Below are 133,086 nucleotides of genomic sequence, written 5' to 3'. Positions count from 1 at the left end.
GATTGGCTGTGAGTCTGAGCAGAGGGCTGGAGCTTTGGGTGATGGTGCAGTGACAGCTGAGTGACCTTTCTGGTGGTGGTATCACAGCTTGGTGTGGCCCCTGCTCTCAGCAAGAGTACAAGGTACTACAGAGTTGTCAACCAGCCCAGTCCATCATGCAAACCAGCCTCAGGGACCCACGTTCAATTCTAGCCTCAGGTCATTGTCTACATGGAGTCTGCACATTCTCCCCGTGTCTTCATGAGTTTCCTCCAGGTGCCCCGGTTTCCTCCCATAGTCCGAAATATGCACTGGTTAGGTACATTTATGTGCCCTGTTTGTGAACAGAACTCCCAATCACCTGACAAAGGAGCAGCGCTCCAAAAGCTAGTGGCTTTTGCTACCAGATAAACCTGTTGGGCTTTAACCTGGTGTTGTAAGACTTCTTACTGTGGTTAGGTACATTGGCCATGCTGAATTCCCCCTCAGTGTACCTTAACAGGTGCTGGAATGTGGCGACTAGGGGATTTTCATCGTAATTTCATTGCACTGTTAATGTTAGACGACTTGTGACACTAATAAGTAAACTAAAAAAAATTCCCGCTGCCTCGGAAAAGCAGCCAGCATAATCAAAAATCCCACACACCCTGGACATATTCTCTTCAACTTTTTTCCATTGGGAAACAGATATAAAAGTCACCTACCAACCGACTCAAGAATTCTTCCCTGCTGCCATCAGACTTTTGAATGTACCTACCTTATAATAAGTTGATCTTTCTCTACACCCAGGCAATGACTATAACACTACATTCTGCACCCTCTCCTTTCCTTCTCCCCTATGTACTCTATGAACACTCTATGCTTTGTATATATTACCAAAATTTGCTGGATTCTGGGGCAGCTCCCAGACTGAGAAAACGGTAAATGTGACGCCACTGTTTAAAGAGGTAGACAAAAGATGGGTAACAATAGGCCAATCAGCTTAACTTCTATAGTGCAGAAAATGCTTAAATCTATCACTACGGAAGAAATAGCGAGACATCTGGATAAAAATTGCCCCATTGGGAAGACAAAATATGGGTTCAAGAAAGGCAGGTCATATTTAACTAATTTCGTGGAATTCTTTGAGGACGTTAGGAGCACGGTGGGGAATGGAGAACCAGTAGATGTGGTGTTTACCATTTATATAGATGATCTGGAGGAGGGAACCGAGTGCAGGGTGTCGAAATTTGCTGATGACACCAAGATTGGGGGAAAGGCAAATTGTGCGGAGGGTGTGGAGAGTCTGCAGAAGGATCTAGATAGGCTGGGCGAATGGGCCAGGAAATGGCAAATGGAATTTAATGTTGGCAAGTGTGAGGTGGTCCACTTTGGTAGGAAGAATGGTAGGAAGGACTATTACTTACGTGGCGAAAAACTGCAGCAGGCGACGGTGCAGAGGGACCTCGGGGTCCTTGTGCATGAGTCGCAAAAACCCAGCCTGCAGGTGCAGCAGGTGGTCAGGAAGGCGAATGGGATGCTGGCCTTCATAGCGAGGGGGATTGAATATAAAAGTAGGGAGGTCTTGCTGCAGCTGTATAGGGCATTGGTGAGGCCGCAGCTGGAGTACTGTGTGCAGTTTTGGGCGCCGCACCTGCGCAAGGATATTTTGGCCCTGGAGGGAGTGCAGAGGAGGTTTACTAGGCTGATACCGGAGTTGAGGGGATTGAGCTATGAGGAGAGGCTGAATAAACTAGGCTTGTACTTGTTAGAGTTTAGAAGAATGAGGGGAGATCTCATTGAGACGTATAAGATGATGAATGGGATGGATAGGATAGAGGTGGAGAGACTCTTCCCGCTCAAAAAAGACAGTAGGACTAGGGGGCACAGCCTCAAGATAAAGGGGAGGCGGTTTAGAACGGAGTTGAGGAGGAACTTCTTCACTCAAAGGGTGGTGAATCTCTGGAATTCTCTGCCCGTTGAAGTGGTGGAGGCTGCCTCGCTAAATATTTTTAAGAAGCAGGTTGATGGGTTCTTGATAAGAGAGGGGATTAAGGGTTATGGGGAGAGGGCGGGAAAGTGGAACTGAGCCACGACAGATCAGCCATGATCTTATTGAATGGCGGGGCAGGCTCGAAGGGCTAGATGGCCTACTCCTGCTCCTATTTCTTATGTTCTTATGTTCTTATGTTCTTATGGTGTGTCTGGATTTGCAGAAGGCATTCGACAGAGTGCCGCACAAAAGGCTGCTGCGTAAGATAAATGTGCTCGGCTTTACAGGTGATAGCATGGATAGGGGATTTGTTAGCTAACAGAAAGCAATGTGTGAGGATAAATGTGTGTTTTTCTGGTTGGGGATCAGTGACTCGTGGTGTGCCTCAAGGCCACACCACAATTGGGTCCACAGTTGTTTACAATTTACAATATTGGGTCCACAATTGTTTACAACTTACATAGATGATTTGGAGTTGGGGACCAAGTGCAGTGTGTCAAAGTTGGCAGATGGCACTAAGATAAATAGTAGAGCAAAGTGTGCAGAGGACACTAACGTGTGCAAAGGGATATAGATGGTTTAAGTGAGTGGACAAGGATCTGGAGTAGAATGTTGGTAAATGTGAATTCATCCATTTTGATCATATTAACAGTAAAATGGGCTATTATTTTAATGGTAAAAAATTGCAGCATACTGCTGTGCAGAGGGACCTGGATGTCCTCGTGCATAAATCACAAAAAGTTGGTTTGCAGGTGCAGAATGTAATTAAGAAGGCAAATGGAATTTTGTCCTTCATTGTTAAAGGGATGGAGTTTAAAAACAGGGAAGTTTTTATGTTGCAACTGTATACGGTGCTTGTGAGGCCACATCTGCAGTACTGAGCACAGTTTTGGTTTCCTTACTTGAGAAAGGATATACTGGCACTGGAGGGGGTGCAGAAGAGATTCACTAAATGGATTCCAGAATTGAGAGGGTTGGCTTACGAGGAGAGACTGAGTAGACTGGAACTATGCTCATTGGAATTTAGAAGAATGAGGAGGGGATCTTGTAGAAACATATAAAATTATGAAGGGAATAGATAAGATAGAAGCAGGGAGGTTGTTTCCACTGGCAGAGGAAACTAAACTCGGGTGCATAGCCCCAAAATGGCGGGGGGGTTGGGGGCAGATTTAGGACTGAGTTGAGGCAGAACTTCTTCACCCAAAGGGTTGTCAACCTACAGAACTCTCTGCCCAGTGAAGCATTTGAGGCTACCTTATTGAATGTTTTTAAGGCAAAGATAGGTTTTTGAACAGTAAAGGAATTAAGGATTATGGTGAACGGGTAAGTGGAGCTGAGTCCACGAAAAGATCAGCCATGATCTTATTGAATGGCAAAGCAGACGAGAGGGGCAAAATGGCCCACTCCTGTTCCTGGTTCTTATGTTAAAATTATTTGCTATTTCTTAAAAAAGCTAAAACTCTTACCTTTTCTTAATGTAGCTTTAAAGTGGTGAAAGCAACTTGCTCACCAGCTCTCTCTCTCCCTTGTTGCCACCAAGCCTGCAGCAGTTCAAGATGGAAAAGTTAGAAAGCAAAAGATCATCTCTTTCCCCTCTGCATCAAATTCCCACTTAGCTCCAAATTCCAAAATGTACTCAGTCTCACATGTGTCTCACTTTGATGAGGTCTCTTCCAGCAGCTCATGTGCCCACTTACTGACTGTGTGCTTGAAACAGTCAATTTTTTAAACAGAGCTGAGGTGAGTCACTCACTAGTTTAGTTTCTGGAGTAATCAGCACCGGTCCGATTACTCCAGAGTAACAATACTTTTCACTGAATCCCAACACGTGACAATGAAAAATTAAATCAAATCACTGATTACAAACCAACATAAACCTAATGAATGAAAACAGAAAATGCTGAAAACACTCAATAGGTGTGGCTATATCTGTGGAGGGAGATATGGAGTTAACATTTAAGGTCAATCCCTCAGATCAACTTAATATAAGGTAGGTCCATTCAGATGTCTGATGGCAGCAGCGAAGAAGCTGTTCTTGAGTCAGCTGGCATGTGACCTCAAACTTTTTTATCTTTTTCCCGAAGAAAGAAGGTGGAACAGAATAAGTCCGGGGTGCATGGTGTCGTTGATTATGCAGGCTGCTTTTCCAAGGCAGCAGGAAGTGTAGACAAAGTCAATGGATGGGATGCTGGTTTGCATGATGGACTGGCTTCATTCCTGACCCTTTGTAGTTTCTTGCAGTCTTGGAAAGAGTAGGAGTCATACAAAGCTGTGATATAACCAGAAAGGATGCTTTCTATGGTGCATCTATAAAAGTTGGTGAGAATTGTACCGGACGTGTCAAATATCCATTGCATCCTGAGAAAGTAAAGGCATTGGCGAGCTTTCTTAGCTGTAGCATCAATGTGGAGGGACCAGGACAGGTTGTTGCTGATCTGGACACCAAGAAACTTGAACCTCTCGACCATTCCTCCTTCATTCCTGTTGATGGGGACAGCGGCATGTCCTTCACAGAAACCCTACAATGCAGAAGGAGGACATTCGGCCCATTGAGTCTGCACCAAGCACAATCCCACTCAGGCCCCACCCCCATATCCACCCACTAATCCATGCATCCCAGGACACTAGGACAATTTTTAGTATGGCCAATCAACCTAACCTGCACATCTTTGGACTGTGGGAGGAAACCGGAGCACCTGGAGGAAACCCACATAGACACAAGAAGAATGTGCAAACTCCACACTGACAGTGACCCAAGCCGAGAATCAAACCCAGGTCCCTGGAGCTGTGAAGCAGCAGTGCTAACCACTGTGCTACCGTGCTGCTCTGGACTATGCCTCCAAAATTCTATGACTATTCCTTTCATTTTACTAACATTGAGGGAGAGATTAAAACACTTCATTCAGTCTGCAAACATGACTCCAAGCTTCTAGTCACCTGTTATTTTAATTCTTCACTTTGTTCCCACTCTGATCTTAGCCTCCTAAACTGTTGCATGGAAGCTCACCATGAAGAACAGCACCTAATCTTTCAAGCTGGCACTTTATAGCCTTCTGAATTCAACAATGAGTTCAACAATTTTTGATCATAACCTGGGCCCATTTTTTGTTGATTTTTCTTCAGATGGCAGTTCTTGGTGGTGATTTTCCTTTTCCCATTCATCCCTCTAGATACATTATTTGTTCCTTTACTTATCCCATTACCATTTCTTTTTGCCATAGCTTATCATTTCTTTTATCATTTACTCTTTACAGTTTTCCACCTGATTGCACATTTTCCCTTTTGTTGCCTGAGTAACTGAATTAAAACAAATTAAGAACATTTTAGATGTGTTAGCTAGCAAGAGATTTCTGCGATAAAAGACCATTATGATTGTTATGGACAGGTGAGAGAGGCAAAACTGAACACTTTTATCCTTTCGCCATCTGTCCGTGAGTGGAAGTTATTTTTAGTTGTTTAAAAAAGGTTGTGGTTTGTGTCCCCAAACCCTCAGTTTGTGAAGTCTTAACTTTGAGAGCAACTCATAACAAACTCTCTTTATGATTACATCAGGTTCGTTTGCTCAGATGTTCAAACCTGGGGGCATGAATGCCACTTCACACAAACACACACAGACATACACAAACACACGCACACACACACACACACACACACAAACAGACACACACAAACACACACAAAGGGCAGAGTTTTATGGCCCCTCCCAATGGCAGGAGTTTCTGATCCTGATGAAGTAAATGGACTTTTGGACAACTCATCACATTTTATGGTTGCGCCTCTATGCACAGGACCACAACATTCTGCCCAAATAGGTGAATTGGAAAGAGAAATTTTACAATTATGAATAATTTAGCAGTAAAAGAGTCCCAGAAATGGATATCAGTTCATGTGGTTTCCAGAGTTCAGAAAATCAAAATCCTTCATGCAGAAGTTTTAATTCAGGTGGATTCCTGACAGAAGGCCATAGCATTGAATTCTGTTAAAGCGCGTGGCAATATAGCAAGATGAGATTGCTATACATGGACTTGGTCCACTTGGCAGGTGATGGTCAGAGGCTTCCAGATAAACAGACTTTGAAGGGCTGAGTTTTGTTGCAGGTTGCTTAATCAACCTGGAATCCTGCAGTTGGTCTTGTAGATTGGAAGTAAATCAACTTGATTCTGTATTCTTAACTGAATAAAAAGATTTCAAAATGGTCATTCAAGTCATGTGACCTCTTCACAATGATTCTGTAAAGAGATGTCTATCTGGTGCCTGGACCTGGCTTTTGGTTTCTTGTATATAATCTCCCAGTCATTAGCCTCTGAAAGAGTAATATTAATAACCTAGTTTCAGGTAACTAAAGGGATAAGTTTATAAAGATGTAAATATAGTGTCCTCCCATAGTAGAATTTGGAAAGGTACTTTGATAGTCCTAAATGTGAGATTGTGGCTGTTAGCACATGTGCAGATGTAACGAGTTCCAATGGCTGAAATTCTTCCATCTCACTTGCCGCGGGAATTGTAATGGGCAAGACAGAAAATTCCGAGGATTGTTTAAAGGTCTGTTGAAGTTAGGAATTTCTGGTCTTGGGGTGCACACAGCTGGAGAATCCCCCTCACGTTTTAAACATAGAAACATAGAACATTACAGCGCAGAACAGGCCCTTCGGCCCACGATGTTGCGCCGACCAATTAAGAAAAAAGCAATGACCCTCTAACCTAAACCAATCCCTTTCCATCCATAAACCTATCCACGGACCTCTTAAACGTCCCCAAACTAGGCGCATCTACTCTCTTTGTTATAGTCTTCTGGTTTTTTTGGATTATAACGATTCCTACAGTGAGGTGCGAGGTTCCACAAGGTTAAGGGTGGAATTCTTTTGTCCTTGTAACTTTAGTTGGAAATTTCCTGAAACACTAAGAAAACACTAGATATGTAAATCAATGTGATGTCTTTTGAAACTATGGGGCCAGTTTTACCATTTTGATTCTAAGGGCTTGATTTTACCATTGCGTTGCAACTATTTTTGGGCATGAAGGAATAGTGGGATCCATGCCCACATCTGCGCAGATTCTGACTTTACCAAGGCCCAAAAATGAATGCGACCGGGACTGCGCCCGAAATGGGCGTGACTCAGTTTAATGCATTTGCATGCATTTAAATTGACGTAATGAGAGGTGGATGCCCAATCTTACCTGCATTTCCTCCTTTACCATCATGTTTGCCCGTCCAGATTTAGCACAAAACAGACATGCTCAGCAAAGGTCTGTTTTGGGTGCTCCAGCTTCTGAAGAGGTAAGTTCAGAGCTTCCAATGACTTGCTAACTTGGATCGGTGCTGGTGGTGGGGGGGGAGGCAGGCCAGATCATTCTCTGGTGGGGAGGGGAGGGAGGAAGAGGTGGGTCAGATATATCTCTGGTGGGGGGGAGGGAATGGGGTGAAACGAGGAAGGCTGATCATTCTCTGGTGGTGGGGGAAGGGAGGCCAGGTCATTCTCTGGTTGGGTGGGGATGGAGGAGGGAGGCTCAATCATTCTCTGGTTGGGGGGAGGAAGGGCCAGGTTACTGTTTGGTGGTGGGAAGGGGGGAGAGGCCAGATCATTCTCTGGTGGTGGGGGGCAGAGGCCAGATTGTTGCCTGGTGGGAGAAGAGTAGAAGGAGGGAGGCAGATCATTCCCTGATGGAGGGCGGGGGTAGGAGGGAGGCCAGATCACTCTCTAGTGTGGGGGGAGGGGAGGAGGAGGAGGGCCAGATCATTCTCTGGGGGGCAGGGAGCAGGGGGCCATGGTTGGTCCACTGCCACTCTGCAGGTGATTGGTGGGTGGGAGAAGGGTGCAGGAGGTTGAGATCAGTCTGGGTAGCGGGGGGATGGGTGGATAAGGAGGACAGTGGGGGCCATCACTCCTGGACCGCTTTATATGCTTTTTGCATCCCGGGAGCGACGTGACAGGGAGCATTTTTCAAATTTTTTTTACTGCGTATGCACAGTTGAAAGCTCCCATCAGAGCAGCAGCATTTTGGGTATGATAAGCCCTGCCCACAGCGCAATTCAGACTTGCAATCTTTTTTCAGGCTAAGTGCATATGGAAGCATCTGAGAACAGGTTTCTAAGTTGGATCAATTGCGCCCAGATTCAGCACTTAGGATCAAAATGGTAAAATTGGGCCCTATGTCTGGAATTTGGGCACACTCCACGTGAGCGTGTATCGCGCTATTCGCCTCACATCCAACTTTACCAAGTTTTCACGCCTGAAAACAGGCACAACGCAATAGTTATATGTTAGAGTCATAGATAGAGTCATAGAGGTTTTAAGCATGGAAACAGGCCCTTCGGCCCAACTTGTCCATGCTGTCTTTTTTTTAAACCCTTAAACTAATCCCAAATGCCAGCATTTGGCCCATATCCCTTTATACCCATCTTACCCATGTAACTATCTAAATGCTTTTTAAAAGACAAAATTGTACCCGCTTCTACTACTATATCTGGCAGCTTGTTCCAGACACTCACCACCCTCTGTGTGAAAAAAATTGCCCCTCTGGACACTTTTGTATCTCTCATCTTAAACCTATGCCCTCTAGTTTTAGACTCCCCGGCCTTTGGGAAAAGATATTAACTATGTAGCTGATCTGTGCCCTCATTATTTTATAGATGTCTACAAGATCACCCCTTAGCCTCCTATGCTGCAGAGAAAAAAGTCCCAGTCTATCCAACCTCTCCTTATAACCCAAACCATCAAGCATCCTAGGTAGCATCCTAGTAAATCTTTTCTGCAATCTTTCTAGTTTAATAATATCCTTTCTATAATAGGGTGACCAGAATATTCCAGAATGCTCTATATTTTCTCACAGAAATAATGTCCCCGTCAAATACTTTGAGATGCACAGTGCAATATTTGACAATTTGCCAACATATTAAAGGGCAAAATTCCAGGGCTGTGGAAAAATTTGTAGAACAGCTGTCATTATGGCTGAAATAGGTGCTAGAATTCACTGACAGCCTCTTTGGTAAAATGAAGATGCCTCAGACATTGTTTCTTAATCAAATGGATGTAAGGGAAATACTCCTTGTGGACTCATGAGGAGGCTTCCATGTTCAGTGTCCACCTGTCAGCTTTTCCTACTATGTGAGGTCTTTCCTGCTGTTCTCAATCATTCTCAAATCTCCAAAAGTAGCTCTACCAGATTTGTGAGGCAATGAGCAACAACAACACAAAAGTAGCAAAACCTCTCGGTGCAAAACAAACTTTAAAGAGACTAACAACACTGCAGAAAAAATGCAATAGGTCAAATAGTAGCCAAAAATGCTAAACCTAACTAATCTAAGTAGTACATGATCTTTTCAAATAGTCTATGTGAGGGTCCTTTATGTTGGTTGGCTTCTCGGTTGCTGACTGAGGTCAGCATGTGTGCAGTAAAAAACTGAGATAGTTGAAAATGGAAAATGGACTTCCAGAAAGCGCAAGACCACCACCTACACATATTTCAAAGGTAAATGCTGCCAGTATGTGCTCTTAACATAAACACTTAACATGTCACCTGTACCAATAGGATGCGTGATGCACATTTGGCTGGATATATGGTGACATTTCCTGCCTGCCATTACTGTTTAATATCTGGCAAATATTCTATTAACTCAAATCTGTCCTGGGTCTGTATTTTTTCCCCTACATAGATGCTAACACTCACATTTCATGTGTGCAGTTCGTGACGTGGAACCTATTCTCACATTTTTGTGACCTGCATCTCTTTACTAATGCTGCCATTCTACATGATGGAACTCCTCCAACCCCTGTGGGCAAAAACCTATTTGAAAGAATGTGTGAATTCAGTGTTGTGCAATTTGAACAGCTTTTTCATTGCACAATGTTACTCCCAACTGAAGTTTATTTATTAGTCACAAGTAAGGCTTACTTGCACTTACTTACATTACACTGCAATGAAGTCACTGTGAAATTCCCCTAGTCACCACAGTCCAGCACCTGTTGGGATCAATGCATCTAACCAGCACATCTTTCAGACTGTGGGAGGAAACTGGAGCAAACCCTCACAGACACAGGATGAACATGCAAACTTCACACAGACAATGACCCAAGCAGGAATTGAACCCAGGACCTTGGCGCTGTGAAGCGGCAATGCTAATGATTGTGCTATTATGCCACCCCTGTGAACTGTGAACACAACTCCAAGACATGCAGATCAGGGCGAGGGAATGTCACAAATATCATTCTATTTAAAATAAACTTTCCCAATAGATGAATGTTCTTCCTCATGTTTTGGTAAATGTGAATGATTCAAAATTTAAGCACCAACATAGGTGATCAGAACGATAAAGACAGTAAAAAGTCTGACAACACCAGGTTTAAGTCCAACCGATTTATTTGGTAGTAAACTCACTAGCTTTCGAGGTTTCCCTCTTCTTCAGGTGAAAATAAGCCTGGTGTTGTCAGACTTTTTACTGTGTTTACCCCAGTTCAACGCCGGCATATCCACATCAGAATGGTAAACCCGTAGTAAGAAAATTGAAGATTGGGGCTGTAAAGCAAATAGTGGGACAGTTTGTGTTTTAGTGTTCTATCTCTTCTATGCAAATAGATTAAGGGAATTAAATCACAGCTTATAAAGGTTAAGGCCAGCAGGATTCTCAAAATGTATTGAAATTTCGAATATATTTTGACTACAAGTGTATGTGATGTAACATTGGGTAAGAATCTAAATTTGAAGGACTCGTATGTTAAAACAATCATAGTATCACCTACTACTGATAGATTGTGGAGACAATCCACCACATTGTGTAGATACTGTAAACTATTGTATGTTATATTTGTATAAATACAAAGGGCTACATCCTACTATAAAAATGGCAATGTTGTTTCCAATGAGAAAACTGGTACGTTTCTCTCCAAATCTTACAAAATTTGGCCAAAAAAATCAAGGGGGTGTGCTTCATGTGGTCATATAGTGGGGGAGGGAGGGGGATCTCAGCACATCAGAAAACCCAACTGCACAGAGATGGGGGGCACCATCTTTAAAAGATGCCCCAATCAGAACCTGAGTAAACCTCCTCCAACCCATCACTGAAGACTCAGGGGCTCCTCTCCCCACTCCCGATCGGAGTTGGCACTTCCCTATCTGCACTCCCACTCCAGAGCATCAGCCCCTTCCCCCTCTCCTCCACCATTGGCTTATCCCCACCCAACCAGGTCATCAGACCCTCCCCACAACAATGTGAACGCCGGCAACTCCACCCCCACCACCCCCCCACACACAACAGCTATGACACACATCTCCAGCTCCTCCGTCTACTCCCAGCTACCACCACATCTAAGTGAATCCCCATCCCCATGAGGCTCCCACTGAGGCGTGTCCCTTGGCATAGGTTGGCACAGCATGGCGCAAACCCAATTTTTTTGCCTCTTTCACAATCTTACAAGCTCACCTTGCCTGTCAGCCAGAAGGTAAGATCACCCCCTGCATGCTTTCAATGAGTTAGATATCGGTTTTGGGGATAAAGGGGTCAAGGATATGGTGGGGGCGGGGGGGGGGGAGGTGGGGATCATGGTATTGAATTTGATCATCAGCCATGATCATAATGAATGGCAGAACAGGCTCAATGGGCTGAAGGACCTACTCCTGGTACTCTTCTATGTTAAGAGAAAAAAAATGAATAGAAAGATCTTAAATGGCATTGTATTGAATTGTAGAGAGGTGAGGGTGGCAGCAGTGTGCTTTTTATACAGGATCTCCTTGGCACAGCATGGAAAAATGCGCTTTGATAAAATGGCTCCCATGGGGATGTGCAAACTACATCAGAAGTTCAATCTGTCAGTAGAGCCCACTAGCTATGTTACTGCACTGTCCATGCAGCACTCCGAAAACTAGTGGCTTATGCTACCAAATTAACCTGTTGGACTTTAATCTGGCATTGTGAGACTTCTTACCAAGCCATAAAGAGCAAGAGGCTCACAGGTTGGATTCTTAGCTTGTGTTCAATTAATTGAACTCAGCCAGGGATGCTCTTGTTAACTTTTGTAGGTTGAGTTAAAAGTGGGAAAATTAGCCAGGGATTCCACTCTTGATATTTCACAATGACTCTGACTGCTAATCGTTTGCTTTGTGTGCAAGCAGCTCTACACACCCAGCTACATAAACAGGATAAGATCAACTCTGATACCATCCAAGGTCAATTTGTCTGTGACATCTGCTACCTAGGCTCATATACAAAGAAGTCAGTTGAATGAGATATTGGAGGACTGTCAATTTCTGTAGCCCTGCAAAAATACATTTCACCGCAATTTGATTCTATTGTATTAACAGATTCCTGAAACAGCTATTGGTTAATTCTCTCTCACATCAGAATAATGTCAATTTTAGGCCACACTGGTGAATACGAATGTTAGATTCAGAAGAACTGATAATTTTGATGCCGGTTTTGTCATAACATTTTGCCAAAACACCTTATTGAGCAACTTGTTCCGTATCATTGAGAATTATCATCATTATTAACTTCACTTATTTTTTGGCTCACTTTTTCTTTGGCCTGATTGTGTAATATACTTATATCTTTAATTTTATCCTTTAATAGTCATCGCCTCTATTATTGCCATAAATTACCTTCACTAAGGTTGTGTTTCCATTTCAAGACTCACTTTAACGCAAGTACATAATTCTACGATAATTATTCTGCCTTAAGACAAAACTCTGCACCTTTTATTTTACATGTATTTTCCAAGACAGTGCTCTTTTAAATTTTATAGCATAGGTTATAAAGAAACAGAAACACAAGACGCAGTCTAGAGTAACTCCACACAACCATCCAATCTCAGAGTTTAGATGATAGTTATCAATCACTCAAGCTTCCCTCTTGTCATTTGAGGCATTCTGTGAACCTTTTAATTGCATTATAGCATTGCCACTGCTTCCAGTTATCCATCATACTCTGTAGAACAAAATATACAGGACCCCATTCCTGCAGATTGACAGATGCATCTGCTGGAATAATATATCAATGTATAAGAAAAGATAATTCAGCCAGGAAAATATCATTCATTGTTCTATCTCATTTAAAACGAAGCATTGATTCAAAGTAGCTGCGTTTCTGGTGCCTTACCCAATATAATTCTTATGAGGATAGAATTTCAACTCAGAGTCCACTGGCCTGCAGAAGATAGAGGGGGGTGATTTTCTATATCAATAACTAGAATTTGAAAGTATATTTCTAATTGTTTTTATTAATCATAATTCATTCATTAACACATTAATTGCACCATTGAAAAAGACACAGGTTCTTCAAAATTCAGAATCTTGTATATTCCATTGGAAACATTAACAATTAAAAAATTCAGCTTTGAAACTTCTGTCAGCATCACCGTATGAGTTAATTATTATACAAAATAAACTGAAATTAAAACAGGCTTAAGGTCAGGCCATATATGAGGATTATATTCCAGAAGGCATCTAAAGAAAGGTGAATTGTTTTCACATCTCTTTCTTCTGCTGCTCCATCTGCAGTAGTGGCAATGTGTCTGTTTAAAGAGAGTGCAGTTAACCTATCCAGGATTTGAAGTTCTTCAGAAATGATTACTTCTATATTATCCCCATCTTCAAGAATCGCATCATCAATTTCACTACAAAGAGAAAACTTATTACAAATAGAATACAGCGAAGCACAAACATCATCTCAGTTGCTGAAGTTTCTGTTATAGTGGAAACCTCATACAGTGCCAGAATGTGCGTGAAAAAAAGCTGATTAAAAATGATGTGCAATCACATCCATTTTGTCCTCCTATTGTATCAGATAGGAATAAAAAAGTGATTTCTAAGATCGTGGTATACTAGCTGATATTTAGGTTGAAAATGGGGTGCGTGGTACTGGCGGAAATACTTCTACAAATGCCACATGATGCAATTTTAAGCCAATCACTGTAACAAATTTTGATTTTAATTCAAACAACCTTCATAAAGCAAGAGCAGCTAGAGTTAATGGAAAAGGGAATTTTAATATTTTTGAAATGGAGATTCTGTTCCCTCAAGCAGAATCCATTTTAACACAGTACTCAGCTTTATCTTAGGGTGCAATGCCCGGGGTTGGAAACTCATTATTTACAAGTGTGCAATGACCTCTACTGGTCTTGCACATGCGTTTACTCAGTCATCATGTTACAATTTTTCTCCACGGACCATCTTCTGCTGCTGGCTGCACCATGGGATCAGGTTTCATTGGGATTCCTAATCCACCAGGATTGTCCTAGAGTCTCTTGTAATGAAAGATTCATCCGTAGGAAATTGTTGCACGTAACAGGAGAAAAATCAAGGGACCTTTAACCATATTTAAAAAGATGACTTTGAACATTTGGTTTATTAATTATAAAAGTATTAGTAACAGGAAAAAAGGCCGTTTGACAATGTGGAATAGTTGATGATGAGAGATCATGTGGTAAAATCTTCAGGAATAAGTCCAATCAGAGTTGGATACTCCAGGTTTCACTCAATCACTCACATTATGCTCTAGAGCTGAGAAAAATGAATTGCTTGTCAGAAGTAATATTCAACTGCTCTGTCTAGTGACTTAGATTTCTTACTCAAATTTTTTCTTGCTTTCCATTCAGAAAGCACCAATCCTTGCTGGCCCTATGGTTATCAGCAGTGCTCTGAAACAACTGTTCCTTAAATTCAATCCTGGACAATGAGGGATAATTATCTTCGAATATATAGGATGGTGTAGCAGTAGTCAGTGAAGGAAAATATGCTGCCCAGTTATCCTCATTAAACATAGACCTTGCTCATTGTGAGGATGTAGTGAATGAACGATAAAATGTAAAGGTATTTTACAGTAAGCAAATGAGCCAGGAATAAAACAAGGATGCTCACAGCCAAATAGGCCCAACTCCAAAAGCTAACTGAACTGAGTAACCATCCAACACTGCCACAACTTTCGACAATATTGTGTACGACTAAAGTGGGAGTGCATTAAAATATTTATAAAATAACTCAAATTAATTTCCATTTTAAAAACCTTAATGTGAAATTCCATTTCACAAACACTTGAACAAAGCACAATTTTGCAGTTGGGTGCATTCCTTGTTTAAATGTCACGCCAGCTTCGGGGCACCCAGTCAGGTTCATTTATTCAGGCATCACCTCATTAGGACTCCTGAGGCTCCTCTAATTCTAGATGAAAGAAGCAAAATATTTATTTGATAGATATGGAATGTAAGTTGGTGTTGGGTTGGATAACTGACGAGTTTTTAGACTCATTATTGATTATTGCTACGTCTAAAAGCATGTCCCCATCATCTGAAAAAGAAATTCTCTTCTATTCTGGTGATCAAATGTGGATCACCTTGTTGGGAGATCCTAAAATCACAGTCTGACCAGCAACCAACACTAATTAAAATCAACATTTTATTGCAAGACTGTGAAATATGAAATAGACTCATTGATGGGTGCATTACAGCATTGTGGATAAGCTAGTTTATTGCAACAGACCAAATAGTCTGATGTAGTCACAGCACTCCTGCTAGTTATTTAGAGCTTGGGTATTTTTTTTAATTACTCTAAGACACAACAGTATGGTTTTGTGGTATTTATTTTGTTTTTCTCTTCCATTTCAAAAGTAATTTTTTCTTTCCTCCTGAAGATTCCCCACAATATACTGCCCAAAGTGCGAAGAGATCACATGTCTCTCAAGCTTTGGTGAGTGACTTAGAGTGACTTCCTACCGTCAAAATGAAGATTTATCTTCCCTCCTCCAATGCCCATATGGAAACAGTTGCTCTTTTTCTCTATGTCTTCCTGGCAAGAGGATTTTGAACTCTTAGCATGGGATAACTTCAGCCCTAACCTACTGTCCTATCTCTCCCCTTGAAAAGGTAAATGGAAATGTCAATTTATTCCTTTATTGTAATAATTGTCTTCACAGAGTTTAATTTAGGTAGTTGAATAGCTTTTGTTTGGAAATTCATCATCATTACCCTGAATTTCTCATGGGAAACTTCAGCGATAGACATGAATATTGAAGTTTTACAGTAATGACTACACGGCAGTTAAGTTTTAGGCTAGTTCAAAAGCATCCAACTTTGTGTTATTAATTCTTAATATTCAAAATGACCTCTGCAGCTGGAATTAAGTATTGCAGTTGCCCTGTTTACATTATGCTTTAGAGCAGGATAACTGTGAGCTTGGCAAATGAGTTATAAACCAACAACATAAGCCCTGTATCATCTGAAGTTGCGAGAGTGTTAGCAAGATGAAGTCACACAAACATCAACACTAATTATGTTAATAGAATCTGTCAACAGATAACAGCAAGGTCTAATGCCAGACTTATTTTGAGCAGCAAGTTACATAGGCTTTGGATAGGAAGGTGATCACCTTGGCATGAAAGCCTGGTATTGACACAAATTTAGAATGTGTATTCTACAAAATGATTACATTTCAGGTTTTAGTTGATGACTAAAATCAAACTGAATTAAAATACAAATTCTATGTCATAATGAAGATAATAACAATTGTACAGCATTTCAAGTGTTGACAGCATGTGAAAAACAAACAAGATTCTAGTAATTTAATCATATATATTAAACAGAAATAGCTGCAACTAGAAAGTAAATTGCAGCAGGTGCTAATGTCTATCTTTTGCAGAGCTAGTCCAATTTTTCAATAATGACTTGAAAATGGAATATATATTGTGCTTTGTTGTTACGTATTTCAAAAAGAAATTTGCTGGCCTTAAACATTTTTTTCTGCAGCTCTTTTCTGAATTTAGGTATTAACCATCTCTTCTGTGCAAGAAGCTGTTTCATTCTTCCTAAATCTGTCTCATTTTTATGGACACTTCAATCATTGTTTGGAACACTTGGATGTGGGCTCTGATTTCTTCTGTCAATTCAACGTGATTCAGCTTCATGTGAAGAAAAGGACAATTAAAAATCAAAGCAAGTCAAGAACGTACTTCTTCTTATCACTTCAGAAAGATAGCATAAGAACAGGAAGTGCAGTCCCAGTGTGTTCTGGAAAGCATTGAATATTATAAGAACTCTCAGTAAAGATCTTACATAAAGTGGAATCAAGGCATTTGGGTTCTTGGAATCATTTTTATGGAGCTTGAGCTTCAAGGTGCTTACTTCATTTTCTGGTAACAAAATAGATTCATTTTCTGCAATGGTGAGATGCACACCCATCAATTCCTTCACCTCTACTTCTGCACAAGTGATGATCTATATCTGAGAACTTTTTTCATCTTCCTTAGCTTCATCTTGGTTCAATGTCTTTTGTTCCTTTTCAGAACAAACAAGTGATATTTCAGTATCTGTTGTGTGTTTGGTGCTCAATTCTTCAACTCCCTCTTTGTGCAACATTGCAGCACTCGCAGGAACATGATTAGGCTCGATGTTATCATTGCAAGACACATCTTCTTGACATTCATTTATATTTAGTGGCAATTCCTCCTTCTCAGGTTCTGCAGCCTTTTTGTCTTGTCTTTCCACTAGTTCATTAATGGTTGTTGGCAGGGTTTCTTCCGACTCTTTATTTTTCTTACCCTGATCTTCCACAAGTTCCTGAACTGTTGACAGTGAGTCTTTGGGTTCATTACCTTCCATACACTGACCTTCCACAAGCTCAACAACTGTAGGTTTATTATCTTCTTCACGTTGACCTTCTACAAGTTCAACAACTGGCGATGGCAAGTCTTTGGGTTCATTATCTTCTCCACCCTGGTTTTCCACTGTTAACAGTGAGTCTTTGGGTTCATTATCTTCCACACACTGATCTTCTACAAGTTCAACTGTGGATGGCAAGTCTTTGGGTTCATTATCTTCCCCACCCTGGTTTTCCACTGTTAACAGTGAGTCTTTGGGTTCATTATTTTCCACACATTGATCTTCTACAAGTTCAACAACTGTAGATGATAAGTCTTTGGATTCATTATCTTCCACACACTGATCTTCTACAAGTTCAGCTGTGGATGGCAAGTCTTTGGGTTCATTATCTTTCACACACTGACTTTCTACAAGTTCAACAGCAGCTGCTGGTAAGCCTGTGGGTTCATTACCTTCCATGCTTTGGCTTTCCACAAGTTCCTCAACTGGTGCTGGCAGGATTTCGACTTTAGGTTCCTCATTTTCCTCATTCTGACTCTCCACAAGTTCAGTTGTTGATGACACAGCCTCCTTCTCTTTGATTTCATCTACAGCCTTCACATGTTCATCCATTTTCTGACTAGATTCTTTGTGGCAGTCATTATTGGGTAGCAAAGCGACTTGACTCTCAGCACTCTCTTCAGCCGGCACAACTGCCACTGTTAACAGATCCTGTATTTCTTTTAAACTATCAGGAGGTGGAGGAATTACCCTTGCTTCCTGTACTTCAGCTTCCCTGTTCTGGCATTCATTCGTTGGTATATTCTCATTACTGTTTGTGTTATCAAATTTGGTTAGTTTTTCAGCTCCCTGATAATTGATCATGGATGAACTCGTTTCCTGCGCTGTGCTAGTATCTGTTTGGGTAATCACTTCCCCATTCTGTTTCGAGTCAAGTGTAACACGAAGAATTTCATCACCGGACTCCACCCGTTCACCTTCGTGTTTCTCATTCAGTGTGGGATCAGATGATGTTTTCACAGGGCTCCTTGGTTGAGAATTTGGTGGTGTCTTTCCTTCATTTTTATCAGTGAGATTGCTATCACTGTCACTGGTATAAGGTGCGTTGTCTTCAAACAGATTATGTTTCTTCAGAATGGCAGCTTCATTCACCACTATCAAGAAAAAACAATTTGTTTTTCATATGAAAATAAGTTTAAAAGAACGCAGTTTACCTCACGAGAAAGCAACATTTTGGTCAAACACTTCACACAGGAGTAATCAGACAACAAATGAAGTCTGAGCCAAAGAATGAGGCAGTTGCATGATTAACAAGAACCTCAGTCAAGGAGGTGAGTTTCAAAGAGTGTCTTAAAGGAGGAGGGGGATATAGAGAAAGAGTGCCAGAGTGGAGGGTAAAAACAACAGAAGGCTTGATCACCAATTGTGGGAGATGCACAAGGGGCTAAAGTCAGTGGAATTAAGAATTCCGGAGAAACTGTTAATTTTGGTTAACACTGGGGACAGAAGTTGGATGGTCAGCAGTTTGGTGGGAATAGGATCAAGGAAGGAGCAGTTGGGTCCCATGAACAAGGTGGGCTCTGAGACAGCATATAAAATGTGAGTTTTGGGCCAGAGCAGTGGGGAAAATTAAGGGAAGTTTGGTTCATGGGCCAGCGGAGTAGAGGGAAGTAATCGACACAGCTGAGTAGATAGTTTCAAATCTTTGTGACAAGAAAGACCATGACTACTCACACTTGCTGTTGGAAGTGAAGGCAGAGGATGCATGGAAAAGTAAGGAGATGGTTTGTGGTGAAAGGGGTGGGGGGGGGAAGCGGGATGATCTTTGCATTCCAGGATAATCTTTCAATTGTGAGCAGATCTAACCAGTCCCTTCTGTGGTGGACATGAGGGCATATGAGGTGGTGAGGTCATCAGTGGTGGATAATAAATGGAGGGAGAAATTTGTGGAGGAAAGGAATGTATTAAACTCAGGAGAGTGAAATCACCAAGAAGGAGAAGTCACTCCATGCAGAAGCTGAGGGAGGAAAGTAAAGTAGTGAAGATATACAAGTGCAATACTTGGCATAATACTTGGGTAACACATATGAGCTGTACTTTTAACTGCCTAACAATCATTCACAACATCAAACCCTTAACCTGCTCTGAGCAGGTGAGGGGGATACCAGCTTGAAGTTTGTTTTCTCTTTAATGAAAATGAAGGAATGTTGAGTATAATCACAAGGCCAGATCCTGCTGCTATTTAATTATAGTTGTTTTGATACATTATAAGCTCATATTCAAGGCTGTTTTTAAGCTGCCATTCTGAAGCTTCTGCTTATTTTCTTAATGTTGGCATGTATGAAAATTCTTACCTTTGACTACCTCCCTGAGAATGGTCTGAAGCAAGATTTCTTCATAGATATTCTCCACTTGAATGAGTTTTGTGTAATCTGCAAAGATGTATTGTTCAAATTTCTGAAGCTCCTGTTTAAGGGAAAAAAGAAGCTTATGTTCAGCACCTTGCCTCATCGGCTCTAATGCAAAGTTTGTACTCATTAGGTGAGCATATTCATTAAGACGTGAACCACCGCTAAGAAAATCCTTTAGACTGAGATCTTTGAATGCAGCGGAGTCAAGTGCACAAGCTCATCATATTTTCATAACATGCTCGGATTGTTGTTCCCCTCCCGATTTTCCTCTCACACTCTTCCTCAAATACTCAATACTCAAAACCAATACTCAATTTTTTTTTAAATTCTGAAATTCAAAAAAGGTTTTAAAATGAAATTGTGTAGGCCTCAGGGTTCTTCCAATAGTTAATATGAGTGTCTTTCTTTTCTCTCCAAAAAAAATCATTAATTCATTTATTTTAAAATAGCGGAAATTTCAGATATAAAGTATCTTACCTAATATTCCCACAGCCTACTTTCAAAGTCATAATATTTTAGACTACATTGCAGAAATTATATTTAGAGAAGTGGTCTAATTAATTGGAGTATTTAATTCTGTTTAAGAAAATCACCACAGTTTAGCTTAAAAAGAGACAAACTTTGCACATTGATTCATAAGGAGTTCATGGAGCGAGATGACCTTACGCTTAACGAATGAAAACTAAAGCACAGTTTGCCTTCTCAAAGTTTATTGAAGATGTAACAATAAGATCTGGCATCAGCCCAGATTTCCTTCCAAGCTACAAACTCAATATCACATTCCCATGTTATAAATTTCTTTATTCTTTTTATTCATTAATGAGATGTGAGCCTTACTGGCTGGGCCTAGTTGCACTTGAAAAGGAAAAGGTAAGCTGCCTTCTTGAACTGCAGTAATCCCTGAGGTATAGATACCTATAGTGCTGTTAGTGAGGTGTTCCAGGATTTTGACCCAGTGACAGTGAAGGAATGATGATACATTTCCAAGTCAGGATGGTGAGTCAGTTGAAGGGGACCCTCCAGGTTGTGGAGTTCCCAGATATCTGCTGCCTTTGTCCTTCTAGATGGTAGTGGTTGTAGGTTTGGGACCTAAGGAACCTTGGTTAGTTCCTGCAGTGTATCTTGTTGATGGTGCCATGGCAGCCGTTGTTTGTTGGTGGTGGAGGGAATGAATGTTTCTGGTTCAATTGTTTTCCTTTCCCCAACTGACTGCAACATGATTTTTCTTTCCATCCCAATTGACTGATTAAGGGCCTCAGTTGACACTGCCCTGCTGCCAATTGAGGCCCTTAATTGGTAAATGTATGCTAACAATTAATGCCCACTTAAGAGTTTCATCCCTCCTCCGCTAGTAGCTGATGGGTGATGCATCTTGAAGAAAGATTGAAAAGTGAACGCTGGTGGGATTGCTTGTAGCTTTTGTGGAGGGAGCGGGGGATGAAGGGATGGCTGGTGGTGATGGTGAGACATGGGGAAGTTGTGAGCAGGGGATGTCTCACTCAAAGCAACGTAGTTTGGTAGGTACCAACACTGGGAAGTGGGAGAGCCCACCAGTTCCCTCACATTATGCTGAATTCCCTTCTTTCCCTCCCACATCACTCACATGTGGCCTGGGTCCCTTGGTGACCCAGAGCTTTGGGTAGGTGCATTACCAGCAGCTGTCACTGTGGTGCTGCTGAGCAATGCATAGTGGCAAGCTTCTGATAGGTTGGCAGTTTTCAATGGGTGAGGCGTGTGATTTCTGGGTTCTTGATCCTGGGAAAGGGCCGTCTCTGCCCAGTTAAGTGCCCAATTGGCCTTAATTCAGCCGGTCTTTCTGGAAGGAGGCAGTGCGGGGCTCTTATCTGCTGACCAGACCACAGGTGAGGACCTCAGTGTCCCCACTAAATACTTCCCAAGGATAATACAGCTGCTATTACTGAAAGCAGTTTGATAATATAAATGTGATATTGGTAACAATATGTAAAAGTGAGCAAAACCAGAAAGAAACAAACATTCCCAAATTAAGCCCCTGGAATATTAACAAAAACACACTTCATATGTTTGAGCAAAATTCCACTCTCTGGTTTGAGTGCTGGAGTTAATGCATGAGATATTGGCTCTACTAAAATATCAAAGTGAGGAATTTCAGGCATGTGTGTTAAATGTTAGGATGTTTGTATCCCAACTCACTGCAGGAGCTAATATTTCAAAACTTTACAAGTCATGTTTTAGCGAAGGCATAAAAAGATATATTTTTCCAAAGTTAATTTTACCCAGTAATGCTCTGATTCTGGTATAAAACTTTGCTTGACCAGATTCTACATTGCAAGAAATCAACAGGACTACAAATTGATTGCACCAAGTTCTGCATCCACAGTCTGGCTTCCATTGTGTGAATCTTGGCACTGGGGATGGAATCTGACAAAATTGGCCGCATCATGTCATAGCACTTGGTTGTAGGGTTTATAATACAATTCAAATACAATAATTGCAATCTTTGGTGATGTGATACTTACACGCTTGTAACTAGGTGCCAATATTTTCTGTAGTGTTGGCAAAGTAATTTGGACCAGGGCTTCCTGGAACAACTTCTTCCTTACAGTGCTGCTGTCATGATCATATTGCTAGACAAGAAAATATTCATTTGAAATATTTGTACATCCTCAAAATGGCAGAATTAATAAGTAAAGCAATGATGTCCTGGAAAATGCCAAGATCTAAATTTTCACTATACTTTCACCTTTATACAGTCAAGGAACTGTCCAGTAGTCAAGGAACTGTCACAAAGTTGTCCAGGAAATGTTAAAGAGCTAAAACAGAAAATGCTGGAGAAACTCAAGTCTGACAACATCTGTGGAGAGAGAATAGAGCCAACATTTCGCGTCTGGATGCCTTTCGTCAAAGTGAGGAGTTGTTAAGCTGTCAAATCTGTCAAAGATATCAAGGAAGAGTCAAACCTCCAAGGAATTGCACGAGGTGAGTTAACATGGAGGGAAAAGTGGGAAAATGGTGCTGATTGGGGCAATAGTGATAGATAGAGGAGCACCAAGTTGGCATGAGGATATGGGGGCCATGGCAGTGAGTGGAGGGAATGGGTTACCATAGCTTAGCATGGATAGAGAATGTGGAGAGGTAGGTGAGGATGTAGGCAAGAGGAAGCACGATGCCAGGGCATAATTGTGGGCCTTGTGTCCAGCCCACTTCTGCACCTGGTGGTCTGTACATTCACTCTGGGGTCACCTGCTCTGACTCTGGTTTCAGCATGCCTCCCCCAACTGAAAATCTAACCTACAGCAGGGAATCATCTGCACTCCCAACCCAGGTGGAAATCTGTACTCGAATGTCTTCAACAGGTTACTCTACAAATGGAGGTGTCCATTAATGTAGGAGCACAGGAACAGAACAATGCTGATCAGCTCCTCAAACCAGTTTTAATTCGAACATATATGGTTAGAGGGTCATTAGATTGGTTCCACTGGTCGGCGCAACATCGAGGGCCGAAGGGCCTGTACTGCGCTGTAATGTTCTATGGAATATAAGTATGTGAACTAGGAGCAGGTGTAGGCCATTCAGCCCCTTGAGCCTGCTCTGCCTTTTAATAAAATCATGACTGATCTGACAGGAACCTCGGCTCCACATTTGACCATGCCTTTTCTTCACCTGAACTCCAATTATCTCCAATGCTCCATATCCCTTGATAACCTTAACCAACACAAACCTATCGCTCTCAGCTAGCAACTTTTTAACTGACCCGACATTCAAGGTTTTCAGGGGGAAGTGTTCTGAATATCCACTAGTCTGTGTGACTAGGAGATTAGTCTCCTAATCTCACTCTGAAGTTATTTAACTTTAATGTGATGATCATGTCTGAATTCCATCCCGAGATAAGATCATCTCTTTGCATCTAACCTAACAAATCCATCTCCCTTATACCTTGATCTGAACCTTCTCCACTCAAGGGGTAAGCAAGCATGTTTATGCAATCTGTCCTAATGATTTAACCCTGGTATCATTCTGGTGAATCTGCACCTTTTGCAAGGATAGCGTATCCTTCCTGAAGATTGGTACTCTATGCTGAACTTCAGATGAATTCTAATCAATCCTTTGAACAACTCGGGCAGTTTCAACACTCTTATATTCCAACACTCTGAGATAAAGGTTAACATTTCCTCAGCACCTTTTATTATGTTTTATACCTATGGTCTAATTTTTAGCAGCTTGTGTACAGGGGGAATCATTTTGGTCAAATGAAGCTCTGAGCCTCATGACTCATCAGGTTCAGTTTCTGAGATCCAACCTGAATGAACTTTCATTGAACTTCGTCTGCCATCAACCTGTCCACTTACTCAGACTAACTATGCCCCTTTGTAAGATAACGCTCCCACCTACACAAGTTACTGAGTCTCCTAATCTCCTGACCAGATATTCACCATGGCAGAGAGCGGCTTTAATGGAACTGGAAATAAAGCACATTTATCAGATGCATGTTCTACAGAAGCAGCTGACCATCTAAATCAGCAGCTGCCTCCACTCTGGTTTGGTAGCTTACAATTGTGGAATGCAAAATGTGCAAAGTAGACCTGGTAAGAGTTAATCTGAGCCTGGTGCATATTTTTGGATTGTGAGGGCATCCCTTCAGAGAGATAGAGTACCCCTGTGGAATTTACTTTAATATTTTATTCACAGCCCCAGAAATGGCACAAAACAAATTCTAACTGTCTTGCCTGAAAACTTAAAGGAGGAGGAGGAAGGTAGGGCTCCTGATTTCACAGGGCAATTATTGTTGGCTGCACTGACGCAGGTACCCAAGTGCCTGAAGAGAGGTGCATAGTGCTTCATGTGGAGGAAGGTACAAGATGGGCACAGCACCATCACAAATAGAGGCCATAAAACCAGTCACCATGAACAGCGGAGACCAGAATGTTAGGAGGCAGGACAACCATGTACTACTACCCTGTGGGAAATGTACAGACTTAGGACATCCTACCTCAATAGGACGAAGAATTAGTGCTGAAGATGGCTGAGGCTGAGCCATGAGGTGGTGATATATATATGTCACATAGTCCAGCAACAACTCAAGCCACAATCCATCGACCCCCATTCCCTGCCAATGGCCATTAAGGTAACCATTGCTCTAAACCTCAATGGCTCGTGATCCTTCCAAGTTTCATCAGGAGTCCTGTCTTTTGTATCCCAGACAGCAGCACATAACTGCATTAAGGCTGTGACTAATGCCCTGATTGGTCATATGGGAGATCACATTAATTTTCAAATAGATTTGGTGTCTCAGACACTGACAACCATGCTCAGTTCGGAGGCTTTCTTCAGGTGCAGGGGGTTTTGATTACACCCAAGTTGCCATAAAAGCCTCAGCTCAAAATGCAGACACCTTCTCAGCTGGAAATTCTTCCACTTCAATGTACAGGTGTCACTGATCACCTCAAGATGAGGAATGTTCTCTGGCAGTGGTCATGATTCCTTCATCCTAACCAGTTCCCAACTCACCCAGCTCTTTCAGCAGATCCATAGTTGGCTGCTGGGGGACAAGGATTAAAAACTCAGATAATGACCCCCTTTAGGAGCCCACAAACAGAGTGTAACTACAAGAGCAGCCATATTGCTACCAGGACAACTATCAAGTAGGCAACTGGCAGGTGGATCTCTGCAATATGTCCCAGGAAGGGTATCAAGAATAGTAGAGATGCACTGCATGCTGCACAGTGGAGGTGTCCACAACTTAATAACAACAGCGCCGTGAGCAGAGCTGCAAATTTGGAAAAGGAAAAAGATGGGGGTTACGAGGCAGAGGATGAAGCCCTGTCCATTCAAAAGAGGGTGAGGAGGTGACCAATGGGAGAATAGTGGGGAGGTATGGCCATGTAGCCAGGGCTGACTCTGTGCAGGGAGTGGATCATCGCCAGATGGGTTCTTGTACAAAGCAGATTCTCATTTGGTCCTCTAATAGCACAACTGCTATCAGCCAGACACTGGTGACACACTTGCACCTAAAGAGCCTTGTATGTTGACTCCATAATTTTTCAAAGGACTGTCCATTCCCCACAAGAGAATGAATAAATTTCAATGTGTTGGACTCAGTCATGTTCATATGGTTAAAACACTCACTATTATTGCCATTGGCTCATCATATTACAAATAGAAGTCATTGACAACCTGGCCTCCTCACACTAATGACAATGTCTGTAAATGAAGGGCCCATGCCAGTAAACTTTCCATAACCCATCCATGCCCACAATGCTGATAGAGACACAATGTCGTAATTCCAACCCTATACATGCTGCTAGGATTGAATGTTGCGCATACAACAGAAATCCATACCTGTGCAACAAAAACATCACGGTGGTACAGCAGTTAGCCCTGCTGCCTCAGCATCAGGGACCCAGGTTTGATTCCAGGCTTGAGTCACTGTCTGTGTAGAGTTTGCATGTTCTGCCCGTGTCTGCGTAGGTTTCCTCCAGATGCTCTGGTTTCCTCCCACAGTCCAAAGATGAGTAGGATAGGTGGATTGGCCATGCTAAACTGCCCGTTAGTGTCAGGGGGATTAGCTAGGGTAAACTCATGGGGTTATGGGGATTGGGCCTGGGTGAGATTGTGGTCGGTGCAGACTTGATGGGCCAAAAGGCCTCCTTCTGCACTGTAGGATGCCATGATTCAGTCAATTAAAACTCCTTGAAAGAACTTGGGGAGAAATTCTCGTTTCTGTGCACCTGACCTGGAAGCAAATATCTGGGCCTGTGTCATTTCCAACCTGGCATATATAAGTTTCTATTCGTTCAGGTTATTGAAGTATCTGGTGATGCCCCAGTACAGATCTGTCAGGAACACCACTGTTATCTCATCAATCAACAAGGGTTCCATTTATCCTTCTTACATCTAACAACTGGTAACATGCCAGCAGACAATGCTTCACACAGTGACTTTCTTTACTGATAATTAGTCAAGTTCAGTATGGCAGATAAATTTAATGTGCAAATATCTCTAGTATTACTGCAATTAAACATTTTATAAGTTCCTTACCTTTAAAACTCGTTGCTTAACTTTTTCAATGGATGTTACAGTTTTTGCTGGATTGCTCTTCAACAAGTCAGGCAACAGTTGTTGAAATGTGTAGACTGCATTGTCCATCAGCTGAGGGTAATAAATGAAAGGTTTTATCCAGTAAGACTAAATTAGGAATCCAAGTTTAAAGGTCTGAATTTTGTTCACCCACTGTGAAATCCCATCACCAGGAGGAGGAGCCAACCCTATTCCAGCCAACGATAAGCCCCTTGCAATATATTGCTGCTGATGGTGATTTGCTCCCAACAGCTTCTGGCCTGTAACAGCAGGCAGCCTCAGCAATGCCACTGCTTGAGGTGGTCAATGCTGCAGCCACAGCTCCAGGGAGAGGCTGCTGCAATGGTAAGGCATCCGCGAAGACCGGTGAGTTGGGTAGGGGGGGACAGTAGGGCCAGGCAGGCAGGTAAACCTCAGCAATCAGCAAGAGGAAGTGGACTTATTGTTGCCATGAAGATAGCTTGTCACCAGGGATCCCTCCATATGCCATGGGGTACCCATAAAGGAGGGCTTCCCCCGAAGCTGCCAAGTTTCACATAATGGTCTTCCCATGTCCTGCAGGTGGGAAGTGGCCCTTAATTGGCTACTTAAGTGGCTTAGTTGGCCAAGTGGTGAGTGGCCAAGCCAGAAACTCTCCCACCTCTACCAATATGCCATAGCAGCCGGAAGATGTCTCCTCTCCGGCATCTTCGCCTGCCATTTTGCCAGCTATCCCTCCTCCTCCTAGCCCATTGCTAATGGACTGGGCAAATTCAGCCCATATGTTTAGCTCAATGTGTTTGTCATTATATCACCACTATTTATCAACATTTCAGTCCAGACAAAATGGATGATTGTGTCAGTTGCATATACACATTGAGCTATTTGGGGAATTATTGTGAATATTTCCATCAGATTCACATATGACCTACGTAGCCTGTGGAACGTTAGAGATCTGCTAGTGGGCACCCTAGAATACTGTACCTACTTCTTGCATGAAGTTCTGAGTTGTCTGAATCAGCCATTGTGTATTGGTGAACTTGAACCGGTTCTTCAGCTCCTGAATCTGGTCTTGAAGAGGGCTAACTTTATTATAACAAGGCTGCATTTTTACAGCATTGAAAGGAAGGTTCATCAGTTGGTTCAGGTACTAAATAAAATAAATAAGATCAATGTAAGAAATTGGTAACCGAAAAAGACGTGTTTTCCTAAAGTTGAGGTAATTAATAATAAGTTCTGTGAATTGTTCCTCTTTGCATACTGACTCTTTGTCCCTTACACACACAAATGAGCAGGTTTTTTTTGGTAACTGGAAATTCCCTTCAGACTAAATTTCTGCACATTTTCTGACCTTTCCTACATACCTCCACTTTACACATTTTTCTACACAAACATCCTGGGTTGTGTCAATCATTAATTTCCTTTCCATGTCCCAGCTTAAAGCCGCTTCACACACATGTCTTTATCTCAAGCAGCTGCCCCTGCCTAGATACCAGGCTGACGGACAGGCTTGGCTTGCTGTTGGGTGGTGGGCATTCCTGAGGAGGCTGCAGGTCAGAAACAGATAGGAAGTCTGCAGCTGGATTAGTATGAGTGTGAGAGTGGGGTAGGGAGAGAGTGGATCTTTTGGGGGAGCGTGGTTGCTGATCCTGAGTTGTGGGAGATAAATGCAGGGGGAGTAGGGGGAGTGTGCTTGCTGATCTTGGGGTGTCTGATAGCCTATTGCCATGCTGGGAAGGACAACTTTGGATTGAGGAGTGGGAAAAGGTAAGCTTGCTGGGCGATGTGGAAGAACTCTTGCTCCTCTTGGTCTACAGGCAGTGCTGTAAAGGCACTTAATCTTTTCCACTTAGCTGCTCGGTTCCACAAGGTACAGAAAACCTAGTTGGTCAGGTTCAAATCTTGAGATAGCTTAAACGTGAGCTATCCTGACGTTTTGTGATATTTAACTCGCCCACCCACCTTCTGGGGGTGGTTTAATTGCCCACCCCCCCATTCCACCTTCAGTAAAACAGAGGTGGGCAGGTTAGAGTTGGAATGGGATTGGGTTTGAGAGCTTAAAAAAATTAAAATTACCCCCTGCCCCCACCTCCCCCATGAGTTCAAAAACTGGCTTTTCATCTTCAAGTCTAGATGTAGGCGGAAAGTCTCATCTTTTCTTGAAGTTTTCTTTTTAATGACTGTTAAGGTTCCAAGAATCTAGCAGTTTTAACTCATTGAGAGTGCAAACCTGCTGCAAAAAAATTTGTGAATCTTTCTCAAAATCTAAATGACAAGTTGAATGCAGAGTATAGCTCCCCTTATATTAATCTCATATTAATACAAATTAAGCTCAGTTTTTAAAGGATACTCCTCACTACACCAGTTGTATTCCCCCAGTCTACTGTTAAATTCCTTGGCATCACCCAACTGCATTTCAAAGAGGAAAGTGTGATTCCAGCAGACTAGTTCAAAGTCGAGTCTGTCATCACAGTGGCACAGTGGTTAGCACTCTGCCTCACAGTACCAGGGACCCGGGTTCGATTCCCAACTTGGGTCACTGTCTGTGTGGAGTTTACACATTCTCCCTGTGTCTGCACGGGTTTCCTCTGGGTTCTCCGATTTCCTCCTACAGTCCAATGATGTGTGGGTTAGGTGGTTTGGCCATACTAAATTGCTCCTTTGTGTCAGAGGGACTAGCTAGGGTAAAATTAATGGGGTTATGGGGATAGGGCTTGGGTAGGAGCGTGGTTGGTGCAGACTTGATGGGCTGAATGGCTTCCTTCTGCACTGTAGGATTCTATGATCACTCAAACTTACAGAAAGACATGTTTACATAAAACACATGAAATAAAGAGCTTAGTATATTGAAATCTAAAAATATCCTTTAGTCAAAAGGAAATAAACTCAAGATGGTTCATCTGCATTCTGCATATCTTTGACAGCATCAATGACCACATCACAACCCACTGCTCATGGCTGTGTGCTGCATGGCTGCCTGACACTGAAATCTGCGAGCTACACATTAGCAAATTTCTTCTATTTGTATACGTTCTTTAGAGGATTTGGTCCCCTGAAGGGTAGGGGGTTTTAGTTAAGTCGGGCAGCATGGTCTTGGAGGGCCGAAGGGCCTGTTTCTGTACTGTAGTTTTCTTTGTAGCTGAGCTGGCAGCTGGCGAGGCCAGTCAGAGAATGGAGTTAATCCTAAAGACGTGTGAGAAATGATGGTTGGGAGGGATGAGGAGAGATGTCACACAGTGGTACAAATAGGGTCACAAGTCACCTTTTATGGAAACTTAGGGATTGAAAAATTAGATCAGGTTAAATTGGTATAATTTATTATTACCTCTTTCAGTTGTTCAGCATTGCCAGCATTCTGACATTTTGCACTTAATTCGTTGACCTCAGTTTCGAAGATAGAACGGACTTCAGTGAATCCCGAACTGATCAGTCCCATCAATTCTTCCAATATAGAAGCCAGGTGGGGCTGAATATTCTCAAGCCAACCCTGATCAGCCTTTTCCGCCACTGTCGCTGAAATAAAGATTCACTTAAAGTCAGTAAGTGCACCTGTTTTTATTTTGTCTCTTTGTGACAATATTTCCTCCTGCATTTTAGACCCTCTCTCGACAGTTTTTCTTTGATGGTAGGCTAGGCAAGGACTTAGCTAATCTGGCCTATATGTGACTCCAGATTCACAGCAATTTGTCTAATTCTTAACTATCCTCAGATATGGTCTACTGAGTCACTCAGATGTATCTACAGCCTACAGCCCTGCAACATCTAGCCTTTAATGATCGTAGGCAAATAAACAATGAATATGAGGAGGATGCTCCATAATATCCCATCCTCATTGATGACCAAAACATCAGTGCAAAAAAAAAGGCTGAAATGTTTGCAATAATCTTCAACCAAAAGTGCTGAATGGACGACACATTTTGGTCTCCTCCTGAGATTCCCAACATCCCATTGTCTTCAGTTAATGTGATTCACTCCTTTTGATGTCAAGAAACAGCTGAAGGCACTGATATAGCAAAGGTGATGGGTCTTAACAACATTCTAGCTGTTGTATCGACGACTTGTTATCCAACCCCTAGCTAAGCTGCTCAGGTACAGCTACAACACTGGCATCTACCCAGCAATGTGGAAAATTGCCCTGGTATGTACTGCCCATAAAGACAAATTTCACCTTGCACACAATAGTACCAACAATCCAAATTCTTTCTTTACTTCCCTAGTCTTCAAGCAGAAACTATAAATACATTGGGGATGAATTTCTGTGGAAGTTCTTCCATCCATTTTGATTTGATTTAATATTGTCACATGTATTGGGATACAGTGAAAAGTATTGTTTCCTGCATGCAATACAGACAAAGCATACTGTTCATAGAGTATATAGAGGAAAAGGAAAGGAGAGGGTGCAGAATATAGTGTTACAATCATAGCTAGGGTGCAGAGAAAGAACATTATTAGAGAGTTTAAGAGGATTAAAGTTCAGTTTTAAGGGCAATATATGACAGTAAAAGATAGAATGAGAGGGTATGCCGGGGACAGCTCACAAGAAGTTGCCTCGCTTTGGTGCCATTTGTTGTAGTTTTGCTGGAAAAGCTGTAGATGCTCTGGAAAACCAGTTTGAGTGTTGTTTATGCATTTTTTTCAAGGCCTGTTGGTCAAATGCAGAGCAACACTGACAGTGGCCATGGAAAAGACCATTTATAAGCCTGTCCTGTGCACTAGATGGGATTTTTAATAACAGGTTCGAGGAGCTGAATGGCCCTCAACATGTTCCTATATTCTTACACTCAATCTCATAGTTGCAGGAAGTTAAACAGAGCAAGAAGACAAGTAGAAACATTATGAAGTACCCATAGAAGATTATCTTGACAGGAAGCATACAATGCTTCTGTAATTAGTGCTGATAATTAAAGTACATTATTATCAACAGAAGTTAGCTAAGCCTAGATTGTTCGGATGTTGTGGTGAACAATGGCTTATATGTCGTCAGTACCATGGATGAATCAACAAGAAAGGCAGCTGGTCACAGATAAAAATCTGCTTTGGAATGTTTGATTAATATTTTGAAATTCTGTGCAAACAGCTTAGGGTCTTGGAGAAATTCATTGAGTTTTCTCTTCGGTTTTATATTAGATTGGTTGCTTCTTTGAGGAGATTAAGCGAACTACAAAAATGTTATATGGTCTGTAGTAATAATGGATTTGATAAGTTGAATGCCCTTTACACATTGCACATTTTTTTAATGCCTCTGGACTTACCTTTAAGTTTTCCAGCAGTAAATTCCTTTGAGGAAATGATCTGATCCATATCTGAACGAATTATCCCTTCCAGTTCCTTGTTAGATCTTTTGCACTCATCTTGTAGGGACTGCAATCCATCGACAAGTTGATTTTGTACTAAATTGTAAGCATCCTCCACAATCTGAAAAACACCATCATATTTCTAGTAAGTTGTATGGAAGCATACTCATCATATGGTCATAAAAATATCAAGGGTTAGGGTGGAACTGAACATTTATGAATTCAGATAGTTCAATGTAGTCTAAATCTGATAGTTGAATAAAGTGCATTTAGATCCTGGCATGAAACCTCCCCTCACAATCAAACAATAATTCACATTATGAGACTGCCAGGGATCACACATTGGACTGTTACCTAGCCAACACATACCTACAATCTTGGACAGTCAATTCAAATTGATCAAAACATTAAAATTATTGTTGGAAATTTAAATGGTCAAACCCTCCAGATGCTTTTATAACATTTCTCTTGCCACTGTCTTGAGTTTGACTCCTATGGGGATCTTATCATGTGGACTTACACAAGGCATTCAGTAAGGTTCAACAAAAGAGATTGTTAATTATTGTTAAAGCTCATGGAATTGAATATAAATTATTGACATGGTTATGAGATTGGTTAGGTGGTAGTCGACAAAAGGGATGAATAATGGATATGTACTTATTGGGAGGAAGTGATAAGTAATATCCCCAAATCATTTGCGCTGGGGCATCAACTATTCACTATTCGTAGCCAAAATAATGCCATAGAAAGCCATACATCCATGTTTTCCAAGGACACAAAGACTGATGAGATAACAAAATTCCAAAGAGACATTAATAGATTAAGTCAGTGGGCAACACTATGGCAGATGGATGTCAACACCATTCTGAACCGAGAAAGAGTCAATGTGAAATTATTTAAGTATTGAAAAACTAGAAACAGTGGAAGTCCAAGCAGATTTAAAGATCTCTTGCATGCAGGTTTCCAAAATGTAGTTGGCCCAAAAAGCTAATCAAAAACACTACTGGAATATATGAAATATCAATCTTTATAGCTTGCAAATTAGAATATGAATAGAAGGAAGTTTTGGTACAGCTCTCAGTTAGTACACAACTACAGTCCTGGGGACCGTACCTTAGAAATGAGATTTGGCCTTGGAATGGGTATGGCATAGACTCACCAGACTGTTAGCAGGACTTTGAACATTCAATCATGAGGTTTGTATGGCCTGATATATAGAGGGTTAAGAATCATAGAATCCCTCACAGTGCAGAAGGAACCCATTCAGCCCATCGAATCTGCACTGACTCTTAAGAGGTGACTTGATTGAGTCACAGAGTCATAGAGTTATAGAATCATTATGGCATAGAAAGAGGCCATTCAATCCAGCGAGTTCATACAGGATTATGGGGATAGAAAGCTAGCCAGGATATTTTTCTCAAATGCCTATCCAATTTCTTTTTTCAAATCATTGACTGCCTCTGCTTCCACCACTACCCTCATAAACAGCAAGTTCTAAGTCATTATCACTCACTGCATAAAAAAATTGCTTCTCACATCCCCACTGTAAATACTGACCAAAACCTTAAATCATCATCAAAACCAATGTATCCCCTCGTCCTCATACTATCAGCTAATGGGAAAGGCCAATCTACCCATCCTGTCACCTGCCACCCAGATAGCCTGCCATTTACCCACCCTACCATCTGACACATTTACTTTGCTCACACATTCAAGAACAAACTGAAAAGCTATGTTAATGTGCCAAAGCTTTTCAGTGTATTAGTGAATGCAGACTTACTGGAATACAGCAGCAAATGCCATAAAGGGGTGAGGGTAAGGGAGCAGGGTATATCTTCATTTCCCTCAAAGATCCTACACACTGAGGGAGGCATCCCAGAACGGATAGGCTCTGCATTTCTAAAGAGGCCTGGATTTGCAAAGCTTCAATGTTGGTCAAGGAAATAGGTGCAGAGTGGCCATCCAACTGTACTTGCAACTCCTTAGAAGATTTGGCCCAAGGCTGCAGAAGGCCCATGAATCACCTTCACATTGGCAAACATTTAGGTTGGATTTCATGAATTCTGGAAACTTGTTCCTTAGATTACACTGTCAATGCAGCTTCCTAATCCAGGCAGCAAACTGGAACTGTTTTCTACTGTAGCTCAGTCAATAACACTCTTACCCCTTACTCACAAGGTTGTGGGTTCCATTCCCACTCTAGGGAATTGAGCACCAAATCCATCCTGTCATTCCAGTGCAGTACTGAGAGATTCTGCACCGTTGGAGGTCCTGCTTCTCTGATAAGATGTTAGACTAAGACCTTGCCTGCTCTCTCAGCTGGACTTAAAAGATCGCGCAATATTATTTTTGAAGACATCCCCAGACAATATTTATCCCTCCAGCAACATCACAAAAATATATTCCTCATTCATTTTCACATTATCATTTGTTGGATCTTGCTGTGTATAGTTTGGCTGTCATGTTTTCTACATTCCAACAGCAACCACACTATTATTCGTTGTAAGGTTCTTTCGGACATCCAGAGGTCATGGGTAAGACTAAAAGTTTTTATTTTGCTGGCTGTCAGTAAAAGGAAAGTCCATTTTGGTAGCTGATCTACTGGCATGATGGAATTGAGTGCCCTTGTGATGTTTGCAGCTCAGTGATTAATGTAAATAAGGGCAAGGCTTCATAATGGCTAAGGGCTGAACCAGCAAGAGAGTGTCCAAGAACCAGCAAGATAGACTCTTACAACTGACTGTTAAATTCTCACCCTCTGAGAAAAAGAAACTGAAGGTTTGCTACTTTGACTGTGTATATTATGCATGTGGGTCATGTTATTATCACTGCACATCTAAGAAGCTCCCAGCGGTGCAAAGGAGAAATGAGTTAGGTACATACGCTGAACCAGGCCCTTCGCTTTTCATTCTTCTTGCCCTTCATTTTTGGCAGGATGTCACTCTGCAGGGAGGGTAATAGTTCTTCCATCACCAGGTTGCTTAGAATCTAAAGAAGGAAACCACAAAGGAGTAGTTCAATGGACAATGTTTCTATTTTTGTTGTTGATTCCAGGATATGACACAAAACTGCATAGGGAAGCTGCACCAAGCTTCATTCATTCCAATGACAGGTATTTAAGAAGTCTCAAAATCCTAACTGTAGTGAACCTGCAGGTGGCGCCTAGAGCACAATGTTGTGTGCCTTATTAGTCCACCTAATGTTACCTGATAGGCTTTAATTCAGCACCTTTGTCCCTTTTATTTCAATAAATAATTATCTAAATAGCTTTGCATAGCGATGTTCTCTTGTGGATAAAGAAACAGTACTTTTGTACATGGAGGATTAGTCATATTTGGTTTAACTCACTGATTTCATGCCTTCCTGCTGCAAAGACAATCCTTCATTACAGCCACAGAGGAGGAGGAGGATTTTGCACAGAATCGGATCCATCTCTTCGATCTGAACTTTTATTCCCTGATCTTCAATCAAAGGGGGCAATCTTATCAAAAGGTTCCGAGTGCCAAATGAGCATGAAAATGGGGGAAATTCATATCTTTCTATTGGGTGAGTTAAAAGTCAAACCTTTCCACACTCTGACAAAAAGTGGGTGGGGCTTAAATCACCCGAAAGTCGCCTGATAGCAGCAGAGATCGACATAGAGCACAAAAACCTGCATGTGCACAGAGAGCAGCAGAGCCCTGTCACTGCCACTGCTGCTGTGGCTGGGCTCTGTGGCCGAAATCTGCGAGGCCAAAGAAGCAAGTGAGCACAGACCAAAGCATCCCAGGCTCACTAATTCTATTCAAATTAGATTTTAAATAGAGTTAAATAACATAAAATAAATAAATGATAATATATAATATGGCCTCATGCCCAATGTGCCAGATAGCTGATGCCAGTAAGATCTCAAGAGGCGAGAAATTGAGTATGAACCTGATTTTCCGGCTCTTTTGCAATCTTACCAGTTCACTGCGTCCACCATGCAGCAGGGTGAGGAGGTAATGCGGTGGCCAAACTGCTGAGACATTGCAATCTCATTGGTCAATTCCTGGATCTATCCAACCACATTGATAGTCATATCGTTGAATAAACGGCACCTGATGCAATTGAAGCTAACCCAGCCATTTTAAACATACTTGCCAACCTGCACTACCCCCTCCATCCCATTACTCTGAACCCTGTGTGCCAACCCAGGCATTCTTGTCACTCACCTCGCTGACTGTAAAAAACCATCCCAACTTGCTCAGCAGCATTGCACCTGAATAGTCACATCAAACCCACTCAATGCAACTTGTACAAACCCATTCGGCTATTGACATGGAAGCATAGAAACTAGAAGCAGGAATAGGCCATTCAGCCCTTTGAGCCTGCTCCGCCATTTATCGCGATCATTGAATTCAATAGTCCAAAGGGCCTGTATGGCCAAAGGGCGTGTATTGTGCTGTGGTTGTTCTGTTTCTACAGCCTCGTAATCTCTAAGGTAGGGACATGTTCGGCACAACTTTGTGGGCCAAAGGGCCTGTATTGTGCTACAGTTTTTCTATGTTTCTATGTTTTCTAATATCCTGATCCCCCTTCCCCCCATATCCCTTGATCCCTTTAGCCCCAATAACTATGTCTAATTTCTTCTTGAAATCACACAATGTTTCGGCCTCAACTACTTCCTCTGGTAAAAAAATTCCACACATTCACCGTCCTTTGGGTGAAGAAATTTCTCCTCACCTCAGTTCTAAAAGATTTATCCTTAATCCTCAAAACAATATCCTGGCATTGCCATCCTCTCCCAGCCAAGACTGAACTTCTGTTCTGAGATGCCAAGTCCCTCACTCCTCTGAAACTAGCATCAGGTTGCATACATTCAACTTGCCAATCAGTTTCAGATTAAAGGGGCTGCAAAATCAGTCACAGATCCTTTCCTTGATGACTTTCCAATTGAAATGTGCATAGATATCAGTTAGTGTGAAATAGGCTAGGCTTGGCAGTGCTGCCCTGATAGCTGAATATCCTGTTGGACAGATTGCCAAGCTCCTTTGGATGAGGTACTGGAGATGACAGTAGGGAAGGGCATCATCACATGCACCACCACGCTAGTCTTTGGGGCCTGGCCTATTTTAGTGAATCTGTATTACAATCCTCTCATGACCAATATACCCTTTTGAAGGTTTGCTCAGGATCGAACAGGGCACTCTAGATGTGGTCTAACCATGGCTTGTACCAATATTTCCTGCCTGGTGATGTGGTTCTTGTCCACCAGCGAAAGCACTTCCTTTGGCAAAGGCCTGTTGTATTAATTGCTAATGAAGCATTAAGTGGCCAGCGGTGGGCACTCCCCAGGATCAATGACACAGAGCAGACCACCCAAACCCCTAACACTTAGGTCAGTCAGAGGCTGGCAGCTTCCCTCTGCAGGTAGTACTATTGGAGTGGTGGTAGCTGCTGGTAATGCACCCACCAGAGGCCCAGGATCAGCGAGAGACTCAGGCCACAGGCAAGTGAGGGCAAGGTAGGGGTCACTGGCTGGGGGGAAGACAGGCCAGGAAGAAAGGGTACATCTTTGGGTCTCAAAAGGACCCCTCCCCCTATACTTCTTGATGCTGGATCTCTTGATCAGTCCTGATAATGAGCGATCCCCCCACTCACACCCCCAGGAGGGTTCGTGGGTTACTGCCATGGCAACTGTCCTGTGCACTATTGGTTGCAATAATTTTCCACTTAATGTCCTCAATTGGCATTGGGATAGGAAGGCCATCCACAAGCCTTCCTGCCCTGGACTTGATTGGGACAGAGGCACAAAGGTAATGAGGTCCCCATCCTTCTCGCCGGATTAAGTGTCCTCCCACCACAGGGGAGGGTATTAAATTTTGCCCATTATTCCCAGCCCCTATCTCCTAACCAGTTCAATGATTTGCCTTCAACTCCACGAGCCTGAACTTTAGCTAACATTTTATGTTGAACCTTATCTGAAGGGCAACTAGGTGTGGGCAATAAGTAGTGGTCTAGCCAGTGATGCCCGCATCCCATAAAATAATTTAAAAAATCAAATGTCCTCTGAAAGTTTATATAAACTTACGTTAATAGGCATTCCCTCTCTACTACTTTAGTTCCTCAGTAAGTATATCCAGTTAGGTTCGTTAAACACAACCATCTCTTTACTAACCCATTTTGTCACTCCCTATTCAGCTCAAGCCTAAGACTTCTTGACCTTTCTCTCTTTCTCACACTTCTCTTAAATCTCCCAACTAAATGAACAACTACTGAATCTGGACAGCTTTGAGTGATAATAGCTAAAATATCCACAATTTCCATACCTACTTCTTTGCAAAGCCAGAGATGGAACTCATCAAGTCCTGGGGGTTTTGTCTGTTTAGTGCCATTATTTTTTCTAATACCTTTTTTTGTTTACATCAACATTTGTGAATTCCAGTCCTTGATTCATTCTTGTTTCCTTTGAAATGCCAGTTATATTATCCTCTTTCTCTACTGAAAAGATAAAACTAATGTCGGGATTCTGCTGCAAGAGTCTGGAAATAGATGGGGCCATTTCTGGATTCCAACCCCAGCTCAATTTTATGGGAAATAACCTATTAGCAGGTCACCTGCGAGTGAGGGACAGCAGGCAGGAGGGCCAATCAGGAGTCAAAATGTGAGGGAGCTCGGCAATCTTCACCGTGGCTGCAGTGTGAATGCAGCTGCAGAGACTGGGGCACCAGAGGAAGCACCTCAGAGAGAGCAGTGAGGAGGAAGGGCGCAGAATGATTTCCTTAATCCTCAGCAGTCTCAGTGGAAGCGAGCTCAAAGATTGACTATTGCAACATGAGGCCTCTAACTGCCCTATTCTCTTCCAATTATTTACCAATCTCATAAAGGTGGACCTGGTCCTCCTGCAACCTACTCCTGCTGGCCAACTCAGCACACTGCAGGGACTCCAGATGCCTCTGGGAGAATTGGAAAAATGCAGCCTGATTACTAGTTAATCATCTCTTTAATTGGCTTCCCGGTGCTGCTGGGCTGATAGCTGTCTCTGCAAGTGCCACCCTCAGTAAAGGCACAGAGAGGTGACAACACTTGATGCAGCAGACCAGATGGGTTTCTTCACCACTTTCCCTGCCACACCCCCATCAATTCCAAGATGGTGGGAAAATTCCTGCCAAAGTAATTCTCTAACAAGGCTTTCATTTCCTTAGTTTCATTTAAAATGCCCACATGACTCTCCACTACACTTTTTCTTCTAAAGCAACAGGTTAAATCACAAATGGGCTTAATCTTTGGGTTTTTGCACTCAAAGTGATTTTGCTGCTTTAGAAATGTCATTGAATGCTAATCGCCTCTTACGTTTAAAGAGCCAGGTTAATTACTGTGCCGCTCTTTCCTCTAAAACCCAATCTTGAACCCCTGTTACCTCCCCACCCCCTCTCCCATGGGGGCAGACAAGCTACAATCATAATCCCATTTGACAGCTGCTGAAGTAAGTTGCCAAAGCTTTCTTTTGAGCCGAATGTATTCCCATTCCAGGACAAGAATCCTTTGGCCCCCACATCCATATAAAAAAGTTTTTAAAAGGTTTATTTATTAGTCACAAATAGGCTTACATTCACAACGCAATGAAGTTACTATGAAAATTTCCTATTCGCCACACTCCTGTTCAGGTACTGAGGAAGAACCTAATATGGCCAATATGCCTACCCTGCACATCTTTGGACTGTGGGAGAAAACTGCAGCACTCAGAGGAAACCCACAGAGACAGAGACAGAGGGAGAATGTGCAAACTCCACACAGACAGTGACTCAAGCCAGGAATCAAACCCGGGTCCATGGTGTGGTGAGGTAGCAGTGCTAACCACTGTGCCACTGTGTCACCCCTGCTCAGTACCATCTTGAATAAAGACCTTATAGCCAGACATACACCTGCTTCTTATTGCCACACTAATCATTCTCTGTGAAGGAAACTCAGGGCAGAGGGAGGCTTGGTCCAGTGTAACTGTAAACTGATTTGGGTAGGATCAGAACTGGAGAAATGTAGCCCGATCTGGACTGAGATTAACACCAAATGCCAACAAACTGATCAAACTCCCTGTCTTCTGACTGCGTCCCAAAATCATTGCTGGTTTATACGAGTAATCCAGAAAATGGAACAGAAGGTCAACTGTGGTGGAAGGATCGAGAAAGGTGGGGTTGTGATAACGCCCACAAGGTCCAGAGGGAAATCTCTAATCGATCTCTCTATGGGGCCTGCTGAAAATTAATCCTTTTGGTAACAGGCAAGGGTTTGTCCAGATGGAACTCATCACCTGAGCACTTTATAAGGCAGACACCAGGAAGCTATTGTCCCAGTTGGCACTTATGTTTGTACGCCACCAAATAGTGGCATTACTTTATGTTTAACAAAAATACTGTTCCTTTCCAGTTGCTGAGATATTACAGGACTGAGGCCCTAAACATCGGAAATCCATCCCAAAACCACCTCTCTATCTCTCTCTTTTCCCCCATCTATCTCTCCCTCTCTCCTTCCTCATCTACCTCTCACTCTTCTTTCAAGGAACACCTCGATTCCTACCTCTTGGACTAAGCTTTTGTTGACATGTCTTACTGACTCTTTCTTTGGTTCACAGACAGCTCTTAATGTCTGATTATGCTTTATGTGAAATCCTTTGGGACTTTTTACTATGTTCAAGGTGCCATGTAATTGAAAGCTATTCTTACCCTGAAAATGCATGTGTTTTAAAACTGAAACATTGCAGTCTTGTGTAACTCAGTGACAGGTTGTGTACATCCTTCATTAGTGTATTTAGACAAGTTCAGCACACTTGCAAATTTATTGACATGGCATCCATTGTTAATAGAAATCATAATTGTAGATTAATGAGGTATATACCACTTTCAACCAGATGCTCTCATATTTCGTAACTCTTTACCTGCTGCAAAACATTCAAAGCATTTTATTATTCCCAAACTTTTCCTAGAGTGTTTTTGTTCTTGCAGGCATATAAATATAGCAGGAAACCCCAGGAAGTACCAGAAAAACATACCGTCTAGACACAAAAAATGATTAGTCTTGGGGGAAAAAGGCTGAACATGATCTGGGAACATGAACGGATGCAGAGGAGTTGGATGGGGTACAGTGTTAATGAGATGTGACTGCAGTGGTAATTATTCAGTACAGACTCACCAATGCTTCAGTGCCATGATTCATTTCCCAGGACCCATAGTGGCCTTTTTCCTGCCTGAAGAATTGAATGGCTTCTGAGAATGCATGGACTTCAAACGAATCCTGTTTTGCAAATTCTGAATTTAAAAAGAAAAGCAAGTTACATGAATTACATTAATATTTGTGACAAGTGTCTAGTCCCAAAGATGTTTGAGGCAGAAGGGAAAGTGCTTCTCCATAGGTGTGTGAAGGGGTGAGGGGTGGAATTAGCAGGCAGCTCACTGCAATGGCTGTATTACCACTGTGGGCTAGAGGATGGCCCTGGGAGTGGCATGAGTTCATTTAATGGTCCAACCATTCAGCAGCAGATACAGTGAGTTCAGGGGTCAGATATAAGATGATTGTGGGAGAAATACTAATTTTTGTTAAGAAGTGCCAAAATTAGCTGGAGAAATTAAAATGTTCTGCATGATTTATACAATACATTGTATTTATCCACTGAGCCATGGTAAAACATACCATTTATGGCAAAATACATCTTCAAATTGTGGATAAGATTGCTGTTGCACATTGATTCCATTTCAATTTGTTGCTGTGCTTTTTCTAAATGACAGGTCAGCATGACATTTCCCAGTTACAGCAAGCAGCAAGGGAAATTGTATGGGACGCTCCGCTGAAAAGTGCACGTTCTAAGAATGCTGAAATTAATGACAATGAGACCACTCCGATTAAACACAAGACAAGTTACCCATAGCCGTCATTTAGTTCCTTGATGTTTGTGTGGTTACCATGGATCTAAATGAAAATGCTCTCCACAGGCTTCTTGTTTCTTTACAGAGTTCATATGGAAGCGTGCAATGTCATGATTACATTATCATACATGTCTGTTATTGAGTAGGCCTTCTTAAATTGCAAAGCAGGAAACTCTAAAATGACACATGGCACCATTCTCTCAAAGCTATATTGATCAGTTGTCTCTGCTCATCTGGAGATTGATTCAGAAAGTGCAGGAATGCACTGAAAACCAATCCTCCACATATCAACTGTGTCCAAAGCCACAGGAGAATGTCAGCAAGACAAATAGACAATTCTTAGTCATGACCGAAAGAACATGAACCACCTGTGTGCATTTCCCCGTCATTAGCACACAAAAGTTGAATTGCATTTAGCATTGCAATCAGTAGGATGATCTTTGTAGCAAGCAGCAGCAAGGCCCCTCAAAAGGTAGATATAACTTACAGTCTGAAGGAATAGCCACCTTTATCTGCAGAATGTTATCAGTCATAAGACATCCATGTATCAGGAATGTGGGTCTGATATTTTTGCAATCATTAAGAACCAATGTAAAATTGAAAGATCTATAAAAGGCAAGCATTACGACGCTTTTCACCTTGGAACATAACTGTACAGCAGAAACTTTCCCAGTAACAAATAGATCACTTATAATTTGTCATTGGAGCCAAAATATATTTTTGCAGAACAATAAAAATGTGTTTTTTTAATTTTGTGAATTTTTAAATCATTTGCCTCCCTAGTTATGGTCTCCTTAAGTCATGAAATACTTGGTGTAATGGGAAGGCTGGAAGAATAATCTATTCTCCTTCCCTCACTGCAGTAATGCCAATCTGACTTATCTACTGGATGATGTGCAATGGATGGCCAGGATGTCACTCTGAGATTCTCTGGCTGTTTACCTTCTTGCTCTTATACAGGGGCATGCACACACACACATGCATGTGCATGCTCACGCACACACACATGCACACACACACACGAAAATTACTTTCCCCTTGCCTTGCCCATGTGTAGAGAGAAGCCTGACCTCAAACTGATAGTACAACCTTGCTTATCAAGAATCCATCTACAACTGCATTAAAAATATTCAAAAACTCTGCTTCCACCACCTCTGGGGAAGACAGTTCAAAGTCTCACAAGTCTCGCAAAGAAAATAATTCCTAAACTCTGTCCTAAATGGCGATCCCTTATTTTTAAACTGTGGCGCCTAGTTCTAGATTGTCCCACAAGGAGAAACATCCTCTCTGCATCTATCCTGTCAAATCCCCACAGGATCTTTTACGTTTCAATCAAGTCATCTCTTACTCTTCTAAACTCCAGTGGATAGAAACCTTTCAGCCATTCCTCATAAACCAACCTGACCATTCTAGTGGTGCCAACCACTCTTACTATGGTGCCACTCAACCACATGGTGGGCAAACCAAAGTACTCCAAAGTGGAATATAAAGTGTGGGAAAATGTGAGGCTGTCCAGTTTGGCAGGATGGAAAAAGAAGCATATTATTTAAATAGTGAGAGATTGCAGAGCTCTGAGATACAGGGAGATCCAGGTGTCCCAGTGCATGAATCACAAAAGGTTAGTATACAGGTGCGGCAAGTAATTAGGAAAGCAAATAGAACATTATTGTTTGTTGCCAGTGGGATTGAATACAAGAGTAAAGATGTTATATTTCAATTATAAAGAGCATCAGTGAGACCACATCTGAGTACTGTGTTCAGTATTGGTCCCCTTACTTAAGGAAAGATATATATGCATTGGAAAGAGGTTCAGAGAAAGTCTATTAGATTAAGACCTGGAACTTGATTTCAACACAAAATCCTGAGGAGACTTGACAAGATAGATGTGGAGAGGATGTTTCTTCTTGTGGGATAATCTAGAAATAGGGGCCACAGTTTAAAAATAAGGGAATCACCATTTAGGACAGAGATTAGGAATTCTTTTCTTGTTATGAAACTTCAAACTCTTCCCCAGCTGTGGTGGAAACAGAGTCTTTGAATATTTTTAATGCAGAGGTAGATAAATTTTTGATAAACCAGGCAGTGAAAGGTTATTGGGGCGGGCAGAAATTGGGTGAAATTGGGTTTAAAATTAAATCAGCCATGATCTTATTGAAACATGGAACAGGCTCAAGGGACCAAACGGCCTGCTTTTAATTCATATGTTTGTATACATGTACTCTTCAGTCTTTACAATAACATAATTTCGGTAATATTTTCTTTATATGGAAGACTCAATCAGAGACATTGGCCAGAACTCTACTACCTCGCCCACCATGGAATTGGCACGGGCAAGGGCCCTACAACAGAAATCTCCATTGATCTCGGGCAGGAATTTCTGGTCTCGCCCAAGCAAGGAGTAAAATCCCATCCATTATCTACAATTCATCTCAAAAACAGTACATTTGTGAAAATTGCAGTGGACTTGATTCTGCTTCAGTCTTGATTAATGTAGTCCCAATATTGTCACAGTGCTGACAACATAGACTACTCCAAGTAATATTGTTTCAGCCCAAGCATTAGGTATTCAAAGCTGATATCCAACTTATAATATGAACAGACTCAACATGTATCACAATCGGTGTTTCTACAGAATTTGGTAACTTGTCTTTGCAATCTTTGAACTCCATTAGAGTTAAACATTTGATGATACTGTACCTTTTTTTTTCAGATACCTAAACAGTCAACATGGCCTGCAGGACATGCATGCTCATTACAAGCCAGAAATGTATCACCCTTAATAAAATTGGGTTGTGCTGAAAAAGGTGGTCTATATGTAGCCTGAACCGCATTTCTTGAAGAGACAGTTGGAGGCTACCACCAAAGAGGTAAATAAAAAAAAGATCCAAGAGGAGAAGGAGGGCTCTGGAAGATCATTGTCAGCCCTCAGGATTGCTTCTCCCTGTCCATGCAACCCTGCCACCCCACCCTATGCTCTATGGTGCCTGCTCATTTCCGATTTCCTCCTCTTCCAGGACCTATCTAGGGATACTGCCACCAGCGGAGCAATGCAAAATTAAAATCCTCTCCACAAGTAAGCTCACTGGTGATGTCAGGTGTGCCCCACGTCCACCTGTTTCAGTGCAGGGATTGTTTCCTGTGCTCACTTTGTGCCAGCCTGTCCAATCTATGTTAGAATTTCCAAACACATTAAAAATTCTTTTACTTTTCAAAAGTACAGTGTCCCTTTAAAACACAGTGACCTTGGTAGAAACTGACAGTCAGTTAAATAGAGGCCTGTTTGTGGTGGTTACAGGATGTGTGTGCAGGTTGAAGATAAACCTATGGTTTACTCCAAAGCAAGCAAGTGACCTGAACATTGGGTCATCCATGTTTACAGTAAAGGAACAGTCTGTCAGGCCAAAAGCAGAGCAACAATGATCTAATCTGGAGCTCGACTGGATTTTAAAGGCACACTCTGGTTACCAAAAAGTGCTGAGTTAGTTAAACAGTACAGCTTTTATCAATTTTCTTCAGGTTTATTCATCCATATTCATTTCCCACTGCCATTTTTCAGTATAAGCTGGAAGTCAGATATTTGGATGGGGAGTTGGTAAGTGCTTTATGGTAATGACAACTGTTAACCCAATGGGAATGAAGGTAATCAAGGTGATGAATGAAGGTGATGTATTGTTCAGTCTTCAACATAGGATTTCAAAACAGTAACAATTTTTCCTTCAGCTTGAATGGGTGATTTTGCTCATGCTACATGGGAAAGCACACCAGGCAACCCACTTCAAACAGATTCAGCAAACAGGGCTAAAAACAAAACTGGCCAGTCAAAAGGAAATCTAAAGAAAAGAAAAAAGGGGACTGAGGCTTGAGTCTGGTGCCTGCAGAACTCTGTTTAACTCAATTACACACAAGTGTGGGACACAGAATGATCACAGAATATCAAGCGCTTAATAGACAGAGTGCTAAAGTCGGGAATTTGGTGTATCAAGCTGGTAAATATCCCTCAAACTGAAATTTAATTTAACATTTAGAATTTAATTTAGGACTGTAAGTTATAAAAGAAACTGAAGCTAGTTAAGATGCTTAGCATGTTGTGCAGAAACTGTGGGGCGTATTTTTAAGTCTGAATGATAACACATCACTGAGGCGAGCTGGCACAGACTTTCATTCCTTCAGCTCGCATGCTGGTTCTCCAGCTCCCTGGGCCACTTTCCTGGAGGCAGAATTGGGGAAGAGGGGACAGGAATGACTGGAATTTTCCTGAGGAAAACCTATTTTACATCTGGTAATTTTTTATATTCCATTAGTTCATGAGATGTAGGCATCATTGACTGGGCCAGCATTTTTGCACATCCCTAATTTCTATTGAGAAGGTGGTGGTGAGCTGCCTTCTTGAATTGCTGCAGTCCATCTGCTGTAGGTACACCCACAGTGCTGTTAGACAGGTAGTTCCACAACTTTGAACAATTATTGCAGAATGAAGCCAGGTTAATTAGTAATCTCATTAAATTTCCCCTGGGAAAAAAGATATAATATTGAATTCCATACTAAGCTTGCAAGTGACATATTCCTATCCAAAACAAGAATCTTAAAACCAATTATATCGGTGTGAGGTGAGAGCTGGATCAAGTTTGCTGGATAAAGCAACTAAAATGTATGGGGAGCAGCCATAGAGATTGTGGAGTAAATCCAGGCAGGAGATGTTGAGCAAATATTTTATATCTGCCTTCACAGTAGAAGACACAAAATACATACCAGAAATAGAAGGTAAGCATGGAGTAATAAGAGAGAAGAACTTAAAGAGATACATTATTAGAGAAAATCTAACTTGCAGTGGGCGGGCAAAGACGAGATGAAAGTTCCACCATGGAATGGGGGGAGCAACCTTATCAAACAAATTGGTATGGTCGGGCGGCACGGTAGCACAGTGCTTGGGCAGTACGGTAGCACAGTGGTTAGCACTGCTGCTTCACAGCTCCAGGGACCTGGGTTTGATTCCTGGCTTGGGTCACTGTCTGTGTAGAGTTTGCACATTCTCCTCGTGTCTGCGTGGGTTTCCTCCAGGTGCTCAGGTTTCTTCCAAAGATGTGCGGGTTAGGTTGATTGGCCATGCTAAAAAACATTGCTCTTCGTGCCCTGAGATGCATAGGTTAGAGGGATTAGTGGGTAAATATGTAGGGATATGGGGGTAGGGCCTGGATGGGATTGTGGTTGGTGCAGACTCGATGGGCTGAATGGCCTCTTTCTGTACTGTAGGGATTCTATGATTCTAAAAGCCAAAAAATTCCCAAGACCACATGGTCTGTATCCTAGGGTTCTTAATAAGGGAGCAGCAGAGATAGTGGATGCACTGGTTACAATTTTACAAAATTCTCTTGATTCAAGAATTATTCCAGAGGATGGGAAATTCACAAATTTAACATTGCTATTCAAGAGACAGAGAGAAAACATGGCCAAATTAACTTGAGATCAGATGTCAGGATAATGCCGAAATTTATACTATTAAGGAATCCTAACAATGTACATAGAAAATCACAATATTATCAGACAGCGTCAATACAGTTTTACAAAAGGAAAATAGTGCTTAACAAATTTAAAGTTTTTGAGGTTGTAATTAATAGATTAGATAAAGGGGAAACTTGGACTGAGGATTGGTTAACAGATTAAGAGCAAAGAGTAGTGATAAATGGGGCATTTTAACTTGGAGCATTACAACAAGTGGAGCGCCACAAGGAATCAGTGTTGTAAATCAGCTATTTACAAATTATATTCATGGCTTAATATATCAAAATTTTCTTCGAATGCAATGCTCGATTGGGGCTATAAGCTGTTAAGGGGGCAAAAAGAGGCTGCAGAGAAATAGGTGTTGGCAACAAAATGGCAGGTGGAGTATAATGTGGGGAAGTGAGAGATTATTAATTTTAGTAATAAGGATAGAAGCAGAAGACAAGATTTTCTGCACTCTCGTGGCATCACTAGCTTGATTCCTGGGATGAAGGGATTGCCTTGTGAGGAAAGGTTGAACAAGTTGAACATTTGTCCATTAGAGTTTGGAAGAATGAGAACTGATCCTACCAAAACTTAAAAAATTCTGAGGAGGCTTGTTAGGGTAGATGCTGAGAGGATATTGCCCCTTTTTGAGGAATCTAGATCTAGGGGCACAGTTTCAAAATAAGGGGTCTCCCATTGACAACGGTGACAAAGAGGAATTTCTTCTCCCAGATGGTTGTTAGTTATTGGACCACTTCCCCAGAGAGCAGTGGAGGCTGGGTCATTGAATATCTTTGAAGCTGAGTTAGACATACGTTTGATCTAATGGGAGTAAAGTGTTGAGGGGGTGAGAGGGGGTGGAGTAGCAGGCAGGAAAATGGAATTAAGGCCACAATCAGATCAGCCATGATCTTACTGAATGACAAAAACAGGCTTGAGGGGCCGAATGGCTTCCTCCTACTTTTTTTCTTATGATCTTATGTTCATATGATGAGAGTTTGAGTAAATTGGCGTACACTTTCCAGAGTTAAGAAGAATGAGAGGTGATTCTGAAGAGGGCAGACACAGAGGTTGTTTCTCCTGGCTGAGATAGACATATTTCTGTCAGAGAATCTAGTCATACAAGATGCCAAGGGGCAAGAGTTCCTCTGATCACTCTTTGTAGCAAAATGGTAACTTTGGATATAAAGAATGTATTTATTTTTTAAATGGTAACAGAGAAAGCCTTCTTCCTCTGTGTTCCCAAACCAATTCTCTGACTGCCAGTATAAAACTGCTGGCAGCGTTGCTATGACTAATTGTGGGACAACAACCAATGCTCTTTCTGACAGAGAGGACATGGGGTCGGAACTCAGCTTGGAGTCAAATGGGATGTTCTGGTTGCAAACAGTTCAGATCGAGACAGAGGCTGTGGAGGGGGTTGAAATTGCTGGCAAGGGCAGAGAGCTGGAGGAGGAGGCTAAAGATGACAGCTTCACATCATCTGAGTGTTTAAGTGGTGGAAAGTACAGCTCATCTGAGACTGAATGTCAGACAGGCTGTGCAACAGCTCGGCAACAGTGGAGGTGTTGACAGAAGTAGTGCAGACATAGACATCCAAAGGCGTTTAGGTATTCTGTAAATCATATATCACACTATTAGTTTCCGCTTCTGTATAAGTGTGATTGACTCTTAACTGCCTACTGAATTGTATCAAATCGCAACAAAAACTGTAGAAAGATCAGGTAGACCAGCCAGCATTGACCTAGGCACAGGATTTGGACATACCAAAGGCACACCCAGTGCTACTCAACTGCATAAAGCCCTCCTCGCTAATATCTGGTGACTGGCGGCACAACTGGGAAGCAACTGTCCCATGGACTAGTCAAGATGGTGACTAGTGGAGTGCCCCAGGGGTCGGTGCTGGGGCCTCAGCTATTTACCATTTATATAGATGATCTGGAGGAAGGAACCGAGTGTAGGGTGTCGAAATTTGCTGATGACACCAAGATTGGGGGAACGGCAAATTGTGCGGAGGGTGTGGAGAGTCTGCAGAAGGATCTAGATAGGTTGGGCGAATGGGCCAGGAAATGGCAAATGGAATTTAATGTTGGCAAGTGCGAGGTGGTCCACTTTGGTAGGAATAATGGTAGGAAGGATTATTACTTACGTGGCGAAAAACTGCAGCAGGCGACGGTGCAGAGGGACCTCAGGGTTCTTGTGCATGAGTCGCAAAAACCCAGCTTGCAGGTGCAGCAGGTGGTCAGGAAGGCGAATGGGATGCTGGCCTTCATAGCGAGGGGGATTGAATATAAAAGTAGGGAGGTCTTGCTGCGGCTGTATAGGGCATTGGTGAGGCCACAGCTGGAGTACTGTGTGCAGTTTTGGGCGCCACACTTACGCAAGGATATTTTAGCCTTGGAGGGAGTGCAGAGGAGGTTTACTAGGCTGATGCCGGAGTTGAGGGGGTTGAGCTATGAGGAGAGGCTGAATAGATTAGGCTTGTACTCGTTAGAGTTTAGAAGAATGAGGGGAGATCTCATTGAGACGTATAAGATGATGAATGGGATGGATAGGATAGAGGTGGAGAGACTCTTCCCGCTCAGAAAGGATAGTAGGACTAGGGGGCATAGCCTCAAGATAAAGGGGGGGCGGTTTAGAACAGAGTTGAGGAGGAACTTCTTCACTCAAAGGGTGGTGAATCTCTGGAATTCTCTGCCCGTTGAAGTGGTGGAGGCTGCCTCGCTAAATATTTTTAAGACGCAGGTTGATGGGTTTTTGATAAGAGAGGGGATTAAGGGTTATGGGGAGAGGGCGGGAATGTGGAACTGAGCCACGACAGATCAGCCATGATCTTATTGAATGGCAGGGCAGGCTCGAGGGGCTGGATGGCCTACTCCTGCTCCTATTTCTTATGTTCTTATGTTCTTATATGTTAGAAACAGCCTGACAGACTGCATTATTACAACCAGTGCCTCTGGTTCCTCCATCACGGTATCTAGGTATGTTCCTGAGGCACCGGCAGGACCGACACATGAGGTGACAGTACACTGGTTTACATTCTGGTGTGAATTGACTCTTAATTGCCATCCAAAATGGCCTAGCAAGCTACCTAGCTGTATCAAACTAATACAAAAGACCGTTAAGTAAGCCCCAGTGATCCTGGGATTCTTCTATATTGACTCCAGACGCCTTGTGGCATTAGATCAAATATAGGCAAAGAAACTTGCTGCTGATGACCATTACAGCTGATGAATCAGTACTCCCCCATACTGAACACTACTTCGATGAAGCATTGAGGGTAACAAGGACAGGGGATGTATTCCGGGTAATAGACTTCAATGTTCATTACTGACAGTTGCTGGGTAACAAACCGCTAGTGACTTAGCTGGCTGCATCCTAAAGGATATATCTGCCTGTGACAGGCAGACCAACATAAGCCAAAACCGCTTTACTTCATCCTCATCAATCCAGCTGTCGCTGGTGTATCTGTCCATAATGGTATTAGTAGGAGTGACCACTCAACAGTCATTGTGGAGAAGAAGTCCAGTCTTCACCCTCCATCGTCTTGCATGGTACAGCCACCATGCTAAATTGGATAGACTCCGATATAGCAGCACAAAAGCCGGCAATTGAAGGCACTGTGGGCCATTAGAAGCAGAGGAATAATGTAACACCACAATCTGTAAGATCATGGCCTGGCATGGCAATTGAACAACAGGAGGAAGGAGGTTTTTCAAACTTTCCAATCCTCAGTGATGGTGGAGTGCAGTGTCAGTGCAAAATACAAGGCTGAAATGTTAATAAACATTTTCAACCAGAAGTACTAAGTGGTCGATCCATCTCAGCTTGCTTCCAAGATTTCCTGCCATCATAGATGTCAATCTTCAGCCTATTTCAACCAATTATTACCCCATCAGTCAACTCTCAAACATCAGTAAAGTGATGGATAACATTGACATTGCTATCAGGCAGCACTTTGTTGTCAATAGGCTCCTCACTTATGCTCAGTTTGGCTTCTGCCAGGACCACCCTGCTCCAGACCTCATTACAACCTTGATCCCAAAACAGCAAGTAGCTGAATTCTAGAGTTTAATTGAGTGCGACGCCCTTGACATCAAGCTGGCATTTGATCAAGTGCAGCATCACAGAGGCCTCGTAAAATGTAACTCCATGGAAATTGGGGAAATCTCTCCTCTGGTTGGTGGCCTACCTAGATCAAAGGAAGATGGCTTCAGTTGCTGGAGGCCAACAATCTCAGCCTCAGGACATCACTGCAGGAGTTCCTCAGGAGAGAGAGTGTCCTATATCCATTGATCTTCAGCTACTTCATCAATGATCTCTCCTTCATCATATGATCAGAAATGAGATGTTTACTGATGATTATCAAGTGTTCAGTTCCATTAGTAATTTCTCTGATATGGAATTAGTCTGTGCCAAAAGACAACAGGTAGTGGATAACGTTCAAGCTTGGATTGATGAATAATAAGTAACATTGAAAGCATACAAGTGCCAGACAACAACCATTTCCAAAAGAGAGAATCTAACTGTCTCACTTTGACATTCAATGGCATTACCATCACAAAATCTTCCACCATCAACATATTGGGTATTATCATTGACTAGATATTTAATTGAATAAGCTACGTAAGTACTGTGCCTATAAGATCAGGTCAAAGGCTAGGAATTATGTGGTGAGTGAATTTCCTCCTGACTCCTCAAAGTCTGTTCACCAAGGCACAAGTGTGATGGAATAATCTCCATTGCCTGAATGAGTACAATTCCAACTATAATCAAAGCTCTTGACACCATCCAGGCCAAAGCAGGATACTTGATTAGTGCCTCATCCACCACCTTAAACATTGATTCCAGCCACCACATATGCACCATGGATACAGAATGTACCGTCTACAAGATGCACTGTAATTCGCTAAGGCTTCTTCATCAGCACCCTCAAACCCATGATCTCTACTGCCTAGAAGGCCAAGGGCAGAAGATGCACCACCACCTACGAGTTTCCCTCAATTTCACACACTATCCTGCCCTGGAATTGTATTGTTGCTCTTTCAGCATCACTTGTTCAAATTCCCAGCACTCCCTATCTAAATGTGGTGTGGGAGTACCTTCACCACACTTTCCCAGTCAGTGAAGACATTCCTTTTCATAACTTCAAACATAGACAGTGATAGTTCCAGAAACTTCCAAACAATCTTTTACTTTTTAAAATGGACACTAACACAGTCAATAAGATATCTGCCAGGCTCAAGTGCCCTTTGCAACTTCAATACAGACTATCTCGAGCTTCTGGGAAGTTCCTAACTGAATTGTGCTAGTTGGGATATTCCCTCGCATTTGCCCAGGGTAGCACATCTCTGTGGGATTCACACCTGCCATTTTTCAAAGTTTATGCAAAAGATAGCAGCAATGGACTTGCAGACTCCACATCTTCTTGCAGTTTAACAAAAGAAAAAAACTTTACAAAACGAGTTAACCACAAGTGCTGAGAAGCCTGGAGCCACCATCTATTTTCATTGTATTGCAATGGTTTCAGTTTTACACCATTCTGGGTGGATAATAATAGTTGATCATAAGACCAAAACTGCCCTCTGATCCAAAAATCCCTCATTATCTGAGCACCCCAAGAAACGTGGGCAGTCTGCGTAAAACACCACTGCAGAATATCAGCTGTCAACCAAAGCGGTAGCACTGAAAGTTTTTAAAATTTACATCTTTAAAAACCTCCCAGTCTGATTCCTAAACCTAAATCTATCTGAAACAAAATGTGACCCACTAGCATGTCAACTACAAGCGCCAATCCTTTTGGTCTGTGCAGATGCATCTCTTTAAGGAAATCCTACCATATTACTGTTGCCAACTCCAGCTAGTTGAACTCATCTAAACAAAATTCAAGAATGAAAAAGACTCTTTATCAAGGCTGCAATGATTATTCTCTGGCATGAACAATGAACAGTTTTCTTGCCTACAACCATAAAAAGTGTTTTATTCTCTTTACCTGTATATTTTGTCTTGAGCGTATATGCGTGTGTATATGTGTGAGTGCTGAATGATTGACGTAGCACTTAGACTTTTGGGGAGAATGTGTGATAAGTAATCCTCTCTATTTAAACCCCAGAATGCTTGCTGCTGTTATTTAAATTGACCACACACTCTGGGGGCTAGGGAATACATACATCCTCCTTTCTAAAACCACAGTGATTGGGGGCAGCAAAGGTAAAGGGTACAAGGAGTTCAGTTCTCTCTTGACTCTGTCCATAACAGAATTGATTCCTGCACCCAAGATCTGAATCAATTGAACTAAAATAATCTGAATCTGCCCTTAAAAGCAGAAATTAGAAGCAGCTGAGCAAGTTCAATTGCTGAAGTTGTGGCGGAAATATGCCATTTTTGAGGAAGTGTCTTCTCAGGTAGCACAGTGGAAGGTAGCCCAGTGGCTATGCTGCTAGCTTTTCCTGCCATATTTTTAGAAAATGATAGGATGGGACCCACGATGCTATGCTGGTAAGGTGGGTTCTGTAGTTTTGTAAACAATTGGGGTGCTTTTTTCAAAGGGATAATTGGAGTGCTCTTTTGTAAATGGATAAAAAATGAAATTTCACCTCACCTCTGGATGCAACACTCCCACAACAAAACGTGCCCCTGCTCCTCCTCAAGAGACTATCTGGGATGCCCAGCACTTGGCGATCAGTGACTAGTGGTGCGCCTCAGGGATCAGTGTTGGGACTGCAATTGTTTATGATTTACATAGATGATTTGGAGTTGGGGGCCAAATGTAGTGTCAAAATTCGCAGATGACACTAAGATGAGTGGCAGAGCAAAGTGTGCAGAGGACGTTGAAAGTCTACAAAAGGATATACATAGTCTAAGTGAGTGGGCAAGGATCTGGCAGATGGAGTACAATGTTGGGTAATGGGAGGAATAACAGCAAAATGGACTATTATTTAAATGGTAAAAAATTGCAGGATGCTGCTGTGCAGAGGAACCTGGGTGGCCTTGTGCAGGAATCTCAAAGAGCTGTTTTGCAGGTGCAGCAGGTAATTAAGAAGGCAAATGGAATTTTATCCTTCATTGCTAGAGGGATGAAGTTTAAAAACAGCAAGATTATGTTGCAGCTGTATAAGGTGATGGTGAGGCCACACCTGGAGTATTGTGTACAGTTTTTGTCTCCTTACTTGAGAAAGGATATACTGACACTGGAGGGGGCGCAGAGGAGATTCACTAGGTTGATTCCGGAGTGAGAGGATTGGCTTATGAGGAGAGACTGAGTAGACTGGGACTATACTCATTGGAATTCGGAAGAATGAGGGGAGATCTTATAGAAACATATAAGATTATGAAGGGAATAGATAAGATAGAATCAGGAAGTTGTTTCCACTGGTGGGTGAAACTAGAACTAGGGGGCATAGCCTCACAATAAAGGGTAGCAGATTTAGGACTGAGTTGAGGAGGAACTTCTTCACACAAAGGGTTGTGATTCTGTGGAATTCCCTGCCCAGTGAAGCAGTTGAAGCTACCTCATTGAATGTTTTTAAGGCAAGGAGAGATAAATTTATGAACAGTAAAGGAATTAAAGTTTATGTTGAGCAGGCAGGTAGGTGGAGCTGAGACTATATAAAGAAAATTGGCCATGATTTTTTTGAATGGTGGAGCAGGCTCAAGGGGCCAGGTGGCCTGCTCCTGCTCCAAGTTCTTATGTTCTTATCCCTCATGGAGCTCCAACCAACCCCACCACCATGGAACACCCCACACAACTCCCCTCAACACAACACCCCGCAACCCCCCACCTCCTCACTGTCCCCCGGAAATGCCCTTGGACACTGCCTGGCTATGACCTATGATCCTCTCCCCCAGCGGCTGTGCTCACTATTCACCCCTGACAGGTTCTGCTTGCCAGATGTACATCATGGACGACCTGTTGTGATTCACATCGACATGAATGGGAGGATGGAGGAGTTGGGGAGGGAGGAGGAATGGTCAGACAACATTTAAATTGATGCAAATGAGGATCCCAACTTGTAAATTCAAGATCCTCATTACATCATTGGCAGGGGGTTAGGGACAATTGCAACCTGAAATCCTGCTGGCGTGAAAGCCATTTTGGGGCTCGTGTTATTCTCTGCCCCACTCCTTCATTCCCATCCCCTGAAAACAGGGGCAGAAAATCCCCCCACACTACCCTTGTCACTAAAACAAAAAGTACTACAGCAGCAAGCTTCATGTGTTAACACTAAAAAAAAGACTCGCTTTAGTGTGAAATAATTTGTAGAACAGAAGGATTTAGCTTGCCATTAGTAACAGTTCTAACAATTAAACAGCAGAAAGCTACAGCTAAGCAGGTGAAATTGTGTACAAAGCAAAAGGTTAAAAAGCCTGAGGTGCTAAAGATACTGGCTGAGCATTTTAGCCTCACTGCAGAGTTGAAACAGGCAGAAGATATAAAACCTGAAACCACAGACCAGGAAACCTTACCATCTCGTTATGCAATTTCAATGGTTGGCATTCCCAAGGGTTAATATTATGTCGGAATGAATGCCTGGCTCAGTTGTAAACTTTATAATTATCTCAACAGCGATCTGCCTTCATAGTTCGATTGACAATTTGAAGAGGCTATTAAATGATTAGCTCTCTTTGATGTGGCTTTTGAATAGAAATGTGTGTTTAGTAAGAGATTTGCCACTTAAAATTTAAAAACTTTGAAAGGATTTCATGAATTGGGATAGTTTTGCTATGAAATGTGTATGTGTGAGAGCTATATTAGATTGTTTGAAGTTTAATGCTTTTTAATCTCATGTCTCCTGAAGTTTGCCCATGGTGGACATGGAAATGACTGGGGTATGAGGAGAAAATGGGGGGCATTAGTTCACATAGGGGCACGAGGCAGCACGGGGGAGGTGGGGGGGGGGTATGAGTTAGCATGGTTGTATCATGGGGAATATTGGGGGCATGAGGAGGATAAAAGGACATGGGTTGGCATGAGGGGCTATGTGAGGGTAGGCATGTGTGAGTGGTGAGAGCCTAATAACTTCTAAAACAATAGGGACAAGATCCCAGGGAACTGAGGTGGGCTTTCTAACCAGTCCTTCTCGGTATATACTTACTCCCAGTGGCTACGAACAATTGCTTCCAGGGTCAGTGAGCAGATCCTTCATCCCTTCCCCCTCACCCCTTATCCCCTAGAGCAAAATGAATGGAGCCACAGGGGAAAAAGCTAATTCCTCTTCAACAGCGATGTCTCCTCAGCAGTTTATAGAGGTGGTGACTGGAAATGGTAGTTTTTCAGTGCGTAGGAAATTCTATGAGATTTTTACAGTTGGATATATCATCTTGAATAGGTCTTAATCACCTACACATTGGGAGAGTCCTCTGAGCAAAAATTTATTTTCTTGAACTTTCTTCCCCTGTGAGCAGTTCCTGTTGGACAAAAGAAGAGCAGCAGCAAGGGAATGCTGCTCTCAGGTTTGTCCTCTCAGCCATTGGGTTTGTGCAGGGCCAAAAAGACAGCAGAGAAATTAAAAAACAAAATGGTTTTAAATTCCAGTTTTGAAGATTTGATTTGCATAAAGGAAAACTCTTTGTATTGCAAAGCTGTTCACCACAAACTGACATACTGCCAGGAAATGATGTCAGACAGGATGCAGGCTCAGTCTATCAAACTGGTGCATTAAGCATGAGTAACAGATTATAAATAGCAACTTGAGTAAGTTTCATGTTGCTTAACAATGCGTGCCTTATTTATCACGCAATAGTTGTTCAATGTCATTCACTGAAACTATGAAAAATGCATTATTTCCCTCTTTTTTTACATTTTGAAAACCTATTTTCATCAGCAGCATATACCAACTAAGTTCTTTTCTTTTTCCCATTTTCCCAACATTCCTCCCAACCGCCCCCCCCCCCCCCCCCCCCCCCCGGTTCCTTCTAAATTTCTCCAAAGCTCATGTGTCCTGGCCAGGAAGTGACCTGGACTTGAGGTGGCCTTCTCCTGTCAGCTCTCAGGTGTAGGTGGATAACCTGAAGTGACCCTCCCTCAGACTTTCCCTCCTATTCTGTGGTTGAATGGCCATCCTCCACTCATCAAGGCACAGACAAGTGTCCAAACTTGATGCCTGGAAAATTGGGGATGATAGATCCACATCCTGGCCTATTACACTTCCACAGATCCAATCCTGAGTTCAGGGTTTCCTTCTTCCAAAGGTTTAAATAACAAATCCCCAGGCCCTGGGGTGCCTCCAGAGGTTTTTAAAGGCTGTCAGGACTATTATATTTCTACCCATCGGTTGTGTGATTTCTGTCTTTGATACATTAACTATTTTTGTTACACTCTCATATAGTGAGAAAACATTAATGTAGTGGTAATACAGTCTGTTTGGATAGTTGATGCCTTATGTTGGAAATTTAGACTGCTAATCCCCAGGTAGGGTCCTGGAATCATTTGACATCTCAGTAGGTGGTTATTCCTGTCTTTTTATGAGTCACTCCAGGCTTATGCTCAGTGTTATGAGCCACAGCCAACAGCAGAACCAGAAAACATTCAACAGCAATGGCGGAAGAGCTAAAACTTGGAAAGACGCTAGCTGCTCCCAAGAAGAATCCAGCAGAAAGGGATTTCCTTTAAAGGACACATTAGGAAGGCAACAGGATACTATCTAAATGTACTTTAGCACTTTAGAAGATATGGAAAGCAGAGACCTCAGGCTCCCTTTGTACTCATGAACTGTGCTGTTATGATGAAGTGTTGGTCACTTCAGCATGATAGCAGTGTGAGAAAGATCATTCACTGTGATTTTCCCCACAACAGCCTTTGAATAAGGATGGCAGGAAAACAGGCTTTCGAAGTTGGAGGGTTAATCAGAGGCTGCTCTGTTTAAAAGGACCAGCAGCAGGCTGCGATGGCAAGTAAGTGAGGAAGAAAAGGCTTCAAATGGTTTTAAAGTTTAAATTAAAAGGTGGCTTTTGCAGGCAGGCCACCACTCTACAGGATGGGGGGAGGGGATAGTGGTTCTTTAGAGCGTGGAATGTGGATGCTATAACACCCAAGGGTATAGGGAAAGCTTCTAGGCCTGACTGAAACACTGACCCCCCCCCCTCCCCAGTCAAGGAAAATTACCTCCAGGCACCCAAGATATTCCCCAGTGCCAGTGGGAACATAAAGGCTGACAGGAACATTCAAACTGGTCTAATCCTATTGGCCTTAAGTGACCCTGAATGAGTCACACCAGCTCCCTGCCATGAACAAGTGGGTGGGCCTGCTGCCTTCCCCACTCTAGCTCTTCAGAAAAAGGCCTTGGGATTTGGGATGCAGCAGGGGAACTGGCACCCCAGCCGTTGGGACTGTTTTCAGCTGCTGCCCACCTTTGAGCCTAGTGCTAGCAGGGCCGAAAAATCAAGCAGCAGACATTTGTAAAAGTCTCCTGTGGAAACTTTGCTGAACTTGCTTGTGTTCATGGGAAAGTTGCCAGAAATATTATTTACACATCTGGCAAACTGAGGAAAAACAGTCTGGGAGGAAATCTGTATCTTGAGCAGGTGGAAAACCAACAGAGTTAACGACAAATGGTTGGTTTTTAAAAGCTTCTCCTTCCTTACTGGCATTGCTTAAAATAAACCCCAGAGATTGTCTTTGCTATGCAGATTCTGTTCCTGCTGTGCTCAGCAGTTAACTAAAAGCCATTGCTCATCATTGCAAACAGAAGCTGGTTCATTCAACAATGTTTCCCTTTTACACAAGATTTTAAAGTCAGTTTGGGTTGGTTAATGAAGACTGAATCAGTCTTAGTTCAGTGTTTATTCAACATCTCTGCTTTAAAAGCAGTTGTCTACACAGGAGAAAAATGATTAAAGTTGAATTAACATCTTAAAATGCAGTCCTGGGGAGAACAACATTTCACATCGTAACCATCTTTATAAAGTGGAAAATATCATTCTGTATAATTCTTATGCCAGTTATCCTTCTCATTGTCATAAAACAAGCAATGCAATGGTGAAGAAATGTTACTGTGACAAATATGGTGTTACTGCTTCTGCAATGGGGAAAAGGCCCTAAACACTTATCTTCCGTAATTGTCTCTCTACGTTATATTTCCAGTCTTCACGGTCTCCTCAATCTCAATTGCAGGTCATTAAGTTCATTCACTAAAAAGGATAATTGGCCAGTGCTACAGCAGGTACAGACATGGCCCAGGTGGGAGTACAGTTGCAGAAGACAGACCCTCCTGCTCTGGTGCAGATTTCCCTGGAGTGCAGTACAGCTCACACGTGCATGCTTTAGAAGGTCATTATTCATTTAAATTGACAGCAAGGTCAACTCAATGTTGTATAAATTATCCTTGTGACGTTTTTATAAAGTGTTTCGCAATCAAATTGTTGTGTGGCAAAAATATTGCAATATTAAAAAATAACCATCTCACCACAGATTGAAATTTTCAACCTGAATCAAATACAGCTGCGACAGTGGAAAAAAATCCAGCCAGATACTAACCCAAAGGAATTAAGCTAATTCCAAGTTATTTTCTTCAAAATGTAATCTTCATTGTATTCAAATGGCATAGCCATAGCAAAATTATTGGGATGTGGACACAAACGGATAGATTTTGGATAGAGAATTCTGGCCATAGACACTAAGTCATCCAATCTTTCATTCATTGCTATAAGAGGACATTTCAGAAATTTGAGAGTCTGAAGCAGGTCTACCATTCGTGGCTGATTATCTACCACAATTTCATCTTCTTGCAATATTCCCATATCCCCTACTTTCCTTAATACCCAAAAATCTTGTGGCCTCTGTATTGAATGCACTCAATAACTGAACATCCACAGTTCTCGGGGCTAGAGAATACTAAAAACATACAACACTTTGAGTGAAGGAATTTCTCCTCATTTCAGTCCTAAATAGCTAACCCATTATTCTGAGATTGTGACCCTGTTCTAGATTCTCCAGCTGGTTATGCTGAGCTATGGTATTCCCACGATTGAATTGCCTGCCCATTCACTGCCTAATCTGACATGACCACTTGGGTGAGGAATGTCAGACCTATAGTTCAGCATGTGTCACTTGTTCATCCATGAGGATGCCCACTGCCCACTGCGGTATGCAGACTGTGCCTAGTAGCACATTTTTATTATTGTTTTAGTTTTTGGACCACTCAGGAAATTAAATTAACGTCTCTTGTTTCTGTCAGCACAATCAGATAGAAACTTATAATCACAAACTCAGGGAAAAATTGTAACACATGACTCTTGCATCAGACCAATTCACACAAAAAAAATCACAGTAATGAAACTGAAAATAGTTTCAATTTTTGGAACTGAAAATACTGGGCGTACATAGCAGAAGACAGTTTCCCAAATCCGTTGTTTTGGAATCCCTTTACGAATTATTGGCACCGCTGAGACAGAGGCTGTCAATTTTTTCCATCACAGATATACTTATGAGATCGTTTCACTGGGATCATAGTGCAATAGGGTTTCATTTCCAGGGTTTCAATCTCTGACCATGATTTAAGGGTTATCAGCCCAGGAAAGACTTGAGGCAATGCCTCCCAATTACCTCCTATGGACAGACCCTGCCAAGGTATGCCTCCCACCCATTCCCTATGGACCTCCATGCCTCCCATGCCTAGGAATGCACCTCCACACTCCTACTATAGTCCCTGATGTCCCCCAGGCAAAGTTATGCCCCTACCCACCCCATGGCCCCTCATGTTCCTACAAGCCATAGCACATCCATTTTACAATCTGTACAACCAATGAATCCTATAGTGATTATAGGATGTATTAAAAAAGCTTTTAAAAAGTAATTCATTGATAATGTTCCATTTTCTTAAAAAGACTCATTTTAATACAGGCCATAAGTGTCAATCTTCCAGGTCTTTAAGATTTCTGTCTGTAACTGTCCATGTTGAGTTTTCATGTTCTCCCAGTGTCTGCATGGATTTCCTTCAAGTGTTCCAGTTTCCTCCCACAGTCCAAAGATGTGTAGGTTATGTGGATTAGCCTTGGTAAATGTGTGTGGTTATGGAAAAGGGTGGAGTGGGGTGGGCAGGATAAGATTCTCTTTGAGAGTCGGTGCAGACTCAATGGACTAAATGACCATCTCTCACACTGTAAGAATTCTATGGCTTCAATTGCTGAAACAGTAAGCACTTGAAATTTCTTTATCTTGTGTAAATAAACACTGTGCAATTGATAAAAGGGATCAGGCAGCCAGAATGGTCAATGAGCAACGTTTTCCCTGGGGCTCAGGTGTTTCAGTACTTTAATGGGTGCCTGGACTTTCTGCCACTAATGTATAATGAGGCTTGAAATGCATAATGAGTGTTATGAAAATTCAGCACGTTATATCCTATCCTGATTACTCTTAGCTTTAGAATCATACAAAACAGAAGACAACAATAAAGCTGCAATCTAATTGGTTTTCATTTGCACAGGATGGAATATCTGTCCTTAACGGGGAACATTTCTGTAGTTGGAAAGGCATTTTCATCGTAGACACAGCTTTCAATTAATATAACATTTTAAATTTCTACTTTTCAGTCAAAGGAAGAATTTTGATGACCTCATCACAGCCTCACTGATATTCATTTTTGTATGAGAAAGGCATTGGAAAGTCACACCATTTCCCTCATTAAAATGACTCACATTTACCCAATCAACTTGATAGGAGTGTATCTTTGATCGGCAACAGAGAAGATCAACAAACTGGACAATGTCCAATTTGTCATTAAGCTACATTTGGAGTTTGTTTTGAAATATCATAAAACCTGCCAAAATCTTTTCTGGAGTGTACCAAACCCACTGATTTTCACTGAAAGAACAATTATGATGCTCAGAAGATTACAAGAATATCTTGACTCATGTGTGGATATAAGTTCATACCATCAAACTTACCATAATTGAGGTGCCGAATGCAGTCATTGAGAACAGCCCCAAATCCCTGTTGTGTCTCTTCATTCTCAAAGCAAAAGTAACTATGTTTTCGGTAAGGGTGCCACAGGTACACTGGGTACTGTGTGTGGTTAACCAGGAAGCTTTGATTGCCATCTTTTCCATTGGCTGCTGAAAAAAAAGATAGGTTTGATGTTAATAGGAGAGGATGAATAAATACATTTATTTATACTTATTAATCAGCCCCAACAGTAACTATATCCAACACAACCTTTAAATTACTTTTTGTAGTCTGTGGCGTGCATGGGCCCTTTAAACATTTTAATATGGCCGTCCATGGGGAGATGATGGCCTAGAGGTACTATTGCTAGACTATCAATCCAGAAACTCAGTTAATGTTCTGTGGACCCTGATGCGAATTCCGCCACGACAGATGGTGGAATTTGAATTCAATAATAAAAAAAGAAATCTGGAATAAGGATCTGCTGATGACCATGAAACCACTGTTGATTGTCAGAAAAACCCATCTGCTTCATGAATGTCCTTTAGGGAAGGAAATCTGCCATCCTTATTTGGTCTGGCCTACATGTGACTCTAGAGCCACAACAATGTGGTTGACTCAATTGTCCTCAGGCAACGAGGGATGGGCAATAAATGCAGGCCAGCCAGTGACACCCGTGTTCCAAGAATAAATAAAAAATGGATAATGTGTCTATCATATCCTCATATGGGCATACCTCCAATCTTTGAATGACAGATGAATAACAATTTAAGATGTGAGACAGAATTTTAACTTGCAGTAAACTGGCATTACTGATTAACCCCTGCATGGTATATTCCATTCAATTTCCCTTCCCACTTACTGTTACTCATGAATAAAAGAAAGATATGATTTATACACTGCTTGGCATGATCATCCGATATCTTCAAACACATCACAACCTATGAAGTACTTTTAGAGTGTAGTCACTGTGCTAATATAGGGAACATGGCAGTCAGTTCAAGGCTATGGGCCAAGTACTGGTAAATGGGATTAGGTGGAGTCCAGGTGTTTCTTATGTGTTGGTGTAGACTCAATGCACCAAAGGGGCTTTTCTGCACAATGTGATTCTATGATTCAATCTGGGCACAAACTTCTACAAACAGCGATGTGTTTTTTGTGATGTTGATTGAATATTGGCCCCGTCACCGGGGATAGCTTCCTTGCTCTTCTTTGAAAGAGTGTCATGGGAACTTTTGCATCCACCTGTACAGGCAAATGGGACCTCACATACCAAAGACAACTTCTCTGGCAGTGCAGCATTCCCTCAGTACTCCATGGGGTGTCAGCTTTGATTTTTTACACTCAAAGCACGCTGACCGACTCTGGGTTAGCTGACTGACTATTACTGCTATAAATTAGTCTACAATTGAAATAGACCAAAGCTTACTGAGGTTTATTCAACATTCAGTTTACCATAAATTGCTGGGACCTCTCTAGCCTTCTGAGCAGACAATCCTACCTTTTTCAGTTGTGTCTATTGTGCGTATTGAAAGCTGGGCCTATACCTTTGACTCTCCTGATCAATGATTGGTCAGTGTATTTGTCAATTAAACTAGCTATCTCCCACAGTCCTCCCCATTAAAACAGAATTGTCAGCAGGCAAACCATCTTCTTCTTATTGAGACATATAAGATGATGAATGGGATGGATAGGGTAGAGGTGGAGATGCTCTTCCCGCTCAGAAAGGACAGTAGGACTAGAGGGCACAGCCTCAAGATAAGGGGGGGGGGAGGCAGTTTAGAACGGAGTTGAGGTGGAACTTCTTCACTCAAAAGGTGGTGAATCTCTGGAATTCTCTGCCCATTGAAGTGGTGGAGGCTGCCTCGCTAAATATATTTAAGACGCAGGTAGATAGGTTTTTGATAGGCAAGGAGATTAAGGGTTATGGGGAGAAGGCGGGAAAGTGGAACTGAGCCACTTCAGATCAGCCATGATCTTATTGAATGACGGGGCAGGCTCGAGGGGCTAGATGGCCTACTCCTGCTCCTATTTCTTATGTTCTTATGTTCTTATGACAGTCTGATGGGAGTCTGGGATATGTCAATTAATTATTTATTGTCCCTTGTCAAATTTTAAAGTTGTGCAAGCTCATTTTAATTTGAATCATATGCTTAAATGTGTATTATTTCTATGGGCAGAATTTTACCAGCACCTCTGCTCAAGGTTCTTATGACCCCACCCAAGGCCAACTGAGAATGCTGTTCTCTGAGCCTGCCCCTGGAATTGGGACGGGCATGCCGATAAAATTCCGGCCTATATCCTTTTGGTGAAAAAAAGATCAAAAATCCCAAAAATTGACATCTTGTGTTATGGAACAGTAATGTGCTAAAGTCCTGGGTACTGCAGAATTTGTCTAGTCAAGGTGGAGTCCACAGAACCAGCCAATGCAGTGAGCATCTTCATCATGAGAAATTGCTCATTCAGGCTAACAAGTAGAAAACCATTACACTGGTCTGTACAGTTCAGATGGTGTCTATATGTATGACAGGAAGAAATGGATTGGGGGTAGAGGATTATAAGGAGAAGGTAGAAATCAGTTAAGCTTTCTAATTTAGGGAAAACAGGGACAAATGTAACTTTCTGACCACTGTCTTGTCTGAGATCAGTTAAACCAAAATGGGGACCAAGCCCTGGGACCCCTTTTGTCCACATTCAATAGTGCATTTTCAATTGAATCTTGAGAGGTCTTTTTCCTCTACTTTTTTTGGAATGGTCTTGCATGCTGCGAAGACTCATTCTCCAGCTTACAAATATTGCCAAACTATATAGCTAAGTGAAATAATTCTAATCCTTATCCCCTGCCTCAGTTCCATCTTTGCTAATACAGATTTTAGAAATTCAACTAAGAAAGATCTGCTGGTCTTCATTTTACTGAAAAGTTATCGAGGTTTCCACCACCTGGAAACATGGACACTTGTTGCTTGGGTGACGTGCTTCTTTCCTGCAGAATGACATGAACTTAGATTTGATTTGCATTGAAACCATTGTGCACATCAAAATGTGTTACTCACCACTTGGGTCAGGGAAATATTTGTCCACCAATAAGGCATATTCAATCATGGATGTGAGCACTCTGTAACCAGTGGGAATCAGTTTATGTTTTGGGTCTCCTCCTTTCTGATAGGCCTACAAATGTACACAATACAGAAAGAGAAATCAACACCCACAGCAACTCTATAATGTTCTTCTAAAAATTTGTATTAAGACAATTACTTACATACAATTTTTCTACGTTCCACAGCAAGATACTTTGAAAACTACTGAAGGGTGCAAAATTCCATTATTGTTGGAATTGTCTTGATATTTTTATTGAAATAAATTATCATTTTCCCAGGTCAAGTAAATTTGGAGATTACATCAATAAAACCGTTCAGGTTGGATGCCATCAGAAGACAGGAGGCTCAAACCACTTTTTAAGTTAGGCTGTAACATTCTTTGCAGTGAGATGCAGGCACCAGATTGACATCCACTATTGCTCTCCAGGATGTTCTAGAACCAGTCAACAGGTAAGACCAGTTTAGGGGGAAAGAAGTGGATAAGAACATAAGAACATAAGAAATAGGAGCAGGAGTAGGCCATCTAGCCCTTCGAGCCTGCCCCGCCATTCAATAAGATCATGGCTGATCTGTCGTGGCTCAGTTCCACATTCCCGCCCTCTCCCCACAACCCTTAATCCCCTCTCTTATCAAAAACCCATCAACCCGCGTCTTAAAAATATTTAGCGAGGCAGCCTCCACCACTTCAACGGGCAGAGAATTCCAGAGATTCACCACCCTTTGAGTGAAGAAGTTCCTCCTCAACTCCGTTCTAAACTGCGCCCCCCCCTTTATCTTGAGGCTGTGCCCCCTAGTCCTACTGTCTTTTTTGAGCGGGAAGAGTCTCTCCACCTCTATCCTATCCATCCCATTCATCATCTTATACGTCTCAATGAGATCTCCCCTCATTCTTCTAAACTCTAACGAGTACAAGCCCAGTTTATTCAGCCTCTCCTCATAGCTCAACCCCCTCAACTCCGGTATCAGCCTAGTAAACCTCCTCTGCACTCCCTCCAAGGCCAAAATATCCTTGCGCAGGTGCGGCGCCCAAAACTGCACACAGTACTCCAGCTGCGGCCTCACCAGTGCCCTATACAGCTGCAGCAAGACCTCCCTACTTTTATATTCAATCCCCCTCGCTATGAAGGCCAGCATCCCATTCGCCTTCCTGACCACCTGCTGCACCTGCAAGCTGGGTTTTTGCGACTCATGCACAAGGACCCTGAGGTCCCTCTGCACCGTCGCCTGCTGCAGTTTTTCGCCACGTAAGTAATAGTCCTTCCTACCATTATTCCTACCAAAGTGGACCACCTCGCACTTGCCAACATTAAATTCCATTTGCCATTTCCTGGCCCATTCGCCCAGCCTATCTAGATCCTTCTGTAGACTCTCCACACCCTCCGCACAATTTGCCGTTCCCCCAATCTTGGTGTCATCAGCAAATTTCGACACCCTACACTCGGTTCCCTCCTCCAGATCATCTATATAAATGGTAAAAATCTGAGGCCCCACCACCGACCCCTGGGGCACTCCACTAGTCACCATCCACCAATCCGAATAGCACCCGTTGACCCCCACTCTCTGCCTCCTATTTGACAACCAATCCTCTATCCACGCTAACACCCTACCCCCAACTCCATGTCCCTCGACCTTCTGCAGTAACCTGTTGTGAGGTACTTTGTCAAACGCCTTCTGAAAATCTAGAAAGACCACATCCACCAGCTCTCCTCTATCCACTGCCCTAGACACATCCTCATAGAACTCCAGTAAATTTGTCAGACACGACTTCCCTTTAATGAAACCGTGCTGCGTCTGCTCTATCAAGCAATTCCCTTCAAGATGCCTCGCAATTTCCTCCTTAATGACAGATTCTAACATTTTACCTACCACAGACGTTAAACTAACCGGCCTATAATTCCCCGCCTTTTGCCTGGCACCCTTCTTAAACAACGGCATAACATTAGCCGTTTTCCAATCATCCGGCACTTCCCCGGAATCCAGCGACGTCTGGAAAATAACCACCAAGGCATCCACTATCACCTCCGCCATTTCTTTCAGAACCCTCGGATGCATTCCATCCGGTCCTGGGGACTTGTCCACAATCAGCCCCTCCAGTCTGTCGAGCACCGCCTCTCTAGTAACAGTAATGTCATTAAGACCCTCCAGTCCTACCACCTTTCCATCGCTAACACCCGGCAAATTATTCACGTCCTCCTCCGTGAAGACAGAAACAAAAAAGTTATTCAATACCTTAGCCATATCCCCATCCCCTACCACTAGGTCCCCTTTCTCATCCTCTAAAGGACCAACATTCACCCTAGCCAGCCTCTTCCTTTTTATATATTTATAAAAACTCTTGCTATCCTTTTTTATATTAAGCGCTAGCCCAGCTTCATAGTTTCTCCTACCCTTCTTTATCAACTTCTTTGTCAATCTTTGTTGACATTTAAACCTCTCCCAATCCTCTTCTCGCCCACTACTCTTAGCTACTCTAAATTCCTCCGCTTTTAATTTAACACTTTCCTTCACCTCCTTCGTTATCCACAGCTTATTACCTCTCCTCCTACGGTCCTTTTTGACCATCGGAATAAATTTCTGCTGAGCACCAAGAAAGATCTCCTTAAAGATCCTCCACTGCTCCTCAGCAGACCCTCCCTCCAATGCGCTCCCCCAGTCCACATTCGCCAATTCTTCTCTCATCCTACCGTACTCCCCTCTATTCAAACAAAGGACGCGTGTCCGGGAACCCACTTTCTCCTCCTCCATCTGCACCAGAAACTCCACCATACAATGATCACTCTCCTCAAGAGGATCCTTCACCGCAAGGTCCCTAATTCTACCCGCCTCATTACATAGCACCAGATCCAAGATAGCTCACTCCCTCGTCGGCTCCAACACACACTGTTCGAGGAAACTATCCCGGCAGCATTCCAAGAACTCCTCCTCAAGCCCTCCGCGTCCAACATGGGTCGACCAATCAATATGCAGATTGAAATCCTCCATAACTACGGCCGTCCCATTCCTGCACGCCGCACTTATTTGCGCGTTAACAGCCCGCCCCACCTCCAGATCATTATTCAGGGGCCTATAGACGACACCCACCAGCGTCTTCCTCCCTTTGCTGTTCCTAATCTCCACCCACAACGATTCCACCCTCTGCTCCTTGGCTCCAATATCATCCCTTGCTACCACCGTGATGCTATCCTTAATCAGCAGAGCTACGCCCCTCCCTTTTTCCTCCTGCCTATCCTTCCTAAACACTTGATAGCCCTGTACATTCAGCTCCCAGTCCCTGTCACCTTGCAGCCACGTCTCTGTAATGGTCACCAGATTGTATCCATTTGTGTCGATCTGCGCCACCAGCTCATCCATGCTGGGCTAGGCTGAGATTGAACTGACACCAGGCCAGATGATAATCTCTGGATCTCACAAGATCTTACCAAAACAAACTTCAATTTTGGGGTGTCATTAGGTTGACTTCAACACCTGGAAAAACTGGGATTGGAATGTTTTGTGCACGCTTTGCCCATTTCGCTACAAAGCTGCAATCTGAGGGCCACAGCAGGTGAAGGACTTCAATGTCAGTAGTTTGGGTAGGATCATCTCAATGGGAGGGGGTGGCATTTCTGCTACAGTTTGCACATGACTGGCTTGGCCTTTGGACAGTAAGAAGTCTCACAACACCAGATTAAAGTCCAACGGGTTTATTTGTAGCAAACGCCACTAGCTTTCGGAACTGGCTGTTCCTTCATCAGGTAGGTGGGAGTTCTGATCACAAACAAGCATATAAAGACACAAACTCAATTTACATGAATAATGATTGGAATGTAATAAATTAATCATTATTCATGTAAATTGAGTTTGTGTCTTTATATGCCCTCTTTGTGATCAGAACTCCCACCCAACTGACAAAGTAACAGTCAGTCCTGAAAGCTAGTGGCATTTGCTACAAATAAACCTGTTGGACTTTAACCTGGTGTTGAGAGACTTCTTACTGTGTTTACCCCAGTCCGGCATCTCCACATCTTGGCCTTTGGAGACAGCAGCAAACAAATGGTGCTTGCAATTCATTCACAGACTTGGTGGAGTTTTGCACCAGAACTAGCAGTGATTATAAATCCAAAACAGCACGGTGTCACTTTCTATAAGGAATTCAGGACCTGTTTGAACAGGACAAGTCACTGTGTACCTTTCTACCCAATCAGATTGAAGAATCCTCACTGAGCCACACAGTTTCTGAACCAGAAATTGTCAGTGGGAATAGTTAACTCAATGTCAAATCATAAAGAGAAAGCAAAATAAACAAAAAAATTGAAAATTGGATCAAGGGCAACGTACCCTTGAATTGTGGAGTGAATGGACTATTTGTTTAAATATGTGGCCCCTTTAAATTATTTTGTTCAGCGGCACATACATAATAATATAAACATGCTGACATGTGTGGCCTGGGTGGGAACCTTCAGGCTACTGCTCAGCCATGCAACTTAAACAGAACTTCAAATCAGGGAAAGAAAGGACAAAAAAAAGAAGAAAAAGTTGAAGAAAGGTTTAACTTTTATACAATCTCCAATAATTAAAACCTACAGGAATGAGACTCCAAATCTGTAAAATTCAACTTTCGGCACCTGCCAGCTTGCTTGGCAGGGCATGTAACTTATCAAATTTACATGCTGTGGCATGGAATAGCTGTAAGTTTTCCTGGCGTGTTTAGTAGCTATCTAGTGAATGCGCTCACAGAAATACCAGCATGGTGATGCTTTAGGACAGGCAAGACAAGTCTGACAGCAATATCCTGATCTCCATGTTAACTGTGTATATGCTGTCACTGAAAGTTGTTCTGTGTTTTCCTCTTTAATAACAATGAGCATTGATAGCCTTGCTGTTATTTTTACCACAAAATCTGGCCCACCTGTCTTAACATTCCTGTGACTCCTTCATGAAATCCTAACAGATGACTGGTGCCTAGCAACCCTAAATGCTCATGCCACACAGCTATAATTTAGGCTCTGAATGCCACAATGGTGAGGGATGACCTGCAGAATTGGATATGCCCCAAATTAATATTTAAATGAAGAGTCTATCTCTGTGGCTGTGGCGATGCTTGCTGTTGCTCCCGTTTTCTGAAAACTCCATTTGGACATACATACATTTGGCAGAGTTGTCAGTTGTCCAATTTAATCCACAGTTGAGAACTAGGGGAATAGAGAAGGCGATAAACAAAGCACCCATTTTGAACTTCTCTATTCGTACTACAGTAGGAGCACCATTGTCTGTCATATGAGCAGAGTACTTCAAATCCAGCAACCTCAGGACTGCACATATCTGTGATAGATTTCAGAACTTTGATGGCTTTCCAAACAAAAAAAAATCAGAATGCCTTAATTCAAATTGGAAATGGCACAGTGGTTAGCACTGCTGCCTCACAGCGCCAGGGACCTGCATTCAGTTCTCAGCTTGTGTCACCGTCTGCATGAGTTTCCTCTGGGTACTTCGGTTTCCTCCCGCAGTCTGTGCATTGACCCGAACAAGCACCGGAATGTGCAGTGTTAATGCAAGTCTTACTTGTGACTAATAAATAAACTATAACTCAGTGATATGGCAAAACCCTTGCAGGAAAAGCAAAAAAATGTGATTGCAAAGCACTCTAGGTAAATGATCAAGTCACTGTTGATATTAATTTACTCCTCGCACACTGGATTTTTTTCTCTTGCCTCCCCTATTTCCCAACAGAAATGCATCCTGTTTAAAATGAGAAAAGATCAATCAAATTGAAACAATTTTACAAATACTCTGTAGTAACTGAAAACAATTTGTTTTTATTCATGCAAATGTGTACAGTTTTCATTAATAACTCTCTTTAAAATAACCTGGATCAGCTGCAAGGCAGCAGCCAACGTCCATGAAGTTTAAAGGCATTTAGGAATCAAGTGCAATGGTTGATTTTGAGCCTATGGCTTCTCTTTGGGTGGCCTTAATGGCATCAAAACTCAATATGTCTTCCCTGCATTACAGTTAGAATAGACACCCTGATCCCAAGCACAATAAACATCGCTAAATATTCTGCCTCATTGGACTCCGCCAGAGTACTTTGACCTTCCTGGGTAACTTCAACTCTCTGCCACACTGAGCTGGGTAGGGTCAGGTTTTGCTGGAGGGCTGTAAAAGATGTCCCCTGGTTTTTGCGTTTAGGGATTTGAAGTACTCCACCTACACAAATTTCAGTGATGAATTAGGCTCCTGAAACATAGATTAAGGAGGGGATTCTCCGGTCTGCTAGATCTAGGCAAGTATTGCAATGGCCTGGAGAATCAGGAGTTGGCAGAAAAACGGATTCTATGCTGATCGCCAAACCCTTTGCAAATCTCCCAGGCCCTGGCTCCAACAAATGCATATTCAAATCCACACATTTCAATATAATTAGCATGCTTGCAGTCTGAGTCAAATAGCTCCCGCTCTTCATCCACCTACCCATTGGATCTGCACTGGGTGGACTTTCATACAGGTCCTCACCCTGAGGATCGAGGAAGCACCACCAATCCGACAGCAATGAGAGCATTCTTCCACCCCACCACCCTCCCTCCCCACCAGCCCCTGCCCCCACCACACAGGCATGAGGTTTATCTGACCTGACACCCCATTCAGATCCCCTTCATTCCCAGAACCTCAACACCGCCCCATGCCACTTCAGACTCCCTACATAGCTCCCCTCACCCTTAGACCCTTCCCTTGCTCAGCCCCCTCTTCCCTCTCAGGCTGCTACTGACTCAGCCTCCTTTCAGACCACATAGCTTGGCAGTGCCAACAGTGCACATCCCCTAGCACTGACACTCTGGCTCCAGGGTAGGTCAAGTATCTATTTGCCCCTTTGTTGCTGCTAGGCTGCAAAAGATCAGTCCCTCAAGGGTCCTGGGGTCTAGGGGTTGACCTCATCATTCTCCACCAGGATGGGGGTGTCACAGCTGGACTGCCTCTTCTGGCACGTGTCTGCATGGGTATCCTCCGAGTGCTCTGGTTTCCTCCCACAGTCCAAAGATCTTCAAGTTAGGTGCCTTGACCATGGTAAATGCACAGCGTTTGAGGAGGAGGGTGTAGACCTGGGTAGGATGCTCTGTCAAAGTGTCAGTGCAGATGGGCCGAATAGCCACCTTCTGTACTGTAGGCATTCTAAGGCTTAGTTATGGACTTTTGTTGGTGAATGAATTCGGACTGTTTTACCTGAAAATTTAGTTGTTAATTTCTGATCAATTTCATGGAATTCAAATTTCTAAATTTCTAAAATTATTGGTCACAGTATTTCAAGTTTTTTTTTAATCAAACAGGTTGAATTAAAATCTTCCTATGTTATGAAAGGTGCTGTAATTAATTTGGTTTCGCTCAACATTATCACTGTTACTTTACCACTAAATATCTGCAAACATAAACTTATCAGTGTTGTTGTTTATAAAAAAGAAGCCCCTTTAACTACAATGGGTTTTGTGGCCTTCAAGCCTCACTGAGAAAACGATGCCAGCAAGGTGGAACCTATGACCAATGTAACCCACCAGCCCCATGCACTGTTGCTGCTTGGCTGCCACAAAGTATGAGATCACTGATTACAAGTATAGACTTTTGCTTAGCGCAGCCACAAAGTTAACTCATTGTGGAGGCCGAAGAGAACCTTTTATATCAAGAAAAATAAAGATAAGGATCTCATACATTGAGGTGTTATATTTACAAAGAAAGCCTGTAGCCCTGCAATTATCAGTTGTGCGCTCATTGGACTTCAGATTTTATTACAGCTGCACTGCATTGCTTTTGTTTTATTCTTGTGTCAATGGTAAACCAACAAGCAAGGAGCGAAAAAAAGTTACTTACCTCCTTGTTTTCATAGCACTCGATGCTGTTGTCATTTTTTATAACAATGTAGCGGTCTTTCCATTTCTTGAATTCCTCCACATATTGTGTCACCTCCTGTTTGTATACCACTTTCCCAGTTCCCTTTGGTTCCTGTAAGGTAGAAGGTAGGTTCTAAAGTATCACTCCCATACAAACCAGCTCTGCATCTCAAATTGCAGACTGTCTACCTCCTGTTTTACCTCAGGCCAAGCAGATAAAGATGAGGAGGAACTATAACACAATACTAAAAAAGAGCAAATTCCACTGGTATCTCTAAAAGATAGAGACAAAATTACAGAAGCTAATGCCTGAGTCAAAACATTTTCTTCTGTTTCTCTTTCATTCTGGAAACAGTCTCATTCCTCAAGGAGTAATTCCAAATTAACATAAATCATGCAGTCAAGTATTAAAAAGTTGAAGATGCAAATAAGAGCAAAAAGTGATGAAAAAAATCCTTTGACTGCTACACGGATGGTTATTAAAATGTGGTTGTGAAGATTTCCACTTCAGTGTTGCAAGTGAAACCACAGACATTTTCTATAAATGTCCTTAGAAATACCCAGAAGAGGAAGTCTTCACCAATAAATTTACAACCTCATAACACAGTAGGGAGAGGCATGGTTATCCCTTAAAGTTAAATCTCAATTCGTTTTCTGTCAAAGATAAAAATCAGAAATTGGATGGATTTCCATTAGTGTGAAATAATCCAGCCTGAGCTGAAGGGAGCAGAAATGTTTTTCGGCCCAGTCTCAAGGCTCATTTATCCAACTACTCTGACACAGATTCCAGTTAATCAGAAATCAGCCTGGTGCCTCATCCAGCATCACTGCTCTCTGCTACAGCAGACATTAGGCCCAATCCATTCAGGTGAAGAACAAGATCAACAACTTGCATTTATAAATATCACAGTCAATTAACTATTTTAAGCATAGTCACAGCTGTACTGTAGGCAAATACAGCTATTAACCTACACACAGCAAGGGCCCTCAAACAGCAATGGGATAAATCATCAGTTAGGTCGATTGAGCTTGCTAAATTGCCCCTTAGATGAATTAGCCATGATAAATGCATGTGGGAAAAGGGCAGGATGGGGTGGGCCTGAGTGGGATGCTCTTTCGGAGAGTTGGTGCAGACTTCATGGGACCAACGGCCTCCTTCTGCACTGCAGGACTTCTATGGATTCAACTATACTCTTATTTTTAAGTGGTTCCTTGATATTCACCCAGATGCTGAAACAACGCACCAGCTATTTTTCCTATTGTACCATGTGATCATTTAAATCCCTGCGGGAAGGTAAAACATGCCCTCAAAAAGTATCAAAACTGCAGATGCTGGAAATCTGAAATAAAACAAAAATTGCTAGGAAAGCACAGCAGGCCTGGCAGCATCGGTGTAGCATTGGTGGCATTGCCAGTGCTACAAAGCTGCCAACCTCTGATTGGCCAGCAGGGGTGATAGAGACCTTTGGCTAATTGCCACATCCACCACAGGGGGAACCCACCACAGAGGGCCTGAAAAAACCCATCCAGGGTTAAGGTTTTGAGTTCATATGAGTGATCTTCAGAGTTCATCACTCGGCGGAGAAACACTATTAAAGATATACACTCAGAGTACACTCACACAGTACCGCATTGAGAAGTGTCAGCACAGAATAAGTTCCCAAGAATGTGGCCTGGAGACTTGAACCCTGTAATATGTATGATGCATTCACATTGTTACACAAAACAAAACAATGGTCCTCTGATGGGACTAAACACATTGTAACAATTATAATCCAATTGTTATTCTTTGACAGAATAAAAATACAGAACCAGGAAATCGGTGTAACGAGTTATTACACTAATTTGAGTGTTTATTTGGATAAGAGATCCACAACCGACTGACTTAGAGGCAGGAAAGCTACATTCAAGCATATCATCAAATAGATAGAAAAATCAACAGGAATGCTTTGTGTAAAAATGTAACCTTCATGTGAGCTGCAAATATCCCTTTCTTTCAAACAATGATCCATGCATTCACGTTGATACATGTAACGTATGGGAACAAATTATTCCACAGTTATTGGTGTGCATAACAAAGCGACAGAGCTGTTTCACTGGGCAGGGGTGGGTAGTTAATGCAGCCATAAGAGGCAGGCTGGAAAGAGGAGGCAGTATAGTTGAGGTGAGAAGGTACGGGAAGTAGATCCCATTGTCTTCCCAACTCCACTAGTAAAGACCTAGGTTGAATGGGTCAAAGATGGCCTTTCAAGGGTGGCCACTCAAGGGTCTTGTTGTGCAGCTGCTAGTATTCAATCCATGGCAGGCTGTGGCCACACCAATTGGGTAATACTTTCCAGTTATGCCTTTGGCCTGGTGCTCCCTCTTTCTAGGGCATCCTGTACCCAATGCGGGGGCTCGCTGTCAGACCCATGGGAAACCACACCCTGTCCCTCCACAATAGCTTCCTACCCCAGGCCTCCCTGATGTACCCAGTGATCCAGCCAGACACACTATTGTCTCGAGGCTGCAAAGATGATCCTCCTAATAGGCCCCACTGCAATACCCGTAGCGGCCACTCTTTCTGGTGGCATTGCCACTACTATAAAGCTTGCAACCTCTGAGTGGCCACGGAGTGTGGTGGGAAATTGTTCCTGGCAAGTACATCCTTTGAGGTAAGAAGATCAAAAATGCACATAATACTCCAGCTGTGGTCTCACCAAAGCCCTGTACAGCTGCAGTAAGACATCCACACTCCAGTAATCAAATTGTCTTGCAATGAAGGCCAATATTTCATTTCCCATCCTAACTACTTGCTGTGCCTGCAATGCTTGCTTTCAGTGACATTTAGTTCCCACCTTCCAGTTTCACTTTCCTTCATGTCAATCATAGAATCCTAAAATCCCACAGTGTAGAAAGAGACCATTTGGCCCATCAAGTTTTCACCGACTACAATTCCACTCAAACTCTATCGCCATAACCCTGTAAATTTATCCTTGCTAGCTAGTCCCCCTGACACTAAGGGGCAATTTTAGTGCCAATCCACCTAACCTGCACATCTTTGGACTGTGGGAGGAAACTAGAACACCCGGAGGAAACTCATGCAGGGGAAAATGTGTAAACTCCACACAGACAATGGCCAAGCAGGAATCGATCCTGGGTTCCTGGCACTGTGAGGCAGCAGTGCTAGCCACTGTGCCAGCATGCTGCCCACCCATCAAAAATACACTCAAAGAAACCAGGCGCTGGAACACGTGTGAACAGGATCCTGTGCAAGAATATCAGGAAACCTCCAAAGATCGTTTGTGGCATAAAGTAGTCCCAGAATCTTAAGAGCTTGGCAACTAACATAATCTTGGTGTAAGTAGGATAGACAATAAATGCAGCCTTGCCACCATTGTCTGCAACTCAAGAATAAATTTGTCCTAAATTGGCAAAAGCTCCCTCATTCCCTCGCTAAGCTCATCCTGTCCATGGGATAGAACTCCTGTTTCCTTGACCCTATTTCCACTAAACTGTTCATCATAAACCTTCACCTCCTGCTCCCAATATGAGCTGATATTGTAAAATGGTTCTGTCTCTTCACACGTTGTCCCTCTTTCCTTTAAATCTGCCATTGACAGACCTCTCCTCAGAAAAACAACCCTAGACTCTTGTGTCCTTGCAAATGTCATCCACCCCATCTCCAACATCTCTTTCTCTCCCAAAGTCCTTGAACATGTTTTTCTCTCCCAAACTAGTTCCCATCCATCCCAGAACTTCATGTTTGAATTCCTCCAATCAGGTTTCTATGCTGCCACAGAACTGGAATGCTTTCACCAAAGTCCTATGTGCCTGTGAGATAAAGGGAAACTATCCCTCCAAGGCCCTCATGATCTATATGCAGCTTTTGACTTGGGCAAGCCCACCATCTTCCCCCAGTTTTTCTCCACTGCCAATTTGGTGTGAATATAATCATCTGATCATATCTACCCAACTGTAGCCTGAGATTCACTTGCAATAGCTTCTCTTTCTGCTTCCACATCCTCCCTCTACTTTTTAAAATTTCTTTGTTCACAGGATGTGAGCATTACTGGCTAGACCAATAGTTATTGCCAATCCCCAATTGCCCTTGAAAAGGTAGTGGTGAGCTGCTTTCTTGAACCACTGCAGTCCATGTGGCATCGACTGTTGTCAACAGTGTTGTTAAGGACGGAGTCCCAGGATTTTGACCCAGTGACAGGAACAGTGATAAATTTCCAAATCAAGCTAGGGTTGCTTGGAGGGAAATTTTCAAGTGGTGGTGTTTCCGTGTACATATTGTCCTTGTAGTACTAGGTGGTAGGATTTAATAATGAAGACTTAGAATAAGGACTTAGAATAAAATGCTGCTTTTCTATTCCATTCCAAGTTTGATTTACTGCAGGTTATGTTTTGTGATGTCTGAGTTGAGCTGATGTGGAGCTTCATCTGGAGGAAGATTCTGGATTAGCTAAAGCTTGAAGAAGGTGAGATGGATAAGGAAAGTATTTGGAAAATCATTCCTCAAGGTGATGAAGGCATGTCTGAAAGTTTCAAAGAAACTGAGATGGACACAGGCAGCAACATTCACAGAAGGTTGCATTGGTAAATGACTGGATGCAGAATAGAAAACTTGGAGCAGAGTCAAAGAGAGAGTAAAAGTTGCACCTGGCTGGTCAAATAAGCAGCCAGGAAGGCTTGTTTCAAGGCAATGTTAGAGAGATGCCAAAAGTCAAACATAAAATTCTAACAGAATTAGGCAGGGTAGATTCAGAAAAATTGTTCCTGAAGGTGGGGGGTAGTCTAGAAGTAGGGGTCATTGTTTGAGGATAAAGAGTAAACCTCTTAGGACATTTTAGGTGAGGAGAAATTTCTTCACCTAGAAAGTGGTGAACCTGGAATTCATGACCACAGAAAGTAGTTGAGGCCAAAATGTTGCGTAATTTCAAGAAGGAATTAGATATAGTCCTTGAGGCTAAAGGGATCAAGGGATGTGAGGGGAAAACAGGATCAGGGTATTGAATTTGATCATCAGCCATGATAATAATGAATGGCGGAGCAGGCTCGAAGGGCCGAATGGCCTACTCCTGCTTCTACTTTCTATGTTTCTATGTAGAATGCTTCATGTTTGCCAAAATTGAGTTTGGGAAGCTTCAACTCATTGTGGATTCAGTATTTAATAGGCAGTTGCATCGTACAGCAACAGACATAGGATCAACAACGACAATAGACAGCATCACTATGTAGTATCAGCATGTTTATAGTACTGACACGTTGTGAATAATACTATCAATAATGTGATGTTGATATATGTACTGACACATTGTATTATTCACAATCAATAGTGTGATGTTGATATATTTAATGTTTAAGAGAAATGTTCATTTTTTGTCTTCAAGCAGTCAATTATATTAGGTGGGAATGCAGCTTAGATGCTGGAAGAGCAGGATAATGACAAATTTTAGCCATGTAGTATTTACTGAGGAGAGAGCTAATGGATTTTTGTTTATAGAAGATTTCCCTTGGGGGTTTTGATTAGGTTGATTGACAGGATCATGTGATAATGGGGTTTATAGGAAGAATTGGTATGTAGCAGAGGAAAAACAGTTTTCAATTCTGGCTGGGATTTGTTTAAAGACAGAGGTCTGCAAGCTGTTCCTGAAATTAAAACTTCTGAAAGCTTCGAGATTGTGTACACGCCTTATAGCAAGTATAGCTGTGGTTAACTGCATTGAAAGTGGAATTTTTAAATCTGTAAGTGAATGTTGCTTATTTGGAACTGAAACAGTGATAAGTTAGAATTTACAGTTGTTTCCTTTCCTAACTATTGTTCAACTGTTAAGAGTTAAGCTATTTAATTTTGTCAGAGTTATATTTAAATTGTGTTATTAAACGAAGTTTGTTTTACTATGAAAGCTCCCTAATTTGTCAGCAAAATTGCTCATGGAGTGAAGTATCCTATCCTTAGATTTATGCCAAAACAGAAAAATTGTTGGGGTCTAGTCTAGCTTTCTAACATAATTTGCAATTGTGGTCCAGGGATCTAACAATAGTCAACACATCGATGCTGAATCCAAGGCAGACCGGAATTAGGCACTCATGTTAGCCAGGAGTGCAAACAGCAATGTGGATGCAAAATCTTTGTGAATTGGAAAACAAGATTCTTGCTCGTGAAATCTCATTTTCTGATTTTCCCTGTCCCTCACTAGTGATGTCTCAAGACTCCTGCCCAAGAAGGACTGAAATCTCATTCTATACATTAAGAAATTATCATATAAATAAAAGGCTTTACCAGACATTAAGAACTTTCCCCTTCCCTGGCAGCACCAACCTGACAGTACCGCCCTTGTTGTGCCAACCTGTTGATGTCAACGGGCCTTGTCACCCTGGCAGTGCAAACCTGGCAGTGTCACCCTGTCAGTGCAAGGGGCAGATCCTCTAGGGCTCTCCTTTGGAGGGGGTTTCCTTTACCTATGAAGGAAAATGCCCCAGTTCTTTGTGGAGGGGGTCCCCTCATCTATGTGGGATAAGGAATATTCCTTTCAGTGTGGATCAGGCCCCTTTTCAAAGCATTTGCTGTAAATACATATGAGTACACACTGACTATATTGCAATTGCCTGTTGTTCTGGTGTTAGTTTCCCATTTGCTTTATGTGTAATGAGAGGATGCTTGGAGATTAATTTGTAACAGGAGACAAAGTTCATTCCCTGCGGAACTCTTTAGTGACATCGAAGAGTGGGCTGAATCATATGTAGTCTCTAGAAGGGTATCTCCTACTTGGTTGTCTACTCCTTTGATGTGGCCTTATGCCTCGACCCTTAGTTTTCTTCCTGTTCTGTCTCCAGTACAAGGACATATCTGGCCATAACTCATGCCATGCTTGACAGAATGGTACTCAGAAAATGACCGCCCTGCCACAAACTAAGAAAAAGGTAGCTTTCAGCATCCTTCCTCTGCTGAACAGATGAGAAAAACATTCTATAATCACTTCAGTCAAAGCTGATGTTTCAGATAAGGTACTTGGACATTCAAAGCTTCTAAACTCAACCACTTCCTGGTGTGACAAGACTTGCCACTCTTTTTTTTACAGTTTTAACTTCATTCAAGTGTGAATCTGGGTGCAGAATGGTAGAATTTCTGTCACAGCAGCTTTTGGTCGTCATTACCTAATTATTTCTATACATCCATCACTGTGAGAGCACGGTGATCTTTTTCCAGCTGTCAATTCCACAGCAACTGAGAGCACATTTTAGAATGGGTGCAAAACAACAGGTGCAACCAAACCCCACCCCAAATTCAAGACTCCTCAGTCAGGACTACACCATATTTGTGCCTATAAAATCTGCAATTTTGAACATATTATGGAATATGGAATGTTTAATAATAGCCAAGATGAATTAAAAGTAAAACACTACATGTGTTAGGATCGCCCATTTTTGGAGTGATGTCAGTAGCATTGGCATCCCTGTGGTTTGCCCATGTTCGAATTTTCTCCTCTTGGTGCTTCAGTAGCTGGTTCTCTCAATAGTTAAGATAAGCATCTTCCATTTCATTGAGTGCTCAGTGAAAGAGATCAATGTATCTTCCCCAAATCAAGCATTGGACAAGTATTGTACCGGGTACAGATGAGATGCCTGAAAGTATGTCAGGAAAAATAGGGTGTTTACTGGGGTTATTTGTGACCTTGTGCTGCCAACAGGGACCTGCGCTCACAAAGAATGGATTTTTGTGTTCAGCACAATAGCCCAGATTCTCTGACCCACACAACTTGTGAACGCGACTCCCCATTCGCACGGCATGTGACTGCAGAATTACCAGCCTCCATGAGTATTTTATCATACATTTCATAATGTACCTTATGCTGCAGCAATTGGGGCTGCTCCTCTTGGTCTTGCTCCACCTCACATCTGATGTGGTTGAAGAAGGCTACAGAGTATTGCCGCTGGTAATGAGGACTGAAGTTTTTAAGCTCTGCTTCAGCCTTACCTGAGAAAAGAAGAAGAAAATAATGGCAATGTAAGTGCAGTTGGGAAAGTTAGGGGATGATAAAGCATTACGCTACACCACTTAAAAAAAACTAGTCTGAGCAAAGCATAAAAAGGTGAAACTATTCATTGCAGCATTACAGAAAAAACTTAATGCTTATTTGTTCAACTGTTGAAGGAAACCTTATGCACAGTAGTCTGTGATCAGCCTTGCGTGAGACAGAAAATAAGGTCTAATCTGCACACCACTGACTGACTGACTGGTTGACATTCTCAGAAGAGACATTGGTAGTAAATAACCTATCAGTTAAGATCCATGATGATAGCTAGCAGATAAATGCACCAGGCAGAGCAGCTACATTTGGCTCCACAGAGACTATGTTGACTATCACAGTAAGCAGTTCCTCAACACTGACATCAGGAGAATAGTCACAACTGGTTATTTTGGTATTCTATGTGCTTTCTCTTTGTGGCTTTTTAGAATTAAGTTATGGCTTGGTGGGTCAAATTTGGCATCAGTTTATGCAGCATTGATCCTTGTCTAATGGAAACCGCATTTTGATGTTCCAAAGATACAATTCTTTTTTCTCACTATGAGTTGCTCCATTCTGTCATCCACAGCCAGTATGTGTAATAGAAACATCACCCCAAATGAAAGGAGTAGTTAACAGACATTACGAAAGAGGATATTATGACTTCAGTGGAACTCTAGTTTCTACTTCAGGCAAAGGAATATGTTTGAATTTCCTGCACCACCTACACTTACATTACACTGTTACAAATAACTGCATTAGTTAAATAAAGGACCGATTGCCTCTATACACTGAATATAACAAAATCATAAAAGACTGGATTAGAGTTGACTGCACCTATTATGGGAGATAATCTTGTTTTTATAAGTCATACAAACAATATTTAATTGAATCAAAATCTGCTTTTAAGAAACATAAGAACATAAGAAATAGGAGCAGGAGTAGGCCAATTAGCCCTTCGAGCCTGCCCCGCCATTCAATAAGATCATGGCTGATCTGTCGTGTCTCAGTTCCACATTCCCGCCCTCTCCCCATAACCCTTAATCCCCTCTCTTCTCAAAAACCCATCAACCCGCATTTTAAAAATATTTAGCGAGGCAGCCTCCACCACTTCAACGGGCAGAGAATTCCAGAGATTCACCACCCTTTGAGTGAAGAAGTTCCTCCTCAACTCCGTTCTAAACCGCACCCCCCTTTATCTTGAGGCTATGCCCCCTAGTCCTACTATCCTTTCTGAGCGGGAAGAGTCTCTTACTGTGACCATAATGAACTATTTCATTATGAACTATTTATTTATCTCAGGTAGCTTTGTCCAGTGAACACTTGGGCTAGGACTTTACAGTCCCGCTGCACGCGCGTCTCCCACCCACCCCCACCCCCCACAAATAATATATATAAATTGCTGTTTACTTTGGCAGGATTGTAATACTCCACTGGGCGGGAGGGGCTGTAAAATCCTGGCCTCAGTGGTAAATTAAGGGTTCTGAAGGAATCATTTTGGCAGATTTTAATGGCGAAAACCAATTAATGGCAGATCACTGGGTGTTTCAGAATACCACAGAAAAACACACCAGTGAACTCGTTACAGAATGCACCTAAGATTCCAAGCGGTCCATTCCTCTTCTTGGGAACTGTCTCAGGCTGAAACAGATTGTTGGCAATGGGGCAACTCTCCAACCTTGCTGCACTGTTGGTAGATGGAGAATCCGTACAAGCCTAAAAATCCATTTGGCGTCCAGCGTGAAACATGTGATTCTCCTGGCTCCTTTCTAATGGTGTACACCAGATCGCGCCCATTCTCACCAGCAAGGGTGCCAGGCTGATCAGCATGAGATTGACTGTATTTCAATAGATGTCACACACGTCGTTCTGCAGGTCCTGTGAAGTCAGAAATGTCTTTTATAAATCGTAAGAGGGTTCCATTCCCTTGATACGCAGATTGTGTGTGACTATCTTGCTAACATTCTGGAAGTGTGTGCACACTTCCTGGAGAGCGTGCACAACAGTGATACCCTGCGGCACTTGGATATCCCTGGTCTCTTCGAGGACCAGCCCAAGCATCCTGAATGGCTTGTGGGCTGAACTCATGGCCGATGATGCCGGTACTGAGAACTGAGACTGAGACTGAGGCAGAGACCTCTACGATGAGTTTAAAGTTTATTTTTTAGTGTAAGATGCTGCAATGAAGTTACTGTGAAAATGCCCTAGTTACCACACTCCAGCATGTGTTCAGGTACACTGAGGGAGAATTTAGCATGGCCAATGCACCTAAGCAGCCCATCTTTCAGACTGTGGGAGGATGTGCAGAATCCACATAGACAGTGACATAAGCCAGGAATTGAACCCGGATCCCTAGTGTTGTGAGGCAGTAGTGCTAATCACTGTGCTACCCAAGCTGCCACCTGGTCCGTCATCGAGTGGCGCATCAGCCAGCCGAAGATATGGTTCTCTGCCTGCCCTACTCTGATGGGGCCCTGCAATACAGCCTCCTCAAGGTCATCATGGTGGCCTGATGTACGCTACACAACGTGGTGTGGCAGCGAGACGAGATCATGGAGGAAGAAGAGCAGGCAGATGCCCCCTGCAGAGGAGTGGACCAAGGTGATATGGGGACGAGGCTGAGGAGGACCCAGTGGGCACTGCAGCAGCAGTGGTCTGGCAGGGCAGGTGGACCAGGGAGGCCCTCATCATTCCTATGTTCAACCATTAGGAAACGTGGTGTCTGGCATCACCTGCTCTCACCCCCCCTCACCCCTCCAGAATCCTTGCCCACACTCTCCAAATTGGCACACCCCCTTGACCCCATCCCAGGTGATGGGTCTGGGTTGGCTGTGTCAGCGAGTGACTTATCTATGCAGGAGGGTGATGATGACTCATTGTGACTCAAGCTGTAATGCTGCCCCGATGCTGCCAAAGTTTGACTCCTGCTTGTCCTGTGGCTGCACACAGACGCCCAGGCCCATGACCAAGTGAGGGTCAGGGCAACCATTGTGCGGTGCAATACTCCGGAGCTGAGGGGAGTTTGGCAGGAGACCAGCCAAAGGATTGCAGACCGGTGAGTTGCATGTCAGCAAGGGGGGCACTGTTGGTGATGATGCAGGGGGGATGGAGGTGAGGCCCATTTGGGGAGGTGAGGGGTTAATTCAGGATGAGCAGTGTGGCTTTGGCAAGAGGAGATCATGTCTAGTGAATTTGATAGCAGGTTTCAGAGAAGTGGTTAGGTGGTTACGGGGGCATATGGAACATTCGCTCACATCAGTATTGGCATAAGAGAAGGGAGGTCATGTTCATAGAATGGTGGTCATGCCACAGCTGGAGTGCTACGTCTAGTTCTGGCTGGCATAGTTCAGCACTGTGCCTTCCCAGCAGGGGTTGTGACAGGGAATGGCAGAGGAATTGAAGGAAGAGGGGGTCAGGGGCTGGATGGCCGCAGGGCATCAGAGAGTGGGTTGAGGAGGGCATACCAGGTGTGACAGATGGGATTGATGCCATGAAGAGACAGGTGGACACTCACTCTTGCTGCTTGATTCAGGTTGTTCATCTTCTTCCAGCATTTGCCATCAGTCCTGGGTATCAGGCCACGGGCACTGACTGCTGCAGCCCCCACGTCCCAGGCTGGATTGGTATCCCTGCTCCAGGGTCATCTTCCATCCCGGGGGTACAGGATGACCGACCTTTCCACCATGATGTCCAGCAGTCTTCCAAGCTCTACCTCAGTAAACCCTGGGGCTGATCTGCCTGCTGCCATCTTCCTGACATGACTGGTTGAGAGTACGGGGTGGGTGGGGGTGGGGGGGGGGGGGGGGGGGGGGGGGGGCGGGTGGTGGGGGTGGAGATTTTAAAGCACCACCCCCGTGTTAATGGTGCACGGTTGCGGGCACCTGGATAAGTCACATGTCTGGAGACTCCATAATGGCATCTTTCATGTGGCGGTTCTTTCAGTGCATTAGTTGCAGTGAATTGCAGTATGGAGTGCACCAAAGAGATTGGTGCACATTTCTCTATTATTCTCGCTGTTGTGAAACTTAGAAATTCTTTGGGAGAATTCCACACAACGTCCATCCAATTTAACCTGTGATGAACTTCCAGTGACATATCTATACCATTGAGGCTTTGCATTTCCACCTTCTTGCTATCACTTGACTCTGCTCATCTCTTGCTGAAAACCTCACCTGTGCTTTGATTACTTTTAAACCTGACTTTTCTTACACCTTGTTGGCTGGCCTCCCATCTTCCAAAAAAAGTCAACCAAATTCCCAATCTCTTCTTATCTTGTGCTCACTGACCTAGATTGGCTTCTGGTTAAGCAACACTTCAATCTTAAAATTCTCATTTTCAGATTCCTGCGTGCCATCACCCCATCCTTTCCCTCTGAACTCCTCCAGCCCTGCAGCACCATCCTCTTCCAAGATATCTGCATTTCCCCAATTCTGATCTCCTGCTCATTCCTAGTGGCCATACTTTCAGTTGCTGAGTATATTCCTGATAGCCAGATGGTGAAAGAAGGAAGCAGAGTCAGCCTTTTTTTGGAATAGATTTATTGAGAGTGCAGCATTCCTGGGATACATCTCTGAATTCCATTCCACTCCTGTGTCAATAAGTATCTCTTTTAATGTGTTCAAACAACCATCTTGTCAGTGCCCTCCTGCAGAATATATTTAACCTCAATTATTACGGAGGCTCTATGTTCTGGAATTCCATCCCTGAACATTTCCGCCTCTCTATTTCTCTTTCCTCCCTTTAGTGACTTCTTAAAATTTACCTCTTTGGCCAACCTTTTGGTCATTTGTCCTAATATCTCCTAATCTACCTCCCTGTCAATTCTGTTTGATGAAGTTCCTATGAAGCACTTTACACTGTTGGAAGTGCTACATAAATGCAAGCTGGTGCTGTTGTTGCTGGAAGACAGTCAGGATAAATATCCACTTTGCCTCCCTTTCATTCTCCTTCTGCTTAATAGTCCATCTGTGGGAAAAGGCACATCCCAAAACACTGTGACCCAGAAAAGAATATGGGAACAGTATGAAACAACAATTTTAAGTTGGGTAAAGTTACTGCGCTGTACTATTCTAAATCAGCATTTAGTTGATGAAATGTTAGCTGGAGCCAAGCCTGTGACACTTTAAGATTTGCCAATTTCATTAGTCCACTAAATCTGTCCAAGACAAATTACATCTCAGCATTGTTTGATACAAACTGCTAAAATTCGTTCATTTTTTGGTTCATAAATTAGCTCTCTAATCATATTTGTAGCCAAGGCCTCAAGTGAAAAGCCTCGTCTTGTGATCGGGGCCTCAGATTAAGAAAGGGTTACTTAAAATGTAAAATACTGATGGTGCAAGATTAATCTGGACAGTCTTCATCTGGTTTCCCTCAGACAATTAATCCTTAGCAAGAAATTGCTTAATTCATCACTTTCATTTTTGGAACTGTGAAGGCAGCTCATGTGGAAAATGAATATTCCAGACATCTGCAGACCTAAGCCTGGCAAATCTCAGTTATGCACATGTTGGGCTATTCTCCTGTGCATTGCTTTTAGAATTCAATGGCAAAGTAGCAAGGGCTGGGAATATGTTAAATAGAGCAGTCAGCAGTATAGGGGATTGAAGGGAGCTCGTATAGGTTCTGTACTGCCTCTCCATAAAACATGGGAAACACCTAGTATCTGCTCAACTCATTGCTGACATCATGTGGCTGTCTGTTTTTCCCTTCATACTCCCATTGCTATGACCTGGGATCCTTCTATCATTATTAACATGCCATTTTTTTTAACTTTCAATTTAGCATTGGGATTAGGGAGGGGGAGAGCTTACTCCACAATTCAACTGACTGTCAATATAAACTCCCAGCTGGTCTTACTACCATCCCTTTCTGTCTTTGGGGACCATATTTTCCTCAGTTGCAATTTTGAGTCAACTTGCTATATTTTTTTAAAAATGAGAAAAAAATACGAGTATATGCACACTCAGTGCAATATGTATGTTTCTACATAAAAATATGCAGTGTTTTTTCATACATATATATACAATATATATAATGTAACAGAAAGTGAATGTAGACTAGGATAATGGCAGCACAGAACAGCAGAGAGCAGGGTGACCTGTAGCAGAGAGGATGATGTGTGAACAATACAAAACACAGCACTTCTCCCAAAATCAACAACCAAAAGGCTTGACGGTTGATTCCAGGCTCCTCTAAGCACAAGCAGGACATCTTTATGGACCTGGGAGTTTATGTAATGTTAAATTTAAATTGTTACGTCCTGAGTTTTTACAAATTTCATGATAAATTATTTTGGGGGGCAGGGGAAGAGAAAATGAGATCAGACAGGGACTTCTGTTCTCCGTGCACGACACTGCCTTGTTTGTATTACCTTGTTGCAAATGAGAGTTTTCTTGGAGACAGTGGTAGGCAACAGGATTCAACAACAACTTGCATTGATATAGCATCTTTAATATGTTAACAAAGGGCTTCAGAAGAACAAACAAACAAAGTTTGTCACTGAGACAGAAGGAAGGAGATATGAGTACAGGTGATCAAAAGCTTGGCTGGACAGGTAGCTGTTAAGAAGTGTCTAAAAGGAGAAGTGAGAGGTGGAGCTGCAGTGAACTCAAGGGAGGGAATTCCAGAGTTTGGACCTAGATGCCTGAAGGCAGTCAAAGGTGGGAATGTGCAAGAGTCCAGATGTGGAAGAGCACAGATATTTTGGAAGTTTGGGCTGGAGGAATTTACAGAGAAAGGGAAAAAAGTTTAAAGTAAAAGTTTATTTGTTAGTCACAGGTAAGGCTTACATTAACACTTTAATGAAGTTACTGTGAAATTCTCCTAGTCGCCAAACTTGGGTCAATGCATCTAGTCAGTATGTCTTTGACACTGTGGAAGTAAACCGGAGCATCAGGAGGAAACCAACTGACATGATAAGAATGTGCAAACACTCGGGACAGTGACCCAAGCTGGGAATTGAACTCAGGTCCCTGGCGTTGTGAGGCAACAGTGCTAACCACTGTTTGATATTTGCTCTTAAACGGAGGTTCAATGATGTTTTGTGCAAGTTCTACCAACAATGAAAGGACTTAAGGTATAAGTCCTTGAACAGCTGAAAGTGGTTGAACTATGTGCTTGCTGTTGGCTGCAGCCTTCGAGCAGCAAAGTGTCTCCATTCACCAGACTTTGTTTAAAACCATGTGTTCAGCTCTTAGTCTGGCACTTGATTTAGATGAAAATATTGAATTAAATTTTATATCAGCTGCTCTAGTTTTATTGGTGGATGTCCCAAACCAAATTCTAGGTGTTTCTAATCTCTCACCCCGACATTCATCTGGAACCCTGAAAGGCCAAAACTTTCTCTTTTCGCCTTTTGCACTTTTTAGATAATTAACCGTTGTTACTGTTCTCCAGGTTGCAATAATCTACTTTCTTAGTTATATGTCAGTCTTTGACTTCCTGCAGTAAACAAGGATAATAATTTTGAATGTTTTACGTGAGAGTGAGATGCTTTAACTCCATTGCTCTGGGTTGGATTTATAACCTAAAATCCTAATGTCCCATTTCCTAAGCGTTCCTCTTAGCAATTAATGTACCAGGATCTTGCTGTTGGCTGCCATTGAAGATTCATATCTCCTTGGAGCAATGCAGTGCTGAGTTATACTGTCCGGTTCTCAAAGGATATACCAAGTCTCAAACACTGGCCTGTTTACCTTGTAAGTGGAAGAGAAAAAAAACAATGCAGATGTCCACTTGTTGTTGACATTGAAAGAAAATCTCAAATAAACTCAAAAATGTATCCAGGCAACATATCGAAACGCTTGGGAGCTTCTTAGAAGCTCTATTCTCGACAATACAAAGTCAAAGCAGCTTCGAGATGTCCTCCCTCCATCCATGTGAATTTATTTTAGACTTCCATTTCAAAGGAGTCACTTAGCTAAGATTGCTCAGGGCCAATGCAACATATGTAGCATGATCACTTAAGTAAATTAGCGCCTGCATGAGTTTTGTTTTCACTTTCAAAGCTCAGATCACAGTAGATTTTCCAATGGCAGCCTTTGAGCATGAAACTCTGGCAGTTGAATTGCATGCTGTGAAATTGCCAACTTACACACCATTCTTCAATTTTACTCTTTCGCCTGAAGTCGTTCATAAACCATGGGGTGGGTGGATTTTTACAGCCTCCCTCGGGCGAGACTGAAATTCCCACCAAGGTCACCGCAGATTTCCGTTGTGGGACCCTCACCTGCGCCGATTCCGTGGCAGGCAAGGTGGTAGAGTTCTGGAATGTGTCAACATTAAATTAAATGAATTCTCTGCAGTACAAATTTGTTCTACAGTCGATAAAAAACAGCACTAAGAACAAAAGTCATTGTAACCCTGTCTAGTTTAGGATGACAAAGCATTGCTTGTCAAGTGAAAGGTGGTTATACTTTGAAAGGAAATGAGGCGACTTCTTTTCACCTGAAACATTATATTTATAATATCCAGGGAAAAGTGTGAGGCGGCAAGAGGCAAACCAAATGCAACACATGTTAAAAGGTACATGGTTTGACATGTTACCAGACACCTGGATAAATGACCAGGAAACGTGAATCCAAAACTTACCAAGCAGCTGGGAAATATAAACTCTTTGAAATACAGTTGAAATAAAATGCTGGTAACAGTAATAATGTCTACAAAACATATTAGATTGTCATGAAAGTCCATTTAGGTGGAAATCCTTCAGGGAACAAACTCTGCCACCCTTATGCTGTCTGACCTACGTGACTTTAAATCCATCACAATGTAGTTGAACCTTAACTGATATTGCATAGCAAGCCACTTCATTATATAAAGCCACTAACAATAAAACACCATCAACTACTCAGCATTGACCTAAGCACCAGGCAAGAGGAGCATCCAGCACAGTAAACACTGCAATGTCATCTTCACTAATACTTGTGGCCTTGCAGCAAAATTGGGAGAACTGGCAAGTCACAATTGCCTGGTGTAGCCATACTCAGAATCATACAACCAATACTGCAGACTTCTCCATCAGACTCTTTAGATTTATCCTGTCCTACCAAAAGGACAGAGCCACCAGAGGGGCAGGCTCAAAGGTCCATAAAAATGAGGTGCAAGCTGGTGAAAGATAACACAGGGAAACATGTACGATAAACAGAAGTAGTAGCATGCTGTAGAAAGAGTGAAGTGATCCCATAGCCAAAAAAACAAAGCAAAGCTCTGCAGTTCTGCCATATCCAGTTATAAATGATAATGGACAATTAAACAATGAATGGGGAGGAGACTCCATGAAAATCACCAACCTCAAAGGTGGGAGAGCTTAGCACGTGATTGTAAAAGTTAGAAGCATTTGCAACCATTGTAGTAACTTCATTCCCTTCACCTACTTCTTTGGTTCAATTAATATGAACATAACTGAAACCTTCCACAATTATCATTCTATATTTAACTCTCTAATTTGTCTGCATATTTCTTCCACCATCCAATTCCTTCCACTATTGGATGGTGTGTAAACTACTCCCATTAGGTTGATTAGTTTTTATTACTTTTTATCTCTAACCATATGGACTCTAATTTTGTCTTGCTGATAAGTGCCTCCCCTTTCTGCTGTTATTATGTTATCCCTAATAAGCCTGACTACTTCAGTCCCTTCATCCTTCACTATCTTATTAAAATGGTATACACTGCAATGTTTAATTTCCAATCCAGATTTTTTTGTAGCCATGTCTCAGTAAAGGTTACTGTGTCTGATTCCACCCATGATGTGGAGATGCCGGCATTGGGCTGAGGTAAACACAGTAGGAGGTCTCACAACACCAGATTAAAGTCCAAACTGGCGTTTGCTACCAAATAAACCTGTTGGACTTTAATCTGGTGTTGTGAGACTTCTTACTGTGATTCCACCCATGCATGATTGCCTACAGCTCTGTGCTGTTATGGACACTGTGTGCATTAGTATAACTCATTTTTGATTGGATTTCCTCTCACTTTATGTTTAACCTTTTCTTGTGCTTCTTGCTCTATAACTGCATTTATTCCATTGTCGTCAATGTTTCTACCTTACTTTATTCTTTCCCTTCCCCTCTTGACCATCTTGTCCAAACTACTCATGAGAAATTGAGTCCCCAGAAGTTTACAATCCAGTCTGGCAGTATCCTGGTGATCTGCATTCTAAATTCAAATCAAAACTGGCCTCCAGAGTTCCATTGTCATTTTGTGTCTCTGTGAAACAATTTCCAACAATGACAGTATAACTTTGTGCTTTTTATGGGATGAGCCCTCCCTAATGCATTAGGCCTGAGCACAAGCCCCCAGGATCTTGTGTTGACAAACTCTGATCTGATACAGCATGATATTAATCCAACAGGTTTAAATACCAGTATTTTAACAAAGGAAAATCTGTTTGTCAGAAAACAATAAGCTCGATCTCCATGCCTCAGGCCTTCACTACAATGTTGAATAGAATATTTTGATTAAAGGGAATTGTTTTAAATTGGTACTAATCACTCTTGCTGTTAATTTTTCCATCTGGCAAAAAGCAGGCTTTAATTTTTCCATTATGTGGTAAATCAGGAGATTTCTTCTATAATTTTTACTTTTTGTGTGATTCAGTGTACAAGTCTCATGAAGCTGCATGTACACATTAGAAGTTTCAGAGGGAGTTCAAAAATAATTACCATATCCCATAGAGCTGTTGGTCCAAATCTCAACCCCAGTATTCATAGGGACGGAGCAGATTGTTATAGGGAGTGAAATCTGGAAATGCTGAGCACATGGAATTCAATGGCCAAACCTCATTGTGATGCTTTAATTCCATAATGCTTGGCTGCTGACCAGATTGATAGGGTGCCCAGTGTTGCAAGGGAAAACAGACAGAAGGGAACAATTAGGAGCCATTTGGGATGGTCCCTGGCAAATCAGCAAAGATCACACGGTGTAAGATTGGGGGGTATTGGAGGAGCAACTGGGAGGCAGAGAATAATCACAGCGTATAATAAGGCTTTGGGCTTAATTTGGTTATATCACACCTGGTCTGTACCATTCCACTCTCCGTATTACAATATTGTGGAATTATAAGATCACAGAACAGTACAACACAAGAGGAGGCCAAAAGAGAGATGCTGGAAAATCTCATCAGGTCTGGCAGCATTTGTAAGGAAAGAAAAGAGCTGAAGTTTCAAGTCCAAATGACATTTTTTCAAAGGTCTCGAAACATCAGCTCTTTTTTCCTTACAGACGCTGCCAGATTTACTGAAATTTTCCATAATTTTCTCTTTTGGTTTCAGATTCCAGCATCCACAGTAATTTGCTTTTTTTTAAACAAAAGGAGGCCATTTGGACCATCAAAAAGAATATGGAAGCACCGGAGAAAGTTCAGTTCATATTTCTTAGGATAATACCAGAGCTTATGCAGCTTAGAAAAGATTGAATACTTTGGAGCTCTGTTCTTGAGAAGAGACTGAGGTCTGACCTGCTAGAAATCTTTAATATGAAAGGATTTAATAGGTAGATAATAGACAAGATGTTTTCATCTTGAGACCAAAATTAGGGGTCTTAAATATAGTCATGAATAAATAGGGAATTCAGGAAAATCTTCTTTGCTCAGAGAACAGTTAGAATGTGGAACTACCACAGAGAATCGCTGAGGTGATGAGCATGATTCATTTAATAGGAAGTTGGATAAATGCATGAGGGGAGAAAACTAGAAAGGTATGTTGCTGGGATGGATGAAGAAGATTGGGAGGAGTCTTGTGTGCAGTGTAAACACCAGAATAAACCACTTGGACCCAAAGGCTTATTTCTGCACTGCATTAAGGATAAAAGGGATATTACCAGGGAGAGGAACTTCACTTACCAGGTGAGGTTGTAAAAGTTAAGACTTCTTCTTATAACAAAAAAAATTAAGAGGCAATCTAATGGAGGTATGCGAGATGAGAGGTGTTAATAGAGTAGATAGAGAAAAATAATTCCGTCTGACAAGTGGGCCAATAATTGGAAGTCATAAATTTAAAATCATTGACAAAAAAATCCATAAAAGAAACAAGCAGATTTTTTTCAACGGGTTGTTGAATCCAGAATGCTCTACCTCAAAAGGTGGTGGAAGCTGATACTAAGAATAATTTAAATAGGGAATTGGACAATACTTGAGAATGAGAAGCAACACAATTGTGGACAAAAAGCAAGAATGTGGGACTAACCATGATTGATCTTTCAAAGTGCCAGTACAGGCATCATGGGCAGATGGTCTTTTAATTTGCCATAGATTTCTATGATTCTAAATACTATCTGGATCCTACTTTCATGCTAACTGATTGATTTTAAGAATTGATAGTTTTCATTCCAATGCTTTTGTCATCAGAAGACCTGCTTCATTAATTAAGTGCACAAAGGACATCACAGCTTCTTTTAGATTCAATTTAATAAATTGGCAGGAAAATTCTTGAAGTAGTATGTTATTGCATAAGAAAGCTCCCAATGCATCCTTCCACCACCTACACAAGCATCTTGATTGCCCCAACCACACAGTATCTGGAGGCAGCCTCATTTAGGCTACGCTAACTAGTCTTTACTCTTTTCAGCCTTTTTGTATTTGCTTTTCAGTTATCAACCTGTAATTTCCATAATAGCCCACTTATATTGAAATCCATACCATCTGGTTCACATTACTACATTCACTTTATGAATGACAACTCTGGAAGTTAACATCCATTCTGTGTCAGTCTTGGCTCAGTGGTAGAAATTTTACCCATTGAGTCAGAAGACTGGGGACTCAAGCCCCACTTGAGATTTGGGCTACACAATCTAGGCAAACACTTCAGTGCTATAGTGAGGGAGTGCCACATTGTCAGAGCTGCCATCTTTTGGATGCAGCTTTTAAACATCTCAGATGGGTGTAAAAGATCCTCCACAATATGTTCTCCCAGTATCCAGGCCAACATATAAACAAACATAACTAATAAAAAGGTTGCTCATTTCTCTTACTGCTATTTGTGTGACCTGGATATATGTAAACCAATGCATTTCCTTATGTCAAAACTGTAATTATTTTTAAAAAATGCATTTCACTGGTGGTGGAATGCTTTGATATGTTCTGAGGGAGTAAAAAGGTTCTTTATAAATGCAAGTTGCTTCTTTCTTATTTCATTCTGCACAAAAACATATTTGGGCTTCACATTAGCTACTATACTTGGATTCACAGTTGGTGTGGTAGAGAAGCTGGGGTTGTTGAGTGAGGATGGCTGGCAGTGGAATTAGACAATCCTGCACTTGTCCTCCCCTGATATCCAAACATTTTTTCAAGGGGTTAGTGGCTATTGAAAAGGAAGAACTTTGGCTGATGGTTCTTTCTAACTTTGCACGGCCAAGACCAAGTGTGGCAACATTGAGTCATTCTCGCTGAGGGCAGCTTACTCAGCGCAGGCTAGGAATTGAACCTGGTTCCTCTTGATGCTAACCATAAAGGGCAGTACATCGGAGGCAATGGTGAGCTCCTTCTGTATTTATTTTATTTGTTTATGTACAAGCACGTATTTGAGCAAGTAATTGTACATATTAATCACATGGTCATTGTTGGGCTTGTTGGCTGGCCCATTTTAGATCAGTAACTTGATACATGCTGACAATACCTCTGACTATTAGTATTGTACTTAAATGAACATATCAATTTATCAGGAGCTGTTTTGCAGAACATATGCCTCATTAGCCATCATTTATTCAAATTCCCCTGCTACATATCCATAGCAATAAATAGCATAAACCTCGGAGAAACTAAGACACAAGCTGCCTGTGTAATCCAGCACATTATTGCATTCATTCAAGTGTTAAGCACATTGATTCACACACAAACAGAAATAAAACCGTGTGTGGGTGGCATGTTTAAACTTTTTTTAAAAGAACATGTTAATAAACTGACATATAACCATTGATGGCATCATTTTAATTTCCCCTGTGAAAGGGGCCTGAGTAGCTCACTGGGATGAAAACTCAATATTTCACTTCTCATGACATCCTATCCTCAAGAGATTCAGCTGTCTTTAACACATATTAAATGCATACAACATGAGCTGTTCTGAATAGCTGGCAGTAATTAACTTCATTGTATGAAAGAGATTCTACAAACATAAAGATAAAGGATTTTTGTTCATTATCTATTGGGTAAATTTATTCTACACAATGTCCACAATTAGTGATGTTTACAGTGAACTAATTCAGAAGCCCAAACATAGTCACAAAAGGCTGGTGAATAGTGTTACTGACGGGCAGTAGAATCCATTGTCAGAGGATGTCAAACATGAGCACATCCTTCTTATCTCACACAATCACACTTTTAAAGCCATCTTCAAGTCATCTAATTTAAACATGTGGGGCAAAATAATGAGTCATTCCTCATCACATCACCTATTTGTATCATTAGGAGTCATAACAAGACAGCCACAGTTGAGGTATGAAATGCAGTTGCCAGCATGCCTTCATCTTTTTCAAAGGTAACATTCTTTGCTGATAATCTCTCAATTGCCTTTATTTCAGAAGCAGTCCTACAGCATGCAACTATTACTGTTTATGGCTTTGAATGGGAAAGGCACTGGTATCCAACTAAAGAGGCAGAGATAAAGTATAACATTTACCACATAGAGCAGGAGAAACATTTTTACACCGAGGGTTGCGAGGCTGTGGAATACTTGTCAGAGTTAATCATTGAAGCAGTGATGGGGACAGGATTTAGAATAGACTCCCTATGTTGCAGAAGGCGGCCATTTGACACATTGAGTCTACACTGACTCCCTAACAGAGTATCTTATCCAGGCCCTCTCCCCTGTGCTATCACCATAACCCCACACATATCATGGCTAATCCATCTAACCTACACATCTTGGGACACCAAGGGTGAAATTATCCTGTCCCGCCCATCACGGGAATAGTAGCGGGCAGGGGACAGACTATGCAAAGTCCATTGATCTTGGGTGGAATTTTCCTGGTCTCAGGGTGAGCGTGGCTGGAAAATTCTGCCCTAAGGGGCAATTTTTTTTAACCATGGCCAGTTTACCTAACCTGCACATCTTTGGACTGTGGGAAGAAACCACAGCACCTGGAGGAAACCCATGCAGACACTGGGAGAATGTACAAATTCCACACGAACGGTGACTGGAATTGAATTCAGATCCCTGGTACTGTGAGGCAGCAGTCTGCCCTGCAAGTGTCCTTAAAGTATCAAAATGTTGTCGTCAACACACATGCACATTCTGGGAGTGAATCATATCATATCGGAGGGATTATTAGTGCACACACAATGGACATTCACAAGAAAAACAACATCAGCTTGCGATGCTGATTTGATGCCAGCACTGCCAATTTGGAGTTGAATGCTCCAGTTAACATCCTCTCAACTTATTCAGCTGAAAACACATTCAGCAACAGGCAGCACCTTTTATCAGTGTTATTTAAAGGCATCACTTCCTTACAGGTTAGTTACTGGTTGATTCTTTTTTGTTACTGTTTCTGCAATTCCAAGTATTTTTTATCATTGCTTTAAGTTTGAAAAACCTACAAGAAGTGATATGGCGGGTTAGGAACAGGATCTTGCTGACTTCAAGGCTTCTGCTCAGACCAGTTACTCCCTGACATGGACTAGCAGGCATTGCCCTTGGAGTACAGCATAGCTTGGAGAACGAACACAGGCATTGCTGAAGAGGGCAAGCTGCTGGAAGGAGGGGGGAAAGAGAGAGAAGGACTTCCAGCTGAAGGCAAGGGCACTGAGAGTGGCAGGCTGGATACTGTCTTCCTGAGTGAGAGCATTAGGTTTCTGCTCTATGAAACCACTGCCATTTCCCCCAGTACATCTGGCATTCTAAAAATTTGTTACAGGTTAGATTTCTGGACTACTTTGAAACTACACAAGGCCCTTTGAACACTGTGGTCGTAGCAGTTTGAGCTTTTGCTGCAGCATTTCAACAACAGTGGGATGGCTGTTTCTTGCATTGTAATGCAGGTTACAATATAAGAACATAAGAACATAAGAAATAGGAGCAGGAGTAGGCCATCTAGCCCTTCGAGCCTGCCCCGCCATTCATCAGACGCTGCATCATGGTCGGGTCCACATGAATGAATGGAATTGGTCATCACTTCTGTGTTCTACACAAAGCCCCATGCTAAGTTGGTGATGGACTACTTAACAATGCTCAGAGACTTTCTTGCAGGTGTCCCAGTGCACCAAACTTTTCATTCTGCTTACTGACTAGCATTCTCCTGCAGATTGCACCATCAACGTCCACATCTGAGCTGACTGCAATGGAACCCATGTGTGACCTGGAACTCCAGCACACTGTCACCTACATTATCCTTGTCTCCTACTTTGACTGCAGATCACTTGTGCCCCATGTCTCACCACATGCAGAACCACCTCTCTGACTCCTCTAAAATGTGCACAATCAGTATGTGATTTGGCAGATATGAATGTCAATGCAAGTGCTGGTACAGTGATTCCATTGTTAGCCTTCCTGGTGTTCCTCTTATCTGCCAGTGCCTCTTGGGTATCTGCCAGGACAGAGGCACAAGAATAAAGTTGAGGGCTGGGGAGGGGGAGATGTAAGTGGTTACCCCTTCTGCAGCTTGTAATCAGATGATGTAGTGGGAAATGGGGAGGTGGGATTTGAGAAAGAGGATTACATATGTGCATACAGTCATCTTCAGCATCTGCCTTATCTTCACTGCCTCATCCTCAGCAACAGCCATCCCAATAATGCCCAGTAGTGTCTCCTCCATCAGGTTAGGACATGAGCAATGACCATTTGCTTACTTGCTGCTGCCTCTGGCTGTGTAATACTTTGACATATAAGAGAGAGGGCAGTGTACCAGTCAACTCCAGCAGCACAATGGGCCAGGAGACATCAGCGGAGGCCATTTCACAGGCTCCCCGCTGGGCTCCATGGACTCTGGGGCCAAGATTTCAGCATCATGGTAGCCAGAAATTGGCTGGAGCTGCTTTCAATATTTAAATCCCTATTTGCATCCTATTAGCAGGCCAGGGACTGTAGTCTCCAGCTCCGCTAGAGTCTCCCCTCGCCAGGGGTTTATTCCTACTCCCCACTAATGGGAAACAGACAGCTAACACTGCTTGACATCAGGGCTGGCCTGGAGAGGTCTAGGAGCCAGCAATCACAGGATAGAAGTGCTAGAGAGGCAGCGATGGGGAGTCGTGGGGCTGACCAGCAATTCGGAGGTTGGCAATGTTGGGCTATTGTGCATGTGCCGATCTCAGCATTGAGAGATCAGCGTATGCCCAGTGGCCCACTCAGCCCTATGTTGATGCCTCTCTGATGGTTAAAGGCCCCATGCCCCGATTTTCAACGTGAATCACACTAGGGCACTCCGCAGCACTCAGAGCATAGGAGATTCATTCTGAAAATCAAGCTTAAAAAAAGTCCAGTGGGAGTTACTCCCATTTTCATATGAATTTGGGACTTAGAATTCTTTTGGGAAAACCCCAGCTAAAATGTTTGTCTGATGTGGCTGCCATGTTGAACAGTTGGCAGTGTGGGCAAACTGAAAAATGTAGGTGTGAGGTTTGTAATAGTGCTGAATATCTGAAGGTGAGATGAAGCAACTATATTGCAGGTAGATTGATTGAGATTGTTGCTATGATAGGTGAATGATGGAGTGCGGTGAATTGAGCAATGGTTGAAGCTGATGATGCAATTGGTATGATATAACATTTGAAGCCACATTCGCTGACCTTGACATCTCTTGTGAAGACATTGAACTTCTTGTGGCACTGCATCCAGATCCTTAGGACTTAACCTGCACAGCTTTCTGACCCCATTCCCATCTAAGCTTATGTCTGGAGGATTTTCAGGCCCTTTGGATAGAAGACATCTCTCCAATGTCCACCTCCTGCAGCAAGGTCTCCAGTACAGCACTTGAGAAGTATTTCATCTAAACCCTGTAAGCACATCCTACCATTCATTCCTCCCCTGTGCTGATGTACCTTCAATAAGCCTATGCCGTGACCGAGGAACCACGTTTTAGGGTGGTTTTGAAGGAGAGCGAAAAGTAATGACTATGAACAGGGTTCCAGTGTTGTACCATTTCCCACTCTCCTCATGAATGTCAGCACCTGCTCCAGCCACAAAGTGCCTCCCCTTTAATAGGTGAAGACCCAGCTTTAAGCTAGCTTTAACCAATGTTAGCAAATTACATTTTGTGCATCCCTGCTGATGCATGCAGCCACTGAACAATGAGATTAGTGTTGGCTGCCCACCACAATCATCCAAATCAGAAGGCAACACAAAGTTGGAGCACAGCCTACATTACACTGCGCAAAGGTTAACTGTGAATCACAATCCCCATTCCGATTTTTGGGAGTTTTCTAGTTTAGCCCCCAGGGATTTTTATAAGCAACTAAATGTTCAGGTGACAGTGACAGAAGGTGATAGGGTTTGTTATTTTGTGGTTGTTGCATTGGTAGAGTTTGATTTAATGGATTCAGTGGCCATTTGCCAATTCATTGATTAATGGCTGGCCCATTATGACTGAAGCCACAAACAGAAAACATTGGCAGCACTTAGCAAACAGGCAGGTCCATTGGGAAAACAGACAAATCAATATGAATCCTTCATCAGCACAATATTTCTAATGAGCAATATTTAAACAGGGGGCCAGAGCAATGAAGATACACAGAGTTATATACACAGACATAGATACATTCACACAGATATACAGCTAAAAAAAACCACTGAAGCTTTCCATCTTACACTCAACAGAACAGAATCGCAAGAATATGCAACAACTTATACTACCTGAGAAAAGGATGCTGCTTGATTGATAAATGGAGGATCACTAGTGTGTGTCAAAAGCTGCATATATCCATACGCAAGGCCCTGTCCTTTGCAAACAGGAAAATATATCCAGGCATTGTACCTTTTTTAACATTTGTCTAACTGTTCCCTGTTACATTCCCCATGGCAATGACTTACTTGGTTTGAAATTAATCAAAAAACACTTGGATGATGGGTGAAATCCTCCCAAAAAAATTTGAAGTGTTGTAACACTCTAGTGAAACCAAGAGTGTTCCACACCAGTCTTTTGGGCAAGCTCAACACTGCAATTTTACAGCATTTAGTTTTTCTGATAACTGGAAGCTCTACATTGGCTGGGATAGAGGGGGCGGAGTCCAAGAAGGCAGCTTCAGAGTGCCCGGGCACCATTGCGCAGGGCATCCCGATTTCCTATTGAATTTCCTCCCATCTACCCTCTTGGACAGTGGAACCCTCTCCCCACCCATCACTGGTGGCATTGCTATCCTCCACACCAACATGGGGCATAGGCACTCCCCATGAGTCCCCTGGCAGACCCCCGACCAACGCGGTAAGCTGGTAAGATCATGCCCAATATCTTTATTCTTTCAAGGAATGAGGGCATTGCTGATTGGATCAGCATTTGGTGCCCATCAATAATTGCCCTTCAACTGAGTGGCGTGCCCGGCCATTTCAAAGGACAGTTAAGAGTTACTCACATTGCTGTGGGTCTGGAGACACATGTAGGCCAGAACAGGTAAGATTGCAGATTTCCTTGGATAAAAAACATTACTGAACCGGACAGATTTTTACAACAATAAATGATAGTTTCATGGTCAGCATTACTGAGGCTAAATTATAACTCCAAGTTTAAGAATTGAATCGTGTGATATGAACCAATGTCCCCAGAACATTATTTGCATCTTTGGATCACTCATTTAGTGGCCTTACCACTAACTGTTCCTGGTGCATTCTCCATGGCAAAGATTCTTCAATTTGATTAAGGAGATACCCTGTGGCTTGCCTTTTGCATCAATAAAATTAACAGAATGCAGACAGAGAAAATAGTAGATATTGAATAAACACCTACATTTATATTAACACTGGGAGCTAATAATAATGGAAACTAAATGTAATTTGCATTTATATAGCACTTTATATGTTTAGATCCTATATTTATATAACACAGTAGTAAGATATCTCAATGTCCTCTAAGCAGGATCAAACGTAAAAAATTAAATTCACCTTCAGACAAAATGAAATGGGAGATGGAGTTAGATGGCCTGGCACAGCCTTACCACTAGTTAAAGGATTGAATAGCAGGGATGGGATTTTCTGCACCCCTGCAGAATGTTTTACAGCTGAGGAGATGGCCTGCCATTGGCAAGATCCCGCCACTGTCAACAGGGTTTCTCATTCTATGCACCCACTGCTGCCAGTTCACTGTTGGCAGGAGTGGAAGATTCTGCCACTAAGAATTGCTGGATAATTCCAGCCTAGATATTAACATTGCTTCTTAAAAATAACTGAAAAATGGCACCTCTTGATCTTTATAATTACAAATATTAAATTGCTTTCCCTCGACTCTCACTCTGATCGAGGCCCCTACACTTCCACTCGCTCACTCACTCTCAGCGCTGCCGCTACCTCTTTGCCTTCAGAAAGAAAGAACTTGCAATTATATAAAATCTTTCAGATCCTTGGGATGTCCCAAAGGGCTTCACAGCCTTTGCTACACTGTTGGGAAGTAGTCACTTTGTCATGTGGGGAACTGCAGCAGCTAATCGGCACTTGGCAAGATTCTGAAAGCAGCAAAGCATTAATAACTGGATCTTTTCTAATTGAGGAAATAGCACTGCCAGCAGACCAGGCTGAACCTTTAAATACTGCGTGTGATCTTACATGCAACCTTACCTATTTTAGCCAAGTAAGCTAAAACCTATTTTAGCCAAAAAAAAAGCACATTCAACAATGCAGTAAAGTAGTATCTTTATCTGCTTCGGCTTAGGGCTTGTGGGTTCAACCACAGTCTTGTGAATCATATGCAAGTGACCATGAGTCATGGTTAACATCTTTGAATTACTCACTCAACATCTGCTCTCTCCCCTCTTTCCAAATCCACTGCCACCACCTCACCCTAATTGCCACACTTTTCCTACCAAAGAAACCATGGTGAGAGGACAAATATACCCTTACCCTCATTCTTGACTGATTTCTCCCTTTCCCCTTCATATCCTTTTGGTTCTATGCAGTTTGTCTATTGACTGTTTAATCCATGATACATTCTCAAAATTTATTTCAATAAAGAATATTGTTTTAAATTTGATTCTTCTGTGGAAGCCGTTGGGACGTTTTACCCCAGAGGGATTTTGCAAGTTAACTTTCTCCATTGGTCTCTGAAATGGGCATCACACTGAAAATAATCTCGGTGAGAAATAAACAAGCATTCACAAGATTGCTTTGGTCTCACTACAGATCATGCAGTAGTGGGTCACAGGGCCATGATGAAATTTAACAGAAAAATTAATTTATTTTACAAACTAGAACCTCAGACTCTGCAGCTTATGAAACTAATACATTTGAATTCACAGTTGCTGATCTTCAATTTTTAAACATAGCTTTGCATTTTATTCATGAGGTTAATACATTACTGTATCTGAGCTCTTTGACTCAATGCTGCAGCACATTCTATTTTGAGCCTGGTCAGTCCCACTAATTTAATCCTTCCTCTTTACTATGGGAATTTTTAAAGCTATATCTAAAAAAACTCAGCAGGAGCATGTGTCACCTTAATTATGATAAATGTTCAAAAGATTGGAATGAAGTTATAAAAATAATTGCACTGGTTTCAAATTTCATCCTCCAAATTCTGGCTTGGATTTTTTCCATGGCCTTCGGGGAAGCCAGTGGTGTAATGGTATTGTCCCTAGATTAGTAATCCAAAGACCCAGGATAATTCTCTGGAGACCTGGGTTTGAGTCCCACCATGGCAGATGGTGACATTTGAATTCAGTAAATATTTGGAATTAAAAGTCTAATGATGACCATTGTTGTAGAAACTCATCTGATTCACCAATGTCCCTTTAGGGAAGGAAATCTGCTGTCCTTACCTGGTCTGGCCTACGTGTGTTTCCAAATTCACAGCAATGAGATTGACTATTAAATCCTCTTAGGGATGGACAATAAATGCTGGCCCAGCTGGCAACACCCACATCCCTTGAATGAGTATTTTAAAAAAGGCAGGCAACAGAAGGTGGAATTTTGGTGGGAGTGCAAATATTGGTTTCATGTCGGCATGAATTTCTTGCAGGATCTGCCAAGTTTCCTCCCATGGCGGGGGAAATCAGGAAACTCAGGTTGGTACAAGCTTGAAGGCTGGCGTGAAACTGATTTACATCCAGTTTGTGGGAACCAAACGGCAATCCAACTGGAATCTTTCACCCATCCCAATTCTCCATGACATCAGCAGGAAAACATGTCAGTCCAATACATGTCTGGAACAACATAGCGTACAGATGCTGGGACTCACCTGAACAATGCCTGGAATTGCTTCTGGCATTTGGAATGGAGGTGGCAGGCAACACTGGACCCCAGAACACCACAATAACGGGTGGGTGCATTTACAGGCATACCCGCTGTTGGAAAATTAATAAGATTAGGGCTGGAGGATTTGGTGTGGTTATCCTCCAGCCTCCACAATGGGAAACACTCCATGTCCCTGTCACCACCATAGGACTTAGTCCCAATCTTCTGACAAGGACCCTGAGAGCCAATGCTAACATCTCTGAATCATTCAAATCAACTCCTGTTTCCTGCCCCATCCTCATTCTGCTTGCATAAACTGAGTTAATTTTAAAATTTCCTCACTAGAGTAAATTTCAAAACTCAGAACTGGGCAACTTATATGAAAAGTGGATGTAAATGAAATTCAATGAATGTATATTGGCCAGAAAGGGCAAAATTGAGGAGAAAAGATGGAGTTTCTGGAATTTCTTAGCACTGTGCACTATTCATTCCATTGCACTGGGATATGCATTACCAAATTTTAAATTGTGGGTGACAAGGACACTCACCCGAAGCCAGAAAGGACCTTCTTAAAATATGCATGTTGAGCTCTGACAACATACTGTAATTGGGGTCCAACTGTTACTTTCCTCTGAGGCCTGTGCTGTGAACGTTTCTCTGCTAAGGCAAAGCTATCAAATCTGGATCCAGCATAAGAAGTGGCAGAATAATTGAGCCCTTCCCTGCTACCACGTAGCATAGCTGAGACAAATAGTATGGAGACATTTAGGGGAAAGCTGGGTAAGTTCACGGGGGAGAAAGGAGAACAATGTTTATTCATACATCTGTTTATGCCTTTAATGTGGCAAAATATCCCAAGATATTTCACAGGAATGCTATCAAACACAGTTTGACAGAGGACCACATGTGGCGATATTAGGGCAAATGATCAAAGGCTTTGTCAAAGAGGTTTAAAAAGAGAGTCTGAAAGGAAAAAAAGGAGATAAAGTGGAAGAGTGGTTTAGGGAGGAAATTCTGGAGCTTAGGGGCTTGGCAGTTGAAGGCATGAGCACCAATTGTGGAGTGATTAAAATCAGGGATATTCAAGGATTGGAGGAACACAGAAATCTTACTAGGCTGTAGGATTGAGGAGCTTCCAGAGATTGGGAAGGATGAGGTCATTGTAAAATTTGAATTCAAGGATCAAAATGTTAACATTGGAAGCCAGTGCTTATCAGTGAGCACAGGGTAATGTGTGAATAGGAGTTACTGCGAGATAGAACACAGGTAGTAGAGTTTTGGAAAATCTTAAGCTTACCAAAAGGTATAAAATAGGAGCCAAGAGTGTGTCAGAATAATCAAGTTTAGAGATAACAAAATAATGGATGAAGATTCCATCAGCAGATGAGTTGAACTTGAGCTGATGTTTGGTGATGTTAGAAATAGGCGGTCTGAGTGATGGTGCAGAAAGGTGGTCAGAAGTCAAGTATGACATCAAAGTTGCAACCGGTCTGGTTCAGCCTCAGATAGCTTCCACTGAGAGTGATGAAGTCAGCGACTAGGGAACAGTGTTTGCTAAAAGGACGGAAACCATTGTGTTCAGTCTTTCCAATATTTAGCTGAAGGAAGTTTCTACTCATCCTGCATTGGGTGTCGTACAAGTGCTTTACAGACAGTGGAAGGGGTGAGAGAGCTGAAAGGAATAGAAGGATATGAAAGAATTGGGGATAAAGCATAAATCATCAACTGCCAAGGACCCAGTGTTGTGAATAGCCTGCCTCAGTGTTATAATTGTAAAAGTTTCTACGTCACACACCAGTTGTGGCTTTTAAAGGTAAGTTTGATTTTTGTTTACTTATCTCTTTGTGGTTTTGCGGAGCTTCCTGGCTCAATCTCTAGGATGCAGCCAGTATCTGCTGACACAAGGCCCCCAACTCCACATTGCAGATTACCTCCCCCTCTTCCATGGGCCATCCTGACTATCTCAACAGGCCAGTGGATGGTTCCCTCTTTAAATGCATGTGGCTTGTTCAACACTGGGATTGTACCCAGTGTGTTCACACAGGCGTTTTCCATTTTGTGGACACAAGAATTTGCATTGGAAGTATTTGCAAATTCAAATATTAAATATAGTATACATATTGTTAAGAAGAACATGTTCAACAACAACAAGATCAAGCGAGCTTTTGCCCTTCTGCTCCATGGGAGTTTCTGTCCCCCGTAAGCTCACCTTAGGACAAGGGCAGTATGGTGGCACAATGGTTAGCACTGCTGCCTCAAAGCACCAGGGACCTAGGTTCAATTCCAGCCTTGGGATACTGTCTGTGTGGAGTTTGCATTCTTCCCACGTCTGCATGGGTTTCCTTCCGCAGTCCAAAGATATGCAGACTAGGTTGGTGCATCAGTTTAGCTTGGCTGTAGCGTCAGGGGGATTAGTGGAGTAAATGAGGGTTATGGGAATAGGGCCTAGGTGGGATTGTAGTTGGTACAGACTTCATAGGCTGAATGGTCTCCTTCTGTGCTGTAGGGATTCTATGAATAATAGCTTGCTATCTTTAAAAAAAAACATTCAAACATTTTAGCACTCTGAAATATAGCTAAATAACTTGTCCGCACTTTTCAGGGTTCACTGTTTACAAAGGTGCCATTCTTTGGGAGCTCATTTCCTCCATAGTAAGGAAGCTAACAGCTCTTTAAAATATTTGGTCTCCATTTCCAGCATTAAGGAAAATCAATTACACTACAGATTTCTTTATCAAAATAAGGAGCTCTTCCCTAATCACTATTCATAAAAAGAGGGCACGGATAATATTTCTGACGGGCTGTAGTCAGATATAAACCGCTTAATGTTATTCTGTTTTAAAAAATAAAATACCATACAGTAATTTGTCCGTTTTGGTATTGTCGTCATGAGGATTATTTCACCAACATTCCAATTGTAGCAATGGTCCTGGTATTTGAGGTAAATATTAATACTGATAGTTACCATAGAAGTTTATTAAAAGCTGAAAATATATTGGTTAATATCTACTACACCTGGAAATATGAATGTATGGGAGACATTTGCTCAGGTTGAATTAATTTCCTTTGTCTTTCCATGGAAAAGTTATTAAGCTCTTGAATCATTAGAGCTGCATTTTGAATGGTTCAGTTTGTGTACTCTAGCTATCAGAGCATCTCTGGTTCGATTGAGACTTTGGCCAAATTGAATAACAAAATGTTCCAATAAGAATTCAACAATGGTTCTTCTAAATCCAATCCAAATTTTACAACCTCATTCTGAGTATTTTAAATAATGTAGCTATCTAATTTGCATACCACTCCAATCTCTCTTCCTAATGTGTCTTAGTCAGATTCAGCGTGAATGAGTAACAGGATTGTTTAAATGCTATGTGAGCTAATGCTACTGTGAGGCAAGTTATTAAGAGCAGGTTAAATCTATCTAGAAACCAGTAAGACCACACTTACAGTACTATGCTCAGTTCTGGTCTGATAACCAGGAAAAGGTACAGAGGAAGTGCAAAAAAATGTCCACAAAGGTAATACTTATCAGGAAATGTTGAACAAGCTGAGGCTGAGGCTATTCTGGGAAGAAAAGGCTAAGAAGTGTTTCTTCAGATGTCTTAAACTATTGAACAAGGTAGATACAGAAAAAAAAATTCCTCTTGTGGGAAATCCAAAATTATGGACCTTAAATGGTTGCCAATAAATTGAATAGGAATTTAAGAGAATATTCTTTACTCAGAGAGCAGCTAGAAGGTGGAATCTGCTACAAAGGGTAATCAACTCCCAATGAAACATTTAAGAGATGTTCTGACATGGCAGCATAATAGTAGGTGGGTGGGGGCAGTGGATTTGGATTCAGCTGGGGCTATCAGAGCTGTAATAGTGAGTTGGTGAACTTCAGAGAGAAGTTCAACCTCCCCACATCCCTCTGGACATATGTTCAGAACCCCAAGCACAAATCATAGCACTTCCAAGGTATCAAATGGATGACTGGGTAAAACTTGCACACAGTAAGAAGTCTCACAACACCAGGTTAAAGTCCAACAAGTTTATTTGACAGTAAACCCACAAGCTTTTGGAAACGCTGTTCCTTCATCAGTTGTGTGGAAAGTTCTGATCAGAGAAGGGCATATAAAGGCACACATGTGACGTACAACTGTGTATGTCTTTATATGCCCTTCTCTGATCAGAACTTTCCACACACCTGACGAAGGAACAGCGAAGGAACAGGACTGTAACCTGGGGTTGTGAGACTTCTTACTGTGTTTACTCCAGCCCAACACCGGCATCTCCACATCAAAACATGCACAGACACACACCAGCAGAGGCTAGTGAGCTGAAGCGTCTGTTTGTGTGCTATGAATACAATGTAAGCTATTGGTTTTGGTCTTTGGATACTAACTCAGAGTTAGAAACATATTTAAAATGTTTTAAGTGAGCAGCTATAATTATACTAACCACAAATATTGTTGAACCGGGGCAGACAGTCTGTGCAAGAAATGGTTTGTGCCTTAAAGCAGCAGCATTTCATTTATTTATGTGGACCAATCAAGCTTCAATAACACTGGGAGAGACTATAGCCACTTTCATTTTAATCTTTTTTTTAAGAAAGAGATAAAATAATACTCGCATTTATTTATTTTCATCATCTCAGGATGTGCCCAAGCACTCCACAGACAATATTTGAAGTGAAGCTACTCTTATACAACAGGAAATTTGGCAACCAATTTTCACAAAGTAAGACTCCATAAATAACAATGAAATAACTCATTAAATCATCAATTTCAGGTGTTGCCTGATGGATACAAGGAAGAATTCCCCAGCTCCTCTTTGAATTGCATCATGGGATCTTTTACATCCACTGAGGAGGAAAGTCTGGAGCCTTAATTCAATGTTTCATCTGAACGACAGCACCTCCAGCAATGTGGACCATGCACCTTCCTCAGTACATCGCTGGAGTGGCAGCTTAGATTTCACGCTTTGAGTGAGATTTGAACTCACAAGCTTCTGGCTCAGTGGTTAGCACCATAGGTATCTCTGAATTTAAACGTTAGGAGCCTGGTGTCTGCATCCAGCTCCTGAGAAACTAAATCCACGGGATAAAAATGCTGGAACCCCTCTCATGCTTGATAGGGTCCTAGAGTCAGGATTAAAAGATCAACATAAAATACTGTAAAAGGTATTTTGTATTGATAATCTGTGTAGGCAAATGCTTGAAACTGTTCACAGTTTCTTTGCGAGTGAAGTTGTCTGTTGGAGAGCAGGCAGATTATAAATTGTCCAAGATACATTACTTTGTTCCAAGAGATAAAATGCAATGACTGATTTGATGAAGGGTAATGAGTATTTTGAAGTGTATGCTGTAGCCATCATCACTCAGATATTCAGGATAGTTTGTCTCACTGGAGTCAATGACAAAATAAAATTACCAAGTGGCTAAAAAAGGAATATTCAATCATTGCACTAAGGACCTAATTTGCCTGACTATTGCAATGAAATTATTTAATCTTCGGAGGAAGCTGACCTTCAGAACTCCAGGAGAATGGAACAAGAGCTGGGAAATATTCCTGAACTTTACAAATTCTCTCATTCGCATTGCTTAGTTCAGCAGAGGAGCCAGAAGTGGCTGGTCAATGTCTTCGTCAGCAAACAGTGCATCAGAATTGAGTTTATAAGTTATTGAAAGGAACAGCTGATGATCTTGGGAAAGAGCTTGTTGCAAATGTCAGATATTGTACTGTATGCAGTTATGTAACTATATTACTGAAAATTAAGCATGACTTTTAGTTTAATTTGAATGTTGCAGTGTGGGATGGAGGGACTGGCGGGTAATTCAAAGTACAGCACAGGAAGTAGCCCTTCGGCCCTCCAAGCCTGTGCTGATCATTATGCCCTAACTAAACTAAAAAGAAAACCTCCTGTCCTTACTTGGTTCATATCCTTCTATTCCCTCCCTATTCATGTACCCATCCAAATGCCTCTTAAATGTTGCAATTGTATCTGCTTCCATAGCATCATGGAGTTAAACAGGAGATCCATTATACCTCCTCTGGCAGTGCATTCCAAGCACCCACCAATCTCTGTGTGAAAAAACTTCCCCCACACATCTCCCTTAAACTTCCCCCTTCACCTTGAGCTTGTGCCCCTTGTAATTGACCCTTCTGCCCTAGGAAAAATGTCTGGCACCCTGTCTGTGCCTCTCATAATTTTGTAGACCTCTATCAGGTCTCCCCTCAGCCTCCGTCTTTCCAGTGAAAACAATCTCAGACTATTCAACCTCTCCTCATGGTCAACACCCGAGATCAGGCAACATCCTAGTGAATTTGGTGATCAGAATTGCACACAATATTCCAAATGTGGCCTAACCAAGATTTTATATAGCGGCAATATTAATGGGGAATATTTTATATAGTGGCAATGGGGAAAGGCCACACTATAAGGTCTTTTAACGGAGGCAGACCGAGGGCCCGGGAACTGCAGAATACCCTCGACCTGTGTAACTGTGTGCCAATCTGAGCAATAACGGCACACAGTAATTTATTGAGGCATGTATATAGCTTTAAGTATTGAAATGTAATGACTGTAATTTGTATAAAAGTGTAAAAATGCTTTGATTCTGCACTGTTTGCAATTCAAAGCCATGTAGATTTGCAATAGTTTGAGATTTTTATGAATAAAGTATATTTTTGGAAAAAAAAGGTTATCTGGCACAGTGAGGGTTAATATGGGACAGGGTACCATATGGTACCATCTAGACTCACATGACCAGAGTCTAGACAGAGTTGTGGACTGGACAGAGACTCGTGTAGGAAGCAGCATGGAGTTAGCTCTTTGCTTGGACGGTACCCTGTATATATGTACAAAGCTATGTGTTCTCATTGAATGGTGGTGCAGACTCAATGGGCTGAATGGCTTACTTCTGTTCCTATGGGGGAAATCTTACCAATAAATGACAGTTTTGTTTCCAGCAAGAAAACGTGTGTTCTTCTCTGGAAAAAAACACGTTGGTTTTCTCTCCAGATCTTACAGCACTCTGCCAAAAGTATCAAGAGGGCATATTTCACGCTGTAATGCAGGGGAGTGGGTCTCAACACACTTTCAAAACCTGGCTGCAATGAGATCGAAGAACCATCTTTAAAGGATGCCTTGATCAAAACAGGCATAAACCTTCCCCCCACCCATCATAGAACCCTAAAGTGCAGAAAGAGGCCCCTCGGCCCACAATCTCACCCAGGCCCTACCCCCATATTTTTTACCCACTAATCCCTCAAATGTAAGCATCTCAGGGCATTAAGGGGCAATTTTAACATGGCCAATCAACCTACCCTGCATATCTTTGGTCAGTGGGAGGAAACCGGAGCACCTGGAGGAAACCCATGCAGACATGAGGAGAATGTGCAAACTCCACACAGACAGTGACCCGAGCCAGGAATTGAACCCAGGTCCCTGGAGCTGTGAAGCAGCAGTGCTAACCACTGTGTTACCATGCTGCCCATGGAGGTCTCAAGGGCTCCGTCCCCATCCCCAACAGGAATCAGCACTTCTCTCCACCTCCCCCCACCCCAACCCATCATCAGCCTCTTTCCTTCGTCCCCTTGGATCATCAGCCCCTTCGCCACCCCCACAGTCGACAGCAACACCCAGCCTTGCCTCCAAATTGCTGGCATCCCCTGTTCCTCTGTCCACTCCCGGCCCATGACCAAACCTGAATGAATCTCTCCTTCCCCATGAGACTGCCTCTGGGACCTGCCCCTTTGTATAGGTTGGCATTGCCAGGTTAGCACTGCCAGGTTGCTTTGGGCATGGTGCCAAGCAGCAGTGCCAGGGAGCATTACCAAGCCACTGCCTGGCTACATCTTTTTCCCTGGGGGCTATCCTCACCTTTATGCCCCCAGGAAGACCCTCATGACAGGTTCATATCTGGGTGAACCTGTTGTAAACTATGTTGACAAGATGTTGTGTCAGCACAATGTCAATATATGGCAGGGTGGGGGCAACTTACGGTAAGGGGATGGGTCAATGATCTTAAAAATCCATTGAGTGTGAACCTGATGACTTCGCTGGCGAGGGGCAGGAAAGATCCAAGACTGCGATCTCATGAGCGAGGTCTGCATCTTCCGAATCTTGAGGATCCATTGGCATTTGCACAGAAAGCAAACGCAGACTCAAAATCACCCCCTATGTCTTATCATCTGATGAATGAACATATTTATCCATATAAGACTCAGGGCACCTTTGTGACATTTGCTGAACATACAACATAGAAAACATAAGCAGGAGTAAGCCATTCGGCCCTTTGAATCTGCTGTACCATTCATTTTGGTCATAGCTGATAATTTAATTCAACATGCTGATACCGCCTCCCTCCCCCATATCCCTTGATCCCTTTAGAAACATACAACATAAATCATAAATTAGAATCCCTACAGTGCAGAGGCCATTCAGCCTATCAAGTCTGCACCAACTCTGACACAGCAACTTACCCAAGCCCTATCCCCATAACCCTGCACATTTACCTCGCTAATCACCCTAGCCTACACTTCTTGGGACGCTAAAGGACAATTCTAGAATGGTCAATCCACATTAGCTATACATCTTCAGACTGTGGGAGGAAACCCGTGCCCCCGGAAGAAACCCACATAGACAGGGGAAGATTGTGCAAACTCCACACAGGCAATCATCCAAGCCTGGAACTGAATCCACATCCCTGGGACTGTGAGGCAGCAGTGCTAACCATTGTGTCACCTTACGTATGAATTTTCAGATGAAGGAAAGCTGAAAGCAGCTGGACAAATAACAATTTTTTAGTGGGGTAGAGAGTCTGCAAAAAGGAAAATCATATTTATTAGCAAGATATTTTTATATAGCTCTTGGAATTAAATGGGAGTTTACAAGCAAGTTGCAAATATGGAAGGTTGCAAAATCTATTCTTCAGATTACAGAAGAATTTTTAAATTGGGAATAATTAACCCAAATGTCTGTTTGAGGACATCCCAAAACATGCCATATCATCATGGAAGATAGGAGCTTCTTTAGTTTAATTTTATCTGAGTGTTTGCTCCAACGGCAGTTTAATTGCATTTTAAGTCTGGCAGTCTGTGGCTTGCTGAGAGAAAATAGCCAGAGCTGATGGGTATTTAGCTGACAGTTAAGACGAGAAAGTACGAAATCAATTATTCCACGTGAAATGTGGGTGTGGGCTTAATCTCAGTTTGGATTTCATGAGGGAAAGGTGGCTGGAAGATATACTCCAGCTCTCAGCTAGTGGAAGAAATCTACAGGGATCCTCATAGAGCCTTATGAGAAAGAAAGCTAATCAGCAGAATTAGCTAGAATGTAATGAGGTGGCAACTTGAACAAGAGACTGAGGCATCAAAGAGTCTTACCTCAGAGAATAGCTAGAATTGAGGAGAATTAAAGGGAGACCAGGTGATTAATTACTTATTCTCTGAGACACTTATGGGTAGCCCCGTCAGAGGTAAGTAATTAAAATATTTTAAGGTATAGGAGACTTCTTGGGGAAGTAAAAAGTAAAGCTGAGTGTGTACCATATGTAGCTTTAAATCCTACTGTCAAGTTAACCATACTTGTTTGTTTGTCTTGTATACACAATAAGTTTGCTTTTGTTTAAACATGTGAAATTTTGTTGGTTAACATGAAGAGAATTTTCCAGCCATTCACTCCCCACCACTCCTGTAAGCAAGGATGAAGAATTGGGAGCTCAGCCAAATCCCCGTTCACTGCAGCAGGACCAGAGAATTGCTCTGGCATGAACCGCTGGAAAATTCTGGTGGAGAAGTTTATATTTCTCTTTAAATGTTAATAGACCCTAACAGTTTCATAACAATATTCTAATCACTAAGAATTTCCCCTTAATTCCCCTTTGGATTTATGAGTAACGATCTTGTAATTATGACTAGTAGCTTTGGATCCTCTGAGAAATGGAAACACCTCCACTTCTACCCTGTCCAGACCATACACAACTTTAAAGGCTTCTATCAGGTATCTTCTCTGTTCTCAAGAAAACAGGAACAACCTGTCTGATTGCTCCTGATATTTGTAATCTCTCAATTCTGGTAACATCCTTGCAAATTCTTTTGCATTTCCTCTATTCTTGCTATGTTCTTTCTATAATATGGATGCTAGGACTGTGCATGATACTTTCTAGTGTGGTTTGATCTAGGTCCTATACAGGTTTAACGTAACTTCACTGCTTTGGAATTCTATACCCCTAGAAATAAATCTCTTGCTTTGTTAGCATTTCTATCTGCTTTGCTGATCTTCAAAGTGCTTTAAATTAATGCTGCATCCCTATTGTTAGATACCTTTGCCCTTTTACGACATTCTATTTCTTACAATCTAAGATGTAGATCACAGATGGGATTCTCCAGCCTCCCTGCAGCGTGCCTCTTGGGATTTCCCATTGACTCCACCCCATGCTGCTGGGAAAACCACAATGGAACTGTGCCTTCAGAGGAACCAGGAGATCCTGCTGGCATGAACAGCTGGAAAGTTCCGGCCAATGCTTCTGTTTTCCCTCCCAAACATCACTTCACGTTAACAGATACCAGAATTCATTTGCCACTTTAGCAGCCGAATTTGCAAGTTTTCTACCACTGGAGAATCAAAAATTGTACTCCACACCAATGTCACACGTCCAGTGGGCAGGATTCGCCCAAGCCCCTGCCAGCAGGTTTGATTGCAGTTGTGGTGGGAGAATATGGCAGAATGCCAAGAAAAACTAGTTTCACACTGGCGTGAAATTAGAGTGGGTATCTTCTGCTCAAACTGTAGACTCAAACATAGAGTTTTCAGTCCAAATGCACATGCAGACCATGTATATAGTTAGTGCTTCCAGCTGTCTTAGAAGCAGAATTAACACAGGCTTCATCTTACTCACTTAACAAGTACAAAGAATTAATCCTAACAAAGTGGTTCAAAATTAATCTTACACTATGTTTATGATTTAGGCTCAAAACTGCAAACCAAAGACAATGCCAATCAATGTATTTTAAATCTTCAGTGCTATAACAGTAGAGCCTAGCAACACTGGACTCTCATTTACATGGGCGTGAAAGGTTACCAAAATAACATGTACCTTCATTTCCATACATTTACATTTTATTATGATAAAGCTCTAATGTGTTTTTGGCAGGAGCTTTTTTTGGGAAGGTTTCTGGCCTCCTTTTCAGGATTTACACCACCACTGCCACAGTGTGAACTACTGGAAAGTTTTCATTATGGAATAGCTGCCAGAAAGGCTGTTTTGAATTTTGAGTCTGAATTATAAATATAAAATATATATTTTTCGCACCAGTTTATTAGGATTAATTTTGTGTAATTGTTAGGCGACTAAGCTCATGCTGCCTCTTACACAGCCGGAAACACCAGCGATATACACAGTGTCATTCCCTTTTATGATTCACCATGACAATGCTCTGTGACTGCTGCACTGCACCATAGTGGGAGTTGTAACTGTTATTCTCCGTACATGGAGGTGAAGTGAAGAGTACACACTGACATTTGCACTAAATGTAAGAGCTCTGTTGGATGTCTCTGACATCTGTATCTATTTTGGAGTTAGTAGGTTTCAGTCTAACTCAGTGATACTCTACATCACACTGCCAAGCCTTACTTTTTGGGGAATAGAAACAAGCTATTTTGCAACTAACCACATCTGTCATCCTGCTTGCAACGCCTGGCTTCTATATCATATTCTACACTTAAATTATATGCTTACATCATGGGGCAGACCATGCACACTGCACTACTTTAACTTTCATAATATTCTGGGTGCACACGAAATGTAAATTGCGCCGAATCTTGGCATTTTATGATAAGTGAGCATATTTGACTTAAATATATTTCATTGGAAATTTGTATATAACATGATATTAGATTAAACAAATAAACCTCAATAGTTGTTATAGTGAGCTCCCCTCACTGGATAGTGCTTTTACTAACCGAACAATGTGGAACTGAGGAATACAAATGAAGAAAGTTCCAACTTTGATGCATGAACTGTGCTTGCTGTTAGACATTGTTGGTTAAGATGGCAGTACATACTATAATGGGCATGAGTATTCCTGGGCTAGAGAAAGAGAAAAAAGACAGGAGGACATCATTACCTGCCCACCTCATTACACAATCATCTTCTCTTCATTCTCAATCACTCAGCAGTGTTTCACTACCACAGAAAGTAGTTGAAGACAAACCGTTGAGCGTGAGCAGCAGTGCAGTGGGTTGGGCAATGTCAGCAGGGGGTCTGTTGCAGGAGTTGCAACCAGCGTCCAACCAATTGTGATTTTCCCAGGCCCTTTTTTTTACAACATAGTTAGCTTTGCATCGGAAATCAGTGTGAGGCTGGTTACAATATGTAAATTCCATTCCCCCTACATCCTTCCAGGAGAGGTTCCACTAGTGGAGGTTAAAGCTGGTTCCCATCAATGAGGACCAGGTGTGATCACCCTGCTAGTGGGGACAGAGGCCATTGAGCCCCCCCCCCAAGGAGGTTAGGAGCATGGGGGGTGCTGGAGCAGTGCCAGCCTAGCACCCTGGCAGAGCCCACCCGGTATTGGACAGTGTAAAGGGGCAGGGGCATGGCCTACTGGGCAGGGCTGGCATGTGGTTGGCGGGGGTGACCCACTCTACATTAGAGATTAGTGGGGTTGGGAGGGCAGAGGGTGAATGGGGTTGGCCATGGGATGCTAGTGAGCGAGGCTGGCCCAGAGGGGTGCAGGGTCGCAGAGGCCAGTGAGTGGAATGGCCAGGTGGGGTTGGGGGGGGGGGGGGTTGGTGATCAAGGAAGCCAGCATTGTGGGGGATGGGGAAACAATTGCAGAAAACATCAGTAGGCCAGCGATCAGGAAGATGGTGATGGAAGAGGGGGGGTGCTGGCAGTGCACACGCGCTGATCTCCCTACTGACAGATTGTACTGAGTGGGCTAGTGTGCACACACCACTGATGCTGGCCTCTGAGGAGGTATTAGGCCCTGCCCACCCACCCCCCTTAATGACGTGAATCCCCTGCCTGACCCTGTGATGCACAGAGTGCTGGAAAGCCATCCCACTAAGTATGCCCATAAAACAGGAGGGAAAATCCCCCATTTTCCTGCCCATTGGGCAGTTTGTTTTTGGCGAAAATTGTGTTCACTGTATGATTTCAAGAAGGAATTAGATATAGCTCTGGAGGCTAAAGGGATATGGGGGTGGGGAAGGAGGGATCATCATACTGATTTTGATGATCAGTCATGATCACAATGAACGGCAGAAAGGCCTACTCGTGCTTCTGTTTTTTTTTGTGTATGTTTCTATGTGAAAGTCGGCTGTGCAGCCGATGAATTGCACACTGGTTTCCTTGTCTGGTCTAGCACTTAGAAAAAATAATTGAAATTGTCCATAGTGTAGTCAGCATGATTGCAAGTTAAGTATTGATAAGGAAGATAATTTGGCCCATATTAGCTCAATCATCCAGAAAAAAACTACTGTGTGAATTCCTTCTTTCCTGGCCATCACAAACTGCAAGAAAAACTATTAGAAGGGCCCCCTCAAAGAATCCCTCAATCTCAAATGCTGTTCCTCAAATATAGACATGAATTTTGGCCACAATTAATTATTTTCCAAAATGGAGTAAAACATTCTTCAATTATTAGTAAATTTTGCATTGTCAGATGTGCCAATAATTTGATGAGATATTAAATAATTCTTCCATGCTTAAATCCCAAGGGCAAGGGCTTCTCATGGTGTCACGGCAATATTCCTCCCCCAACCACCAGCACAAAAACAGATCAAAACTCAAGTCATTCATCTTGTTGCACTTGTGGAATGATATTGGGACAGTATCGTGGCTGCACAATAGCAAAATTCAAGGTTAAACTCCATATGCTGACATCCAAATCATTTATACCTCCAAGATATAATGTACCTAGCACTGATTTCTGGGAAGAACCACTTCCAAGCTGTCTCAAATCCTATCATATCCAGTTTTCTTAACTTTATGTCCGATACATGGATCATTTTTCAATCCAATGGCACTTAGGTCAATGCTGGACTATTTTTAATAAACCTGATGCTAATTGAAATATTTGAAACTTGACATATTCCACATCTGGATTCCCATTATATCCAAATAGTCACCTCTTCAAAAAGAACCATTAAATTGGTCAAGCATGACTTGCTGTCAACATATATACTGAGACTGTTCTCAATTAACCCATGCATTTCTAAACATTTGATTTTTTTTAAATTACAGATTCTGAAACCTCAAATTTAATTCTGGGCATGAATCAGGTGACCCATAGCTGAGGCAACCCAATCTGATCTCAGCTGCACAAGGCCCAAGACATTTTAATTCCTGCCTTGGCTTGTAGCTCCCAGTCAGTTTCCTGGTCAGTGCTGACAGAAAGCTGGCTGACCAAAGTTGGGTGACAGATGGAAATCTGTGAAAATCTTGACTGCAGAGGGCTGGAGAGGTGAGTCATTTAGTATATTCAAGATCAAAATAGATAGATTTTTTAATCAGTAAGGGAATCAAGGGCTATGAGGTTAAGGCGGGAAAGTGGAGTTGAGGATTATATCAGATCAGTCATGATCTCATTGATTGGCAGAACAAACTCAATGGGTCAGATGGCCTAATTTCTGCTCCGACATTTGTACTCTTCCATCAGAGACTGAATGAAGGGTCTCCAGGACCCAAGTAGATGGATCTGGGAAAGCAAACGAGGAAGCCCAGGTCAGAGGAAACCTAAATGCTCTCGGTAAGCTGTAGATTCTGGCTTGAGAAGGGGAGTGAAAACAAAGGCTTACCCTTTTAGCCTTTTCAGATGTTACTCTGCTTCCCATTAGATTGAATCAAACCACTTCCACTTCACCTTCACAAGCCCATGGTTAAAGGAGCACCATCCCCATTGACATCATTGGAGGCTGATCTGCCAGTTTTCAATAGGTGTCCTTTTCTGCTTAGAAGAACTTGTTAAAATGATAGCCTCTGGAATTAATGAAGGGTGCTGTTGCTAGGTGAGTTCAAATGTCTACCTGCCCTATTTCCACAGGGCAAGCAGTGTTAAAATTAACCTTCAAGATTTGCCCACCATTGCCACAGACGAACTGATATGTAGTCATCTAGATTATCTTTCCCTTTTTGAACAAAGATGTTATGTTGGCTGCTCTTGAGTCCAAAACATTGTTTGCACATTTAAGAAAATTGAAATTATGCTCCAGCTTCTATTATCGCTTCCTCTGATGATCTACAGTGCATGCCATTAGGATATGGGTTATCGTGATTTCTTCTCATTATTTTAGCACCATTTCCTTTTCTACAAATAACTCTACCAGTTGTTCTCTCCCACTACACTATATTCTCACTTCCATAATTTGCAAATACCGTAAAATGTTTATGTAACATTTCTGCTATACTATCATCCTCCACAACTGGCCTCCCACCTTCACCTCTGAATGAACTGACTCTCTTAAAGTAACACTCACAATAGTAAACCTTTGCATTACACTTTAGACAAGGGATTTATAATTTCCCAGCACCAACTGCTTGCACAAGCCCAAAACCTTCCACCACTCTAACATATGCACATCTACGTCTCACCCTTCACCTCTTATAGTACAATTGCCACATATTCCTTCATTGGTACATTTATCTTCAGGCACAACTTTTCCCTCCTATGGCTTGCAATAAAAAATCTCACTAACTGTCCTGGCTGGAGACAATACACGCCTCTTTAATCTGTGCTTGGCCCTCTCTCCACTCACATTGTCTGTACTTTAAGACTTGATTACCTGTAAAGACTCGCATTCCAACCATTATCTCGTAAATTGAGTTTGTGTCTGTATATGACCTGTTTGAGAACACAGCTCCTCACTCACCTGATGAAGGAGCCGGAGACTCTGAAAGCTAGTGCTGCCAAATAAACTGGTTAGACTTTAATCTGGTGTTGTGAGACTTGTTACATTGCAATAAAAGAAATATTTGTATTGAAACACGCAAGGTGCTTGTCTTGTTGTTTTGCTGTTTATGGACATTACACTAAGTCAGGAAATAAATAAATCCAGTAGCTGAGGGACTCCAGTTGGTGCTGCTCTGCCAATGAGTTCTGCTTTGCTTTTTTCAGCTAGGGAGTGCAGAAGAGGGGAAGCTATTATACTACCATTGCAGTTAATCAGTTGTTGAAGACATCCTGCAGAATTGGCTCTTTGATGATCCTTTGCAGCAGTAAGTCACACAGAGCCTAATTTACATCCTAGAAGGGCTAGGTACCCCAGGAATGAAACCTTTTTCCATTCATAAAAAGCAAAATGCTGCAGATGCTGGAAATCTGAAATAAAAACAAAAAATGCTGGAAAAGCTCAGCAGGTCTGACATCATCTGTGAAAAAAGAATAGAGTTAATGGGCAGAATTTTCCAAAAAGGAGCTAATGTCATAATGGCGAGAATACAAGAGCAGTCCGCACTGTCAGGGGCAGTCCACATCGCAATCATCCCATACTCAGCCACTTATTTGGAGAGTGGTGAGTTGGTGGTACTTAGAAGGGCAGGGCCTAAACACACCATTGATCCCAGCTGTACAGCACTGTGCACCATTTCACAAGGGTGCCATAATCTCAAGGGAGACCAACTCCCTCCCCCCACGGACATCCCCTCCTCATCAATGGCATATACCCCTACCCTCTCCCCAACACAAGGCACTGGCATCAGGGCATTGCGGTCCTCCCCGGGTCCCCCGACATGCTCCCCCCCACCCCCATCATGACTCTCGGCATGCCCCCGCCCCCCATCCAGGCCCCGACACAGCCCCACTTCATGCTCCAGCACTGGATGACCCCTCCCTCACATAAAGCCCCCTACATAACCCTCTTAGGCCTTCCCGTCATTGCCCCCATTCAGGCTCCACCCCATTAGCACTGTCCCTGCTATACTGCCAGTTCACTGCAAGGTGCCCAATGGCATTGCCTGGCCATGCCCTCAACCATCCAGGGTCTTCTATTACTCCGAGTGCTCCGACATGGCCATCGCACCAGGTCTCTGCTAGTGGGGACCAGTAGTGATTCTCATTGTTTTCGAGCCGTGCCTGTAGGCTGGAAGATCCTGGGAACTGGGAGAATCCAACGTTGAACAGGCTATGCATATTTAAATGTTACTTTATCTATGCTAAAGAGCCTCATGCCATTTCTGGGTATGATCTGTTTGAACACCAGTAGAAAAAGGGTTTGTAATGATTGCAAACTGCTGGCGCAGGGCGCGGAACTATTTTTAGACCCACACGCTGTTTTCCAGGACTGCCACGATCTGCGCCAGGCACAGTGAGGTCGGAAAATCCCCCCCAGTATTTTTTGAGTCCGTATGAGTCTTCTTCAGAGTTCCGTTTTTCTCTCTCTCCACAGACGCTGCCAGGCATGCTGAGCTTTTCCAGCATTGCCCTTTCAATTCCTATATGTCAGCAGCTGCTTGGTTGGTGCCTTCAGCAGCATGTGTAAGCTGTTGTGGAACCCTAGAGGATCAAACTCTCTAGATCTCTGACTCTAGCCTTCTGCTGCCTGGGTGGTATGTGAAGTAAAATAATTGTGCTTCTCTATGAAATAGGGCATCTGTCACCTGCTGGATTCATGGCCTGAAAGCTCCCTGGTTAATGTTAAACAGATATCCTGTATGGACCTGGAGTATGGTGATCTAATTGCCATGGACAGAGCAGAGGAGAGAATAAACGCAATGAAGTTGGCAGAGATTCCCAGTGATGTCATTAGAGAGGTGCAGCCATTGGATACATAGTTATTTGGAGAGATCTCTGTGGGGTTGCTGTGGCTTTTACTCAGACTGGGGAGGGTAATACCTGATGGGCTGTTCTTCTCTGTCAAGCTCCCTGAGTTTCCTGGCCTGGACACAATGCTCAATGATGATGGGCACAGAGTGATGTTTCCATCGGGAAATACTGGGGGGGGGGGGGGGGGGGGGTTAGTGAGGTTAACCTGAATTTGGGTTCAGTAGTGGAAGCTGTTGTGGGGGGGGGGGGGGGGGGTGCAGAAGGGCCCAAAATTTCTTTCTGGGGAGAAAGGAGTGTTCTGCAGGAAAATTGGACATGGATGTCAATGATTTTAAAATAGATAACTAAAAAAAATTCCTCAGAAGCCTGTAAAGAGTTGATGCCTCCTTCAGCTCATGGACACATGTCTGAAGCTGCAGGCCCTTTCCCCTGTACCAAGGGGAAGCTCTAAGGAGGGGAACTAGTAAAGTTGCATCATGTGTTAGAGCGAGGTAAACCCAGGATTCTTCTGTGTACTTGAACAGAGCAGATGTCAAATCCCTACAGCACAGAAGAAGGCCATTTGGCCCATTGAGTCTGCACTGACAACAATCCCACCCATCCCTGTAACCCCACCTATTTACCCTGCTAATCCCCCTAACACTAAGGGGCAATTTAGCATGGCCAATGCATCTAACCCCCTCACATCTTTGGACTGAGGAAAGAAACTGCAGTACCCAGAGGACACAGGGAGAACGTGCAAACTCCATGCAGTCACTCAGGCCTGAACTGAACCCAGGTCCTTGGCGCTGTGAGGCAGCAGTACTAACCACTGTGCAGGTGAACCATAAACAATATTGTCAGGCAGTAAACTCACCCAGCTAAATAAAAAAGAGCATTTTTAAATCCAGCAGTACAGTGTTTAAGCAGCATAAAATGCTTATTTCTTAAATGGTTTTGGCTCAACAGTAAATGCTGTGTTATGAGTGCTGAAGGCAGTAAGGAGGACATTACAGAAAGGGCATGAAAATGCGTGAAACTGGGGAAAGGGACCTTCGGCCCTTCGGGTCTGTCCTTTGACACAATCATGTGTATTATATCGAAAAGTATAGGTAATAAATACAAATGCATTTTATCGAGGCGTATTTAGTCCTTGAAATTCTCTGTTTTTAATGATTATCCAGCTAGTTACTGTAGCTTATACATTTTAGGTTCCCTTGTGTGCAGTGCTAAAAGTCCAAGTATTTATTCCCATTTAATTTAACATGTTAAAGATACCTTCCAATCAGAAAACTACAGCAAACTAGAATCGCCAAGGAACATGCCAAGTTGTGAATGTCGACTCCTGGACCTAAGGGAAGCTGCAGCTGCAGCGAGGAGGAGACGAAATGATCCAGGGCGAAAGACCAAATGGAAATCCACATGACTGATTAAATGTAATAGCTGGTATTACAACTGCAGAGACAACTTGGTGAGCTCTCTGCGCCAAGTCCACCTTAGTGTCAGCGAGTCAGTGGGGCGCAATCCGCCCACAGAGACTTTGCGCTTTTCATACTTCCCATGCTGTAACCATAAAGGCATTTCCCACCGCCATGTTCCAAATACATTAGCATTGCTTATTTCTTCCTTTTGTTAGCAGATGTTTGGGAAGCATGCTAGCGTACAGCTTGAATGCAAAGGGACTATTGTGGATTAAGAACAGGAATCAGCACGAATGTTTTGGAGCGCCAAACGCCACGTCTCCACCGTTCTAAGAGTATCCTTGGTGTTTCCAGCGCTAAGTTCACCAAGATCATAAAATGTAGCGGCCAGAACTGGAATGATTATCATTAAGATCAGCCAATATCGCTGTATTGCCAACCTTATCACTAAAACAGTTAACGGACACGAAAACATCGGCGAAAAGTTTCATACTTCAGGCACGTGACTTTGCCTCCACCTTACTGGAAAAGCAGACTTTAACAAAAAAATGCTGACAGAAATCTCCATGTACTTAACTCCTGCCAATGTACTCCTGAGATCTAAGCAGACAGTGGCAATCTGAAATAACGATGCGGAGATGCCGGCGTTGGACTGGGGTAAACACAGTAAGAAGTCTCACAACACCAGGTTAAAGTCCAACAGGTTTATTTGGGAGCAAACGCCACTAACTTTCGGAGCACTGCCCCTTCGTCAGATGTGTAGGAGTTCTATTCACAAACAGGGCATATAAAGACACAAACTCAATTTACAAAAAATAATGATTTATTTTATAAATTGAGTTTGTGTCTTCATATGCCCTGTTTGCGAACAGAACTCCCATTCACCTGACCAAGGGGCAGCGCTCCGAAAGCTAGTGGATTTTGCTACCAAATAAACCTGTTGGACTCTACCCTGGTGTTGTGAGACTTCTTACAATCTGAAATAACAGCAGAGAATGCTGGAAACACAGCGGCTCTGGCAGTACCCACAATCACTGCTATGTAATGCCCATGGTCAAATTTAGTTATGTTGAAAGGTCATAAACCTGTTGTCTCTCTTCACAGATGCTGCCAGGCCGATGATTATTTCCAGAATTTCTTGGGTTTTTTTCGATGTCACACAGCTCCGCCGGTGCGCCTGACAGTAATACTCCCAATACCAACTCAACCATGAGTTGCTCCTGTATGCTGACAGTTGTACTAACCGAGAGGACAGTTTAGAAAGGCGCTATAACCCACACCCCCCCAATACACATAACCCCAAATCCTAAATCACTACTAATCCCTCACTGCTAAACCCAGTTGAACTGTGCCCCGCAGCAACACAATCCCAAACACAGAGCACTCGCAACAGCCAAAGCACCACATTACGGTCCAGCTACCATTGATACACATTAGTAATAATTACCAGAAATTGGCCGCCAAAGGCACTTGAAAAGTTTAGCATCCAGGACTTTCTTGTAGCACGTTAATAATTAAAATAAAAGTAAAATACTGCAATACGTTAATAATTAATCCTTCTGTATATATGAATAAAGTGAGGCAGTGCTTTTATGTATGAAGCAAATAGTCCTTGAACTACAAAAAATCTGCGTTTTTAAAGTTATTCTGTAGACACCATGCGGACAATGGAACTCTCGGCATGAATCATACTTTCCACGGGAGTTGAGAGTTGGGTCGCTCTCTCCCCACACACGTTGACAATTACACTAAACTTTACCAAATTTATTTCACAGTTCTCTGGACCATCAGACGAAACGGAGAATGATTGAAGGAGGCACGTCTCCTGTGAAGCGTCAGACAAGCATAAAACCTCTTCACCAATTCTATTTTCGCAAACAGCTACTTTCTTTCTCTGCGTTTTCTTGAACCGACGCTTCACAACACTGTCGCTTCACTTGCCACTCAAGCCTGTCCTGCTATCTCACCAAAAGTTAGCCTCCACCGCACAGTTCATCAAATCGTGTCACTCGACAACGCAAAAAGTTTCATCGCTCCAATTAAATCGTCCCCACCTCTGATATAATTGATTCTGTTCTCATCCAAACTGGAAACAGATCCACCCATTCTGTCAGGAAAGCAATTCTGGTTGCAGAATGTTTTTTTTAATGTGTTCTTTCTCCCAGCGTTGATTACAAAACGGGACCTCAGCTTTTCGCCTAATCCCTCTCTGTTCACGGCGCAGCGAATGAGCCTTCTGTACGATGCTCTCTCTATTATAATGAACTTCCTGATACTAGTCACCGCCTCCGCTCCACCCCTTTCCTCAAAGCTCAAGTAGACTGGCCGTACACAACAAGAATTGCAGTGGGTAACTCAAACCAAAGCGATACTATTTGGAAAATTGCACCATGTGATAACAATGTTTGTGGAGGCAGCGAGTATTTACGATGAAGACATTTTTTATGTGCGTTCCTTCGCACTTGCAAGGACACTGCCTGAAGTAAGTAAAATATGCAGTATTAGTGAATTGTGGTAGGACCGTACAAATAATATGGTGCAAGACTGATCACAATTTGAAATAACGTTCTTAAAATAATGTCACTACCTGATTTGTGGTTGGCTTCTTTCCTGTAGGTGACTGGCTTGGCACAGAGCACACGACTTACCAGTTCTGTAGTTCAAAAGGCGAAGCCACCTTCCCAGTTGTAACTCAATGTACTGGTGGAGTTGTATCAAAATCCTTCATTGTAAGTAAGCTGACCAGGTGTTTGTCGTCAAACATAATTCTGATCTTGAATAAAATATAGGGAAGACTGAAGCCATCGTCTTTAGAATAATAGAATCCTACAGTGCAGAAGGAGGCCATTTGGCACATCAAATCTGCACCGACTACAATCCCACTCAGGCTCCACTCCCACAACCCCATGCATTTAACCTAGCCAGTCCCCCTGACATTATGGGGCAATTTAACATGGCCAATCCACCTAACCTGCACGTCTTTGGACAGTGTAATAGAAAAAAAAGTGTTGGCCCAACTTTCCAGTTTGCATTTATCAGGATAAATGCGAGAATGTCAAATTTCAGAAATTATTTGGAACTGAAGAAGAGCCATTAGGACATAAAAAGTTAACTCTACTTCTCTCTCCATAGATGCTACCTGACCTGCTGGATTTCTACAGAATTTTCTCTTCTTATTTCAGATCTCTGGCTTCTGCAGTATTTTGCTTTTATTTGAAATTCACATATTTGTCTACAAATCCTTCCACGGGCTCCCCATCTCTGTAATCTCCTGCAGCCCTACAATCCTCTGAGGTATCTGCACTGCTATTATTCCAGCCTCTTGAGCATTCCCAATTTCAATTGTCCCACGCATGGCAACCATGCTTTCAACTGCCAAGGTGAATTTGTTCACAAAACTCTCTAGTTTTCTGAGATAAACACAAGATACAGTGGAAGTTGGAATCCGAAACAGAACCAGAAAAATGTTGGAAAATCTCAGCAGGTCTGACAGCATCTGTGGAGAGAGAATAGAGCTTATGTTTCAGGTCAAGATGACCCTCCATCAGAGCTGTGAGGAAGGGTCATTTAGACTTGAAATGTTGGTTCTATTTTCTATCCACAGATGCTGTCAGAACTGCTGAGATTTTCCAGCATTTTTCTCTTTTTGTGTTCACTTTTCTACATTGTTTTCCCCCTTTGAGATGCTTCTCAAAACCTCTCTTTTTGACAAAACTTTTGGTCATCTGTCTTAATATTGCTTTATGTGGAGCAGTGTCATATTTTGTTTTATAAGATCTCCAGGACATTTTATTACATTAAAGGTGCTATATAAATGCAAGTTGTTGTTAAACAGATTCAACTCAATTTTCATGTAAACTAGAGAGGCATAGCATGGTGCTTTGAAATTGCACCTGAAGCATCTAAGAAAACAGTGAACTCCAAAAAGTATTTATTTTCTATTCACTCATGGGATGCGGGCATCACTGGCAAGGCCAGTATTTATTGCTGAGAATATCTTACCCATGGTTATTAAATGCTGAAAATCTTCTTAACTAAATATTTCTGATGCTAAACTTATCTGTTTTCACATTGTGGCTAGATTTTCACAAAGGCATGCTGACTCCATAGAAATGGTGGACAGGTCCCAGACTTGAAAGTCCCATTCCCATTTCAGATATATTCCATTTTCATGGGTCGGTGATGTGATGCACACCTGTAGGACAAAGATTCTATTTTTATTGCAGCAGGTGGCTTAACCAACTGCATGGGAATCACAAAGTTTTGGAACAGACATAAATCTCTTAAAAGGAGGGTAAGGTCTGTGAAATGATCATGGTGTGGTGTTATCTCAGTCCCCAACCCTTCAAAAATGAAAACAAGACTGCCTTGTCATTGAGAAGCTGAGATTTTGGTTCTAGTAATTACAATAGCTGCTTGTTGACATTATACCTTAAGGGCTAGGATTATGTCATTTTGAATTTTGGGTTGCATTCCAGAAGCTATAAGTATCTCAGCATGGTTGGGATGGGGTGGGGGGGGGCGGGGGGAGGGGGGCTGTGAGTTCATAGTTTGATTGACAGCTCAAAGAGGTCATTTGATGTAGTGTTATGAATCGAAGTTTGCTTGCTTTTTGAAGGAATTAAGCACTTGAGGAGATCTAAACGTGTTGGATGAGTTTTCATGACTGAACATGATTTTTTATGTAGTTTAAGCTCTAATAGCTATTCAGGCCTTTAGTTTTATTTCGTATCAAAATTGTTCCTGGGTCTGCCCATGGTGGATAAAAACAAAATACTGAATCAAAAAGAGAAAATGTTGGAAAATCTCAGCAGGTCTGACAGCATCTGTGGAGAGAGGATAGAACCAACATTTCGAGTCAGAATGACCCTTTGTCAGAGCATGATGGATATTGGTGGATACTAGGTGAGTTGGCATGGACAGTGGAAGGGCATAGGTTGGCATGAGTTACTACTCAGTTTACATGAGAAGTAATGGCTTGTGAAGCACCAGGACTAGAGGGCCTAAAATTTAATAAACCACCTGGGATGGAGTCCCAAAGAATCAAGGCTGTGGTTCTTTTAACCAGTCTGCCTCAGTACTTGGCAGCCCCTATAGCTGCTCCAATCTATGTCTGGGAGAGAAGGACAATTTCCTCACATATGCCACCCACCTTGGGAGTGAAAATCTGGGCTCATGTTTATTGCATTGCACAGTGATTTCTCATTACATTTATGAGATACAATTCCAGCTGTAACAAAAGATAGATATGTACAGAAAGTAAATGGGTAATGTTGGTGAAATCATGTGTGAGTTATTGCAAGGTTTGGATGGATTATATTTCTAACGTTGGAGGAGTTTTGAATTAAAAAAAATTTGAATGTTTGTATGTTCCAGATTAAGTGAAGTTACATTGGGATTCTGTGAAATCTTTTTATCTAATACATATATTGTTTCTCTCACTATTGTTTTCTGCAAACTATGTGTTACAAAATAACATCTGTTTTGGAAGGCTAACCATACTAACTGTTCTTCCCAGTTGGTATCAGATAAATTGTTTCATTTGAAAAGATCCTCTGGGCAGTGATGTTATGCAGAGAACATTGCAGCTGAATCCAATCTTCTCCTCACCCAATGTCAAAAGGTATAGTTTTTCAGTGGTTTCAAAGATCACTAAACAACAATTATTAGTGGGAATTCTCCAACAGCAGCCCACAGACAATGAGGCTAATTCTATTTTCAATCACTGCCCTAGACACAAAACTGCACTATTCAGCATAAACTTAGCATTGAACCTCTGACTTTCCAGGGCCCTATGTGATGAATTCCATTGATACTATAACTGGACAGGAGGATCTCAGAATGTAAGCCAAATTCAAAAGACTGTCACGTTCATTTATTTTTAATCAAACCTGAAGGAAAGAGTCGCAGGACCATTAATCAGCTTTAAGAACAAAAAAAATTAAACATGGGAAAAATGGATTATAATAAAATATTCCTTTACTCTCCCCTTAACAAATTATACACAAGTTTTATAATTAACATGGATGACAAAATACATTTGAAACCACATTGGTCTCATCACCACACAAACTTAGTGTTTGAAGATTTTGTCTTAGAATCCACCCAGATAGAACCACAGAACCATAGAATCCTAGAGTGCAGAAGGAGGCCATTTGCCCATCAAGTCTGCACTGACCACAATCACACACAGACCCTATCGCCATAACCTCATGTATTTACCCTAGCTAGTTCCTCCTGACACTAAGGGGCAATTTAGCATGGCCATTCAACCTAATTCATACATCTTTGGACTGTGAGAGGAAACCGGAGCACCTGGGGGAAACCCATGCAGACATGTGGAGAACATGCAAACTCCACATCGAGGCCAGAATTGAACCTGGGTCTCTGGTGTTGTAAGGCAGCAGTGCTAACCACTGTGCTGCCCATGATGATTGTCATATGAAAATTTCTAAACTCCACTCCCAAAATACGCTTTAAAATCTCCTCTCATAAAAATACTTTCACTTTGTATTTTGGAATCCAATCCAGATTTTACAAATAACAAACTTTGAATAAAACTTCCACTCCATTTTTAATAAAAAATCCATTCCAGGATTTTGTACTAACCCCTTTGGGATTTCTTTGCCTTGACTGTCTCCCACTGTTACACAAATTCTGATATCCAATATTTTCATCCCAATTATTTTAAGATTTGTTTCCCAGGTGGTATAGAGATATTTGAACCTTTAGGATTACTTTAGAAACTTTTCTCTAGCATTCTCACCAACCAATTCCTTCTGAGTTCTGTGATTTGAAATGAAGAGTATCCTGTTCTGCGCCATTTCTTCTTTGTTCTTTTAATTTCAGACCATCTGGAAACTCCTCTTCATTCTTCTAGTTTCCTTAAGTAGCTGTCCTCTAGATTCCTAATACTGGCTTTCTTAAAAAATATTCCATTGTATGGCTTTTCTTCTAACAAAGCTGAGAGAGTTTTTTTCTCTCTCTCCAGTAGTCTGTCACTCTGGCTTCCAACTAAAATTAAAGAAAGTTTTTGTTTTCTTACCAGGGCCTATAGTTGCTGAGCACTTCTTCATGTTGTAGCTGGCTCTACCATAATAGAATCCTAGATGGAATTGAAACCAACTCCCACACATCCAAATTAATTTTATTCAGCATGAATCTAACTATAGATCCTTGCAGACACAGAAATATCAAATTAAACCCACCTAAAACCATACCATATTGCCAATGTTTACCCTTACAAATATAACTCCCTTAGAACTAACTTTGATTTCCTAATACCTATAACTTAGTACAAAACCACAAGATTCATTAAGGGATTATTGCCATATATTGCCATATTTTTAGAGTATGGTAACATTGAAGGTAATCTAATGATCTGGAGACATGTGTTAACATGAGATCTTGGTAACTTAAATTAAATAAATCTGGAATAAAAAGTTAGCATGAGTAATGGTTACTATAAAACTGCCGATTATTGTAAAATCCATCTGCTTCACAAATGTCTTTTATCCAGTCTGCTTACATGTGAATTCCAAACTCACAGCAATATGTTTGATTCTTAACTGCCCTTTGAAATAGCCTAGCAAGTCACTCACAAGAAAATGCCATGAAAATGTCAAACAAAAAAAAACCAGAACTGACTCCCAGTATGGTGGGTGCGTGGAATTGGCTGCCGGTGATGGTGGTGGAGGCAGATTCAATAGGGTCTTTTAAGAAACTTCTGGATGAGTACATGGGACTTAGTAGGATTGAGGGTTATAGGTAAGCCTAGTAGGTAGAGATGTTTGCTGTAACTTGTGGGCCAAAAGGCCTGTTTGTGCCGTAGTTTTTCTATGTTCTATGTTCTAAAAGCACACCTAGATTAATAAACCTTGCAAAGTTCTCCTAACTCACATCGAGGGATGCGCCAAAATTGGGAGATTTGTCCCACAGATTAGTCAAGCCACCGCTTGACATAATCGTAAGCAGTGAATCATATTGTTCAGCCAATGAATGTTACCAGCAGGATAGTCTCACCAGAGCTTTTGGCACAGTGGTCCTGGGAGTTTCCAACATTAACTCTGGACTCCATCAAGTCTCATGGTATCAAGCTAAACATGGGCAAGGAATCTATTTGCTGATTACAACTGTCCTTCCTCTGCTGATTAAGCAGTGCTCCTCCATGTTGAATACCATTTGGAAGAAGCACTGAGAATGTCAAGGGCACAAAATGGATTGGTTTCAATGCCCATAAGGGAGGCTCAATAGCAACACTACTGGCCAAGTCCCAAAGAATAAAGCTGGTCACTTATTTTTTAAAACTTACTCTATTCTAAAGTTATAAAACCAATGCGTACAGTGGACAGGGCAAACCCTTAATCCATCTCGTTGCTTGCTCCAAAAGCCAATTCAAATTCAAATTTAATCCAATTCTTGGTCCCCCAAGAGACTATATCTAAGCTGACAAGGAAAGGCATTGCACCTGACCTAGGGTGTGATCTTAGCCAAAAGATAGCTGCCAGAGTAAATATGCAGATGGTGAGAGAACCAACACAAAGAGGGAACATACTTGACCTCATTCTCATCAATATTCCTGTGGGAGTGATCACTACACACTCCTTACGAAGATAGCATCCCTTCTTCAGACAGAGTTCACCATCTATGTTGCTGTGTGTGGTATAACAACTGTACTAAATGGGATAGAATCAGAATAGATCTAGCATTTCAAAAATGTGGAATTTAGGAGACATAATTGGCATTAGCACCAACAGCATCAGAATGGTATTCCAAAACAAACTAGTGCTGTTTGGCCCAGTATATCATTCATTCTACCATTACAATCAATCCATGGTTCAATGAGGAGGGTAGAAGAGCACACCAGGTATACCTAAAAATGAAGTGCAAATTTGTTCAAACAACAACACACGCACATTAAGTAATAGATGCGTCATGCTATAGACCAAGCTGAATGATCCCCAACCAATAAATCAGATCAAAGTCCCGCAGTCCTGGCATACCTAGTTGTGAATGGTAGTGGGTCATTAAATAACTGACAGGAGAAGGAGACTCTGTGAATATCCCCATCCAAAATGAAGGGGGAGTCCAGCACATCAGCACAACACTGAAACATTTCCAACCATTTTCTCCTGGAAGTGAATCATTTTGGCCTCTTTCAAAGACCTCATCATTACAGCTGCCATTCTTCAGCAAATTCAAATCACTCTGTGCAATACCAAGAAACATCTGAATGCATTGGATACAGCAAAGACAACGAGACAACGTTCCACTGTTGTGTTGAAAACCTACAAAATGCAGCTGCAACACCAGCATCAACCTAACAAAATGCAAATTCTCTAGGTATATTGTATCCTCAAGAAGCAGGAAATCTTATTACCTTTCTATCAACCTATTCTCAATCACTACAAAGTGATAAAAACTGTTGTTGAAAGGACTATCAACTGACACTTACTCACCAATAACCTGCTCATTGTTACTCAGTTTGGATTCTGTTTATGCCTTATTGCAGCCTTGTTGCAAATGTGAACAAAAGAGTTATATTCTAAGAGAAGAGGTGAGAGTGACCTTAGCATCAAGGCAACATTTGGCTGAGTGTGTCATCAATGAGCCCTAGTAAAACTGAAGTCAACAGCATTCAGCAGGCTGGGGTCAATCCAAGCAAACAGGAATATAACTGCGGTTTCTGGAGGCCAATTATCATCATGACATTATTGGAAGAGTTCCTAAGGGCAAGGTTCTAGGCTCAGGCATCTTCAGCTGCTTCATTAATGACCTTCTCTTTGTAAGGTGACAACTGGGGAAGTTTGCTGATGATTACACAGTGATCAGTTGCATATGTTACTCCTCAAATAAAGAGCATAGAAACATAGCAATGTACCTATGTTCCATAGGAATATAACTCAGACAATTAGCCCCTTGGACCTGCTCCATCAATCATGGCTGATCTCTGACCAAACAGCACATATTAATTTTGTCTCACATTGATTAAAATCTGTAGCTCACGATGTCAAGTTCAGTTTTAAAATTAACAATTGATCTAACGTCAATTGTCCTAATGGATTAGAATCCACAGTTCTGCCAGTCTTTTTTTGTAGAAGTGTTTCCTAAATGAACAGTGAAGAAGGTTATCTAGGATTGCAATGGGACCTTGATCAATTGGGCCA

At 42.2% G+C, this 133,086-nt stretch overlaps 1 protein-coding gene across 2 annotated transcripts; it reads right to left on the bottom strand.

Moving 5' to 3' along the window:
• Nucleotides 1–13,141: 13,141 nt before the first annotated feature.
• LOC145347836 (protein Niban 1-like) lies at nt 13,142–125,136 on the bottom strand. Of its 2 annotated transcripts, none has more exons than XM_080195739.1 (14): nt 124,975–125,136; nt 81,302–81,432; nt 73,447–73,578; nt 65,569–65,683; nt 62,518–62,685; nt 41,420–41,535; nt 35,156–35,260; nt 32,231–32,393; nt 30,304–30,491; nt 27,967–28,128; nt 26,961–27,071; nt 22,442–22,549; nt 19,887–19,998; nt 13,142–18,686 (listed from the first exon to the last, which is right to left on the bottom strand). In XM_080195739.1, exons 1-14 carry the CDS (start codon nt 125,024–125,026, stop codon nt 17,149–17,151), a joined length of 3,201 nt encoding a protein of 1,066 aa, XP_080051865.1. In that variant the 5' UTR covers nt 125,027–125,136; the 3' UTR covers nt 13,142–17,148. The 2 variants fall into 2 exon arrangements, with proteins under 2 accessions (XP_080051865.1, XP_080051866.1); XM_080195740.1 differs by having other exon boundaries at nt 62,518–62,682.
• Between the last annotated feature and the right edge of the window lie 7,950 nt (nt 125,137–133,086).

The sequence above is a fragment of the Carcharhinus amblyrhynchos genome, chromosome 9 (assembly GCF_965287045.1).
Source record: "Carcharhinus amblyrhynchos chromosome 9, sCarAmb.v2.hapA, whole genome shotgun sequence".
NCBI classification, from domain to species: domain Eukaryota; kingdom Metazoa; phylum Chordata; class Chondrichthyes; order Carcharhiniformes; family Carcharhinidae; genus Carcharhinus; species Carcharhinus amblyrhynchos.
This window is presented reverse-complemented; position numbering and strand designations above follow the sequence as displayed.

Bases quoted from the DNA above. Each gene is read 5' to 3' on its own strand.
- LOC145347836 (XM_080195739.1), bottom strand. From the start codon at position 125,026: ATGGGTGGATCTGTTTCCAGTTTGGATGAGAACAGAATCAATTATATC. The intron at 30,492-32,230 runs GTAAGTCCAGAG...TCTTTATTTCAG, and splicing joins TACTGCTGGAAAACTTAAAG to CGACAGTGGCGGAAAAGGCT. The intron at 18,687-19,886 runs GTAAGAATTTTC...TTTTCTTGATAG, and splicing joins TCTCAGGGAGGTAGTCAAAG to TGGTGAATGAAGCTGCCATT.